General features: G+C 37.2%; 6 protein-coding genes, 3 long non-coding RNA genes and 1 pseudogene across 10 annotated transcripts; 5 read left to right on the forward strand and 5 right to left on the reverse strand.

Moving 5' to 3' along the window:
* Positions 1 to 31,399: 31,399 nt before the first annotated feature.
* LOC123879918 lies at positions 31,400 to 49,091 on the reverse strand. Its single transcript, XR_006799106.1, has 3 exons — positions 49,079 to 49,091; positions 31,765 to 31,859; positions 31,400 to 31,435 (listed from the first exon to the last, which is right to left on the reverse strand). It is a non-coding gene; the product is annotated as an uncharacterized LOC123879918 (long non-coding RNA).
* On the forward strand, positions 32,088 to 49,605 carry LOC123879915 (carnitine O-palmitoyltransferase 1, muscle isoform-like). Its single transcript, XM_045927778.1, has 12 exons — positions 32,088 to 32,206; positions 32,285 to 32,361; positions 42,982 to 43,139; positions 43,394 to 43,530; positions 43,959 to 44,067; positions 44,618 to 44,785; positions 45,597 to 45,718; positions 46,067 to 46,265; positions 46,531 to 46,730; positions 47,866 to 48,044; positions 49,095 to 49,228; positions 49,576 to 49,605. Exons 3-12 carry the CDS (start codon positions 42,999 to 43,001, stop codon positions 49,603 to 49,605), a joined length of 1,419 nt encoding a protein of 472 aa, XP_045783734.1. The 5' UTR covers positions 32,088 to 32,206; positions 32,285 to 32,361; positions 42,982 to 42,998.
* On the reverse strand, positions 33,939 to 37,347 carry LOC123879916 (annotated as a pseudogene).
* Positions 49,606 to 60,936: 11,331 nt separating the features above from the next.
* Positions 60,937 to 78,113, reverse strand: LOC123879925 (Y+L amino acid transporter 2-like). 2 transcript variants are annotated; one of them, XM_045927785.1, is made up of 10 exons: positions 77,708 to 78,113; positions 77,276 to 77,378; positions 75,739 to 75,854; positions 74,354 to 74,479; positions 73,730 to 73,829; positions 73,081 to 73,246; positions 68,743 to 68,943; positions 68,139 to 68,288; positions 67,593 to 67,764; positions 60,937 to 61,686 (listed from the first exon to the last, which is right to left on the reverse strand). In XM_045927785.1, the coding sequence occupies exons 1-10, from the start codon at positions 77,889 to 77,891 to the stop codon at positions 61,625 to 61,627; spliced, it is 1,380 nt and encodes a 459-aa protein (XP_045783741.1). In that variant the 5' UTR covers positions 77,892 to 78,113; the 3' UTR covers positions 60,937 to 61,624. The 2 variants fall into 2 exon arrangements, with proteins under 2 accessions (XP_045783741.1, XP_045783740.1); XM_045927784.1 differs by having other exon boundaries at positions 73,078 to 73,246.
* A 22,184-nt stretch (positions 78,114 to 100,297) lies between these two features.
* Positions 100,298 to 103,583, reverse strand: LOC123879928 (PCI domain-containing protein 2 homolog). The gene is made up of 3 exons (XM_045927787.1): positions 103,255 to 103,583; positions 102,690 to 102,855; positions 100,298 to 101,204 (listed from the first exon to the last, which is right to left on the reverse strand). Exons 1-3 carry the CDS (start codon positions 103,477 to 103,479, stop codon positions 100,402 to 100,404), a joined length of 1,194 nt encoding a protein of 397 aa, XP_045783743.1. The 5' UTR covers positions 103,480 to 103,583; the 3' UTR covers positions 100,298 to 100,401.
* Positions 103,584 to 103,778: 195 nt separating this feature from the next.
* Positions 103,779 to 106,572, forward strand: LOC123879799 (Bardet-Biedl syndrome 2 protein-like). Its single transcript, XM_045927692.1, is given in 10 exon segments — positions 103,779 to 103,995; positions 104,082 to 104,199; positions 104,202 to 104,255; positions 104,350 to 104,579; positions 104,659 to 104,841; positions 104,937 to 105,138; positions 105,343 to 105,584; positions 105,890 to 106,017; positions 106,019 to 106,073; positions 106,174 to 106,572. Coding segments are annotated over 10 exon segments (1,740 nt in total). The 5' UTR covers positions 103,779 to 103,866.
* Positions 106,573 to 107,138: 566 nt separating this feature from the next.
* LOC123879929 (SUMO-activating enzyme subunit 1-like) lies at positions 107,139 to 108,118 on the forward strand. The gene is given in 2 exon segments (XM_045927788.1): positions 107,139 to 107,416; positions 107,419 to 108,118. Coding segments are annotated over 2 exon segments (651 nt in total). The 5' UTR covers positions 107,139 to 107,220; the 3' UTR covers positions 107,874 to 108,118.
* A 1,606-nt stretch (positions 108,119 to 109,724) lies between these two features.
* LOC123879894 lies at positions 109,725 to 126,068 on the forward strand. The gene is made up of 3 exons (XR_006799087.1): positions 109,725 to 109,822; positions 111,389 to 111,394; positions 125,961 to 126,068. It is a non-coding gene; the product is annotated as an uncharacterized LOC123879894 (long non-coding RNA).
* A 2,546-nt stretch (positions 126,069 to 128,614) lies between these two features.
* LOC123879867 lies at positions 128,615 to 129,891 on the reverse strand. Its single transcript, XR_006799079.1, has 2 exons — positions 129,467 to 129,891; positions 128,615 to 128,885 (listed from the first exon to the last, which is right to left on the reverse strand). It is a non-coding gene; the product is annotated as an uncharacterized LOC123879867 (long non-coding RNA).
* An 8,715-nt stretch (positions 129,892 to 138,606) lies between these two features.
* Positions 138,607 to 140,611, forward strand: LOC123879800. Its single transcript, XM_045927693.1, has 3 exons — positions 138,607 to 138,724; positions 139,451 to 140,178; positions 140,585 to 140,611. Exons 1-3 carry the CDS (start codon positions 138,709 to 138,711, stop codon positions 140,609 to 140,611), a joined length of 771 nt encoding a protein of 256 aa, XP_045783649.1. The 5' UTR covers positions 138,607 to 138,708.
* Positions 140,612 to 144,179: the final 3,568 nt, after the last annotated feature.

Consider the following 144,179-nt stretch of genomic DNA (forward strand, 5'->3'; position numbering starts at 1 on the left):
GCGGCTGTCGTGGCGGCCGTTTTGTTCGAGGTACGAAAAAACGCAATTTTAAAAGTTAAATATCTCAAAGTTGGTAACATCGGATTGATTCGGCTTCTATGAAGCGGTTGTACGTATAGACTCGAGGTATAGATCGGTGGGAAAAAATTACCCCATTTTAAGGGAAATTTCAAGATTTTCGGGAAATTGTAAAAAATCGAAATACGCACTTTTAGCAAAATCCGAGTATGAGTGATTACGTGTTTTGCTCGTACAAATGACATTTGGGTATTTTTGTCACCGGAGACTGGCAACACTGGAATTTATCAAAGTAAAAGTGATTTTCAACACGGTCTTTTTCACGGTATCCCCTTTCGCGTGGGTGCGAGCGAGAGGAAATATTGAAAAGTTATCGGGAGCGGTATATTCTGTAGTTAATAGGAAAATTATGAAACCGTGTACAATCTTTCTGTGAAACAAGTTGGCGGCCATTTTGTATTTTTTTTAATTTTTCGAAATTTTGATCACGTTTTTGAGGCAGTTGGCAACATTTTGGAAAGTCAATATGTATGAATCGATTGTGTGACTCAGCCGGCAATATCGAAATATAGAAACAGTGTTGCCACTTTTGGGGAGATTTACGAGATTTTCAACTAAGAAACTCCTGTAAAATTTTGTATGAAAAATTTTTTTTTCACTGATGGTGTTATATAGAAAACAAAAACTTAGTAAGCCAAAATTATGGAGAGAGCTGATGATTGAGGATATCGGAGACGGGTGAAGGGCCCGCTTAAGGTATTGAAGATAGGTGGGGGGTGCTCGAGCAAATGTCATTCATGACGTCATCCAATTGCCAAAAAGCTGAAAAAAAATTCAAAATGGCGAAGAAAAGATGGCCGCCATACATATTTCGCCGGTGTCCAGCTCGGAGGGTATAAAAGATGGAAGTGTGGTTTCTTGGCAAAAGAGGATCAGGATCTGAAGGTCTACTCGATGAACAAAAAAAAAATTCAAAATGGCGGAATTTATTTTTCCATACATTTTGTATGGCGAATATTGAATGTCTCATTCTCCTAGAAAGAGACAGAAAACGATACATTGATGTATGGAGATAGGTTCGGATGCGCGATATGAGTAGGGGAAAATTATGACATTTCAGAAAAACAAGATGGCGGCCTATATGATTTTTGCAACTCTTTTGTTTTCCAACCGATTTCGTTGAAACTCGCAATCTTTGAAGAATGTAGTAAACGATTAATAAAAAAAGTGGAAAATTTTGGAAAAATAAGATGGCCGCCGTACAAATTTCGTCGGTGTCTATCTCGGAGGCTATAAAAGATGGAAGAGTGGTTTCTTGGCAAAAAATGATCGGGATCTGAAGGTCTAATTGCGAAACAATCTCTGCATGCTCGCGGACCACTTTAGTGGTCCGCGCACCCACGCACCCTACTTTATTAACCTCAACTACCCCGTTTTTACAAAAAATGATATGGATGTCGTTTTCAGAGTTTTCCAGTGTGCTGGTTTTGATAACAATATTCATTTTCAAATCCAAGATGGTGGACATGCACTTTTTAAGAAAAAAATTGATATGGGTGTCGTTTTGTGGGTTTTTTGAGGTGAATCGTGTATCTTAATAAATAAATTTGGTTTAGTATAATAAAGTTAACCCAACCACGTCACGTGAGCTGCTTTAGCAGCTCGCGCACCGAGCAAAAACTAGTTATACTATATATAGCTCGATTACCACTCACTGACTCATTGACATAATTGTTCTCCTAGAAGGAGACGGAAAATGATATAATGATGTAGGGGAGTTGTGTTTGGTTTCCAAAACCCTCTGGGGAAAAATTATGACATTTCGGAAAAACAAGATGGCGGTCGATGTGATTTTTGCAGCTCCTTTGTTTTTTAAGGGACTCCGTTCAAACTCGCAATTATCAAAGAATGTAGTAAACGGTTAAGAGAATATGTGAAAAAAATTGGAAAAACAAGATGGCGGCCGAGCCGTAGCGTTTTAAAATTTTTGATTTTTCGACCCCGAACCGCGGCGCCACAGATCCGATACGGGGTGATCGAGGATAATTATTCTTTTTTTGTTTCGCCCATGATTATCCTGTATTTTGACAGAATGGGAGTGGTTTTTAAAAATTCAAGATGGCGACTGTCATGGCGGCCGTTTTGTTCGAGGTACGAAAAAACGCAATTTTAAAAGTTAAATATCTCAAAGTTGGCAACATCGGAGCGATTCGGCTTCTATCAAGCGATTATACGTATAGGCTCGAGGTATAGATTGGAGGAAAAAAATTACCCCATTTTTAGGGAAATTTCAAGATTTTCGGGAAATTGTAAAAAATCGAAATACGCACTTTTAGCAAAATCCGAGTATGAGTGATTACGTGTTTTGCTCGTACAAATGACATTTGGGTATTTTTGTCACCGGAGACTGGCAACACTGGAATTTATCAAAGTAAAAGTGATTTTCGACACGGTCTTTTTCACGGTATCCCCTTTCGTGTGGGTGCGAGCGAGAGGAAAGATTGAAACGTCATCGGGCGCGGTATATCCTGTAGTTAATAGGAAAATTATGAAACCGTGTAAAATCTTTCTGTGAAACGAGTTGGCGGCCATTTTGTATTTTTTTTTATTTTTCGATATTTTGACCACGTTTTTGAGGCAGTTGGCAACATTTTGGAAAGTCAGTATGTATGAATCGATTGTGTATCTCGGCTGGCAGTATGGAGATATGCAACCGGTGCTGCCACTTTTGGAGAGATTTTCGAGATTTTCAACTAAGAAACTCCTGTAAAATTTTGTATGAAATTTTTTTTTTTTACTGATGGAGTCAGATAGAAAACAAAATTTTAGTAAGCCAAAATTATGGAGAGAGCTGATGATTGAGGGTTTCGGAGACAGGTGAAGGGCCCGCTTAATGTATTGAAGATAGGCGGGGGGTGCTCGAGCAAATGTCATTCATGACGTCATCCAATTGCCAAAAAGCTGGAAAAAAATTCAAAATGGCGAAGAAAAGATGGCCGCCATACAAATTTCGCCGGTGTCCAGCTCGGAGGGTATAAAAGATGGAAGTATGGTTTCTTGGCAAGAGATGATCAGGGTCCGAAGGTCTACTCGATGAATAGAAAAAAAATTCAAAATGGCGGAATTTTTTTCCCCATAGAAAATGTATGGCAAATATTGAATGTCTCATTCTCCTAGAAAGAGACGGAAAACGATACGATAATGTAGGACAGATGTGTTTGGCTGGTGGAAGCAAGTAGGGAAAAATTATGACATTTCAGAAAAACAAGATGGCGACCGACGTGATTTTTGCAACTCTTTTGTTTTCCAACCGATTTCGTTGAAACTCACAATCTTTGAAGAAAGTAGTAAACGATTGATAGAAAAAGTGGAATTTTTTGGAAAAACAAGATGGCCGCCGTACAAATTTCGTCGGTGTCTATCTCGGAGGCTATAAAAGATGGAAGAGTGGTTTATTGGCAAAAGATGATCAGGATCTGAATGTCTATCGGTGAAATAATCTCTGCATGCTCGCGGACCACTTTAGTGGTCCGCGCACCCACGCACCCTACTTTATTAACCCTAACTACCCCGTTTTTACAAAAAATAATATGGATGTCGTTTTCAGGGTTTTCCAGGGTGCTAATTTTGATAACGACATTTATTTTAAAATCCAAGATGATGGACATGCACTTTTTAAGAAAAAATTTAAATGGGTGTCGTTTTGTGGGTTTTTTGGGGTGAATTGTGTATCTTAATAAATAAATTTGGTTTAGTATAATAAAGTTAACCCAACCACGTCACGCGAGCTGCTTTAGCAGCTCGCGCACCGAGCAAAACACTAGTTATACTATATATAGCTCGATTACCACTGACTGACTCACTCACTCATTGACATAATTGTTCTCCTAGAAGGAGACGGAAAATGATATAATGATGTGGGGGAGTTGTGTTTGGTTTCGGGAACCCTCTGGGGAAAAATTATGACATTTCGGAAAAACAAGATGGCGGCCGAGGTGATTTTTGCAGCTCCGTTGTTTTCCAACCGATTTCGTTGAATTTTGCAATCTTTGAAGAAAATAGTAAACGATTAATGGGAAATGTGGAAAAAATTGGAAAAACAAGATGGCGGCCGAGCCGTAGCGTTTTGAAAATTTCGATTTTTCGACCCCGAACCGCGGCGCCACAGATCCAAAACGGGAAATTGAAACTAATAATTTTTTTCTGGTTTTGTCTACGATTATCCTGAATTTTGACGGAATGGGAGTGGTTTTTAAAAATTCAAGATGGCGGCTGTCGTGGTGGCCATTATATTAGAGGTACGAAAAAACGCAATTTTAAAAGTTAAATATCTCAAAGTTGGCAACATCGGAGCGATTCGGCTTCTATCAAGCGATTGTACGTATAGGCTCGAGGTATAGATATGAGGAAAAAAATTACCCCATTTTTTGGGGAAATTTCAAGATTTTCGGGAAATTGAAAAAAATCGAAATACGGACTTTTTGCAAAATTCGAGTATGAGCGATTACGTGTTTTGCTCGTGCAAATGACATTTAGGTATTTTCGTCGCCGAGGACTGGCAACACTGGAATTTATCGAAGCAAAAGTGATTTTCGACATTGTCTTTTTTCAGGGACGATCATTTCGCGTGGGTGCGAGCGAGATGAAAGATTGAAACGTCATCGGGAGCGGTATATCCTGTAGTTAATGGGAAAGTTGTACAACGATGTAATTTATTTCTGCAAAACGAGTTGGCGGCCATTTTGTAATTTTTTGAATTTTTCGAAATTTTGATCACGTTTTTGAGGCAGTTGGCAACATTTTGGAAAGTCAATATGTATGAATCGATTGTGTATCTCGGCTGGCAGTATGGAGATATGCAACCGGTGTTGCCACTTTTGGGGAGATTTTCGAGAATTTCAACTAAGAAACTCCTGTAAAATTTTGTATGAAAAATTTTTTTTTCACTGATGGTGTCGTATAGAGAACAAAAACTTAGTAAGCCAAAATTATGGAGAGAGCTGATGATTGAGGGTTTCGGAGACGGGTGGAGGGCCCGCTTAAGGTATTGAAGATAGGTGGGGGGTGCTCGAGCAAATGTCATTCGTGACATCATCCAATTGCCAAAAAGCTGAAAAAAAATTCAAAATGGTGAAGAAAAGATGGCCGCCATACAAATTTCGCCGGTGTCCAGCTCGGAGGGTATAAAAGATGGAAGTGTGGTTTCTTGGCAAGAGATGATCAGGGTCCGAAGGTCTACTCGATGAATAGAAAAAAAATTCAAAATGGCGGAATTTATTTTCCCATAGAAAATGTATGGCGAATATTCAATGTCTCATTCTCCTAGAAAGAGACGGAAAACGATACATTGATGTATGGGAGATATGTTCGGGTGTGAGATGGAAATCGGGAAAAATTATGACATTTCAAAAAAACAAGATGGCGGCCTATATGATTTTTGTAACTCTTTTGTTTTCCAACCGATTTCGTTGAAACTCGCAATCTTTGAAGAAAATAGTAAACGATTAATAGAAAAAGTGGAAAATTTTGGAAAAACAAGATGGCCGCCGTACAAATTTCGTCGGTGTCTATCTCGGAGGCTATAAAAGATGGAAGAATGGTTTCTTGGCAAAAGATGATCAGGGTCCGAAGGTCTACTCGGTGGAACAAACTCTGCATGCTCGCGGACCACTTTAGTGGTCCGCGCACCCACGCACCCTACTTTATTAACCTCAACTAACCCATTTTTAAAAAAAATGATATGGATGTCGTTTTCGGAGTTTTCCAGGGCGCTGATTTTGATAACGACATTTATTTTGAAATCCAAGATGGCGGTCATGCATTTTTTAAGAAAAAAATCGATATGGGTGTCGTTTTATGGTGTTTTTGGGGTGAATTTTGAATCTTAATAAATAAATTCGTTTTAATACTTATCAACCTAACCACGTCACGCGAGCTGCTTTAGCAGCTCGCGCACCGAGCAAAACACTAGTTATACTATATATAGCTCGATTACCACTCACTGACTGACTCACTCATTGACATAATTGTTCTCCTAGAAGGAGACGGAAAATGATATAATGATGTAGAGGAGTTGTGTTTGGTTTCGGAACCCTCTGGGGAAAAATTATGACATTTTGGAAAAACAAGATGGCGGCCGAGGTGATTTTCGCAGCTCTTTTGTATTCCAACCGATTTCGTTGAATTTTGCAATCTGTAAAGAATGCAATTGTAAACGGTTTATAGAAAATGTAGAAAAAATTGGAAAAACAAGATGGCGGCCGAGCCGTAGCGTTTTGAAAATTTTGATTTTTCGACCCCGAACCGCGGCGCCACAGATCCAAGACGGGGTAATCGAGGATAATTATTTTTTTTGGTTTCGCCCACGATTATCCTGTATTTTGACAGAACGGGAGTGGTTTTTAAAAATTCAAGATGGCGGCTGTCGTGGCGGCCGTTTTGTTCGAGGTACGAAAAAACGCAATTTTAAAATTCGAATATCTCAAAGTTGGCAACATCGGAGCGATTCGGCTTCTATCAAGCGATTGTACGTATAGGCTCGAAGTATAGATTGGAGGAAAAAAATTACCCCATTTTTCGGGAAATTTCGAGATTTTCGGGAAATTGTAAAAAATCGAAATACGCACTTTTCGCAAAATCCCAGTATGAGCGATTACGTGTTTTGCTCGTACAAATGACATTTGGGTATTTTTGTCGCCAGAGACTAGCAACACTGGAATTTATAAAAGAAAAAGTGATTTTCGACATGGTCTTTTTTAGGGGCGATCGGTTCGCCTGGGTGCGAGCGAGATGAGAGATTGAAACGTCATCGGGAGCGGTATATCCTGTAGTTAATAGGAAAATTATGAAACCGACTAAAATCTTTCTGTGAAACGAGTTGGCGGCCATTTTGTATTTTTTTTAGTTTTTCGAAATTTTGACCACGTTTTTGAGGCAGTTGGCAACATTTTGGAAAGTCAATATGTATGAATCGATTGTGTATCTCGGCTGGCAGTATGGAGATATGCAACCGGTGTTGCCACTTTTGGGGAGATTTTCGAGATTTTCAACTAAGAAACTCCTGTAAAATTTTGTATGAAAATTTTTTTTTTCACTGATGGTGTCGTATAGAAAACAAAAAGTTAGTAAGCCAAAATTATGGAGAGAGCTGATGATTGAGGGTTTCGGAGACGGGTGGAGGGCCCGCTTAAGGTATTGAAGATAGGTGGGGGGTGCTCGAGCAAATGTCATTCACGACGTCATCCAATTGCCAAAAAGCTGAAAAAAAATTCAAAATGGCGAAGAAAAGATGGCCGCCATACAAATTTCGCCGGTGTCCAGCTCGGAGGGTATAAAAGATGGAAGTGTGGTTTCTTGGCAAAAGAGGATCAGGATCCAGAAGTCTACTCGATGAATAGAAAAAAAATTCAAAATGGCGGAATTTATTTTTCCATACATTTTGTATGGCGAATATCGAATGTCTCATTCTCCTAGAAAAAGACAGAAAACGATACGATGATGTTCGGGAGATATGTTCGGGTGCAAGATGGGAGTCGGGAAAAATTATGACATTTCAGAAAAACAAGATGGCGGCCTAAGTGATTTTTGTAACTCTTTTGTTTTCCAACCGATTTCGTTGAAACTCACAATCTTTGAAGGAAGTAGTAAACGATTAATGAAAATAGTGGAAAAATTTGGAAAAACAAGATGGCCGCCACACAAACTTCGTCGGTGTCCATCTCGGAGGGTATAAAAGATGGAAAAGTGGTTTCTTGGCAAAAGATGATCAGGTTCCGAAGGTCTACTCAATGGAACAAACTCTGCTATTGCATACGTCAATCAAACACCGCGGTAGGTAGCTAACTGCTTTATTCATACACCCGCACTTATCCTACACTACACATCTCTTTCCTATAAAAAGTCTTATTTACTAGGTTTACATAGGGAACACTTAGGTAATTCATCTTAACACTTACCCATCTACTAATTAAGTATACCATAATTATCTGCTTTTCCTTCCCCCCTAACTAAACACTTAAATCGTTAAAAAATAAACCTATTCTATTTTATCTGCTAAGAACTAATTGATTAAGTCTTTTAAGTACATTTTGTAATATAACCAAATTTATCAAAAACAAACTTTTTAACTTATCTCTCGTAACTAAGAAGTTATATTAGGTAATACTTATTTAAAAAAAATGCTAAAATGTACCACTTATCTAATTAATCAACCTGCCTCAATTGAAGCTTTCTATTCCTTAATTATTATTTTTCTTCTTTTTTTTTTTAATGCATGTATAATATTTTTATGTATATCCTTAGTTAAGTGTTTTTCTTAATCATTACTTCTCACTCTTTTTTACGTAGCCGGCACGCTCTCTTAGGTCTTTCCATAATTTCAACTGGGGATTCTAGACATGGCGACCGCCCCCCGTCGTCGTCTAGCTCGGACGTCGGGGATAGTACCCACCCAGGTCGCGGCGGCGGCGTCGAGGTCGACGTTTGCTCCCCGCACTCCTGCGACTCCAACTGAGTTGTGGACTCCTCTACATCCTTCCCGGGTGAATACGACTCCTTGGCATTTTGGTTTCGTCTCCGCGGTCTTGTGTTTACATATTGATCCGTAATACTTATCTCCGTACTTTCTGGTTCTGATCCGGGTCCGACGTTCCATGAGAAACGACTATTCCTCAGTGGTAATATTTGATCTGTGTGTCTGCGACAAATATTTTCTTTGTTTAGCAATATTTTGTACGATACTGGCCCCGTTTTTTCTATTATATCCCCTTCGATCCATTTATTGTCCTTTGTGGAGTAATTTCGTGTTAATATCTTATCTCCGATATCGAATTTTCGTACGACTCCGCCCGAGCTTTCTATTTGCTTGCTTTGTGCATCCGCAACTATCTTCGATGTACTCGGGCGCATCGCGTCTAGTTATTATACTATATATAGCTCGATTACCACTCACTCACTCATTGACATAATTGTTCTCCTAGAAAGAGAAGGAAAATGATATAATGATGTAGGGGAGATGTGTTCGGGTGGGGGAGTCAACTGGGGAAAAATTATGACATTTCGGAAAAACAAGATGGCGGCCGCCGTGATTTTTGCAGCTCCGTTGTTTTCTAAGGGACTCCGTTCAAACTCGCAATTATCAAAGAATGTAGTAAACGGTTAAGAGAATATGTGAAAAAAATTGGAAAAACAAGATGGCGGCCGAGCCGTAGCGTTTTAAAATTTTTGATTTTTCGACCCCGAACCGCGGCGCCACAGATCCGATACGGGGTGATCGAGGATAATTATTTTTTTTTGTTTCGCCCATGATTATCCTGTATTTTGACAGAACGGGAGTGGTTTTTAAAAATTCAAGATGGCGACTGTCATGGCGGCCGTTTTGTTCGAGGTACGAAAAAACGCAATTTTAAAAGTTAAATATCTCAAAGTTGGCAACATCGGAGCGATTCGGCTTCTATCAAGCGATTATACGTATAGGCTCGAGGTATAGATTGGAGGAAAAAAATTACCCCATTTTTAGGGAAATTTCAAGATTTTCGGGAAATTGTAAAAAATCGAAATACGCACTTTTAGCAAAATCCGAGTATGAGTGATTACGTGTTTTGCTCGTACAAATGACATTTGGGTATTTTTGTCACCGGAGACTGGCAACACTAGAATTTATCAAAGTAAAAGTGATTTTCGACACGGTCTTTTTCACGGTATCCCCTTTCGTGTGGGTGCGAGCGAGAGGAAAGATTGAAACGTCATCGGGCGCGGTATATCCTGTAGTTAATAGGAAAATTATGAAACCGTGTAAAATCTTTCTGTGAAACGAGTTGGCGGCCATTTTGTATTTTTTTTTATTTTTCGATATTTTGACCACGTTTTTGAGGCAGTTGGCAACATTTTGGAAAGTCAGTATGTATGAATCGATTGTGTATCTCGGCTGGCAGTATGGAGATATGCAATCGGTGTTGCCACTTTTGGAGAGATTTTCGAGATTTTCAACTAAGAAACTCCTGTAAAATTTTGTATGAAAATTTTTTTTTTTACTGATGGCATCAGATAGAAAACAAAAACTTAGTAAGCCAAAATTATGGAGAGAGCTGATGATTGAGGGTTTCGGAGACGGGTGAAGGGCCCGCTTAAGGTATTGAAGATAGGCGGGGGGTGCTCGAGCAAATGTCATTCATGACGTCATCCAATTGCCAAAAAGCTGGAAAAAAATTCAAAATGGCGAAGAAAAGATGGCCGCCATACAAATTTCGCCGGTGTCCAGCTCGGAGGGTATAAAAGATGGAAGTGTGATTTCTTGGCAAGAGATGATCAGGGTCCGAAGGTCTACTCGATGAATAGAAAAAAAATTCAAAATGGCGGATTTTTTTTCCCCATAGAAAATGTATGGCGAATATTGAATGTCTCATTCTCCTAGAAAGAGACGGAAAACGATACGATAATGTAGGACAGATGTGTTTGGCTGGTGGAAGCAAGTAGTGAAAAATTATGACATTTCAGAAAAACAAGATGGCGACCGACGTGATTTTTGCAACTCTTTTGTTTTCCAACCGATTTCGTTGAAACTCACAATCTTTGAAGAAAGTAGTAAACGATTGATAGAAAAAGTGGAATTTTTTGGAAAAACAAGATGGCCGCCGTACAAATTTCGTCGGTGTCTATCTCGGAGGCTATAAAAGATGGAAGAGTGGTTTATTGGCAAAAGATGATCAGGATCTAAATGTCTATCGGTGAAATAATCTCTGCATGCTCGCGGACCACTTAAGTGGTCCGCGCACCCACGCACCCTACTTTATTAACCCTAACTACCCCGTTTTTACAAAAAATAATATGGATGTCGTTTTCAGGGTTTTCCAGGGTGCTAATTTTGATAACGACATTTATTTTAAAATCCAAGATGGCGGACATGCACTTTTTAAGAAAAAATTTATATGGGTGTCGTTTTGTGGGTTTTTTGGGGTGAATTGTGTATCTTAATAAATAAATTTGGTTTAGTATAATAAAGTTAACCCAACCACGTCACGCGAGCTGCTTTAGCAGCTCGCGCACTGAGCAAAACACTAGTATATATATATAGCTCGATTACCACTGACTCACTCATTGACATAATTGTTCTCCTAGAAAGAGACGGAAAATGAAATAATGATGTAGAGGAATTGTGTTTGGATGCGGGATTCGACTGGGGAAAAATTATGACATTTCAAAAAAACAAGATGGCGGCCGTCGTGATTTTTGCAGCTCCTTTGTTTTTAAAGGGACTCCGTTCAAATTCGCAACTATTAAAGAATGTAGTAAACGGTTAACAGAAAATGTGGAAAAATTTGGAAAAACAAAATGGCGGCCGAGCCGTAGCGTTTCAAAATTTTTGTTTTTTCGATCCCGAACCGCGGCGCCACAGATCCAAGACGGGGTAGTCGAGGATAATTATTTTTTCGTGTTTCGCCCACGATTATCCTGTATTTTGACAGAACGGGAGTGGTTTTTAAAAATTCAAGATGGCGGCTGTCATGGCGGCCGTTAAGTTAGACGTACAAAAAATCGCAATTTTAAAATTCAAATATCTCAAAGTTGGCAACATTGACGCGATTCGGCTTCTATGAAGCGATTGTACGTATAGGCTTGAGGTATAGATTGGAGGAAAAAAATTACCCCATTTTTAGGGAAAATTCAAGATTTTCGGGAAATTGTAAAAAATCGAAATACGCACTTTTAGCAAAATCCCAGTATAAGCGATTATGTGTTTTGCTTGTACAAATGACATTTGGGTATTTTTGTCGCCGGAGACTGGCAACACTGGAATTTATTAAAGAAAAAGTGATTTTTCGACATGGTCTTTTTCACGGAATCCCCTTTCGCGTGGGTGCGAGCGAGAGGAGAGATTGAAACGTGGTCGGGAGCAGTATATCCTGTAGTTAATAGGAAAATTATGAAACCGTGTAAAATCTTTCTGTGAAACGAATTGGCAGCCTTTTTGTATTTTTTTTAATTTTTCGAAAGTTTTATCACGTTTTTGATCCCAGTCGACGACGTCGCACCGTTTCGGTTTCTATGAAGCGATTGTGCGTATAGACTTGAGGTATAAATTGGTGAAAAAAAATACCCCATTTTTTGGGGAAATTTCAAGATTTTCGGGAAATTGTAAAAAAACGAAATACGGTCTTTTCGCAAAATACGAGCATGAGCGATTATGTGTTTTGCTCGTACAAATGACATTTGGGTATTTTTGGCGCTGGAGACTGGCAACACTGGAATTTATCAAAGAAAAAGTGATTTTCGATATGGTCTTTTTCACGGAATCCCCTTTCGCGTGGGTGCGAGCGAGAGGAGAGATTGAAACGACATCGGAAGCGGTATATCCTGTAATTAATAGGAAAATTTTGAAACCGTGTAAAATCTTTCTGTGAAACGAGTTGGCGGCCATTTTGTTTTTTTTTTAATTTTCGAAAGTTTGATCACGTTTTTGATCCCAGTCGACGACGTCGCACCGTTTCGGTTTCTATGAATTGATTGTGCGTATAGACTTGAGGTATAGATTGGTAAAAAAAATACCCCATTTTTTGGGGAAATTTCAAGATTTTCGGGAAATTGTAAAAAAAAGAAATACGGACTTTTCACAAAATACGAGTATGAGCGATTATGTGTTTTGCTTGTACAAATGACATTTGGGTATTTTTGGCGCTGGAGACTGGCAACACTGGAATTTATCAAAGAAAAAGTGATTTTCGATATGGTCTTTTTCACGGAATCCCCTTTCGCGTGGGTGCGAGCGAGAGGAGAGATTGAAACGTGGTCGGGAGCAGTATATCCTGTAGTTAATAGGAAAATTATGAAACCGTGTAAAATCTTTCTGTGAAACGAGTTGGCGGCCATTTTGTATTTTTTTTAATTTTTCGAAAGTTTGATCACGTTATTGATCCCAGTCGACGACGTCGCAACGTTTCGGTTTCTATGAATTGATTGTGCGTATAGACTTGAGGTATAGATTGGTAAAAAAAAATACCCCATTTTTGGGGAAATTTCAAGATTTTCGGGAAATTGTAAAAAAACGAAATACGGACTTTTCACAAAATACGAGTATGAGCGATTATGTGTTTTGCTTGTACAAATGACATTTGGGTATTTTTGGCGCTGGAGACTGGCAACACTGGAATTTATCAAAGAAAAAGTGATTTTCGATATGGTCTTTTTCACGGAATCCCCTTTCGCGTGGGTGCGAGCGAGAGGAGAGATTGAAACGACATCGGAAGCGGTATATCCTGTAATTAATAGGAAAATTTTGAAACCGTGTAAAATCTTTCTGTGAAACGAGTTGGCGGCCATTTTGTATTTTTTTTAATTTTTCGAAAGTTTGATCACGTTTTTGATCCCAGTCGACGACGTCGCACCGTTTCGGTTTCTATGAATTGATTGTGCGTATAGACTTGAGGTATAGATTGGTAAAAAAAAATACCCCATTTTTTGGGGAAATTTCAAGATTTTCGGGAAATTGTAAAAAAACGAAATACGGACTTTTCACAAAATACGAGTATGAGCGATTATGTGTTTTGCTTGTACAAATGACATTTGGGTATTTTTGGCGCTGGAGACTGGCAACACTGGAATTTATCAAAGAAAAAGTGATTTTCGATATGGTCTTTTTCACGGAATCCCCTTTCGCGTGGGTGCGAGCGAGAGGAGAGATTGAAACGTGGTCGGGAGCAGTATATCCTGTAGTTAATAGGAAAATTATGAAACCGTGTAAAATCTTTCTGTGAAACGAGTTGGCGGCCATTTTGTATTTTTTTTAATTTTTCGAAAGTTTGATCACGTTATTGATCCCAGTCGACGACGTCGCACCGTTTCGGTTTCTATGAATTGATTGTGCGTATAGACTTGAGGTATAGATTGGTAAAAAAATACCCCATTTTTGGGGAAATTTCAAGATTTTCGGGAAATTGTAAAAAAACGAAATACGGACTTTTCACAAAATACGAGTATGAGCGATTATGTGTTTTGCTTGTACAAATGACATTTGGGTATTTTTGGCGCTGGAGACTGGCAACACTGGAATTTATCAAAGAAAAAGTGATTTTCGATATGGTCTTTTTCACGGAATCCCCTTTCGCGTGGGTGCGAGCGAGAGGAGAGATTGAAACGACATCGGAAGCGGTATATCCTGTTATTAATAGGAAAATTTTGAAACCGTGTAAAATCTTTCTGTGAAACGAGTTGGCGGCCATTTTGTATTTTTTTTAATTTTTCGAAAGTTTGATCAAGTTTTTGAGGCAGTTGGCAACATTTTGGAAAGTTGACATGTGAGGATCGATTGTGTGACTTGGTTGGCAATATCGAAATATTCAAACGGTGTTGCCACATTTGGGGAGATTTTCGAGATTTTCCCCAAAAACTCCTCCTGTAAAATTTTGTATGAAAATTTTTTTTTTCACTGATGGTTTCGTATAGAGAACAAAAAAAAAATCGAGGGAGTATTTGGAAAGAGCTGATAATTGAGGATGTCGGAGACGGGTGAAGGCCCCGCTTAAGGTATTGAAGATAGATAGGGGTGCTCGAGCAAATGTCATTCATGACGTCATCCAATTGCCAAAAAGCTGATAAAAAATTCAAATTGGCGAAGAAAAGATGGCCGCCATACAAATTTCGCCGGTGTCCAGCTCGGAGGGTATAAAAGATGGAGGTGTGGTTTCTTTACAAGAGATGATCAGGGTCCGAAGGTCTACTCGATGAATAGAAAAAAAATTCAAAATGGCGGAATTTATTTTTACATACATTTTGTATGGCGAATATTGAATGTCTCATTCTCCTAGAAGGAGACGGATAACGATACAATAATGTACGGGAGATATGTTTTGGTGCGCGATATGAGTAGGGAAAAATTATGACATTTCAGAAAAACAAGATGGCGGCCTATATGATTTTTGCAACTCTTTTGTTTTCCAACCGATTTCGTTCAAACTCGCAATCTTTAAAGAATGTAGTAAACGATTAATAGAAAAAGTGGAAAATTTTGGAAAAACAAGATGGCCGCCGTACAAATTTCGTCGGTGTCTATCTCGGAGAATATAAAAGATGGAAGAGTGGTTTCTTGGCAAAAGATGATTAGGGTCCGAAGGTCTACTCGGTGGAACAAACTCTGCATGCTCGTGGACCACTTTAATGGTCCGCGCACCCACGCACCCTACTTAATAACCTCAACTACCCCGTTTTTACAAAAAATGATATGGATGTCGTTTTCAGAGTTTTCCAGGTTGCTGATTTTGATAACGACATTTATTTTGAAATCCAAGATGGTGGACATGCATTTTTTAAGAAAAAAATCGATATGGGTGTCGTTTTATTGTGTTTTCGCGGTTAATTTTGTATCTTAATAAATACTATCGTTTTAATACTTGTCAACCCAACCACGTCACGCGAGCTGCTTCAGCAGCTCGCGCACCGAGCAAAACACTAGTATATATACTATACTATACATATATAGCTCGATTACCACTCACTCACTCACTCATTGACATAATTGTTCTCCTAGAAGGAGACGGAAAATGATATAATGATGTAGGGGAGATGTGTTCGGATTCGGGAACCCTCTGGGGAAAAATTATGATATTTCGGAAAAACAAGATGGCGGCCGATGTGATTTTTGCAGCTCCTTTGTTTTTTAAGGGACTCCGTTCAAACTCGCAATTGTCAAAGAATGTAGTAAACGGTTAAGAGAAAATGTGAAAAAAAATGGAAAAACAAGATGGCAGCCGAGCCGTAGCGTTTTAAAATTTTTGATTTTTCGACCCCGAACCGCGGGGTTTCGATCCGATACGGGGTGATCGAGGATAATTATTTTTTTTTGGTTTCGCCCACGATTATCCTGTATTTTGACAGAACGGGAGTGGTTTTTAAAAATTCAAGATGGCGACTGCCATGGCGGCCGTTTTGTTCGAGGTACGAAAAAACGCAATTTCAAAAGTTAAATATCTCAAAGTTGACAACATCGGAGCGATTCGGCTTCTATCAAGCGATTGTACGTATAGGCTCGAGGTATAGATTGGAGGAAAAAAATTACACCATTTTTAGGGAAATTTCAAGATTTTCGGGAAATTGTAAAAAATCGAAATACGGACTTTTCGCAAAATCCGAGTATGAGCGATTATGTGTTTTGCTTGTACAAATGACATTTGGGTATTTTTGTCGCCGGAGACTGGCAACACTAGAATTTATCAAAGAAAAAGTGATTTTCAACGTGGTCTTTTTCACGGTATCCCCTTTCGCGTGGGTGCGAGCGAGAGGAAAGATTGAAACGTCATCGGGAGCGGTATATCCTGTAGTTAATAGGAAAATTATGAAACCGTGTAAAATCTTTCAGTGAAACGAGTTGGCGTCCATTTTGCATTTTTTTTTTTAATTTTTCGAAATTTTGATCACGTTTTTGAGGCAGTTGGCAACATTTTGGAAAGCCAATATGTATGAATCGATTGTGTATCTCGGCTGGCAGTATGGAGATATGCAATCGGGGTTGCCACTTTTGGGGAGATTTTCGAGATTTTCAACTAAGAAACTCCTGTAAAATTTTGTATGAAAAATTTTTTTTTCACTGATGGTGTCGTATAGAAAACAAAAAGTTAGTAAGCCAAAATTATGGAAAGAGCTGATGATTGAGGGTTTCGGAGACGGGTGGAGGGCCCGCTTAAGGTATTGAAGATAGGTGGGGGGTGCTCGAGCAAATGTCATTCATGACGTCATCCAATTGCCAAAAAGCTGAAAAAAAATTCAAAATGGCGAAGAAATGATGGCCGCCATACAAATTTCACCGGTGTCCAGCTCGGAGGGTATAAAAGATGGAAGTGTGGTTTCTAGGCAAAAGAGGATCAAGATTCGAAGGTCTACTCGATGAATAGAAAAAAAAATCAAAATGGCGGAATTTATTTTTTCATACATTTTGTATGACGAATATTGTATGCCTCATTCTCCTAGAAAGAGACAAGAAACGATACAATGATGTTCGGAAGATATGTTTGGGTGCGGGATGGGAGTCGGGAAAAATTATGACATTTCAGAAAAACAAGATGGCGGCCGACGTGATTTTTGCAACTCTTTTGTTTTCCAACCGATTTCGTTGAAACTCGCAATCTTTGAAGAATGTAGTAAACGATTAATAGAAAAAGTGGAAAATTTTGAAAAAACAAGATGGCCGCCGTACAAATTTCGTCGGTGTCTATCTCGGAGGCTATAAAAGATGGAAGAGTGGTTTCTTGGCAAAAGATGATCAGGGTCCGAAGGTCTACTCGGTGGAACAAACTCTGCATGCTCGCGGACCACTTTAGTGGTCCGCGCACCCACGCACCCTACTTTATTAACCTCAACTACCCCGTTTTTACAAAAAAATGAATGGATGTCGTTTTCAGAGTTTTCCAGGGTGATGGTTTTGATAACGACATTCATTTTCAAATCCAAGATGGCAAACATGCACTTCTTAAGAAAAAAATGTTATGGATGTCGTTTTGTGGGTTTAAATAAATTTGGTTAAATATAATAAAGTAAACATAACCACGTCACGCGAGCTGCTTTAGCAGCTCGCGCACCGAGCAAAACACTAGTTATACTATATATAGCTCGATTACCACTCACTCACTGACTCATTGACATAATTGTTCTCCTAGAAAGAGAAGGAAAATGATATAGTGATATAAAGGAGATGTGTTCGGATTTGGGAACCCTCTGGGGAAAAATTATGACATTTCAGAAAAACAAGATGGCGGCCGATGTGATTTTTGCAGCTCCGTTGTTTTTCAACCGATTTTGTTGAATTTTGCAAACTTTGAAGAAAGTAGTAAATGAATAACAGAAAATGTGGAAAAAATTGGAAAAACAAGATGGCGGCCGAGCCGTAGCGTTTTCAATATTTTCATTTTTCGACCCCGAACCGCGGCGCCACAGATCCGAAACGGGGTAATCGAGAATAATTATTTTTTTTGATTTCGCCCACGACTATCCTGTATTTTAACAGAACGGGAGTGGTTTTTAAAAATTCAAGATGGCGGCTGTCGTGGCGGCCGTTTTGTTCGAGGTACGAAAAAACGCAATTTTAAAAGTTAAATATCTCAAAGTTGGCAACATCGGAGTGATTCGGCTTCTATGAAGCGATTGTACGTGTAGGCTCGGGGTATAGATCGGTGGGAAAAAATTACCCCATTTTAGGGAAATTTCAAGATTTTCGGGAAATTGTAAAAAATCGAAATACGGACTTTTCGCAAAATACGAGTATGAGCGATTATGTGTTTTGCTCGTACAAATGACATTTGGGTATTTTTGTTGCCGGAGACTGGCAACACTGGAATTTATCAAAGTAAAAGTGATTTTCGACACGGTCTTTTTCACGGTATCCCCTTTCGCGTGGGTGCGAGCGAGAGGAAAGATTGAAACGTCATCGGAAGCGGTATATCCTGTAGTTAATAGGAAAATTATGAAACCGTGTAAAATCTTTCTGTGAAACGAGTTGGCGGCCATTTTATATTTTTCTTTACTTTTCGAAATTTTGATCACGTTTTTGAGGCAGTTGGCAACATTTTGGAAAGTCAGAATGTATGAATCGATTGTGTATCTCGGCTGGCAGTATGAAGATATGCAACCGGTGTTGCCACTTTTGGGGAGATTTTCGAGATTTTCAACTAAGAAACTCCTGTAAAATTTTGTATGAAAAATTTTTTTTTCACTGATGGTGTCGTATAGAAAACAAAAACTTAGTAAGCCAAAATTATGGAGAGAGCTGATGATTGAGGATATCGGAGACGGGTGAAGGGCCCGCTTAAGGTATTGAGGATAGGTGGGGGGTGCTCGAGCAAATGTCATTCATGACATCATCCAATTGCCAAAAAGCTGAAAAAAATTTCAAAATGGCGAAGAAAAGATGGCCGCCATACAAATTTCGCCGGTGTCCAGCTCGGAGGGTATAAAAGATGGAAGTGTGGTTTCTGGGAAGAAGATGATCAGGATCTGAAGGTCTACTCGATAATTAGAAAAAAAAATCAAAATGGCGGATTTTTTTTTTCCCATAGAAAATGTATGGCGAATATTGAATGTCTCATTCTCCTAGAAAGAGCCGGAAAACGATACAATAATGTAGGGGAGATGTGTTCGGGTGGGGGAGGCGAGTAGGGAAAAATTATGACATTTCAGAAAAACAAGATGGCGACCGACGTGATTTTTGCAACTCTATTGTTTTCCAACCGATTTCGCTGAAACTCGCAATCTTTGAAGAATGTAGTAAACGATTAATAGAAAAAGTGGAAAATTTTGAAAAAACAAGATGGCCGCCGTACAAATTTCGTCGGTGTCTATCTCGGAGGCTATAAAAGATGGAAGAGTGGTTTCTTGGCAAAAGATGATCAGGGTCCGAAGGTCTACTCGGTGGAACAAACTCTGCATGCTCGCGGACCACTTTAGTGGTCCGCGCACCCACGCACCCTACTAAATTATTATCCTAATTTACAAAAAATAATATGGATATCGTTTTCAGGGTTTTTCTGGGTGCTGATTTTGATAACGACATTTATTTTCAAATCCAAGATGGCGGACTTACATTTTCTACAAAAAATAGAAATGCCTGTCATTTTATGGGGTTTTTCGGGGTGAATTATGTATCTTAATAAATCAATTTGGTTTTATATAATAAAGTTTACCTTACCACGTCACGTGAGCTGCTTTAGCAGCTCGCGCACCGAGCAAAAGCTAGTTATTATACTATATATAGCTCGATTACCACTCACTGACTCACTGACTCATTGACATAATTGTTCTCCTAGAAAGAGATGGAAAATGATATAATAATGTAGGGGAGATGTGGTCGGATTCGGGAACCCTCTGGGGAAAAATTATGACATTTCAGAAAAACAAGATGGCGGCCGATGTGATTTTTGCAGCTCCTTTGTTTTTTAAGAGATTCCGTTCAAACTCGCAACTATTAAAGAATGTAGTAAACCATTAACAGAAAATGTAGAAAAAATTAGAAAAACAAGATGGCGGCCGAGCCGTAGCGTTTTGAAAATTTTGATTTTTCGACCCCGAACCGCGGTGCCACAGATCCGAGACGGGGTAATCGAGGATAATTATTTTTTTTGTATTCGCCCACGATTATCCTGTATTTTGACAGAACGGGAGTGGTTTTTCAAAATTCAAGATGGCGGCTGTCATGGCGGCCGTTTTGTTCGAGGTACGAAAAAACGCAATTTTAAAAGTTAAATATCTCAAAGTTGGCAACATTGGAGCGATTCGGTTTCTATGAAGCGATTGTACGTATAGACTCGATGTATAGATTGGTGGGGTAAAATTACCCCATTTTTCGGGAAATTTCAAGATTTTTGCGAAAATGTAAAAAATCGAAATACGGACTTTTCGCAAAATCCGAGTATGAGCGATTAAGTGTTTTGCTCGTACAAATGACATTTGGGTATTTTAATCGCCGGAGACTGGCAACACTGGAATTTATCAAAGTAAAAGTGATTTTCGACACGGTCTTTTTCACGGTATCCCCTTTCGCGTGGGTGCAAGCGAGAGGAAAGATTGAAGCGTCATCGGGAGCGGTACATCCTGTAGTTAATAGGAAAATTATGAAACCGTGTAAAATCTTTCTGTGAAACGAGTTGCCGGCCATTTTGTATTTTTTTTAATTTTTCGAAATTTTGATCACGTTTTTGAGGCAGTTGGCAACATTTTGGAAAGTCGACATGTATGAATCGATTGTGTGACTCAACCAGCAGTATCGAAATATGTGAACAGTGTTGCCACATTTGGGGAGATTTTCGAGATTCTCCCCAAAAACTCCTCCTGTAAAATTTTGTATGAAAAATTTTTTTTTCACTGATGGTTTCGTATAGAAAACAAAAAAAAAATCGAGGAAAAATTTGGAAATAGCTGATGATGAAGGATGTCGGAGACGGGTGAAGGGTCCGCTCAAGGTATTGAAGATAGGTGGGGGGTGCTCGACCAAATGTCATTCATGACGTCATCCAATTGCCAAAAAGCTGAAAAAAAATTCAAAATGGCGAAGAAAAGATGGCCGCCATACAAATTTCGCCGGTGTCCAGCTCGGAGGGTATAAAAGATGGAAGTGTGGTTTCCTGGCAAGAGATGATCAGGGTCCGAAGGTCTACTCGATGAATAGAAAAAAAATTCAAAATGGCGGATTTTTTTTCCCCATAGAAAATGTATGGCGAATATTGAATGTCACATTCTCCTAGAAAGAGACAGAAAACGATACATTGATGTATGGGAGATATGTTTAAATGCGTGATATGAGTAGGGGAAAATTATGACATTTCAGAAAAACAAGATGGCGGCCTATATGATTTTTGCAACTCTTTTGTTTTCCAACCGATTTCGTTGAAACTCGCAATCTTTGAAGAATGTAGTAAACGATTAATAGAAAAAGTGGAAAATTTTGAAAAAACAAGATGGCCGCCGTACAAATTTCGTCGGTGTATATCTCGGAGGATATAAAAGATGGAAGAGTGGTTTCTTGGCAAAAGATGATCAGGGTCCGAAGGTCTACTCGGTGAAACAAACACTGCATGCTCGCGGACCACTTTAGTGGTCCGCGCACCCACGCACCCTACTAAATTATTATCCTAATTTACAAAAAATAATATGGATATCGTTTTCAGGGTTTCCAGGGTGCTGATTTTGATAATGACATTTATTTTCAAATCCAAGATGGCGGACTTACATTTTCTACAAAAAATAGAAATGCCTGTCATTTTATGGGGTTTTTCGGGGTGAATTATCTTAATAAATCAATTTGGTTTTATATAATAAAGTTAACCTTACCACGTCACGTGAGCTGCTTTAGCAGCTCGCGCACCGAGCAAAAACTAGTATATCCTGTAGTTAATAGGAAAATTATGAAACCGTGTAAAATCTTTCTGTGAAACGAGTTGGCGGCCATTTTGTATTTTTTTTAATTTTTCGAAATTTTGATCACGTTTTTGAGGCAGTTGGCAACATTTTGGAAAGTCGACATGTGTCAATCGATTGTGTGACTCAACCAGCAGTATCGAAATATGTAAACAGTGTTGCCACATTTGGGGAGATTTTCGAGATTTTCCCCAAAAACTCCTCCTGTAAAATTTTGTATGAAATTTTTTTTTTTCACTGATGGTTTCGTATAGAAAACAAAAAAAAAATCGAGGAATAATTTGGAAATAGCTGATGATCGAGGATGTCGGAGACGGGTGAAGGGTCCGCTCAAGGTATTGAAGATAGATGGGGGGTGCTCGACCAAATGTCATTCATGACATCATCCAATTGCCAAAAAGCTGAAAAAAAATTCAAAATGGCGAAGAAAAGATGGCCGCCATACAAATTTCGCCGGCGTCCAGCTCGGAGGGTATAAAAGATGGAGGTGCGGTTTCATGGCAAAAGAGGATCAGGATCCAAAGGTCTACTCGATGAATAGAAAAAAAATTCAAAATGGCGGAATTTATTTTCCCATACATTTTGTATGGCGAATATTGAATGTCTCATTCTCCTAGAAAGAGACGGAAAACGATACGATAATGTAGGGGAGATGTGTTCGGGTGGGGGAGGCAAGTAGGGAAAAATTATGACATTTCAGAAAAACAAGATGGCGGCCGACGTGATTTTTGCAACTCTTTTGTTTTCCAACCGATTTCGTTGAAACTCGCAATCTTTGAAGAATGTAGTAAACGATTAATAGGAAAAGTGGAAAATTTTGGAAAAACAAAATGGCCGCCGTACAAATTTCGTCGGTGTCTATCTCGGAGGCTATAAAAGATGGAAGAATGGTTTCTTGGCAAAAGATGATCAGGGTCCGAAGGTCTACTCGGTGGAACAAACTCTGCATGCTCGCGGACCACTTTAGTGGTCCGCGCACCCACGCACCCTACTTTATTAACCTCAACTACCCCATTTTTACAAAAAATGATATGGATGTCGTTTTCGGAGTTTTCCAGGGCGCTGATTTTGATAATGACATTTATTTTGAAATCCAAGATGGCGGACATGCACTTTTTAAGGAAAAAATTGATATGGGTGTCGTTTTGTGGTGAATTGTGTATCTTAATAAATTAATTTGGTTAAATATAATAAAGTTAACATAACCACGTCACGCGAGCTGCTTTAGCAGCTCGCGCACCGAGCAAAACACTAGTTATTATACTATATATAGCTCGATTACCACTCACTGACTCACTGACTCATTGACATAATTGTTCTCCTAGAAGGAGACGGAAAATGATATAATGATGTGGGGGAGTTGTGATTGGATTCGGGAACCCTCTGGGGAAAAATTATGACATTTGAGAAAAACAAGATGGCGGCCGACGTGATTTTTGCAGCTCCGTTGTTTTACAACCGATTTTGTTGAGTTTTGCAAACTTTGAAGAAAGTAGTAAATGATTAATAAAAAAAGTAGAAAAAATTGGAAAAACAAGATGGCGGCCGAGCCGTAGCGTCTTCAAAATTTTGATTTTTCGACCCCGAACCGCGGTGCCACAGATCCGAAACGGGGTAATCGAGGATAATTATTTTTTCTGGTTTCGCCCACGATTATCCTGTATTTTGACAGAACGAGAGTGGTTTTTAAAAATTCAAGATGGCGACTGTCATGGCGGCCGTTTTGTTCGAGGTACGAAAAAACGCAATTTTAAAAGTTAAATATCTCAATGTTAGCAACATCGGAGCGATTCGGTTTCTATCAAGCCGTTGTACGTACACGCTCGAGGTATAGATTGGAGGAAAAAAATTACCCCATTTTTCGGGAAATTTCGAGATTTTCGGGAAATTGTAAAAAATCGAAATACGCACTTTTAGCAAAATTCGAGTATGAGTGATTACGTGTTTTGCTCGTACAAATGACATTTGGGTATTTTTGTCACCGGAGACTGGCAACACTGGAATTTATCAAAGTAAAAGTGATTTTTGACACGGTCTTTTTCACGGTATCCCCTTTCGCGTGGGTGCGAGCGAGAGGAAAGATTGAAACGTCATCAGGACCGGTATATCCTGTAGTTAATAGGAAAAATATGAAACCGTGTAAAATCTTTCTGTGAAACGAGCTGGCGGCCATTTTGTATTTTTTTTAATTTTTCGAAATTTCGATCACGTTTTTGAGGCAGTTGGCAACATTTTGGAAAGTCAATATGTATGAATCGATTGTGTATCTCGGCTGGCAGTATGGAGATATGCAACCGGTGTTGCCACTTTTGGGGAGATTTTCGAGATTTTTAACTAAGAAACTCCTGTAAAATTTTGTATGAAAAATTTTTTTTTCACTGATGGTGTCGTATAGAAAACAAAAACTTAGTAAGCCAAAATTATGGAGAGAGCTGATGATTGAGGATATCGGAGACGGGTGAAGGGCCCGCTTAAGGTATTGAAGATAGGTGGGGGGTGCTCGAGCAAATGTCATTCATGACGTCATCCAATTGCCAAAAAGCTGAAAAAAATTTCAAAATGGCGAAAAAAAGATGGCCGCCATACAAATTTCGCCGGCGTCCAGCTCGGAGGGTATAAAAGATGGAGGTGCGGTTTCTTGGCAAAAGAGGATTAGGATTCAAAGGTTTACTCGATAAATAGAAAAAAAATTCAAAATGGCGGAATTTATTTTCCCATACATTTTGTATGGCGAATATTGAATGTCTCATTCTCCTAGAAAGAGACGGAAAACGATACGATAATGTAGGGGAGATATGTTTTGAAGCGCGATATGAGTAGGGAAAAATTATGACATTTCAGAAAAACAAGATGGCGGCCTATATGATTTTTGCAACTCTTTTGTTTTCCAACCGATTTCGTTGAAACTCGCAATCTTTGAAGAATGTAGTAAACGATTAATAGAAAAAGTGGAAAATTTTGGAAAAACAAGATGGCCGCCGTACAAATTTCGTCGGTGTCTATCTCGGAGGCTATAAAAGATGGAAGAGTGGTTTCTTGGCAAAAGATGATCAGAGTCCGAAGGTCTACTCGGTGAAACAAACTCTGCATGCTCGCGGACCACTTTAGTGGTCCGCGCACCCACGCACCCTACTAAATTATTATCCTAATTTACAAAAAATAATATGGATATCGTTTTCAGGGTTTTCCAGGGTGCTGATTTTGATAAAGACATTTATTTTGAAATCCAAGATGGCGGACATGCCTTTTTTAAGAAAAAAATCGATATGGGTGTCGTTTTATTGTGTTTTCGCGGTTAATTTTGTATCTTTAATAAATAAATTTGGTTAAATATAATAAAGTTAACCTTATCACGTCACGCGAGCTGCTTTAGCAGCTCGCGCACCGAGCAAAACACTAGTTATACTATATATAGCTCGATTACCACTCACTGACTGACTCATTGACATAATTGTTCTCCTAGAAAGAGACGGAAAATGATATAATGATGTAGGGGAGATGTGTTTGGATTCGGGAACTCTCTGGGGAAAAATTATGACATTTCAGAAAAACAAGATGGCGGCCGAGGTGATTTTTGCAGCTCCGTTGTTTTCCAACCGATTTCGTTGAATTTTGCAATCTTTGAAGAAAATAGTAAACGATTAATGGGAAATGTCGAAAAAATTGAAAAAACAAGATGGCGGCCGAACCGTAGCGTTTTCAAAATTTTGATTTTTCGACCCCGAACCGCGGCGCCACAGATCCCAAACGGGGTAGTCAAGGATAATTATTTTTTTCTTGTTTCGCTCACAATGATCCTGAATTTTGACAGAACGGGAGTGGTTTTTAAAAATTCAAAATGGCGACTGTCATGGCGGCCGTTTTGTTCGAGGTACGAAAAAATGCAATTTTAAAAGTTAAATATCTCAAAGTTGGCAACATCGGAGCGATTCGGGTTCTATGAAGCGATTGTACGTATAGACTCGAGGTATAGATCGGTGGGAAAAAAATTACCCACTTTTCAGGGAAATTTCAAGATTTTCGGGAAATTGTAAAAAATCGAAATACGCACTTTTAGCAAAATCCGAGTATGAGTGATTACGTATTTTGCTCGTACAAATGACATTTGTGTATTTTTGTCACCGGAGACTGGCAACACTGGAATTTATCAAAGTAAAAGTGATTTTCGACACGGTCTTTTTCACGGTATCCCCTTTCGTGTGGGTGCGAGTGAGAGGAAAGATTGAAACGTCATCGGGCGCGGTATATCCTGTAGTTAATAGGAAAATTATGAAACCGTGTAAAATCTTCCTGTGAAACGAGTTGACGGCCATTTTGTATTTTTTTTTATTTTTCGAAATTTTGACCACGTTTTTGAGGCAGTTGGCAACATTTTGGAAAGTCGAGATGTATCAATCGATTGTGTGACTCAACCAGCAGTATCGAATTATGTAAACAGTGCTGCCACATTTGGGGAGATATTCGAGATTTTCCCCAAAAACTCCTCCTGTAAAATTTTGTATGAAATTTTTTTTTTTCACTGATGGTTTCGTATAGAAAACAAAAAAAAAATCGAGGAAAAATTTGGAAATAGCTGATGATCGAGGATGTCGGAGACGGGTGAAGGGTCCACTCAAGGTATTGAAGATAGGTGGGGGGTGCTCGACCAAATGTCATTCATGACATCATCCAATTGCCAAAAAGCTGAAAAAAAATTCAAAATGGCGAAGAAAAGATGGCCGCCATACAAATTTCGCCGGCGTCCAGCTCGGAGGGTATAAAAGATGGAGGTGCGGTTTCTTGGCAAAAGAGGATCAGGATCCAAAGGTCTAATTGATGAATAGAAAAAAAATTCAAAATGGCGGAATTTATTTTCCCATACGTTTTGTATGGCGAATATTGAATGTCTCATTCTCCTAGAAAGAGACGGAAAACGATACGATAATGTAGGGGAGATGTGTTCGGGTGGGCGAGGCGAGTAGGGAAAAATTATGACATTTCAGAAAAACAAGATGGCGGCCTATATGATTTTTGTGACTCTTTTGTTTTCCAACCGATTTCATTGAAACTCGCAATCTTTGAAGAACGTAGTAAACGATTAATAGAAAAAGTGGAAAATTTTGGAAAAACAAGATGGCCGCCGTACAAATTTCGTCGTTGTCTATCTCGGAGGCTATAAAAGATGGAAGAGTGGTTTCTTCGCAAAAGATGATCAGGGTCCGGAGGTCTACTCAATGTAACAAACTCTGCATGCTCGCGGACCACTTTAGTGGTCCGCGCACCCACGCACCCTACTTTATTAACCTCAACTACCCGGTTTTTATAAAAAATGATATGGATGTCGTTTTCAGAGTTTCCCAGGGTGCTGATTTTGATAACGACATTTATTTTGAAATCCAAGATGGCGGTCATGCATTTTTTAAGAAAAAAATCGATATGGGTGTCGTTTTATGGTGTTTTTGGGGTGAATTTTGAATCTTAATAAATAAATTTGGTTTAGTATAATAAAGTTAACCCAACCACGTCACGCGAGCTGCTTTAGCAGCTCGCGCACCGAGCAAAACACTAGTCTGTATATATTGCTAAGGAATCGGACCAGTTGTTTTGAAGTATTTCATTAAATTTTGCATTTGCCTCACTTGTGTCTTTATGAAGACCTAGACTGGCAATCGAGGGGTTATATGTTAACCCTGCAAATGAGGAGGAGAACAAGGGGAGTTTGGGAGAAGAGTAGAGTGGATGTGGCAGTTGAGTATATTTGACAAAACTTTTTAAAAGGCATGGACGGGTATGGTTTGGCCTTAAGACGGAGGAAAGCTTATGAAGCTTGTCCAATAAAGGATGGGAAGAGAATTGTAATACTTTACAGATAAAGCGATCACTGAGATATTGAGCCCGTAGAAGTCTAGGAGGGTCAACACATTCAACTTGCAATACATTGGTGGGAGAAGATTTCATGGCCCCAAGAATGAGCCTTAGGCATTTATATTGAATTTTATTTAATTTTTCTGAAGCCGACTTATTTATAGGGTCTAAAATAAATAATCCATAGTCCATATGACTACGGATTATGGCGTTATATAATAACTTTTGGGTGTAAGGGTGGGCACCCCACCATACCCCTGACAAGGCTCGCAGGATATTAATATTGCTTTCACATTTACGGGTAACATAGTCGGAGTGAGCTACACCGTTCAGCCTGGAGTCTAGAACCACGCCAAGAAATTTGGTTTTGCATGCAAGAGAAATGTGTTGATCCTCAAAGATAATATTGGGTATTGGAATTTGTCTTTTTCTTGTGAAGATGACTGCCTTGCACTTATCGATTGACAGTGTAAGCCCATGATCTGACAACCACTGGCCTAGATAATACAAAGCAGAGTTCAAACAGGTAGAAATTTCGTCCATGGAGTTGGAGCTGGCGTACAAAGCTATGTCATCTGCATATTGCAGGATGTTACAAAAACTTTCAACAGACATTTCAAGATCATAGATGTAAATATTGTAGAGCAGTGGGCTCAGAACAGAACCTTGAGGGAGACCTTTCCAGACCATTCTGGGGGGAAGATTTAGGGATTTAGTTCTCACCAGAATGGTTCTAGATGAGAGAAGATTGCATATTATTTGAGTTAATCTCGGTGGGATGCTCAGCTGTTGCAGTTTCTGCCTGAGTACCGGGAGAAGAACGTTATCATATGCTGCTGCAATATCTAGGAATACACCCACAAGGTACTCTCCTTTAGCTAGGGCTATTCGAATGTCTGTTGAAAGAACTCCAAGGCTGTCCATTGTACCAAGGCCCTTTCTAAAGCCAAATTGAGACTTGGCAATTTGAATTGGCTTGACTTGGCCTCTGCTTTCCATTATCCATTCCAAGCGGTTTTTAATCAAGTGCTCCATAATTTTGGCCAAAGTTGAAGATAGGGCAATCGGGCGGTAAGCATTTGGGTCAGAAGGATCTTTACCAGGTTTCCTAATGGGGATTATTACTTGCGTTTTCCAAGGTCCCGGGATGATTCCTGATTCTAGAAACCTGTTTATCATGTTAAGAAAGCAGTGTTTCGCTTTATTGTTAAGTTTTACAATAAAGGAATATGGGATACCATCTTCCCCTGGAGTTGAGTCTTTAAGGTCCGAGAGAACACACTGCAACTCCAAGAAACTGAATGGGGCATCCATAGTGTCTGAGGAAGTAAGTGTAGTTAGATGAGGACAGGAATATTCGCATGGAACAAATGGTGGAGCAAGTTTGTCAGCAAAAGCATCTAACCAAACAGATGCGTTATTGGAAGTTGGGTCACTAGAGGAGACAGATTGCCGGTATCTTTTCATTCTATCCCATACCAAGGTAGATGGGGATCGGGGATCCAGAGACTCGCAGAAAGTAATCCAACCTCGCTTTTTCTTTTTTGATACCGATCTCTTGAATTTGGCATCGGTGCGCTGGTATTCCAAAAAGTTTTCACGGGACATTAACATCGTGTAGGAAATTTCTGCATCTTTACGTTTTTTTATTAGGTTGGTGCATTCCTCATCCCACCAGGGAGGAGATGCCATAAAATCACGTTTAGTAGTTTTGAGTGGTATATGGAGGTCGGCTGAATCTTTCAAAATTTTGACAAAGTTATCGTAGTAAAGAACTGTACTGTCTTCATCTGATAAGTTATCAATAAGAAGGTCAACTGATTCCGCAAAAGCAGACCAGTTGGCCTTGTTAAGTTTGTGTTTAAGAAGGGGATTAGGATTATACTGTGGAATGGATTTTTGGGCTATGTTGAGTAAAATAGGGAAGTGGTCACTACCGTGGGTACTTGGGAGGGTTTTCCAGGAGGTAAGAGAAGCCAAAGAGGGAGAGCAAAGAGATAGATCGACAGCAGTTTTAGGATTTTGATAAGGATACACTCTTCTTGTTGGAGAGCCATCGTTAAGAATGCAAATATTTAATTCATCAAAAACATCCAGCAAGAGAGTGGAAAATCCGTCACAGGAATGGGAACCCCAGGACGTGTGATGAGAGTTAAAATCACCCATCACGAGTACCGGGGGGGGGGAGAGAGGAGAGAATAGATTTTAAGTCAGGGATAAGAGAGGAACGAGGATGTGGAATATAGAGTGAAAGAAAGGAGACATCAAGGGCTCTCACAGCAACAGCATTGAGCTGATGAGAGTGAGGCGGGAGGGAAATAGAGGAGTATGCAAGGGAGCGCCTAACAAGAATAGCACTACCTGCATATCCGTCATCCCTGTCATCCCTTAGGCAGGCAAAGCCTGACACCCTGAAACGAGAGTCCGGCAGGAGCCATGTCTCAGAGATGGCAGCGACAGCGGGCTTATGTTTATTAAGAAGATGAATAAGTTCATGTTTTTTTCTTCGTACACTTTGGCTATTCCATTGGAGTATCTCCAGGGAAGCCATTATTTAAGACAGAAGCGATTTTGATGATAATTTCAGCAACGTTGGACGGTGGAGGGTTTTGGTTTATCTTTTCCAGGATATTGGTAAGGGATTTGGTAAGTAGAGATATATTATTATCATTGGGTTGTAGAGCATAGGAGTGATCGCGTTCTGCATTCAGAGCGCAACCATTAGGTGTGGAAGAAGGAAAGTTGTGGATGATGTCCTGATGGGCTTGCCTATCGTACCCCTTTGCAGGTTGGGGTCTGGGGCGAGGGGAGCGGGTGACAGTTTGTTTGTAAGATTTGGACGGGGCTTGTGTAGGACGAGGTCTAGCAGGATTAAAAATGGGAGAGTATGCAGGAGCGGTAAACATTTCTTTAGCCATATCTGCATATGAGCGGCGAACGGGAGGGAAGCGGGAGGAGGCATCTTGATATGACAAATTTTCATCGGACATGACAAGTTTTATAGATTGCTGCCGAGAGTGTTCAGGGCAGCTCTTATTTGTAGCCATGTGTTTACCACCGCAGAGTAAGCAAGTTGCATTCTCAATAAGTACTTCACAAGTTTCACCTGAATGAGGTTGGGAGCATTTAAAGCAACGAGGTTTCGATCTGCATTGAGTTTTTATGTGACCAAACCGGCAGCAATTTAAACATTGGATGGTGGGGAGACGGTAGGTTTCCACGGGAAGAGATGTATGATAGGAGAAAATTCTAGGAGGGAGAGTTTGTCCTCTAAATGTTAAAACAATAGATTGGGTTGGAACCCAGGTCATAACATTGTCTAATATGTTCTTGCAATTTAAGCGTCGGGCTTTAAGGATCTCCCCGCAGCCTACAGGGAGCTCCACAGAGTCAATAAACTCGTCCAGATGCCAGTCTACAGGTACACCTCGGACTAATCCCATGCGAGTGATGTTAAATGTGGGTATATATGCAATGTGCTTGGATATGGTAAGTATAGGGTTTTCTAAGAATTCATTAGCCGCTTGACCACTTGCAAATTCAACTGAAACTTTGTTTCTACCAACATTCTTCACGCCGTCGTTAAGAACTGACCTTATTTTGTTCTTGTGAAGGAACTGGCCGAATTTGATCGCTCTCATAGAAGCGTCGGCTGAAGGGTCGGACACTTCACGGGATACGTACACTACGAAAGGACCTTTATCATCTTTTGTATATTTTTTTGGGGAGTCTGAGAGTGAAGGATGGAGGTAAACGGATTGCATTGAAGGGGCTGTCGAGCTTGGCCCTATTACAGTTTTTTTAATGGACGATGGAACTTGATCGTTATCAATTATCGGGATTGCTCGTTTAGTACCACGATGGGTTGATTCTGAGTCCATAGATATGGACTGCGGGCTCTCAATGGGGTCTGACATGACGGTTACATTTTCACCCGGATCAGGAGGTTTAGGCGGAGGATCGACCTCCATACTAGGTTTTCTCCCTTCACCAACACTTAATCTAAATACTCACGTCCAGACACCAACTAATAAATTGACACAACAGTTAAAATTACGCAAAACCTCACTAACACGTGTTTTCAACAACACAAACGCCAGCAAAGCCCTCTAGACTAGTATAATACCTAGTTAGTTATCTGTGTAAATTATGCCATCGATTTGATAGATAGAGGTACCTACGTCAATGGTTTAAATATGGTTTATGCCTAACACTAGATGGCGCTCACTCTAAAGGACCGCCCATAGAACCCGAGTTGCCTGTCTTAACCCAGTATAATATTGTAGTCTTTGGTTTATGCCCAGTTTATAAGTATAGTCTATGGTTTATGTTTCGCCTGCTGGATGCAGATGCGGGTTGCTGCTTTGTATTTTTTCAATAATTATATTTTTATACTGGTTAAATTCCCAATTTGCCATTAATTAGGCGGATCAATGTAAAATACCTTCATAATTAGGTGATCGCTTCCCATTAGTAATAAATATGGTGACAAAAGGTGTATAATAAATTAACCAACAAGGTACTGTTATTTCAGGACCTAGGTATCTGCATAACTGAGGTCTTGCATAGGTATTCATCGACGCTAATCTTCGCTTGGTTTTCTTAATAAACGTAAGTAATGATTATTGTTAATTATTTTGCATAGGTCGTTACTTTAACGAGTATAACTTAGTTCTTTTTTTAAATATCTACTCACTACTGAGGAAGTTAACTTTTTATAAGTGATCAAACGAACTTCCAAGTGAAGTTCGATCATTATTATATGAGTTGCTTCATTAGAATATATGATTTTATACACTGTAGTTTCCCTATTTACTCGGTAACCTCGCACAATTTTAAAGATTTTTTAAAACAATTCAAAACTAGTTTCCGATACATTCTCCCCCACTCCGCCATCTTGGCCTGCGCTCATTATTTTAGAGTATGTAGTGTAACATGTACAAAACTTTCTATTATTTGGGATAAGCCATGCACGGGAGGGAGGGAGATCATATATTCTAATGAAGCAACTCATATAATAATGATCGAACTTCACTTGGAAGTTCGTTTGATCACTTATTATATATTCTTTGCTTCATTATTCATATATGATTTTATACACTGTAGATGTTCAGAGGAGAAAGTTTTGGAATTAAAAGTAGGTATAATCTGTTATTGTTATTGTTTTATTTATGATACAAATCAACTTAGTATGTAAGTATTTTAATAATCACATGTAATTACCCACCTAGTTCTTATTAATCTAAGTAACTAGTTCACTGTTCTAATCAACCATTAATCAATTAATTAATTCGTATATTAGTTTATTGATTGCGTAAACAAACTGATCGGGCGAATTCTCCTTCGTCCAGGATAATTCTGTTGTAGAATCGAGCAAATGAGTCAGAGGAGCTAGTCCAGCCTGCGGTTTTACGGATAGTTTCGATATTGACGCCAGCAGAGCTTGCGGCCGAAGTAGACGCGTGGCGCGTACTGTGCGCACCGAATACCCCGACGTCTACACCACTCTCTGACAGCACTTGCTTTATCCACCTGCTGATGGATTGCGTCGTAGCAGGTTTATGTGGCCGCTTATGTGTCAACAGTAGCGTATCTGTTCCCTCAGGTCTTATATTTCTAGTTTTAGAAATGTAATCTGAGAGAACGGTAGCTGGGCAAATACTTACATTTTCTCTGAAGTATGGCAGGCACAAAACTGGTTGATTCCTACCAGGAGCAGACGTTTTTATAAGGTCTGTTATCATTATCTTGACGCCGTTCTCGGAAAACTTGATATTGTCGAGCTTAATGAGAGACAGCGTTTGTACCCTGTGAGCGGTACACAGTGCTAAACAGACTACGAGTTTTTTCGTGATTTTTTCGAGGGAAAGCTCGGTATTAGGAAACCATGTTGAAATAAGGTTTAACACAACTTGAGGATCCCAAGTGCTCGAATATTTGGATTGCACAGGCCTCGATTTGTATGCACCTTTAAGAAGGCGCTTCACACACTCATCAGAGCCGATGTTATTACCTATAAATGCTGACAAAGCAGAACGGTGAGAATTTAAACTGCCATACGCACAACCATTATTAAATTGTGTTGTTAGGAATGTAAGTATGAATTTTTTCGAGGGTTCGAACACGTCAACGTTGTTCTCGACGCAATATTGCCACCACAGCTTAAGCGAAGTGTTATACTGTTTTACAGTACTGTCAGAGAGCGAAGCTAACATCAGTGTAGACGATGCAGGACAGGCGCCTTTTCGGATGAACGACTGCCGCAGAGCCTCGCGACAGCCAGGGTAAGGCGCTTGTGCAAGGGATGATGATCTCTGAAATGAGATTGCAAGAGGTTTTTATTGGGATTTAAATAATGCACATCTGAAACTATTAAGCTTTGCAGTAGTGGGAACCACGGCTGCGAAGGCCAGTGAGGATATACCAGTATACCGTCTGCTTTATCATCAATGATTTTCCTAAGGCATTTAAGTATTAGCGAAAATGGTGGAAAGGCGTAAAAATATTCTGCATGCCAGTTCACCGTGAATGCGTCGACGGATACCGCATCAGGGTCTGGTTTCCATGAGACAAATCTGGAACACTTCGCATTGTCACGTGACGCGAATAAATCTATTTCTGGTTGGCCAAAATATTGTGTGATATCATGGAAAGCCTCGTCAGAAAGTGACCATTCGGTATCCGGATTGATTACTCTGGAGGCGGCGTCTGCGCAGTTTTCTTTGGTATTCACATACGATGCGAATATCCAAAGTCCGCGTTGTTCACACCATTTCCAAAGCACTCTAGCTAAATCGTTGAGGTGGGGATATTGTATGCCCCCCATACGGTTCACATAGCTTATTGCGGTTGTGTTATCTATGCGTAGTAATATTGCACAGTCAGTTACATCGCTAGCAAACGACTTCAAGCCCAGAAAAGCGGCCATTAATTCCAGGTAATTGATATGGTTCGCTTTCTCTGTGGCTTTCCATCTGCCACTAACTTGGTTATTTTTACATACAGCCCCCCAGCCTGTTCTAGACGCATCGGAATAGATTTCGAGTTTGAAGTTAGGTTGCCTTATAAAATTGGATGTAGTATCAATATTTAAAGACCACCAGTTTAAATCATCTAATATAACATTCGACAGCTTGATTTTCGCTTCGTAATTACCATACTTACGCAGGGCTAGGTATTTCTGCCGCTCTAAAATCTTGGTATACATCCATGCATACTTAGCTGCCGGGCAAGCTGCAACTAAAACTCCGATAAGATGAGCAAATTCACGAATAGAACAGGCTGGTAAACTAGTAAACTTTGCAACCAACTCGGCGATTTTAAAACGCTTATCGGTGGGAAGGTATATGCTAAGACTTTTGGTGTCATACACAAAACCTAGGAACTTGCAAGATTGTTGCGGCGTTAAATTGCTCTTATCGTAATTGACGACGAATCCTAGACAATGCAATATCTTTAACGTTTCGTTAACGTTATCTAAGCATTGATCATATGTGTCACTGATACACAAAATGTCATCTAAGTAACATACCGACTGAAAGCCACGATTTCTAAGATAAGCCAACACTTCCCTCATGATCTTAGTAAATACACGTGGGGCCACTGATAAGCCAAACGGGAGGCCATTAAAGCCGTACGTATATGTTTTAGATGAATTATGAGGCTTAAAATGAAATCTTAAATACTTACGGTCCGAAGACCGGACAGGTACGAGAAAATATGCATCTTTAAGATCTATGGTGGCTAAGTATCCACCACGTGGAATTAATTTACATACAGTCCGATAATCTTCCATTTTGAAGTGATCATTAGCGATAAATTTATTTAGGGGTTTTAAATTTAATATAAAACGTTTGTCACCGTTAGGTTTCGGAGTAAGAAATATCTTAGATATGAATTGATCTTTTGTCCCCTTGCACTCAGATATAGCTCCTATTGCTATTAATTTATTAATTGCTTCAAGCATTTCTAAGTTTTCAGAATGTGAAAAGCTATTTTGAGGTATTATAGACTGATTTACTACAGTTCGAAATGGTATAGCATAGCCGTGTTTAACCCAATCTAGTACAACACTATTATTAGTTATTTTTAACCAACAATCATAAAAATGAGTAAGTCGGCCTGTATGTACCTGTGCTAATGGTGATTCTGCGCTGGGGCAGGGGGCTTCCCCTGAGATGCAGCTCGCTGCGGCTGCTGCGCTGACGCTGTGTAAGGCCGGCGAGTTCCCGAGGTCGTTGGCCTCCTGCTGTAACCTCCGCGCCCCCCCCCCCCTGTTCGCCGGGTACCGAGGCGGCGCGTGCCAGTTTCCCTGGTAGGAAGATGATCGAGAGCCGGACGGCTGGGCAGTGGTTTTTTGGGGTTTAGCAGGTTTTTTGATTGAAAGGCCCTGCTTCTCGATGGCTTTGGCGGCTTTTATCTTCTCCGATAGCTTCGAGCCAAACAATGAGTCATCTCGTTCAGATTCGTTAACCAACTGTAAGAACGATTTATCTAAACTGGGGCTTATCAGTTTTATTCTACCTTGGGTCGCTAAGTAGTGCGAATCACAAAGCAATCTGCAACCGTTGCTAAAATGTTTCATTGCTTGGACCTTGTTATCGCTCTTTAAGAGCAAATCAACGCCTCTGTTGATGGCGGTGATTCCCGAACCCAGCTGTTGTTGCGATGCAGTGAGCGTCTTATCGCGATTACGAACCATGTCCGGTATCGCGGCCGAAATCTCTGCGTTTAGTTTAGGCGCCTGTAGAAGTCTACAGTTGTCTGGAATTAGGTATTCTTTTAATAATTTGTCCTTGTTTTCCTTGGGCATACCTTTCCGAAGTAAAGGTAGCCACAATTTTGATAAACTGTCGTGAATTTTTTCTCCGTAGTCGGGTGAGTCGGACGTGGACTCCCCAAGGGCATCCAGTAATTCTGGGTCCAAATCTGGCAAATCACTAGCGGGGGCTTCCTCGTGAAGGTCAGGCCCAGCCCCGCCCTCATTTTGGTCGGGGTTATCGTTAGATAACGGCTCCGCCTCTTGTGTGATTTCTGGGGCAGCTAATGCTGACTCCGGGATCGCGTCACAGTTTTGTCCATGATCTCCGGTATCTAAAATTACAATTAGCAATTTTATTTATGAAAATAAAAACTTGTGAGTAGAATGAAAAAGATAAAACTTCGAAAAAGAATTATCTTTTAGGAGGTCGCAGAGGAACGTTACATCTATTTTAGAATGTACGTATTTTCTGCTTAGGTCATCGTTGGAGACTCGCAGTCAACCCCGATGCCTCATTGGTCATAACGATTTGATAATATCTAGTTTTGGGGTATGTCAAAGTTATTGACTCGCAGTCAATCCCAGTGCATTCCAAAACTTATGTTTACTTTCACTTCACTAAAAGGTACTTAGTACTTTTGTAAAGGTACTTTTGACACAATAATAACAAAAAAACACTTTACTAACCTTCTTCGTCCGACGACGATTCAATCGGAGAAATAATTCTCCGCCTTCTTTTCTCTTTTTCTTCGATTTTCCTTATTTTTCTTTCGTATTTCTCAATTTGAGACTGCGCACTTCTTTTCGGCATGATGCTCGGAAGGCGCGTGCGATCGTTACCGCGCACAAAAAAGGAATGAGCGCAGGCCAAGATGGCGGAGTGGGGGAGAATGTATCGGAAACTAGTTTTGAATTGTTTTAAAAAATCTTTAAAAATTGTGCGAGGTTACCGAGTAAATAGGGAAACTACAGTGTATAAAATCATATATGAATAATGAAGCAAAGAATATATAATCGTGTGTCATGTTAAGAGCGTTGAAGCATGATCCTGATTCACAAGTTTAGGTATTTACCCGAGGTTGTTTGTTTGTTTCCGTGAACGGACGTACTCAGTGCAGTTTAGTTTATAACAAACCGTTTTGATCCTAGACGATTTTCAAACGGATTATTTTTTCAATATTTTTAAGTATGTGGTGTTAGTTTGTCGTTTTAAAAGAGTGATGTTTTTAAAACAGTGTATTGCCTTTATAGATTAAGTACGAGTGAATAAAACTTATAATTGTAGTCAGTACTTAATACTAATCTTTTATATACTTGTGTAAGTATAAGAGAGTCAAGAAATTATACAAAATTCAACTTTCCTTATACATATTTACGAAAATATGGTTCCCTTATCATGCACAGTATAAATAGTTACACCTACTATAATAATTTTCACATATATATATATTTATAAAGGCTAAAATAAATGTGAAATCCGTCTAAAATTTAAACAGTCCTAAATATTTAATTTGCAATATTATCAAAAATATAATGCAATGCTAATACTCATAAAGAGATTGAGCATTTTTTTTTATTTATGGTCCTTTACAATCTTTTCAAATTTTATTGTTAGTACTAAATCGTACTTACCGTAAGCGCAAAACAATGGACAGTACAATGAAAGGGATTAACAGGTACAAAAATGCAGATGTTACACTTGAGTAGGTATTTATTCATCAAAAATAAGTGCATTGCTGCACGAGTAAGCTAGGGATACAAAAACAAAATAAGATAAAGTTCAAAACTAAAAGTACAAAAACCCACCTACTACTTTTAAAAACTTCACCGCAGATGATTGATTTATATTTGAATATGTATAAATCATTATATACATGTATTCGAAATTTTCATAGTAACTGCTATGATTTGATATCAAACTCGATCCATCTATTTCAAGTTTATTTTTTCTTGATATACATTTCTTTTTCATGACATGTGTAGGTAAACTAATTTAAATATACTTTTTGGGTTTTGTAGGTTATATCTCTTACATTCGTTTTGATTATGATAAGTTCTTTTATGACATATCGGAAAATTTTATGACATATGACAATATAGCCTCTAACACACGGAATGGTAAAGCAAAGCCAAAGAGAAATCTCATTTATCAAAATTTAATGTGCAGTTTGGCAGTAATAAGTGAATCGATGAACCAATAAACAAACAAACACGCAACACAACACGTGACAGGTTGTGATGGCAATCAGGGTGGGGACGCCCCGCACACCCACACAATCCCTGGGCTAATCCGGTGCGGGATAGCGCGGGTGACGTGCGGGTGTGCAGAACGTCCCCCGCCTCATACCTCGATTGCCATCTCGACCTGTCACGTACTATACATAGCTGCCGAAAACTCAGTCTTCCCTTAGTTGGATAAAGAATTGTTTTATCCATCCATACTATCCATACTAATATTATAAATGCGAAAGTGTGTCTGTCTGTCTGTCTGTCTGTCTGCTACGCTTTCACGGCTCAACCGCTGAACCGATTTTAATGAAATTTGGTACCAACTTAGGATATTTTCCGGGAAAGGACATAGGCTACTTTTTATTCCGGAAAAACAAACAATTCCCCCGGGATAGCACGCTATGTTTCACGCATTTGTCGTTCAATAACGCCGCAACAGAGCTACGGTTTGACGGCATTTTTTGCACAGACATAATTGAAGATATAACAAGTGATACAGACTACTTTTTTTCCAAAATAAACAAACAGTTCCCGAGGGACAGCACGCTATCTTTCACACATTTGTCGTTCAATAACTCCGCAACAGAGCTACGGATTGACGGCATTTTTTGCATAGACATAGTTGAAGACCTAGCAAGTTATATAATCTACTTTTTTCCCGAAAAAAATGAACACTTCCCGCGGGATAGCATACTATTTTTCACGCATTTGTCGTACAATAACGCCGCAACAGAGCTACGGATTGACGCTTTTTTTTGCAAAGACATAGCTGAGAACCTAATAAGTAATAAATGATACTTTTTCTCCCGAAAAATATGGACACTTCTCGCGGGATAGCATACTATTTTTCACGCATTTGTCGTACAATAACGCCGTAACAGAGCTACGGATTGACGGCATTTTTTGCACAGACATAGTGGAGAATCTAAAAAGTGAAATAAGCTACTTTTCTCTCTAAAAACCAAACAGTTCCTGCAGGATAGCATGCTACCGTTCAGGCATTCGTCATTCAATAACGCCGCAACAGAGTTACGGATGGACGCTTTCTTTTTGCAAAGACATAGCTGAGAAACTAATAAGTAATAAATGCAACTTTTTCTCCTGAAAAATATTATATGAACACTTCTCGCGGGATAGCATACTGTTTTTCACGCATTTGTCATTCAATAACGCCACAACAGAGCTATGAATTGACGTCATTTTTTTAGGGTTCAAGCAAAAACGGAACCCTTATAGGATCACTTTGTTGTCTGTCTGTCTGTCTTTCCGTCGTGTCTGTCAGGAAACCTATAGGGTACTTCCCGTTGACCTAGAATCATGAAATTTGGCAGGTAGGTAGGTCTTACAGCACAAGTAAGGAATAAATCTGAAAACTGCGAATTTAAAAAAAAAATGTTTCAATTTTCAAACTAAGGTAACTATACCAAGTGGGGGTATAGTTATGAATCATATGAAAGGGCTTTACCTGTACATTCTAAAACAGGTTTTTATTTATTTTTATGCATAATAGTTTTTGATTTATCGTGCAAAATGTTGGAAAAAATAGCCGAATACGGAACTCTTAGTGCGCGAGTGTGACTCGCACTTGGCCGGTTGTTTTGCATAGGCATAGTCGAGGAAAAAGTATTATAGACTACTTTTCCTTTCAAAAAAACAAATAGTTCCCGCAGGATAGCATGCTAAAACACATGATAAAATAACTTAGGCATTGCATAAAATATTGTAACAAACCTCAATTATTATTAAAACCTTGACTCACGCGAGCGAAGCCGCGGGTGATAGCTAGTTCAAAAATAAAACCATCACAAAGATCCACGAGGGATGACCACGTGCAAACGATAGTAATTATCCTATTGTTTCAGGTGTTATGGTAGAGTGTACAATGTATACAACCAAAATCTAAATACAAAATACCGTACTAATGCTGTAAAAGACAATAAACTAATGCTATTATGCAAATGAAAAAAAAGAAATCATAATGGAATACAAGAAACCGCGCTAATGCCATAAAAGGACGATGAATCATCAAAATTTTATTTAGCGGCTAGGACAAATAGTAAGGCTATTGGGATATAGCATTGTCAGCCGGTTATAACTGTATAAGCCTTTAAGAATATTTAATTCTGAAAAATTATAATTCTAGTCAATAACTAATTATACAAAATTCAACTTTCCGTTTATTTAAAAAACATGGTTTTCCTTATCACAAACGGTATAATGAAACCTTGAGTATTGGGTTTTACATATTTATAAATGCTCTTGAAATAAATGTGAAACCCATGTAAAATTTAAACAGTTAAAAATTTATTTTTTAAGAAATTATTAAAAATACAGATCAGTGCCACTGCTCTGATAGGCATTGATCTATTCTCTACCGAAATCGCGTTTTACAATCTTTTCAAATTTTGAAAATTAAATTGTTCCCTTTCAATGAAAGGGAACAATAGATACCAATTGCAGCTATTTGCTCGAGGCAATACTTATTTATTAACTAGCTGATGCCCGCAGCTTCGCCCGCCTGGATTTAGGTTTCTAAAAATCCCGTGGGAACTTTTGATTTTCCAGGACAAAAGTAGCCTATCCGTAACAGCCCGTCCCCAGGATGCAACGCATTTCTGTACCACGTAAAAAACATCTAAACGGATGATCCTTTAAAAATCCCGAGGGATCACCAGGATTTAGGAATGCAATTCCTTACAGCATCATATAAACACAATTTAAAAATATACAAAAAGTTTTAATCTATCTTTAAGAAAAAATAGCGAGTATTAAAAATACCTAGTATTGAGAAGTGATAGTCGCACTACAATTTCAGGTAAATCGTAAATAATCCGATAACAATTGCTAAGCAAACAAGCGTTACGTCCGTTCTCGGAGAGGCCTCAGCCGATACTAATTTCCTAGTTCAATTTACTATTGCTTGTTGCACGGTTTTGTAGTGTGTTTCAAGATTATTTTTTGGAAACAAATATTAATTAAATTTAAGTTTTTTTTCTGTTTATATTGCAAATATGTTCTTCTTTAATGAGTACTTAGTTTTATTTATAAATGAAGAAAAATAACCCACCTAAATGACAGTTTTATGTGTCTGTAGTTTTATGAAATTATGACTTTTTTGTTTGAATTTTTATAATGTAAAAAATGCCAAACGAAAGATTTGGTTCTGTCATCTTATTAGTTCAGGACCTTTTCTTTGGTAAATATATCTTTTTGTGAGAATCGACCAAGTAACTTTTGATGTAGTGAACGTCAAAGATGACACGAAATCCAAAATTCAGTAATAGTCTTTTGGTATTTTAGGCAATAAAAGATAAACTATGAATAAATTGCAAAATGTTGTCTGTCAATTTAATAAATCAGGAAATATTCTACAAAGTAGTATATACACGTTTTACATAAATGCAGTGTTTAATAAAATATAGGGGGGCAAAATGGCTTAAAAATAGCTCATGCCGGTTCAACACTCTTAAAGGTTCCTTAATATGTATTTGTTTGTAAAGTTATTTATAGTTATTATCTGAATCTATTGTGATATTCGTCTATTGTGATTGTTTTCTCGATATCCCCTAATTGCGATGCTATCCACGTATGAAAAGTAGCGTTCTCAGATTAGACTTTGACACCTGGTACGTATGTGTGCGTGGACAGTTGCGAATGTGGTCGTCCGGCTATGCGAATGTATTTTGAAACGATTTCTCTTATAACTTTTATTTTTTTCTTCGAGATTATAATATTAGGCCCTCACTGAAATTGGCGTTTTGTAAGTGAGGAACATTAAGTCGATTTTTTTTATACATTTATTTAATCAAAGTATGTACCACTGCTATCTATGCACTTTTGCCATCTCATAGGTAGTTCATTGATCCCTTTACTAAAAAAACCATTCGGACGGGAATCAATAAAATCTTTGAAGGCGCTTTGGACTGCCCCATTGGAGTTGAATTTTTCCCTTGCAGGAAGTTATCCAAATTTCGAAAAAAATGGTATGTTGGAGCGAGGTCTGGGGAGTATGGTCTGAGCCGCTGTGTTTTCGGAATTCAGTCCACTCCTATATCCGTTGAGCTATTGAGGCTTATAATTACTTATTCTTCATGGACAGGGCTTAGTTACCCGAAGTTGAAAGAGGCGGCTTTTAATAGAGAAGCTTTTCGGATGATGATCACCAAACTTCGTTTCGAAGAAGGCACGCGATGATGATGATGATGATGATGATGAAGTAGTTATTGTATCACTACTTGCAGGTTGGTCGTGAGCCAAGATGGCGGAAGCTCATTCTGCTGTGGCATTCTCGTTCGCGATCACCCACGACGGATGGGACGTGAACTTTGACCGTGAGGTCCTCTACTTGGTTTGGGAGTCTGGTCTACGCTCGTGGAAGAAGCGATTGGCGCGTTTCAGAGTAAGTATTCGTTTTTAGGGTTCCTTTACCTCAAAAGGAAAAACGGAACCCGTATAGGATCACTTTGGTTGTCTGTCTGTCCGTAGTCTGTCAAGAAAACCTATAGGGTACTTCTCGTTGACCTAGAATCATGAAATTTTGCACTTGGCCAGTTTTGTATTTATTCATTCAGTATTTTGCTCCTTGTGTAAATTATTTTGTGAAATTACACCATTTCGTTCGCCAGCTCCTCAATCGTTATCTTTGGTTCACAGAACAGTATCCACAACGGCGTGTACCCGGGCCACCTTCAGTCTCTGTACTTCCTTTGGACTGTGCTTGTGGCGGCACACTTTGCCGGCCTGAACATACCATTCGGGCTGGTGCAGAAAGCTTTGACGATACTCCCCAGGTGAGTACAATGAATACAATGACTTTAGCAAAAGACTGGCCAAGTGTGAGTCAGGCCTCCCTCTTTAAGAGTTCTATACATAGTTATGGTATTCAATTATAAATTCTCAAATTGTACGTGCGAATCAAACCTACGACAGCTCACTTCATATATAAATATCACGCTCACCTCTGCATCAGGGAAATGTACACTATTGGGTGAAGGGCTAAAGTTTGTAAGTTTGTTTCCATCGGGTAATCTCTGGCACTGGGTACTAAATCACTTTTGAAAATCCTTTCAACAGAAGAAAGCTACATAATTCCTGATGTAACATAGGCTATATTTTATTTTCAAAAAAATTACAGATCTCTACGATTACTAGCGAGCGTCAAATATTTTATTTATAACACCTATTATAGATATATTTTCATTTAATTTTTTCTCTGCAGTAATTCAACGTTATGGCAAGTTATAGCTTGTCTTCTTGCTGCCCTCGTGATGTGGTTGACGGTCATCTTCTTGATGCGGTATGCGCTCAAGCTCCTGCTTATGTACAAGGTGGGTATCTAGCATAGATTGTCTAGGCGTGACTTTAACTGTATCTATACATAGTTAGTTACACATTTTAAAAAACTTTTCAATAGTCAAAGCTTGTTTAATGTACTAAAAAGAGTTAAAACTTACTCATGAAAACAAAATAGTCCAAATACTTCTGTCTCTCTCACTCTCTGTCTAGTCGTTTATGTTTTAAAAATGAGGAGATCCATAAGTAACCAACTTCACTACTCATGTTATAAATCCCATACAGTAAAATATTGTCTATTGACTAGCTGATGCCCGCGACTTCGTTTAGGATATAGATCTATAGATGGATGGATTTTTAAAAATCCTGTTGGAACTCATTGATTTTTCGGCATAAAAAGTAGCCTATGTGTTAATCTAGGGTATAATCTATCTCCATTCTAAATTTCAGCCAAATCGGACCAGCAGTTTTTGCGTGAAAGTGCAACAAACTTACACACATACACACAAACTTTCGTCTTTATATATATTCAATGCGAAATTATTTATACTGTGGAGGATTTGATAACATGTGTAAATTTTGCAGGGATGGATGTATGAGTCCCGCGCACCTGGTTCACGGATATCTATGAAGACGATGCTATGGGCCAGCGTCGTTAAGGTACTCTCGGGGTGGAACAAGCCCCGTCTCTACAGCTTCCAAGGCTCCCTGCCTCGGCTGCCGCTGCCTACCGTCTCCGACACTATGCGACGGGTACGTTACAACTTGAAACTGATCATTGTAGTCCTGCATTCTTTCATTTCACAAGTCGGTCAAAGTTGTATAGCAGCAGGCGTTATTTTGCGGATGTCCATGATATACAAGGAACCAAAAGCTTAATTTACTATAATCCCCTAAACCAGACAGATCTATATGGTAGCACGCAGCACCACACAGATCCCAAAACCACTCGACATGCTAGGTAGAACAACGGGAAATACCCTATAGGTTTTCTTGCCAAACACAACAGACGGACAGACAGACAAACAGACAGATAACAAAGTGATCCTATAAGGGTTCCGTTTTCCCTTTTGAGGTAAGTAACCTTAAAAACATCTAATTGTTGGCGCTGAGCAATCCTAATAGCAAATCAATGAGACATCTGTCAACATAGTGTCAACAAGAAGACCATTTGAAACAAAGTGTCAATTTTAATTCACGGGTGTGTGGTATTCATTCCACCGGGGCGTTTTGAATTTTTATGTAGCATACTCTTTTTACTATTGGCACAAAAATTCATTTTGTTATCAGTCATTTTGTATGGTACACCTCCTACTTGACTTTACTTGACTGAGCGTACTTGGTTACATCCATTTGAGTGAGCAACACTCACACAACTGCTAAATATCATTCGTCATCATGATCAACCTATCGCCAGTCCACTACTGAGCACAGATGTCTTAAAAATGGGAAGGATCCCAACCCTTCTCAAATACCTTTACCCGGTTGCTATTGTGTGATGTTTAGTTTTAGTATTTTTTCTTATTACTTGGTCGTTGATAACTAATTGATTGGAAATTTTCAGTACTTATTGAGCGTACGGCCACTGTTGGACGATGAAAACTACAGGCGGGTCGAAAGACTCGCGAAGGAGTTCGAAGAAACTATAGCAGTCAAGTTACAGAGATACTTGATCCTCAAGTCATGGTAAAATACCCATATATTTTTGGATTAGTCATTAAACTAAAAATATATTATGTACAGTGCCAGTGTATGAAAATGTCAAAACAATATTGAAAAATTACTTGAAGGTGCATGACACGGGTCTGCCCGCGAATTTCTTAAACTGAACACTTTCAAGTACCTAAAGATTTTTATGTAATCCTGTAAAGATGATACTGCCATTGCCGGAATTAGTAAGCCATGAGCCTACTTTGTCGTATTTATTTACCACCAACCAAATTATATTCGAATTTCGCGGGCAGACCCGCGTCATGCATCCTAAGCGGTGGTGGTAGGGTACTGATATGCATGTTAACACGATCATCCCGACAGGTGGTCAAGCAACTACGTATCAGATTGGTGGGAGGAATACGTGTACCTGCGCGGTCGCTCGCCGCTGATGGTCAACTCCAACTTCTACGGGACCGACACCCTGCTGCGCCCGACGCGCGTGCAAGCCGCGCGCGCAGCCACCATCATACATTTCTGTCTGCGCTTCAGGAGACTTATCGAGAGGCAGGAGTTGGAACCGGTGAGTTTACGACATTGTATTACCCCCATCTATACTAATATTATAAAGAGGAAACCTTTGTATTTTTGTATGTTTGTATTGAATAGGCTCAAAAACTACTGGACCGATTTCAAAATTTCTTTTACCATTACTTAGAGGGATTCTTCCGAATCCGTATAGGCTATATTTTATCCCGGAAAATAGAAAAAATAAATGTCCACCCGTGCGAAGCCGGGGCGGGTCGCTAGTGTTGAATAATCTAGTATTGATTTACTGTTTGTCACAGATAATGCTGCAAGGCATGGTGCCGCTGTGCTCGTGGCAGTACGAGCGGCTGTTCAACACGGTGCGCGTGCCGGGCGTGGAGCGCGACCGCATCGTGCACTACCAGGACTCGACGCACGTGTCCGTGCACTGCCGCGGCAAGTACTACAAGCTGGTGGTGTACTCGCGCGGCCGCCTGCTCAACCCCGCGGAGATACAGACGTGAGGCCTTCCCCACTCACTTTTATTTTTATTTTAAACCTATTTTTGAGCTGTTTAAGCTGAGACGGGTCTGCCTTCGAAATTCAAATTTAATTTGGTTTTTCGCAATTTGTAAACTAATACGACAAAGAAGGCTTATGGCATTTTAATTGCGCCATGGCAGTATCATTCTCACAGGTTTATATAAAAATCTTTACTTGAAAGGGTCCAGTTTAACATTCTTTAGGTCAATTTTTTTTTAACCCCCGACCCAAAAAGAGGGTTGTTATTATAAGTTTGACTTGTGTATCTGTGTGTCTGTGTATCTGTGTATCTGTCTGTGGCATCGTAGCGCCTTAACGAATGAACCGATTTTAATTTAGTTTTTTTTGTTGGAAAGGTGGCTTGATCGAGAGTGTTTTTAGCTATAATCCAAAAAAATTGGTTCAGCCATTTAAAAGTTATCAGCTCTTTTTTAGTTTTCTTGTAGAAAAGAAGGTTAACTAACTGTTAGGTTCATAATATTATGTCAATTGACAAATGTCAAGCTGTCGAGATGGACGTTGCCTAAATACATAATTACATATTTATTTGAAAATGATGTTTTGGAAAACTCAGATACTTTGGATGGCTATAATCCTAGAAAATCAGTTCAGCAGTTTGAAAGTTAGCAGCTCTTTTCTAGTTACTGTAACCTTCACTTGTTGGGGGTGTTATAAATTTTTAATTTACACTTGTCATATAAAGTATAGTCTATGTCATCCGGATCTTTACAACACATCAACTTACATCAATTGACACCTCACTTATCGAAATCAACCCATTAGTTTAGACGCTACGTTGGAACACACAGAATCTGGATACAAGCATACATACATATGTAGACTGCTAAAATCATAGCCCTTCCGTCTTTCCCGTAGTCGGCTATAAAATCTGTTTTAGAAACTACAAGTAAAATCCTTTCATATGATTACATATCTATGCATATGATATCCCACATGGTATAGTCATCCTACTTTGAAAATTGAAAATATTAACTATGTGTTCATGAACTCATTTTCAAGAATGGGTTCCTTTTGGCTTTGCCGCAGTCGGGTAAAAAGAAATGGTGTGATTCGTGTGATCGTGTGATCTGATGAATGTGCGCGTTCCACAGTCAGCTGCAACAGATCCTGAGCGACGAATCGCCAGTCGCGCCGGCGGAGGCGAGGATCGCGGCGCTGACGGCGGGCGAGCGGTCGCACTGGGCGCACGCGCGGCAAACGCTGTTCCAGCGTGGACACAACCGCACGTCGCTGCACTGCATCGAGCGCGCCGCCTTCCACGTCTCACTAGGTAACTTGCACACACCACACACAAAACTACTTCTTCTTTCTTCTTTATGTGCCTCTCCATTACTGAAGGTCAGCAGTCACTTGTTTAAACTTGTCTCCTCCTCCTTGTCCATGGCTAGCTGGAATACTTCTCCAAATATTCGCCAACTGTTTTTATGCCAGTCCACTCCCTTATGTTACGTAGCCATGACTTCTTCCTTCTTCCCACCCCTCTTTTTCCAGCTATTTTACTCATCATAATTCTACACAAAACTACAAAATGGTAAATTATTTTGACGATTAAAAGCACTTGTAAAAGTCTACTTGAACGAAAATCTATTCTATTCTATTCTGCACTACGACAACACTTGAGTGACATTGACGGGGGCGTAGTTGTAGAACAAAGCTTGCCAACAAATAAAATCTACTTAATTTCTAAAATCAGTAACGTGCGTTGTGCCTGGGTGCAATCATTCGGGCCATCATTTAATACCAAAAAGCAATAGAATAGAATATTTTTTATTCAAATAAATTTTTACAAGTGCTTTTGTATCATCAAAATAATTTACCACTGGTTTGGTGGTTTTGGTTTGGCGTTCCTACCGAGGATAACCAGCAAGAAACTAGGCGGTTGCTCTTTTCAATTGTTAAAACAATAATATTCCATTCTATGTAAGCAATTGCAGCCCCGCGCATTACTGCAGCGAGCGAGTAAAATCCATACTTTTTTATTATTTCATCTTCTCGGTAGAAAAAGCATTCCGAACCAGTGGCAGATGTTCTTGATAATTTATAAGTACTTGTATAAGTTTTGTAAAAGAATAAAAATATATTTTGAATTTTGTTTTTTTTTTGAATTTACATAATCTTCGACTGTATAATATGCTTTTTCTAGGAGCGTATTTTTAACAGATGAAATGATGATATCTCCGGCCGGTAGTCTGAACGTTTTGTGCGCGTCTCTTTAGAATAATTAATTATTGTTTTAGAATTATCGAACCATTGTAAATAAACGTTGTCAATAGCATCTGTGAATTAAAGTTACAACCAACTTACATATTTATTTATTCAGATGACTCGGAGTACGGGTTCGACGAGCACGACGTGTCTCGGCTCGACCAGTACGGGCGCGTGCTGCTGCACGGCAAAGGCTACGACCGCTGGTTCGACAAATCCTTCAACCTCTGCTTCAGCACCGACGGTTCTGTGAGTACCTTTCTGTATTGTACCCACCCGTCGCACTATTGTCGTACCCAGTCCTGGCACGAACTTTACGCTTAATTGGAGGGGAAAAGAGAGTATTAGTCATGATTAGCATGGCTAATATTCTTTAAAAAAGAACCCTAATCCTTAACTTTAACTACCTAACTCTAGATGGCGCCAGTCCGCTTTGTGCCTCGATAATGGTGCAGTATGTTAATGTTTTCAAAAAACCTCAAAATGGTTAACGCCCACTGAGATTTTTGTCTCTGTCATTTGTATGGGATTACAGAAAGACCTACACTAAATTGTTTTCGTGGATAGAATATAAGTATGCAATTATATTGTTACAGGTTGGGTTCAACACTGAACATACATGGTAAGTACCTGCACGAAACAATTAAATAACAACCATACCATATATTATAAATACGAAAGTGTGTCTTCTGCCTGCCTGAACTAAAAGGAAAAACAGTAAATAGGTCTTATTTTAGATAATTGCATATATACAGTCGGACAAGACTCTCTTGGCACTTGAGTGTCATTGACATTGGGGGCCGTAATTGTAGCACAAAGACTGCCAGAAAATAAAATCTTCTCAAGTTTAGGGAATATCTTGAAAATGTCAATGTTGAAAATCGAGTAAGTTTTATCTAATTTTAACTGAAACAGTAATGGGAAAGCCGTTCCTTTTTCCATATCGAAAAGAATTTAAAAAAACCATTGATAGGCCATCGACTTGCAACCTATCATGTTTACCCTTAAATACTTCACTTACCTATTGCCAAATATAGCTATAAGATGCAAAAACATTTATGCTGTATTATCAGAATATATCGCGAAGTTATGTATATGGAATGACTTTAATAATTAAAAAAAAATTAGATTTTTTTACTTAGCAACGCCACATACATCATGATACTTCACAAGATGGCGGCATTAGTTTCGATTTTGGCCACGCGCCAAGAGAGTCTTGTCAGACTGTATAAAGTGAACTTTCGAGCATAAGTAGCCTTGTTCTAATAACTTTTTTTTTTTTGATGACGTCTCTGGACGCCTGGCTTTTGTTGATAGCCACGAAATAAATGTACAGTTACCAATGGGGATCCACGCGCAAAACTGACCTCATAGGGCGCCACGAGGTCCGGCAAATATCAATGTCAAATCAACATAGTTCGTTTTGTTTTGTTATCAATACAATACAGGGTGTTTGGTAATTAGTATATAATGACGACACGTACCCATGCTACTTTGATCGAAATAAAATTATAAAAATTTCCATACAAAATTTTAATTTTTTTAAATGTCAAAGTTTTCATGGCCCTAACGAGCCCTAACTCACTGAGATCGTTGGCGTTGGCGTATCTAAAGATGGCCAGCGGATCTCAGTGAGTTAGGGCACGTTAGGGCCATGAAAACTTTGACATAAAAAAAATTAAAATTTTGAATGAAAATTTTTATAATTTTATTTCGTCATTATACTACAGCATTGTATTTATCAGATCAAAGTAGCATGGGTACGTGTCGTCTTTTTATACTAATTACCAAACACCCTGTATACAATTGTTTCGTGATTTATGTAAAGATGTATGATACCTGGAAACTTACAATTAAAATCATGGCGCTTGACAGCAATTTTTTTATTTTTATTTATTTCAATGACTTGACAGTTCTGTATAGCCTGTTCCACAGATGATATACTACCTCTATGGCCGTTTGGGCCAGTTCGCTTATGTGCTACCTGTCCGGGATAAATTGACAGTGTGGATCCTCATTGTAATTATGATGATCTATCTCGTGGAGTGATGAGCGGTAATTTGGACGGCCCGAAATCGATTCCTTCGGAAGCAATTTTATTATTATTCAAGGTGTACAAAGTGTTGGATTTTTGTCACCGCCCGGGTAGAGTCTACTTTGCCTCTCAACTTAGCCTAATCGACTTTTACTGTAACATAATATATTATTACGTTAGTTCATGAGTTGGTTTGTTTCATTATTTTTTTGTATTCGCTATTGGATTGTCCATTTTTTTGTGTGATTTCAAATTGGTTTATCCATCTGAAGAAGTGTATCATGATTTATTGTTGATTTCATAATTATTGTGGTACTTCTTTTCATATAATATCGTTGACGATATATTATTGGAAACGTACCAACTTATGTAACAACTGAATAGGTTGATATTGTGCAGTTTTGTTGTTGATATAGTGGATAGTATGTTTGTTTGAGTTGTTAAGGACATAGAACTTGAACGAAAAGTATACAGAGTATTTTATATACTAAATGGTATCACGTTTAAGCATTCTACTCACGATACTGCGCCTGGGTCGTTTTAAGGTGGGGAGAATCCTGTAGTCAAAGTCAAAGACATTTATTCAAATTGGGTACTTTGTACACTTTCTGATTGTCAAACAATGATGTAGTGGTGATAGTTAATTACGTTAGCTTAAAACTGAAGCTACGAGGGTTCTAAACGTACCCAAGTCAGAGATGAGCCCATAGCAAACTCAGCCGGATATTATTTTTTTTATTATCACCACTTTACAAAATCACTTATACTCATTAGAACTATCAAAGCTGTTTGGCAACTCAATCCCAAGCTTTTATATCGTTTAAATAATCCTTTACATTTTGATAGGATTTTTCAATCAGTTTATTGTCATGTTGGGTGTAGGGTCATTCTAAGATGGATCCCAGATCGGCTGGCAGGAGCAGCTATATGCATCCAATAAGAAGTACTGAGAGGACCATGTGTAGGGAATCGGCTCTGCCGCAGTGTAGTGAGTAGAATGCTTGAGCTTGAGTGTGCAGTTGTATGTGAGTAGTGAACATTAGTTGCTTTGACGGCCTGTATAATGAGAAAACCAAAATTTTCATAAATCGGTTCAACGTTTTTAGGGTTCATATTTTAGTTATACTACTTATGCAATACATATTTTTCTAGCATTTCTTTCATTACATATGACAAAGAAAGAAAGTTAATGCAAAAAAATGTTTAAGGTTAAGTAATACTAGGCTTTGATAAAATTTTAGCGAACTCTTAGACATGCAGGTTTTCTCACGATGTTTTCCCAGGATCAAAACCCGGGCCCTTCAAATTAGAAGCCGACGCCTCAGAGAAATAGTAGTGATTTTGGGAAAGTATCTTTCTGTTTATAGGCCATAGGCAGTCAAAGCACCACATGATATGATAAATCACGCCCTCTTATAACAGTTTATAAATCAGTTTAGTTACTGTTAACTTTCATTGTTAATCTTCAATTAGATTTTAAGTAAGTACACAATTTACTATTTATTGATATAATAACTATTTATATACTTTCATTACTTAAAATGATATTAATTAAATTTACTATAAGTATGTTTCAATACAGATAGTGTTTGTTCTCGGACGTTCTTAATCTCAATTATTTAAGCTTTTTTTGTTGTAGTGACCAAGTTTACGATTATTTATAAAAGGTGTATGTATAAATCTTACTTTTAAGTACCTATTAAAGTAAGTTAAAATATTCTTATTTTTCGAAATATTTTTGAGGCGCACATGTTACTTGTTCGGCCTATTCTGGCCAGCGTGTTAATGCATTGCAATCTCTCACCAAAAGACACGATGTTCGCACCCATGAGCCGGATGAGATAGCTTTGAAAAAGAATCGTAGTAAACAAAAATTAGAACCTATGATTAAACTCCCCTAAATAATGGCAGTTCTGTTTGGTGGCCGTTTCAAACAAAGATTATGGACAGAAGTAACATTTGCGTTCCTTCCGTTCGGCAAAGGCCTAAATTTGTCACAAGTTGCGCCTTAAGAAGTTTATTAGATAGGTCACTAGTTTACACAAAACTATTTATTTCTAAAGAAATCAAAGTTAAAATGGCGCGTGAGAAGTCATGCTTTACAACACGCAAAATATGTATTTACAATGCCTTTTAAAATATTTCGGACCAATAAGGTAAGGTTTTATACATTTTTCCCCTTACTACTAAAAATTTATCAATAAGATATGAAAAAGTCACAGAGTAGCGAACAGTCAAAGCTTCTAAGAAGCGAGCAAAATTTATAACTATTTTGGTAGGGTTGTACAGAAGGATACAATTTAATAAACAATAGTTAATTGTTCAACAATATGGCAAAGTTTGTTTTTGTTGTGATTGCCTAGTTTAAATATCGATCTTTAAATATCGATCGATAGATCTAAATATCGATTTTGAACGAAATCGGTCAATTTACAAAGAATTACAAAATGGCGCCAACTGTTTTAAATTTTGGTGACAATTTCCTGTTTTGTGATCCTAGGGATCCTCAGATATCGATTCTGAACGAAATCGGTCAATTAACAAAGAATTTCAAAATAGCGTCGACTTCTTAAACTTTTGGTAACAGTTTCCTGTTTTGTGATCCTAGGGATCCTCAGATATTGATTTTGAATAAAATCTATGACAGTTCAGGAAAATAGATTTTAAACACTATTTAAATTATTATCATTAACATTAAATTAAATGAAAACACGACGCGCGACGTGTACTGCAGCCCCTGAGCTTGAGCACAGGCCGAGCCGGTATAAACCGATTTCTCTCCGTACGCGCCGTAGCGCCTGTGCTCACGCTCACACGCGCCTCAAGCTTGTGGTAGTGTACCTATCGTAGCGCGCTTGTATGAAGCTTTGACTCTGTTCGCTACTCATGTGCTTAAAGGAGCCTTATTTTTCTATGATTTTACGTCACCGTAGCCTAATATTTGACTTATCGTCCATTCAGGATCAAACCGAGAGTTCCCTCACTCTAGTTTATACTGGTACTATAAATAACCACTATACAAAGTTCATTAGTAAGGTCGCGCTTAGTCTGAAAACTTGTATAAGCATAAATTGTGAACATAGTGAAATTTTTTATTAGGAAAGGTCTATGAATAGTGTAAATGTTTGCAATCAAATCACAATATTTATTAATTATTTGTATATCGAAACCGAAGTTGGCTATTTAACTATTTATTATATACAATATTATGGTTGCTTTTATATGCATTTTACACATTTTGGCATAATATTTAGATTAAATTTAACTAATTTAATTGTTATTACTAGTTAGTTAATTTGTTTTTAAGCGGTAAGTGGTCACATTAATCACAGTTAAAATAATATATTAACATAATATACAATTTTGTTATAGAGACAAAACGAGCATATCGAAATATCTTTGTATATTTTTTAGACAATTGGATTTCTAATCTTTCTATGTCGCTATATTAGTTTTGTGTTTGTTTGAAAAACGCTTTGGATATAGAAGTATTATAATAAGCTATTTAACAATCACTATTAACAATATACTAAGTTGGTGGAGGGGGTTATTGCGTGACGCAATCTTTATTCACTTGAACGGTTGGCTCGGATGGGTTGACTTGGAAAAAAATACTCAATTTGGATTGTTACAATTTTACAGAAGATTGAGACTGCGTTGCGCAATTGACCTTATTTTACGTGCTATGACTGTACTGCTAGCCGATTACTGACCATCGCAATTTTCATTAGTTGATTTTATGGTGTGCGAATTTTTTTTTCGCGGACTCCTCCGTACTTTTGTGCGGTCGATTGTCTGTCGATGTCTTTGGCTATTTTTCATATACAAAAAGTTTTGTACGGGGTCATTTTAGTCCCGTGTCTGTCGTGCGTAGTTGTACGCGATTTATTTTGACGGACACAAAAGTACCCCGAATGTATGTATATAATGTGCCGCATCGATGCAGGCTTTCATAGTTAAATATTAAACGGCTCAGTTATTATATCACTATACAAACACTACAATAATAAAGGCAGCTACGGATTCCTGTAAACATACGTCCGAGCCAATCGATCTATTCATCGGTAAATTAATGTAACGTTACTTGTCAAATAAGCTTTTTGAAAAGTAACATCGTCGCTAACTTATCGACAGACTAGCCGATGCCTGCGACTTCGTCCTCGTGGATTTGGACTTTCGAAATCCCGTGAGAACTCTGTTATTTTCTGGGATGAAAAGTCTTTGTAACTCTCCAAGTCCTTAACTGTATCCATGCAAAGAACCACGCCGATCCGTTGCTCCGTTGTCAAGTCAGGAGAAACGAACAAAGCAACAAACAAACACACTTTCGCATTTATAAATGGGTAGTGATGAGGTAGATTGATTATTATTAATTCGGCCGATAGCTAACGTAAGATAACTTTAAAGGTTTGTATCACAGTGACAATGTTGCCTTTTCTATACTGTACTATTCTATACGTTACGTACATGGCTGTATTATGTCAGAAACTTTCACGTAAATCCCACTAACAGTAATTTACAAAGATTTTAATATTTTTATAATACTTATGATAGTGTTTTTACGTACACTTCAAGGAAATTTCTAAATATTTTTTTCAATTAATTTTTTGATAATAATTTTTAATAATAGGGCTCGGGCGCAAACCTAGAAGACCCAGGTTCGAATCATGAAGGTTCTGGAGTTTTCGATACGTATTTAAAATTATTTAAAGATTATATAAATCGAAATATGTGCGAATAGTAACGTATACTTAGACAGAAAGCCTAGTATATTTTTTAAGGCACCTATATCTCAATATTTACGAGAACTAGTCATAATGTACACGAGCCTTTAAATGTTTAATAGCAAAAATATTGTTAGTTTTAATTTTCTCAGGCGTCGATCTCACAGCCAACGCTCTTCAGACCTCAGCAACAAAATATGTTGAATAGTAGTGCATTTAACCTGTGCAGAACTTTGTGGCACACTGCTAAGCCTGCGATTAATCTTGCTTGCTTCGGTATTACTCCTGCACCCTTTTGGCACGTTGGCACCCTTGTGACCGAGCTCATTTGACATATATTTTTAATCCATTGAAGTTTTTCTATGAATAATATTTTAATTTCACTCAGTGAAGCAGCAATGAATGACTAACCAATGTCAAATGAGCTCTGTGGCTACCATAGTGCTGATCACTTAACGAATCACCCCTCAGATCGTGGCCAGTGGGATCGACACCTTACAAATTGATGTACAAAACTAATCCCCTACAGTGGCCTTATTACGTTACTAAACAATTTACAGTAAAAGTGTAGTCTGTATCAATCTTATTCACAATTTGTTACGTAGACGATTTACAACAGTTTATTGTAAATAGTGTCCTTAAATTATGATACAATATATTGATTTAAAATTATACAAACTTTGTTTTTTTTTTTTCTCGTATTCTTTCCTTGAAATCATCAATCGATTAGCATGTATGCTGGACTTAGGCCACAGAGTAGCGAACAGAGTCAAAGCTTCTAGAAGCGAGCAAAATTTATAAATATTTTGGTAGGGTTGGCACAGGAGGATACAATTTAATAAACAATAGTTAATTGTTCAACAATATAGTAAAGTTTGTTTTTGTTGTGATTGCCTAGTTTAAATATCGATCTTTAAATATCGATCGATAGATCTAAATATCGATTTTGAACGAAATCGGTCAATTTACAAAAAATTACAAAATGGTGCCAACTGTTTTAAATTTTGGTAAGAGTTTCCTGTTTTGTGATCCTAAGGATCCTCAGATATTGATTTTGAACGAAATCGGTACAATCACAAAGAATTTTAAAATGGCGCCGACTTTTTTAAATTTTGGTAACAGTTTCCTATTTTGTGATCCTAGGGAGCTCTAAATATCGATTTTGAACGAAATCGGTCAATTAACAAAGAATTTCAAAATGGCGTCGGACCTTTTTAAATTTTGGTAACATTTTCCTATTTTATGATCCTAGGGAGCTCTAAATATCGATTTTGAATGAAATCGGTCAACTAACAAAGAATTTCAAAATGGCGTCGACTTTTTAAAATTTTGGTAACAGTTTCCTTTTTTGTGATCCCAGGGAGCTCTAAATATCGATTTTGAACGAAATCGGTCAATTTACAAAGAATTACAAAATGGCGCCAACTGTTTTTAAATTTTGGTAACAATTTCCTGTTTTGTGATCTTAGGGATCCTCAGATATCGATTTTGAACGAAATCGGTACAATAACAAAGAATTTCAAAATGGCGCCGACTAAATTTTGGTAACAGTTTCCTATTTTGTGATCCCAGGGAGCTCTAAATATCGATTTTGAACGAAATCGGTCAATTAACAAAGAATTTCAAAATGGCGTCGACTTTTTTAAGTTTTGGTAACAGTTTCCTGTTTTGTGATCCTAGGGAGCTCTAATTATATCGATTTTGAACGAAATCGGTCAATTAACAAAGAATTTCAAAATGGCGTCGACTTTTTTAAGTTTTGGTAACAGTTTTCCGTTTTGTGAGCCTAGGGATCCTCAGATATTGATTTTGAACAAAATCTATGACAGTCCAAGAAAATAGATTTTAAACACTATTTAAATTATTATCATTAACATTAAATTAAATGAAAACACGACGCGCGACGTGTACTGCAGCCCCTGAGCTTGAGCACAGGCCGAGCCGGTATAAACCGATTTCTCTCCGTACGCGACGTAGCGCCTGTGCTCACGCACACACGCGCCTCAAGCTTGTGGTAGTGTACCTATCGTAGCGCGCTTGTATGAAGCTTTGACTCTGTTCGCTACTCCTGTGCTTACGCCTTCCCAAGAGCGCGCCACCACACGGTCATAGCTAAGTTTCACACACTTCAAATCATAGTCAAATTTTTTTTTTTAATAAATACTATTTAATTTAAGAAGTGTCTAGAATTTAAACGATATAAGCGATCGTTCGATAGCAAAAAATTGTACAGCCACCTAATTTGTCCTGTATATAGGAATATTCTAAAACAGTAACAAAATAGGGCTCAAGATGTTATCCTATAGTATCCACGCTGTATTAGTAAGATTAAAAAATTAAAACAAATAAATTATTTTAATAAAAAACTTTATTCAAAAAGCTACAAATAGTTCATTATATTATATTCAAATCAACAATATTATTCCATACAATTTGTTAAAGTTTAATGGTGCAGACTCATTGCCGTGGAGCGTTGTAACGCGACATGGGACGATCGCAATGTCACATTCTAATGCATTGCATTCTGCAACGCGCACCTATTTGTTGAACGTCGCGTCAAATTGCGTTACAACCACTGACATCTGCTAATACAACTTCGAATGGGCACAAAAAATAACTGTCACTTCGTATAGCACACCGCTTCCAGCGTACTTGTGGTGGTTGCAACACACCACTGTACAATAGTGTGTGCACCTTAATTTAGAGACTATACACAAGACATTTTGGAGGGTAGCCAACGAGCATTACATGGGTATTCGAGCCATAGCTCATTGTACTTACGTCTGACGCAATTTTGCGCTTGAAAATGTCTGAATAGGCTCTAAGCTCTAACAAAATAGAAATAGCAAGATTTTTATTCGAGTATAAAAAATAATGTGATGATTTTTACAATAATTTCTATTAAATTACCATTAGTAAAATGTTTTTTTTTTTTCGTAAAAAGCACCAAATGGGTTAAAGCTATTAATCTACCGACATTAAATATGAATTTAAAACATTTATTTAATAATGTACTAATTTAATACACAAGTACATTATTTTCCACAAAGACAGAATAAACAATTTTAAAGTTGTCAACATTTGCTATAAAATTAACTAAAAAAGAAACTGTAAAATAAGCACAACCGTAAAGCAGTTAACAAAAATCAATAACACTTACACACTAGAAACAATAATAAATAATTTAAAAGATTTTAAAGATCTTAAAATCACTGTAGGCCTTCAACGCAGTTTCTGGCATAAATGCATATTGGCACAGAGCAGAAGCGATGCGACGTGTCTCTCCCATATTTGAAAGATTGCACAAATGCGTAAATTCGTATAATATTTATACGATTAAAATATCACCATCACCCATTGCGGTCCCTCCTCTTGTCAGAATGAGAAAGGTTTAGATATAGTACACCTGGACTATATCTCTTAGTTGGCTGCCGTGGTTCAAATTCAATGGGGACAGACATTTTAGAAAAGGCGCGCGTCGCCTCGCTTAGTCTCTGCGTCAATTCGCGTTGAGCCTGACATCTTACAATATTCGAATAAAAAACATTGTAGCCTCTATAACTCAAAAGTACTATGCGATTAAAATCGAGATTCAAGCTTTGGCTCGTATGACTTATAATATACAGTAGTATGTGATTATTATTTAAAGAATAAGCGTAATTTTTTTTTAATTATTAATTCCACAATCAATTTTAGACTTGCCTTTACACAAGTTTAAAAAATCTATTAAAAGTATGCTCCTGAAAAAAGCTTATTATACAATCGAAGATTATGTAAATGACAAAACAGCTTGGATTTGATGCGCTCCAGCAATACACGGCGCTGCAATTGCTTGTATACAGTATGGCATATTATTGTAAATTGTACATTTGAAAAGAGCAACCGCCGAGTTTCTTGCTGGTTCTTCTCGGTAGGAACAGCATTCCGAACCAGTGGTAGATTATTTTGACGATTCAAAAGCACTTGTAAAAGTTTAATTGAATAAAAATACTTTGAATTTGAATTTAGTTTTCAAATTGTGATTTTTAACAAAATTTATGTAATTTTTGCGTTTTATGTATTCTGTTGTATCTAAACTGAGAGATCTAAGTCTATTGCTGTCCCTGTCCACAGAGAGTATTATGAAAAGGATAGCAATAGATTTAGAACTGTCATTTCAGTCAGAATCAGCCACAATGTACAGTATTTGACAACTAACAATGTTAGTAATTCAACAACAAATTACAAATAGATTATACATAATTATTATTTTAACAATATGACAAACAATATTAACTTCCAATAATATAGGTATTTTATATAAGTATCATTCAAAATTTTAAAATTTTAAACTATTATCGACCATAAAATTGCTTCACAACCCCTAGGTCGAATATTGTTTGCAGATTATAAAACTAAAAATGTTTCACTTGCAAAATCTATATTGTGTCTTATGTATCGCATCTAGGGTTTGCTTCAAAAAGCGACATCGGGTGATTAAAAAAAAACAAAAAAAAACTGTGTGGTGACGCCCTATGTGTCACGCGGCAGATTCGTCACGAGATACATTTACATGCACGGTGCACCGCACCGCATGAGCTTGATAGACTTATAAAAGTCTGAGCCTTAATGAAATTTTTGTCAAAGAGGGTAAAGCTATTTTATGGTCGACTGTACATTTTCGAAACAGTCTTCAGCCTTATATGATTGTATAAGATTCGTGAATGTGATAGCAAACATGATAAAATTATTACTAATCATTATAAAACCAAGTGTTCACTAGCAATAAAATTGCAAAAGTCATCTCTGGCAAGTCACTCGCATTGTTAAACAGACGCGAGAAATTGCTTTTCAACGGCAAAACTTCTTTTTTTTCCTTCTCTATGGCTCTTGTGCAGTTTTGTGTTCATGCCATTGATGTAGAGTAGTAGATAATATTAATGATAGATCACAAACAAAATGATTGCTTTTATTATTCGGGCCGCTTTTGAAGCGTTTAGAGGAGAAAACAACGATTGTTCGTTAGTTTTTGGGAGACTTTCCTTAATCCTTTGTTAGAATTGCAGAAATTAAATAATTGTCAGCTCATTTAGCTGGAATAAGTTGTAACTGTTGTAAAATTTTGGCTGCAATAAACAATTTATTTATTTATTTATTCATTTAATTGCTGACTTATACAAGTTTTATTGCTAGTGTATACTAAGGGCGACCAATCAACACTAAGCTATGCTGCGCTTGCTCTATCGCTCCTCTTAAATCATAATGAAGATACTAACGAACCCAGCTGCGGTGCGCTTTGTACGGCTGTGCTGTGTTTGAAACAGCAAGAATCATTGGATACATGCTGGCTCGCTCGGCATCGCATTGCCCATCTAGCTCAGTCTTCCATCTTACTTGCACTTGTACGCATGCATGTCACGCTATCGCAGTCACGCAGCACGATGTTGTTCGTTGAAGAAACATAGCACCAGAAAGTTAGCTTAGCTGAGTACAACATAGCGCAGTATAGCTCAATGTTGATTGTTCACCCTTAAGCTCGGTATCCACCTAAGCGGAGCGGAGAGACGTGTTCAATCGATCAATTAGATTTTTTAAAAGATGACGTTTTTTTCCACTGTTGCTCCGCTTAGGTGGAAACTGTGCCTTAAGCTAGGGTTTCCTAGGAAACTAGTTCCGTCACATAAATTGTACTAAAAGCCTGTTTATCTTTGAGCGAACTAAGAGAAACTAAAGTATAGTACATTTTACATACCTATAAAATGTGATTCATCAGGAACGATTTATTGATTTGAATTAAATTAAATAAATTGACCCATGATTTAAATTAAAACGAATAAAAATATGAGACTACGGAGAGATTGTGATTGATTAGGAGAATTCAACAAGTTGCGCGTATTATCACTCAATTTATTCTTCCTTATCTTCGACAGCAGACATAAACAGTTTCTGGCACACATGGGTGAATTTAACTGGAACAAACCAGTTTTACACATAAATATTTGTTTAATAGGATGTTTCGGCCGTGGCTGGTTACCACCCTGTCGGCAAAGCCGTGCCGCCAAACAATTTAGCGTTTCGGTACGCTGCCGTGAACTAATAGGAGGAACTGGTTTATTAAAAACTTCCATATCCCTTCCAAGTTAGCCCGCTTCCATCTTAGACTGTATCAGATGTCAGACTGCAGTCAAAGGCTAACTTGTATCAATTAAAAAAATCCTGTTCCTTAAAATACATCATCATCACCTTCACCGGCTCACTACTGCGCACGAGTCTCCTCTCAGAAAGAGAAGGGTTTGGTCATAGTCTGTTCCCCGCTCCAGCCCGCCGTGCTCTGAGGGACCGCAGGTCGTAACAAAAAAAAACCACGGTTTGTTCTAAAAAGGCCGGGCCGGTTTATTGAACCCAAGGACGAACACACTTGATCAATATATTTACATGAGTATATATTCCTTACATAATCGACCAAGACCGCGACATATTGGTCGTACAGCGCCATCTATTATCAGGCTTGGTAAACAGTATAATTGGTCTTGAACATACCGCCCGCCAAGGACATTTAGTGAGAAATGTCCTTAATTAAATGTGTTAATATTATGTACTCGTAAATATGACTATGTTCTTGGTGGGTGGTCTTACATGGTTTGAAACTTGTGCTAAATGAACTATAAATGAACTAGGTTGAACTTTGAAATTACATAATTTGACATAATGTTAAATGCACTAGTCTTGAATTTTTGAACTAAATTAAACAATTATAAATGAACTAAATTGCGCTTATAAACCATGCAATGGTTTGCTCTTAATAATTTTACAAATTTGATCTTACGAACTATAGATATTATCAAACTTGAGCTATACATAAACTTAAACTATAACAATTTCTTATTATCTAACTAACCTATACATACAGTTTTGATCTAGTAACAGTTTGACCTCAACGATGACTAATCGCATTTTGAATGAATTGCCACCTTTTCAGTATACTTATATTGGACTCAAAATAGTTAAGTATTATTAACCTTTGGTACAGCTATCAGTGGCCCTACGGATCTTACAAATACCGGTGTAAACGGCAGAGAGTCACTGAGATCTGAACCGTCTCCAGATATGGGTTGTTTTAATGTATATTTTAAATTGTAAGCAACTTTTGTCCTCCTAAGTACTTGAAATATTGTTCTTAAATTCTTCGGTTCGTACTTTCTTCTTCAGTAATTTTTTTTTAAACTAAATGAGAGTTTGATCTCCTTCCGAATGAACTTTTAACTCTGTTGGCAACTGGATACCTAATGTGGATTTTGTGATCTGCACTGTGTATACTTATTTAAATGATTCACCGAACTTGTGAAATTTAATACTAGCTTCCGTCGTGCTTCACCATCGTGAGACTTGTACTGTAGTAAGTTGTTCTACTTCTTCAAGGTAAGTATTCTTTTATTTTCTTTAAAATTATGCTAAAATTGTCTTTTGCTATTTTGCTATACCGAATATGCCTTTTTTTTTGAATTTTTTTATTTTTTTATTTTTATACTTTGTGCTATCCACCTTGTGGCTCAAATTATTATGTGTACTAATTGATAATATTGATCCTTTTGTTTCAGGTCCAGACGTCGGCTTCAGTATTCACCGAGCATCTAGATTGATCTTCGCTTCGGATAAAGGTAAGTCCTAAATCCTATGGTACTCTTTTTCCATTTTTAATTTTCCCTTGATCTTTAGTTTGTCCTTCATAATTTTTGTCCTTTAATTTTTGTTGTTCTTTTTGTTCTAGTTGTCCTTTTTGTTCTATAACTTTTGTTCTAGCGTTCTTTTAGTTCTAGTTGTCCTTTTTTTGTTCTAATATTCATTTTTGTTCTTCATAATAATTTTGCTCTGTTTGTTCTTTTCCATTGTGTTCTGTTTGTGCTTACTCTTGCTTAAGGTGTCTTGCTGTTGCTTGTCGTTTTCTTGTGTGTGGTTTTCTATGTTCTCGTGATCTTCTTTCTTATATATGCTTGTTAATATATCTACTTTATTGTTATTCCATTTTTCAGCTTGCTCTTTTAAGGTTGTCTTATCGTTTCTTACGAATGCATGATGTGGTAAGTAGACAGTTTCATTATTTTCTCTGTCATTTATGTTTACAGATTTTATATGGCCTAATTGTAAATTTCTGTTGTGTTCTAATTGTTTCAGATCTAAATTCTTCGATAGCCTTTTGTGTGATAGTTGGGTTTTGGTTACGTTCAGGTGTCGTGTCTGATTGCAACTTTCATCTGTCTTATTTGGTGTTCTTGGTTTGAACTTTTGCTCTACTTCTATCCGTTTTGAATTTTTAGTTTCAGTGACCTGAGCATGCATAACCGATATTTTCGGAGTGTCCTCGTTGTTCTTGTTAAATTGTTCGTTAACTGTGCCAGACAGAATCCACCCTAATGTTGTTCTTTGTGCTATAAGTTTCCCATTACGGCTCTTTTTTATGCCTTCTTGTACTATTTGGCTATAAATATCAGCACCCAACAGCAAATCGATTGCCTTGGAAGTGTTGAAATGGGGATCTGCTAGTTGTAAGTTCTTAAATTCTGTCCAGTCCATGTTATGCACTTGACGTTCCGGTAAAAACGTAGTTATGTTCTTCAGCACGTAAGCTGTGACCTGTATGTTGTTGTCCTGGTTTGTCCTTGATCTTAATTTGATGGTAACTACATATTTTGATCGTATGGCTTTGTTTCCTCCAAGTCCAGTAATCATTCCGCTTACAGGAGTCTTCTTAAGACGCAACAGCTGGACTGCAGCCTCAGTTATAAAACTGGCCTGCGATCCTTGATCTAACAAAACTCTGAGGATATGATCCTTACCAGCTTCAGACTCGGTGTTTATTAATGCTGTAGGAAGTAAAACCTGACCGCAACTGGAAATCCTTTGAGTTGAAAGACATGAAACTATTGGTGGAGTATTAGTTAAAGTGCTAGTACTCTCAACAGGTTTTTCTGCCGTTGAACTGGAAGCTGTGCTCTCGATCTCTTGATGCAAAAGGGAATGGTGACGCAATTTACAAATCCTGCAGGATCCAGGATTTTTGCACTGAGAAGATATGTGATTGCTGCCTAAACAGTTCACGCAAATTGAATTCTTGCCCACAAAGTCACGCCTTGTTGCGATATCTTCACCAGCAAACCTTTTACAAAAACACAATTTGTGTTGCTCTGAACAATACTCACAGCGCATAACTGAGGTATTTGTAGCTATAAAAGACTTTGGTTTTGAACTAGAACCACTGTTGTACTGTACTGAAGGTTTTCTAGAATCTACAAATTCTAAAGCGCGAAAACGGTTTTCCATAAAAGTTTTAAATTGTTCTAAGGTTGGCAATTGATTCGAATCGACTGAACTAGAAATATGTAGCTCCCACTGTTTCCGTGTTTCGGAATCGAGTTTGAAAGTAACAATGTGAATTATAATAATATCCCATGTGCTAACATCAATGTTTATATTTTTTAAGGCATTCAAGCAGTCTATGGTGGTATCTATAAGGTCTTTTAGACCGGATGCTGACTCAGTGTTCATATGTTTAATGCTAAACAAGCGCTTAAAGATGCATTTTGCTAAGTATTTTCTATTGTTGTACCTTTGTTCTAATAGAGACCAGCATCGACTGTAATTTGCACTAGTAATTGGTGTATGCCTTATTAATTGCTCTGCCTCACCCGTTATGTGAGCTTTCAAATAATTTAACTTTTGTACATTGTCTAAATCAGTATTATTGTGAACTAGAGAAACGAATAAATCACGAAATGTTGTCCATTCTGAATAACTACCCGAAAATGTCGGAATAGTAATTTTTGGAAGCTTTACTAACGGGCTGACCTTATCACTATTTGTACTTGACTGACTTTCTGTTGACCTAAGTTGATTTAAAGTTCTGACTAAAAGAGATTTATAATTGAAATAGTGATCTTTAGTAATATCATAAATTTCTTTTACAACATACTGTGTACTTGCTAAAATATCTGGTTGTGAAATTTCAAACAATTTAGCATGATTTGCTCTAAAAGATAACCAATCTGTTTCTAAACTTTCCGATCTAATTTCAACGTATTCTTTGCTTATTCTTTCTTTTGCACTTTTCTTAAAATTGGATAAATCCTTTTTAATTGAATTATGTAAATCTAACTGCACATTTATTAGTCCTTCCATTTTGTCCTCAAATTAAATTAATTATTGATCTACTTAGCTAAAACTTCACCTCTTTACTGACCTATTAAATGTCTACTAAGTATCTTTCAAAATATTTACAAGTGTATGAAATTACGTGAAAATTTTACAAGTGTTTGAAATTTCATGAAAATTTCACAAGTGTTTGAAACTTGTACTATTCTAAGGGAAAACGGACATAGGTTCCCCGTTCCCTCGTTTTTATTGAAATTATACTAAGTCTAAACTAACATGCAATTTACTCTAAGTTAAGATTCTCTAATATATTTACAAGTCTTAAATGTTTATGTTCTTAGCTTAAATTTTCTAAGTGGTTGAAACCATATAAATAAAGTTCAATTTTGCTTGAAATTAAACCGCTGATATAAAGTTCAATTTTGCTTGACAAATAATAATTTGAAGTTTGTACTCACAGTTTGACACTTCACTTTTGCACTCACACGTCACGATGACAGCTGTCAGCTTGACTTTGGCACCTGTCAGACTTGACTTTGACACCTGTCAAACTTGACTTTGACACCTGTCAAACTGGTCCTTGGTAGTCCATCCTTGGCGTACTAGGGTTGTCCTGCTCTGCACCACTCGTCTCGCTCGCTCTCGCTGGTCCACGCTGCTGGCGCCCTCTGCCGGCGCCTGCCGCCACTGCTGGAACCACGTACTCTGGTGTCTGCAGCGATCCACTGCGAGTACGGTGAGTGGTCCACTCCAGTGGACCACTTGTTCTTCAAAAAAGGTCCGGTTCTGAAGGAACAAAATGTTCCCCGCTCCAGCCCGCCGTGCTCTGAGGGACCGCAGGTCGTAACAAAAAAAAACCACGGTTTGTTCTAAAAAGGCCGGGCCGGTTTATTGAACCCAAGGACGAACACACTTGATCAATATATTTACATGAGTATATATTCCTTACATAATCGACCAAGACCGCGACATATTGGTCGTACAGCGCCATCTATTATCAGGCTTGGTAAACAGTATAATTGGTCTTGAACATAGTCTATAATTATGGTCAAGTGGTCACACATTTGAGAACATTGTGGAGAACCCTCAGACTTGCAGTTTCCTCACGCTTTCCTTCACCGTAAAGCAAGTGATATTTAACGGGTATAGAACGCTCTTCTGGCATCAGTTTTCCCCTCCAATTTGAATATGGGTAGCTTTAAGTCAAGAGTGAATAGGTATCTTCTAGGCAAGCGCGTTCTATCTTAGGCTGATCATCACTTGCCAGCAGGTCTGATTGCAGCCATGCGCTAGTGTGTAAATTAAAAAAAACCGGCCAAGTGCGAGTCAGACTCGCGCACCGAGGGTTCCCTACTCCGGTATTTTTCCGACATTTTGCACGATAAATCAAAAATTACTATGCAAAATTTGTTTTTGAATGTACAGGTAAAGCTCTTTTATATGACACCCCACTTGGTATAGTTATCTTACTTTGAAAATTGAAAATAGTGAATATTTGTTCATGAACACATTTTGATTTTATTGTGATGTAACAACAAAATCATGGTTTCCGGATTTTTCCCTTTACTTGTGCTATATGACCTATCTACGAGTACCTGCCAAATTTCATGATTATAGGTCAACAAGAAGTGCCCTATAGGTTTTCATGACAGACAAACAGACAGACAAGAAAGTGATCCTAAAAGGGTTTCGTGTTTCTTTTTGAGGTACGGAAACCTAATAAACTCACCAGAGATGTCCCTCACGACCTTGGGCTTGGATTGGACGAGGAGGTAGTACACGGGCACTCCAGCAAGCGTCATCAGGGCGCCGGCCACCACGGCCACGGGCTCGCTCACTATCGGCACCACTAACAGTATCAAACACGTCGTCACGAACACGATCGGCATCCAGAGTGACACCTGAGAATTAACAATGCTCCATGATAACTGGGTCATCCCAGAGCTAGAAGTCAAGACTAAGACTTTTTTTTTCTGGAGTTTCTTTTTTACATTTAGATACCTACTAGTTGGGTACCTAATACAATTTTTATGCTTTATAGATTTTTTTTCAACATTTACATCTAGCCTTACAGGATAGTTCCTAATTCGCCAAGCTAGGACGTTGGGGTCCCAAGGTGCTAGTACGGCGACTTCGCACCGGAGCGCAGCGTTGGAAGACCCCTTACTAGGACGGACGACATCAGACGGCACAAAATCATGGCACGCGGAAGTCCCTACAAGAGGTCTATGTCCAGCAGTGTATGTCTATCGGTTGTTGATGATGATGAACTTACTTTAATAGGCCTAACAAGGACCGGTCTCTTATACCGCAGCCAAAGCACGGCGCTGCAACTGAGCGTGGTGAAGAAGGACTCCACCACGGTGCAATACGTTATGAGAGACGTCAGGTTGTCCGGCACCAACATTATAAGGGATACCAGCATCTGAAAACCATTATGAGGTTTTATATCCATTTCTACTAATAATTTTATAAAGAGGTAAAGTTTGTAATTTTTTTTGTAGAAATTCATCTCAATCGTTCCCATGGATATAGGATTTTAAAAATCTCGTAAAAACTCATTGATTTCCGGGAGAAAATTTTTTTTTCGGAAAAAGATATTTTTTAACTCTCTCTCCCAATTATAATAGCAATAAATAGCAATTAATGATATACTGTCAAAAAATGATGCACTAGTCAGTTTTAGTTTGTTTTTGTTTTTGGTAATTGTTCCTGTAACCTACCTTTCACTTTTTTTCTTTTAATTGTTGTACCTTATTATTTGGTTGACTACATAAGTTGTGGTTTGTGTGTTCTATGTGTGTGCTGCCTGGTATTTTATAATTGTACTGTTTGTCTCCATAGTATAAATAAATAAAATAAATAAATAAATAACTCACCAGGAACACGAGCGAAGGCATCGGCGACATACACTTGACGTTGATGTGAGCCAGCAGCTCAGGCATGTGGCCGTTGCGCGCGCCCGCAAAGCACATGCGCGATGACGTCATTATGTGCACCGACAGGCCGCCCAGCACGGCCACCGCGACCAGCGTCGGCATCGCCCACCGCATCCAACCCAGAGCCAACACGGCGAAATCCTAAACACCAGCGCAAACAGATAAGAGTCATTCTACCCTCCTTCTCAGGGTTCCATACCCGAAGGCTGCCAACATGCCGTTATTAATAGCTCGTTCACACAGGCTGCGTAAGCATAGACGTAGCGCGTACCATTGCGTATGGAGCTGTATGAAACATGGCACACCGCTTGCGTAAAGCGTGGACATATACGTAACCCGGTCTGTTAGGGGTTTACGTGTCACTGTACGTGCTTGGTGTTAATCAGCCTTAATTCCAATGTTATACTTGGCTTCATGTTGCAATATTATATACATATTTTATGATGTAAGACATGAATGCAAATAAAGAAAGAATAAAGAATAACCTTTCGCCGCTCGTCCATCCGTCGGTTTGTCGGCGGGCTGCATTTCATGAAATGTAATACGTAGAGACCAATTTCCTTTTTCCATTATTCACTGTTCATTAGTAAACCTTCATCTTTTCCATATATTGTGGTGTTGTTGGCATAATTTCGTCTAACTTAAAAGGAAATTGGCCTGTCTAAAACTATAGACAGCTTAATAGACGTAAAAGAAATTTATAATAATTTTGAAGAAAAACTTACATCAATACAAAAATCGATAACAGCTCAGACATAAACCAATAGCAAAGAAATACCAGAAAATATTATAGACTTGATGAAACAGCAGAAAAATTCGATAAAAAATCGAAAGAACAGGAAATATATTAATGAAATAAGTAAAAAAAAGACACCTCAGACAAAAGAAAGAAAAAAAAGAGATCAAAACTTATCCAAAAATATATAGAATCAACCAGCGCTATTAAAAAAGCATATAGAGAATTAGATAAAAAAGTACAATGGTAACAAAAGTAAAATAAAGAAAAGAAGCAAGTTGGCAATAGAGAAGGGATTATATAAGTAGAGACAAAATTTTACGATTTATATAAATGTGACCAAAACTCTGCCGAAGACACAAACTTGAATAGAGTAGAAGAACCGATACCATAGATCTTGACAGAAGAGGTGTTTAACGCTCTGTCGACGCGGAAAAATAATAAATCTCCAGGTGAAGATGGCATCACAAATGAGCTTCTCAAAGCAGCTGAACCTGCAATTAATAACATCATGTGCACAATTTTCAACGCAATATTATTATTGGCGTCACTCAGAAAAGCAGGTATTATTTAAATATTTTTATCGAATTATTGGAATGTCCTCTCCAAAACCAACACAAAAAAAACACAAGTTTAATGTGTAAGGTTATCCGAGAGTTTTAATCTAAACAAACTAATGCCAAAATAAATAATTTAATTAGAGCGTGATTGCTATCACAACATCTAATTATCAGTTCACAACCCAAATACCGAAAATATGCGATATCGCTCCGAATCTCAGAAGGAGACTGAACTAAAACCTTCGAAACACCCGTATTTATGCAAGTTCAATCTTGTTGGCCACCTAGCAACAGATTGTAGGTATGACATCGAATGAGCCAAATATCGATTTTATCAAACTACCTGCATTAGGTAAATTAATAATTTTATATTATTTTTGACAACTCAAATCAACTTTTTAAAAATAACCTTACAGTTCGGCCGTCCTGAATTTAACACGCCCTCGTGTTTCTAAATAATCTTGTCATGTCAGTCGCGGGCTTCCTTGCCCTAAGTCAAATCCAAATCATGGGCTATCCTGCCCTCCGTCAAATCATTAAAACCTATCCTTGAACTGCCGAACTCTCAGTTTTAATATCAAATCAACAATAAATCCAAACGACTAACTTCTCATTCGATGTATACAAAATCTGAACCACTTATTGCAAATTACTTTCCACTACACAAAAGACTAAATTCTTAAAAAAAAACTAGAAATTTTAATCACCAAATCAAACTCAATAAAAAAATTTAATCAAATGTGGGTTGTTTACAAAAAGATACCAAAGCGAAATTAAGGCAACGTGAGACACGTCCCGCTTCTGAATTATTGGCGTCACTCAGAAAAGCAGGTATTATTTAAATATTTTTATCGAATTATTGGAATGTCCTCTCCAAAACCAACACAAAAAAAACACAAGTTTAATGTGTAAGGTTATCCGAGAGTTTTAATCTAAACAAACTAATGCCAAAATAAATAATTTAATTAGAGCGTGATTGCTATCACAACATCTAATTATCAGTTCACAACCCAAATACCGAAAATATGCGATATCGCTCCGAATCTCAGAAGGAGACTGAACTAAAACCTTCGAAACACCCGTATTTATGCAAGTTCAATCTTGTTGGCCACCTAGCAACAGATTGTAGGTATGACATCGAATGAGCCAAATATCGATTTTATCAAACTACCTGCATTAGGTAAATTAATAATTTTATATTATTTTTGACAACTCAAATCAACTTTTTAAAAATAACCTTACATTACATAGGGAAAAAATACCCATCAATAATAAAACTATTACATAAAAAGGTAACCCTAGCGACAACTATCGTCCTATTAGCTTAACTTCAAATATATACAAAATATTTTCTGACATAATTCTTATAAGAATTGAAAGTTCCTTGGATGAATGCCTTTAGAGCAAGCAGACTTTCGAAGTGGATTTAGCTATTGATCACATTACATAACCTAAACCAAATAATTGAGAAATATAATAAATATAATAAAACTATTTACATAATATTAATCGACTACTCAAAAGCTTTTGACAGTCTAGAACACAGTGAAATATGGAAGGCACTATTCGAGCAAATATTAGTTACCTAATATATTAATATTATAAAAAATATTTATGTAAATAGCACAGCAAAAATCAAACTAGAAAGGGAGAGGAAGTGGTTTAAGCTATCGAAAGGAGTAAAGCAGGGAGATCCATTGTCGCCAAAAATATTTAATGCAGTACTAGAGAGCGTGTTTCGAAAATAAACTGGAATGAACAAGGAATAAAAATAGATGGCAAATATCTGAATAATTTGAGCTTCGCGGATGATCTAGTATTATTCGCCGAAAACCCTGTTAGAGAAAATGTTAAATGAATTGTTGTATGAAAGCAATAAGGTTGGCCTTGAAATGAAATGAAATTTTATTTATTTGTTGAATATCATGAACCTTGACATTAAAATACAAAAGACAAAAGCAATGACAAACGGAACCAAGAAATGCATCAAAGCAAACAATTTAGAAATAGAATATGTTGATGAATACATTTATCTCTGAGAAATAGTCTCAACGAAAGATTCGATGAAAAAAAAAGCAGAACGACGAACATCAAACGCGTGGAACAGATACTGGATGCTAAAACAAGTAATGAAATTAAAATAAATGTCAATGAAATGCAAACGAAAAGTATTTGATAGCTGTGTACTGCCTACACTAACCTATGGTAGCCAACTCTGGGCCCTGACACAAAAATTAGTGTTAATTAAATAAATTAGTATTATTAATAGGATAAGTCTTTTTAACTATAATCCATACTAATATTAGAAATGCGAAAGTGTGTCTGTCTGTCTGTCTGCTACGTTTTAACGGCCTAACTGCTGAACCGATTGTAATGAAATTTGCTACAGACTTGGGCCACATCCCGGGGAACGACATAGTCTACTTTTTAGCTTGGAAAATCAAAGGGTTCCTACGGGATTGAAGAAACCGAAATCCACGGAAGCCACGGGCATCCTCTAGTTAAATATAATTTGCTGTAACGGTGAAAAAAAGATCGTAAGAAACTGGCATGCCTGAGAGTTCTCCATAATGTTCACAAAGGTGTGTGAAGTCTGCCAATCCACACTTAGCCAGCGTGGTAGACTATGGCCAAAACTCTTCTCACTCTGAGGAGAGACCCGTGCGGTTGAAAACTATAAATCTTTTTTTTTTCTCTCGTCTGGCTTTACACAGATTAGCCAATGCCAAGTTTATAGTTATTTACAAGTTAGGGAAACTATATTATAAGTTTAGTATGGACTTCGTCTGTGCCGGCGCACGCCGAAACACGCCCGGCGCCCCTTTAGAGCGCTTCCAAGTCAGTTCCACCACCAAGAAACACCAGTGAAACACAATCACCACCACCACTAAAAAAAAAACACTGCAAAAAGGCACCGCACGCGCGTCAGCAAACGCCAACACACACGAAGTCTGAATCATTATTATGCATCGGTCTCACAACAGCAATAGCTTCCGAGGCTCTGACTCCAGCAGGTCCGAGCACTGCCATGTAAGACACGTTCGCCAGTAGGTAGATCGCCGTAACCAGGGGCAACGACAGATAAATCGCTCGCGGCAGATTCACGAACGGATCCCTTAGCTCCTCTGTCATGAAGTTGAGGTAGCTCCTAAAACAATTTTTAAAATTTTTAAGTGAAAAACTTCTTTATTACAGTACTATTTATTTATTTATTTTTAGGGTTCCGTACCTCAAAAGGTAAAACCCTTATAGGATCATTTTGTTGTCTGTCTGTCTGTCGAGTCTGTCAAGAAAACCTATAGAGTGCTTCCCATTGACCTAGAATCATGAAAGGCAGGAAGGTAGGTCTTATAGCAGAAGTAAAGGAAAAGATCCAAAAACAGTAAATGTTACAAACAGTAAATGTAACAGTATGGTTAAAATCATTAAAAAAATAACTATACTCAGTGGGGTATCATATGAAAGGGCTTTACTTGTACATTCTAAAACAGATTTTTATTTATTTTTATGCATAATAGTTTTTGATTTATCTTGCAAAATGTCAGAAAAAATACCCAAGTACGGTGCGCGAGTCTGACTCGCACTTGGCCGGTTTTTTTAGTCTTTTGAGGATTTCACTTTATGAACTTACCAGCCTGAATAAGAGAAAATTCCCGAGTAAAACGCCACGGACCAGTCGCTGATGGAAGGCTTGGTGCCAGCCCAACCGTCTTCGAAATGTTCAGTGCCTCCTATAACCATACATCTTGATAAGGGTTATGCACATACAGGGTATAATTAGATTTTAGAACTAGGAGTGGACGCCTGTGACGCAGCTGACTGACAGTCTCCTTAAAGAAATAACGTCTCTGACATCATGTCAGGGGAAGCAGCAACACTTGTCAAATTGACAAGTGTTATTAAAGAAACCCCAGTGATAAATGATTCAAAAGCATTTGTAAAAGTTTTTTTGGATTAAAAATATATTTCATTCAATTACATAACAGAGAGAGCGCTATACTAACTTCTTTCTGTTAGGGTATAGCGTAGTATTAGTGCCCGACAAACAACTTGAGCATTGACGCGATTGGCTGACGAATAGCGGGTGCACGCGATTGGTCGATCAGTGGGCACAAGTGGGCGCGATTGGTTGATACGTTGACTTCCGCTTTCCGAATTCGCCAACTTTCTCCGCTGCTTTAGATCCAAGTTGCTTGCCGGGCACTATAGTTGATATGAATCTAAGTTACTTGCCGTACACAACATTATGAATTACCTCCAGCCATCCAAACAATGCCTCCACCAATAATAATGACTAGTGCAGATATCTTTGTGAACATGAACACATTCTGGACGCGTGTAGTGAACTTTACGTCGTAAGCGTTTATGAAGGTGAGGAAACCTGCAACCGAGATGTATAAAAGTACTATTTAAGGGCGAAGCGAGCGGCCTGCCCGCGAAATTCTTTAATTTGGTTTTTCGCAATCAGAATGCCTTAAACCTACGTTGTCGTATTAGTTTACAAATTGCGAAAAACCAAATTAAATTTGAATTTCGCGGGCAAGCCGGTCTCATGCCCCTTAAGGAAGCATTATGATTATAAGGGTTCCGTACCGCAAAAGGAAAAACGGAAGCCTTATAGGATCACTCTGTTGTCGTGTCTGTCAAGAAAACTTATAGGGTACTTCCCGTTGATCTAGAATCATGAAATATGGCAGGTATGTAGGTCTTATAGCAAAGTAAAAGAATAAATTGGAAAACCGTCAATTTGGGGTTACATATTTTAAAAAATATTAAAATGTGTTTCAATTTTCAAAGTAAGATAACTATAGCAACTGGGGTATCATAGGAAAGGGCTTTACCTGTATATTCTAAAACAGATTTTTATTTATTTTTATGCATGATAGTTTCCGATTTATCGTGCAAAATATATACGTGAGTATGTCTGTTACTTAAAATGGAAATCAATGACGATAGTTGAAACATTCAAATGTTTTATTAAATTAATAATTAATTATTGCCAATAATCTGTGATAGCCTTAGATGGTTAAATAGTCTGCATCCTATTTGGGAACTCAAAGGTTGCTTTATGGCACTCTATTAGGCATGATTGTCATAAAAAAAGCCTAATTATTCAATGATTATTTATTAGGAGCAGACTGATCCAAAAGGTCGCCGTTCAAACCCCCACCATCGCACTATTGTAGTACCCAAACCTAGCAAAAGCTTTACCCTTAGTTGGAGGGGAAATGGAAATGTTAGTCAAATGCTAATCCATACTATAATATTATAAATGCGAAAGTGTGTCTGTCTGTCTGGCTGCTACCTTTTCACGACCCAACAGTTTAACCGATTCTGACGAAATTTGGTACAGGGTTACCTTATATCCTGGGGACGGACATAGGCTACTTTTGATCCAAAGAGTTCCCACAGGATTCCCAAAAAAACCATCCGATTATGAAATTTCGTACCGAGGCAGCTGGCGCCCCTGTCATTGACATAGGCAACTTTTTATCCCGGAAAATCAAACAGTTTCCACAGGATCTTACAAAACCTAAATCCACGCGGACGAAGTCGCAGGCACCCTCTAGTATTCTTTAAAAATAAAACATTATCACGCGGGTAGTGTCGCGAACAAATGCCAGTGTGAAATATACTCACAAATAGTGACAGCCGCGATCAATTTCCGACACAGTGGGTCTATTGTACAATTAGGAAATATTGGCTGCAGGATATTACTGGCAAAAGTCAACGACATGATTGCATTGGTACTTGGCCTGAAAAGGAATTAATTCTAATTACTTTAACATTCAAATTTCACAGTTTTTAGAGTTTTAAGGGTTTACCTAAAAAGGAAAAAGGTACCCTTAGCCCTAATTCGCACACGCGTTAAAAAAGCGTTGCGTTAAAACCCGGCGTTGCGCTGACAACACAAAGTGCGCGTTAAAAAAGCGTTGACGTGTGAATAGATACTTGGGAATGCATTTGTTCTATTTGAAACGCTTTTTAACGGACGTTAAAAAAGCTCTGGTGCGAATGAGGCCTTATAGGATCACTTAGTTGCCTGTTTATCGTGTCTGTCAAGTAAAACTGATCGTGTACTTGTTGTTGACATGAAAGGCAGGTAGATAGGTCTTTATAGCACAAATAAAGAAAAAATCCGAAAAGTACAAGTGTAAATTAAAAATTTATAACACCCCCGACAAGTAAAGGTTATAGTAACTAGAAAAGAGCTGATAACTTTCAAACGGCTGAACCGATTTTCTTGGAGTATAGCTAAGAACACTCCCGATTAAGCCACCTTTCAAACAAAAAAAACTAAATTAAAATCGGTTCATTAGTTTAGGAGCTACGATGCCACAGACAGATACACAGATACACACGTCAAACTTATAACACCCCTCTTTTTGGGTCGGGGGTTAAAAACAAATTTGTGTTGATGGCCCTGCTCATCATTAACTTGCAGAGTTGCAGATAAAAGTCTTATAATATCTTGTACTATGGTAAGGAACCCTTCATGTGCGAGGGCAACTCACACTTGACAGGTCTTTTTTCAGAAAACTATACAGCCTAGATGTAGATAGGTTCGCAACAAAAATCGAATTTCAGTACAAGTATGTCATTGCAATTCAAGTAAAGTAATTGTAAAACATGCAGCTCAATGTAAAGGTGCAACATGGCAGATTTCACAGCTCATAGGTAAGACACCACATGTCTAGCTGAGATCTGATTTTAACCCCCAACCCAAAAGAGGGGTGTTATAAGTTTGACCTGTGTATCTGTCTGTGGCTTTGTAGCTCCTCAACTAAAGAACCAATTTTAATTTAGTTTTTTTTGTTTTAAAGGTGGCTCGATCAAGTGTTCTTAGCTATAACCCAAGAAAATCGGTTCAGCCGTTTGAAAGTTATCTGCTCTTTTCTAGTTACTGTAACCCTCACTTGTTGGGGGTGTTATAAATTTTTAATTTACACTTGTTGTACAATGCAGTAATATGTACATGCAGCTGACGCACCTCGTTTTTCGCGCACTATGAGTGCTCTTTTTGCGTGAAATTATAAGTAAGAAAATGAATACAGAAAATTTTATATGATTTCACAAATTTGATATGATTCAAAATTCAGAGATTTTCAAATGGACCCAGGAGTGGTTTTCCCTTGTATGCCCGCTATGGAAAGGTTTGTTAACTCTTCATACTTACACAAATACTAAATTAGCATCCCAGAGGTATAAAAATGCAGGCAATGATCCATATGCTTCGTTGATATAATGATAATCTCCTCCACTTTGTGCCAGGGTTGTGCCTGCGAAATGAGTCAGTTGTATACAAGTATGTAATATTACCCACTCTTCTCTGGTTACCCACATAGCTGGGGCCTTACACTAACTAAACTGACATTTCTTGAAAAGAAAAGAAAGAAATGATATCCATTCTAATATTATCATTAAGAAAATGTGTTTATTCATATCTGCTAGCTTTTGACAGCCTATCAGTTTAACCAATTATAACAAAATTTGGTAGATTGTTTGCACCCTGGGGAAGAACATAGGCTACTTTTGGTCCCATTGGAAAATCAAAAAGCATAAACATAATATTCCGGCAGATTTTATTTAAGAAATTAATTTTATTTACCTAATTCAGCATATGATAGAGCTCCAAGCGTGGCCAGCACTCCGCAAGCTGCCCACACGGACAAAGCTCCCCATACTGATCCAGTTTTTTCTATTACTTCTCTGGGCGATATAAAAATACCACTACCGAAAATTATCCCGAGTATTATAGCGACCCCTTCCAGTAGACCTAGCTGCTTCCTCATTTTCACTCATTCCTCACACATATTGAGTTCAATTCAAACTGGTCGATGTAAAAACCTTTCTGTTCAGTGAAAACGAAAGAAGACAAAGGTGGAAAACTCAACAGTTGACACGCTCTAGAATCTAAATGAAAATCCGACTGAACTCACAGATCACTATACTATACTAACAAAAACCATTGACCCTTCACAATATAAATATAAGCAGCGATATATTAAAAGTCATAATAACCCACCAAAAACATTTCATGTAAAAAGGTAGCCAAGACTCACAAGTTCATAATGTTTTCCCTGTTAAAAAGTTATGAGATCTCTAATAGAGCCAAGCCCCTAGCTGAGCTTAGATTTGTGCTGGCCATGGGACCTATCCCAAGTCCAAAGTAATATAGCTCTTAAATGTTCTTGACTGTATCAAATTTATAACAATAAATAACAAATCACTCTACTTACAAGCTCTGATTCTACAAACCCTACATCTTGGTAAAAAAAGGACGGCTTGGCCGTTTAATGTTCGTAAAACTATTACATGACATAACATATTTTAAGGCCTTAAGGAATAGTTTGTTCGACAATTACTAATTTGTATTGTACTTCGTGATGGTCGCAGAAGCAATTCCGGGCTTAGATGTCATTTCAGATAAAAAATCCACGAACTGTAAACGGCCAAGCCGTACTTTTTTTACCAAGATATAGGGTTTGTAGAATCAGAGCTTGTAAGTAGAGTGATTTGTTATTTATTGTTATAAATTTGATACAGTCAAGAACATTTAAGAGCTATATTACTTTGGACTTGGGATAGGTCCCATGGCCAGCACAAATCTAAGCTCAGCTAGGGGCTTGGCTCTACTAGAGATCTCATAACTTTTTAACAGTGAAAACATTATGAACTTGTGAGTCTTGGCTACCTTTTTACATGAAATGTTTTTGGTGGGATTTCATTTCTTTTTGGCAGGTGCCCTAGATTTTTTTGGATCTATTTTTTGTAGGTACATCATTTTCATGGCCCACTCTCTATCGTTACCTCTTTTTTTAAAAGCTTTTATTCAACTTGCAATGTACTCGTATGTAAATATGTTTGTTTCGGGTGGAATCTTGCAACTCAATTTTGAAGCAGATATACCAAATTTCAGTCTTTTAGGACTTCAGGAAACACAGATACTTGGTACGTTTGATAAATCTGCCACGGACATCTTATCCTGAAAACTTTAGAATTCGAGCAACAGATTTTACAGATATGCATCTCATATACGAGGGGATGAAGGGGGACCCAATTTCTTAATTTATCTGTTGTTCATAATTGTTGAAATTTCTACTTAATGCCAAATTTCAGTCTTCTAGAACTTCAGAAAGTACCCTAGAATTTGTGACTAGAGGTTTTGAATGTCGATAAATCTGAAACTATAAAAGCTAGACAATTGATACTCAGTGCGTTAATGAATCTGCCAAGGACATCTTATCCTGAAAATATCAGCATTCTAGCGATAGAATTTACAGATTTGCTTCCCCCATACAAAGGCGTAGAGTGAGGGTGAAATTTCCAATTTCTTAATTTTCCTGTAGTTTGTGTGCAATTTCTAGTCTACATATCAAATTTCAGTCTTCTAGGACTTCGGGAAGTACCCTAGAATTACAGACTAGAAGTTTTGACTGTCAATTAATCTGAAACTATAAAAGCTAGACAATTGATACTCAATGCGTTTAATCAATCTGCCAAGGACATCTTATCCTGAAAATATCAGCATTCTAGCGACAGAATTTACAGATTTGCTTTTCTCATAAGAGGCGTAGAGGGGGGGAAATTTCCAAAGTCTTAATTTTCCTGTAGTTTGTATGCAATTTCTAGTCTACATACCAAATTTCAGTCTTCTAGAACTTCGGGAAGTGCCCTAGAATTACAGACTAGAAGTTTTGACTGTCAATAAATCTGAAACTATAAAAGCTAGACAATTGATACTCAATGCGTTTAATCAATCTGCCAAGGACATCTTATCCTGAAAATATCAGCATTCTAGCGACAGAATTTACAGATTTGCTTTTTTCATAAGAGGCGTAGAGGGGGGGAAATTTCCAAAGTCTTAATTTTCCTGTAGTTTGTATGCAATTTATAGTCTACATACCAAATTTCAGTCTTCTAGAACTTCGGGAAGTGCCCTAGAATTACAGACTAGAAGTTTGACTGTCAATAAATCTGAAACTATAAAAGCTAGACAATTGATACTCAGTGCGTTTAATAAGTCTGCCAAGAACATCTTATCCTGAAAATATCAGCATTCTAGCGACAGAATTTACAGATTTGCTTTTCTCATAAGAGGCGTAGAGGGGGGGAATTTCCAAAGTCTTAATTTTCCTGTAGTTTGTATACAATTTCTAGTCTACATACCAAATTTCAGCTTTCTAGGACTTCGGGAAGTGCCCTAGAATTACAGACTAGAAGTTTGACTGTCAATAAATCTGAAACTATAAAAGCTAGACAATTGATACACAGTGCGTTTAATAAGTCTGCCAAGGACATCTTATCCTGAAAATATCAGCATTCTAGCGACAGAATTTACAGATTTGCTTTTCTCATAAGAGGCGTAGAGGGGGGGAATTTCCAAAGTCTTAATTTTCCTGTAGTTTGTATGCAATTTCTAGTCTACATACCAAATTTCAGTCTTCTAGGACTTCGGGAAGTACCTTAGAGGTTTTGAGTAGAGGTTTTGATGATCATCAGTGAGGGACGAAATCGGCGTATTTTAGGTATCAATAAATCTGTAACCATAAAAGCTAGATATTTGATATTTGGTATATTTGGTAAATTTGCTGAGGACACCTTATACTGAAAATTTCAGCTTTCTAGCGTCATCCAGACCGAAGTTATGACGGGTCGAAAATACGGCGAAACACTTCGAGAAAAAGGTACGTAGCGCCCCGGCCGCCGCGTTTGGCTCGTCTTGGCGGGGGCACTGCCGTGCCCCCTGATATGGGCATACCTAACCTAACCATAACCTAATATTAGTTATTAATAATACTGGACCATCGATGTACTGGACTAATCAATTAATTTCACATTTAAATTGTCTTGAGATTTTTTTCCGGAGTCCGAGCTTAACAGTAATACTTTTAGCTATATTTAAGAAATATATTATTTAATTTAAATTTTGTCTCTTTTGGCTGAAGATTATCGGCAATCGGCATCATATATGTACTATCTCTATGTATAGAGATATCTCTATGTATATATATATATTATGCGATCGGTCATGTATATTACATTGTGTTACCTGCATGAGTTGTGTGTGCCCGTAAGTGGTGTGTCACACTGAATAAGACTATTATACTATTGTATTTTTAAGTGTTTTGTGAACATGCTTGCTGTGGGCGTACCTTATAATAATAAATAAATAGGTTGGTACCTATAACGTAGTGTCTAGTGATTACATACTCTTTGTAGGTACCTACGAATTACCATCAAACAATGTAAAGCCAGACGAGAAAAAAAAAATCATCAAACAAAGAGTATGTAACCAGTGCCCGATTAACCACGTAGCAAGAGTAGCAATTGCTCCGGGCCCCGCGCGAAAGGGGGCCCCGCATATTCAAACCCACTCATGTTATCGCACATGTTTGCCGCGCTTTTGAACGGAAGTCACATGGCATCTGTTGGTAATGTTTTTAGGAACGCAACGGTGGCGCCACCTCGGAAAACTATCTTGAAAGTGGCCTGCGAGATTTCGACTCACTTTGGTTCGGTCGATCTTAGTGTGCGGACGTGTTTTATCAATCTGTTATTATTGCGCTAACTTAGTTTTGTTGAGTATCAAGCCTTAATCATGCAAATAAGGGTTATATTTATTCTTTCTTATATTTTTATTGAGGTTCACTTCTGGTATTCTTATATCAGAAGTGGGATAGTAACCTAATTGCCCACCCGCTTTTGGTTCATCTGACCGACATTAGAATCAATTAATCAAAATAAAGTACTTAAACTTGATTTTTAAAGTTTTGTAGTAGTTTTGCTTTTTGTATATTGTGTGTAAGTGTTGTTTCAATAGCATTGTGGTAAACGAAAACGTGATTCAAGTAAGAAAGTGTTATCCTTCCACCGTTCGTCCGAGCCACGTTTACAGGTTGCGTGGACACTTGACAATCGCTGCTGCCCGGTACCCGCGCTAACGAGTGGTACAGGTACCAACATTGTGCGTGGCGACGAATCGACTGCTAGCCGCACATCTACCTGCATCTTCGTTGATTAAAGTAAGGTCTAATTATTATTTCATTTGTAACTTTGACGCGCATATTTTCAATATCAACGTTTGGTGTGGAAAATATTACACGGAAACGAGTGTGTGGCTTAACGAATGTTTAAATTTGTTGATTGTTGTCATAGTACTGAGGGTACTCACGTTTAGGCTACTGCCATAAATAATAATTTACAGTGACAGTAGATTTTTTGTCGATGTAGGTAAAACTGAAAAATTATTTCCGTTCAAACCGTGATATCCTACGGTTTTTGTGAACTAGTTTTGGTTCTTCCACTGTAAGATATCTATTAAGAAAATAAGAACGAAGCCGGTAAATTATGTGTCATTTCGATTACTGTCACCTTCCGTGAAAACCTACCTACGTTTGGTAAAATAAAATATGGCCACGTTATATTGACTGTTTTGATAAACGTTCAGAATCAGTCAACCTTGATCCATTAATGACTAATGTAACTTTTTGTGAAGTACCAATAATGTAAATTTTTGAAAAATAATAATAATAATAATTAGACATAGAGTCTCAGAATTCAGTACCGGCGTTATGCTGTCGTTGAAGGTATCGGTAGACGTTACATGTGTTGACAATAACAGAACGCGAATGGTTACTTTCAGTCCAAATATAAAAACTTAATATTTAAGACGTTGCCTATTGAGTTTTTCGATATAACATTTGAAATTGATTTTAATATGGTCTTAAATCGTTATGTGAATAGGTACACCTGTCATAATAGAGACAGACGTACTTAACTGAACGAGAGTTCCTTCATTTGAACTCTGTGCTCACATTTACCTTTCTTTTCTTTGAAATTTCCGGTGCAATAACTGCGCGTTCCACGTGGATGCGAGGCTTGTCACTTGCCGTGACATCTTGATAGTGCTGTGGTGCTACGCCACGCACGTTGCTGCAAAACGTGGTACCTCACCGTGGCGTATCAGTGGGATCTGCTGCCTGTCTCATGAGGCAATATGATAAGTGCTGCTAAACGTTTGTTTATGCTGTTTGGTAAGACCATTCCAGTTTGTTTTTACTTGTGTTCATGATGTTGGTATGTGTTGTAGTATGAGGCACTTTCTTTGAATAGTTGCGAGCACAGTAAGTAACTCTTACTCACATACCGACTTAGACTTGATCTCGTGAGATATGCAAGCCAGTGTGTTGGTACGTAGGCACATTCAACGCTTTGAGAAAGGCAATAATGCCTGTTACCAGTACTTATGTTTTTAATAATGCTTCTATTACTTCATAAAAGGGAATTGCTTATATTGTGTATACTATACATATACATGTGAATTATGTTGGCAACAACTCGTTCTCACGTTCGGTGTTGCTTGGTGTTGGTCGTTATGCTGTGGTCGTGACGTCAGAGCCCCCTCCATCGAGACGGAAAAGATGGCGCTAGGGCGAGGACGTGGCGTGGAACGACAGGCTTCAGTTGCTGTTTGCGCTCCGACCGATTTACATTGCATTATACGGGTTGATTTTACTATCTGAGAGTTTAATTGTTAACATCAGAAGTGTGTAGTAACTTACGCTTTGAGGAAAAATCGGTCGAAACGCAAACGTACTTTTCCACCTAGAGGTCTTCAAGTGCCAGGACACCGTCGGCCGCGATGGAAACGTAATAAGGTATCTCGTAAAGATACCGAAACTGTGAGTACTTTGAATAATTATTAAAGATTAAGTGAATATGGTTTAAATTACTAAATCGTATTCTCAAACTTTTGTATAGTCAGGTGAGATAATTCGTTACTAAACTAAGTTGAAGGTATCAGCTAAAAGTCTGGCACGATTTAATATTGCGTACAGTCTATAAGTGGTCCTCGTGGGAATAGTGATCGGTAAACGAAATTGTCTTTTAGTTCCAAATTCAAGGGAATATGTTTTTAAAATGGTTAATTTTTAGTTTGTTCGAATTTTATTTTGGAACTAAATGTTAAATTCACGTTTGTCTCAACTTTTTTTTTCGAACAAAATATTATTTAAATTATAGTGGGTCAATTATTATAGTAGCATCAGTAATATACGTCCTTAGAAGATAATAATTTAAAAACGTGTGACGATTGAGCTAGTTATTTACATAGAAGTTTTTTATAATAAAAATATTAAACATGTGGGTAGTATACGTGACGAACAAGTTAAAATGTTATAGTGGTAGTGGTAAAAGTAATCGAAGAATGTCTTAGGTTAGTCAAACTTTACAAGTGAAATGTTAGCTCAGATATAAATCATGATAACCAATCCCGAACTCGTATACTGAAATGAAATGAAATTTATTTATTTGCTGAATATCAGTTGTTGAGTTCAAAATTATAACTAAGTAGCGACCTTCATATTCTACTTCATAAGCATGCAAATATTTAATACTCATCAGGAATAATCCGTACAAATAATCCTGATGAGACCAAAAAGTGAATTAATTTCTATGGTAACATGTCTCTTAATTAAATGTCAATATTAATATTATAATAATAAGTTATTATATTAATTATAAGTAAATGTTACATAATATATGGGGTTAAAAAGTGTATATTTTTGATACATGTCACGAGGCGTTTATAGATATCGGAAGTAGTTGTCCGCGCATATCAAAATCGTTAGTAAAGGGATTTCAGTTTAAAAACATTTATTTATCAATAAAGAGCATAACAGTTATCAGGAATTACAGCTATTTACATTTACAATGGTAGGTACTTACGCACATGATATCAAGTATCCATTTTAGTACTTCATATTATCTACATTGAATAATTGTGTGGGTAAGTAATAACATCCATACGTTTATAATACTAGTTTTTAGGGAAGTTTTCGTAATTGTTCTTCTTTTAAAGCATAATTGGGAGTGTATATATCCTGTTATTATTTTCCTGATAGGAATACAAGTTTGAAGCGCGTACGAGTGACTTATATTTAGAATTTTCGTATCTTTATAGAGGTAATTCTTTATTCTTTCTTTATTTGCATTCATGTCTTACATCATAAATAAAAAAAATATCATAATATTACAACATGAAGCCCCGTTGGGGCGTTGCAAAGTAAAACATATGTAAATAATCAAAGGTAATATTACAATTCTTATGAAATATGAAATATGAATAGCAAAAATTATGAATTAATTATATGGTCATTAAATAAAAATAAAATAAAAAGGTCACATATAAATAAAGATTATGGGAGTTTTCAAATTATGTCCTATTATAACTAATCAGACTTTAAAAAAAAAAAAGTACTTACAAATAAAAAGTGGTTAACAAAGTTATTACAATCTTCTTATATCGTATTATCATATTATTGAGGTATATTCATTCAATAGTTCATGCACACTGTAGTAACATTTTTGGATTAGCCATTTTTTAGTTTTGTTTAAATATTGTTTCTTTTGTTTCATCTATTATTATTGCTATACAGGTTATTTAAATCAGTAAATATTTAAAAAAGAGCCTTTGTTGCAATTTTAAATAAGTACTGTACAGGTTTACCTTAGTGCTACCTAAGTAAATAATTAATTAGATAGATAATAACTTTAAATTATTACAGTAAAGATTATTTACATATGAAGTTTTAGTTTTATTTTTTATATTCTGCGTGCTCATCGACATAGGCATCCCCTTTTCGATATACTATTCAATATACAATAGAATAGAATAGACTAGACTAGAATAGAATATGATATAATAATTCAAGTAAACTTTTACAAATGCTTTTGAATCGTCAAAATAATTTACCATGCATTACAATATGATGTTTGACTAGATCGTTATAATATTAGGGCGTACTTTTGGCATACAAGATGAATAATTTTACGTAAGGTTTCTATTTAAAGATAAAGCTGAATTTTTTTTTGTTGATACAAGGGTTTTTAGCAGAATTACAAAAAGGTAATAAAAAAAAATGTGTTAACATTCCTTTTGATTCAATTACGTTCAGCGAATTTATTTTTACGTTATAGGTATGTACCTATTGGGTACTAGGGAGTAATAACTTGCTTGGACGGAATGTAACAGAGTGATCCGATTAGTAGTAGACTCGTATACACATTGACCTCTGAAAGCATTTTAGCTATTTTTTTGTCCATCCAAACAGAGAACCGTTTTGTATACATGTACAAGTCGATTAGATTGAACTAGAACGAAGGTAAAAGGATTGTACATTATATTTTAATAAAATAGACACAGACAGACTAGTAACGATGAAAGTAATATTTCTCTTCAGAGTTAGAACTATTGCCTGTAGTCTGTTCAATTCAAAAGTTTTGTTGCATTTGTTGGGTACCTGCTTCAAAAACAAATAATAATTACGGATTGTGGTGTGTATAATATGATAATGAAGCTTTATTTAGTTTGTAAAGTCATAGTATATCATTAATAATGCAAATTAGAATAATATTTAAAAAAAATAACTATGATTTATGTTGGTAGTTAATACCTAATATTACAAATTTGGGTAAAAGCTTCACATTTGCGTTGAACAAAGAAATATTCTTGTCCGGATAGCTAAGTGGGTATTATTAACTTGAGAAATTCTCATTTAAAAGATTACAATAAGAGGGTAGACAAATGCAACATTTTTATGCTCTCAGTTGCAATTCTGTGCTATAATCAGGACAGGCCGAAAATAATAATGAGTGACAGTAAGAGTATATTGTGCGAATAGAAATATTAGATAGCATACAGTGGCAGTAGATGAATTCCCTGCGTGAATGGACAGATGAATGAGTTAAAAATAAAGTCTTGGTTTTGGCAGTGGCATGCATCGGTGTCGCTCATAATCCATGACTCTCTGTTTATCATTTTTAATTAGACTAATAATTATTTGAGATAGCGTAATTAATATTTGCATATATGGAATATGAAATACCAATTATTATTATTGTTTGATACTACAGTAATTCATGAATTAAAATAGTTTGTGGGTTATAAGATTATATTTGGTGACCAACCCTCGTAATTAATAATGCAGTGAACTAGTGAAATCATTAATATAACTGCAGTTAAGATATTGATTAGTTTAAAAAGTGATAGTTTTAGTATGATAATAATTATTTAAAGTTAACTTTGATAGCACCAGCTTTACAATCAAATGATCCGTTTATAATAATAAAGCCTTGATAGTTAAAATAAAATGGATGAGATCAAATATGATTCTTATGAGATCAAATACCTTGTATTATGGTGAACTAGGCACCGGTGATCCCTTGCGTGGATGCGCGGTAGATAAAGATAGTGTGGTGATTGCATACGTGGATGAATAGTGTCGGAGCACTGTGTGGGTGCACGATGCTATGGCATTGAGTATGTGTTCAGAATTTAGTAAAGAATTTTGAGATTTAGTAAAGAGGTATGATCTGATTTTAATCGTGAGTGCTAATGCATTCTTCTTTAAAGAATATTCATGGAGTATGTATTAAAAACCGTGTTGGCAAGGCTACCCTGTGTATTATGTTGAGTAATCTATTTAAAATTAAGTATGTATAGCAACATAATTGATACAGCGAGCCGTGATAAAATTTTGGAAGATTAATTAGTTGGAATATTGCACCATGGATATAAGATATCACACTGGGATACGAAGCTTGAACTTTGATAAAATATTCGAAAGATAATTGGGAATATTGTACCATGAATATAAAATATCACATTGGAATACGATGCTTAAACTTGAAGTCGAACTTGGTACGCTTAAGTGAGTGAAATGCTCTTTAAGTGCAAGTGGTCTTCAAGTGATCTTCTACGATACTTGACCTTGATGGCGAACTTGGTACGCTTAAGTGAGTGAAATGCTCTTTAAGTGCAAGTAGTCTTCAAGTGGTCTTCTATAATGCTTAGAACTTGATGGCGAACTTGGTACGCTTAAGTGAGTGAAATGCTCTTTAAGTGCAAGTAGTCTTCAAGTGGTCTTCTATAATGCTTAGAACTTGATGGCGAACTTGGTACGCTTAAGTGAGCGAAATGCTCTTTAAGTGCAAGTGGTCTTCAAGTGGTCTTCTATGATGCTTGGAACTTGAAGGTGAACTTGGTACACTTAAGTGAGCGAAATGTTCTTTAAGTGCAAGTGATCTTCAAGTGGTCTTCACCAACTTGGTACGCTTAAGTGAGCGAAATGTTCTTTAAGTGCAAGTGGTCTTGACCAACTTGCTGCATTTAAGTGAGCGAAACGCTCTTTAAGTGCAGTTGGTTTTCAACTACGACAATTCTGGTCCCCTAAGTGTGGCAAAGTCCCTTTAGATGCGGTTGTTTTGTTCTTTAAATTGAAAGCTGTTGTTGTGATGAGTGATAACGAATGGACAATATTCCTGGATCTTACGAGTACATAGTGGAGGTATCTTGTTAAGTTGCGAGCGTCGTATGATTGTTAAGTGATAAGTGACAATGAATGGGCAATATTCCTTAGGAAGTTAGGAAGGATCCTTACAAGTAGGTAATGGGAATCAGGTGTTAACGGTTGTTTATTTTGCAGTAATTTTATCCCGACTCGTGGGGTGCCCGGGGCGGGCACCATGCAGCATGGCCGTGTTGGCAACAACTCGTTCTCACGTTCGGTGTTGCTTGGTGTTGGTCGTTATGCTGTGGTCGTGACGTCAGAGCCCCCTCCATCGAGACGGAAAAGATGGCGCTAGGGCGAGGACGTGGCGTGGAACGACAGGCTTCAGTTGCTGTTTGCGCTCCGACCGATTTACATTGCATTATACGGGTTGATTTTACTATCTGAGAGTTTAATTGTTAACAATTACTTTAGCCAAAAAGATTTCAATCGAGTCAGTCTCATTTTTAATTTTAGATTTCCGTTAGTACTTTTATTAGAATCGTATTAAATACGAATGTTCTTTTGCTCTTCATTGTTAAGATCAGGACAAGCCGAGCTAAAAAAAAAAATATAAAAAAAAAATTAATGACTGAGTTGTTAGAAAATAAAATATACCAACCGACGGACTGAATATGATAGGAGATGGGTCGTTCCTATGACTTGTATTTGGCAAGTGATTAGAGTGAATCATGACGAGATAGGCCATTTGCTGTGGATAAATAATTGGAAAGAATCTAGTTATTATATTGGTTCCCTAAAATGAAAAAGGTTGTATCTAAATATATAAAGGATTGCATTTATTTAGTTTATTCAATATGAACCCCTGGTTAAAACTGGATGATTCGTGTGTCAAGCGTTTAGAGATGGCCTAAGATGTTGTCAGGTAATAATACCATTTTAATGCATCTTATGGCTCTTGGATTGATTGATATTATTTTAAAGTACCTAGTATGAGACTTATTTTTACCTTATCTTAAATGTCTTTTATGTCATTATGCTTCAAACTTGTATATCGGTACGAAGATAAAAGTTGTGACGGTATTTAATCGTGTAGAATTAATCAATTACAATAGAAGTTAAGATTCATAGTAAGATGAACTGGCCGCCGATGGAACAGTTCAGAATAAGTCTACGTATCAGATATACAAGTAGCTCGTACATCCCTTTGTTTAATTGGTTAAATTTCTCGAAGTTCTTGTTGGATGGACCTCCAATTACTGGCCGTTGATGGGATAGTAGATTGGAGGCCACGTATTGGAATTCGGGGCATGTGGACCTCCAGTTGCTGGCCGTTGATGGGATAGTAGATTGGAGACCACGTATTGGAATATGGGACATGTGGACCTCCAGTTGCTTGCCGATGATGGGATAGTAGATTGGAGGCCATGTATTGGAATTTGAGGCATGTGGACCTCCAGTTGCTGGCCGTTGATGGGATAGTAGATTGGAGGCCACGTATTGGAATTTGGGACATGTGGACCTCCAGTTGCTGGCCGTTGATGGGATAGTAGATTGGAGGCCACGTATTGGAATACGGGACATGTGGATCTCCAGTTGCTGGCCGTTGATGAGATAGTAGATTGGAGACCACGTATTGGAATATGGGACATGTGGACCTCCAGTTGCTTGCCGATGATGGGATAGTAGATTGGAGGCCACGTATTGGAATTTGAGGCATGTGGACCTCCAGTTGCTGGCCGTTGATGGGATAGTAGATTGGAGGCCACGTATTGGAATTTGGGACATGTGGACCTCCGGTTGCTGACCGTTGATGGGATAGTAGATTGGAGGCCACGTCTTGGTATTCGAAAAATAGCCAAATCAAATTTTCTTATTGCTGTTTTTGTTCTCAGCAACTGCACCAGACATAAACGCCATCCAGGGACGGAGGCGTGCACAGGACGGCCGTGTTATCGCACATGTTTGCCGCGCTTTTGAACGGAAGTCACATGGCATCTGTTGGTAATGTTTTTAGGAACGCAACGGTGGCGCCACCTCGGAAAACTATCTTGAAAGTGGCCTGCGAGATTTCGACTCACTTTGGTTCGGTCGATCTTAGTGTGCGGACGTGTTTTATCAATCTGTTATTATTGCGCTAACTTAGTTTTGTTGAGTATCAAGCCTTAATCATGCAAATAAGGGTTATATTTATTCTTTCTTATATTTTTATTGAGGTTCACTTCTGGTATTCTTATACTCATATCTGCCTGAGCGTAATTTTTTGAGTAAAACTTATTAAGATGTGGTATGTTGAATGTTATTAAGATGTGGTATGTATATTTTTTTGATGTCACAAAAACGTAAAACGGTACAACTTTTCCCACTAAGACAATCCACGTCAGACACTCGGTACCCGACTATTTCCTTGGTACAAATAAAACACCGATTTTCATTCGGTAAACGCACAAGTTCTACAAAAAGTTGCTTGTAGCAGATCAAGGGCTCTTTGAAAGAATTTGCTACGGGCCCCGCGCTTGCTTAATCCGGTACTGTATGTAACCATCAACTACAATATTTTTTTTTTCTTTCTCTCTCTCGTCTGGCTTTACGAAGATTAGCCAATGTCAAGTTTGTAGTTATTTGTAACAAGTTAGGGAAACAGACTCCGTCTGTGCCAGTGCTCGCCGACACACGCACGGTACCTCCATAGAGCGCTTTCCAGTCAGTTTGAAAAAAAAAAACACTCCAAAAAGGCAAAGCACGCGCGCCAGCAAACACCAACACAGACGAAAGCCGGGATATGTTTAGCTACCTACCTACCTATAATTGGGCCAGAGGAAAAAAAAACCTATAATTGGAATCATGGATTTTTTTTTAAATTTTGAATGTATTTTTTCGGAATGAGTTTTGACGATTCAAAAGAACTTGTAAAAGTCAAACAAAAAAAAAAATTCAAAAATTTAATAAAAATATTTTGAATTTGAATTGAAAGTTGAAACGTAATAAATATTATGTGCTAAATAAACTATGCCTAGTAATGGACTAAGAGACCATGTGGGCCAGACCTTCGTTATTTATAAAAACTTGTCTTTGGATCATGGTGGCTTTGGCAGGTAGCAGGTAACAAAGACGTATAAAATCTTATATCAAAGAATAAAGTCTAATTTTTAATATATTCTTTGGAATAGTATTAGAAAATACTTTCTAAATAAATGTCTTGGATACCTTGCACCAGTTATCTTTTATCTGCCAAAGCCACCATGATCCAAACTTAAGTTGCTGATCATTCTTCCTTGTATTGAGGACAATTCTCAGAGAAACTTTCAAATTTTATAAAATAACGAAGGTCTGGCCCTCACAGACTGATTTCATTAATAATAATTCATTTGTTTTTACAAGATCTTTATTTAAATATAAAGTTACCAAAATCGATTTATTACAACTTAGTGGAGTAATAAGTGCCAGAAATAAATCTTCTTTGCATACAACTAAAAATTATCACATTAAATAGTAATGAGTTGCGGAAATGGATCATGTTCGCATACAAATAACTTCTTTAGTTTGTATGACATCCATCCCCTAAGTTTCCTCTCAGATATTAAATTTGCTAAAATAGAGATAACTTCATCAGAATTTACATAATCGTGCCCCTTCATTCGAAGTGCCGCTAGCAAGTCGATAAAAGCAATTTCAGAATCATTTCGTGCAAGGTATACTTTCCGGAATAGATTCCTGAATGCTATAACTTTTAACTGCTCAACGATGAAGTAAATGCCAGCACTGATGAAAAAAGATTCATGCTCTTCCATGACTTCATTAAAGCCTTTTAAATCCCCATCTTTAATTACAACCATCAAGCCCAAATACTGTAGCAGGTCATATTTTCCCAACAGATGGACATTTGGCATGTATCCCAGCATCATTTTTACTGGTATCAAATATGTCAGAACCAGTTTTTTCTGAGTTTTCCCATGGCACGCGTCGAATACGTAAGACAATAATTCATCAGCAAGGCGGTTCTTCAAGCTGAACATTGCTATACGCCCCAGAAAATATTTGTATGTTATTTTTTGTTTCAGTGGGAATTTTTCCCAGAGTTCGTACCCAGTATCGTGGATAGCTTTTGCAAGTGGTTCGTGCAAATGAATTTTATTTAGTCGAAAGTAGACTTTAAAAAGTTGTATAGCAAGGTATAACATTGCCAGTTTCTTTGTTTGTTCATCGGATTTAGGATCAGCAGCACAAATTTTGAAGCATGAAAGTATAACTTCAGAACACATTTCTAGGACATGGCCATGGCTTTGTTCTGGAAAAAAAATTGTTTATTATAAGCTTGTCATTCTCTACATCTCATCTCTCATTGAAATAAAGAAAGAAAAACATTTATTTCTTAAATTGTGCCTCACATCACATGTTTATCATCCATTTACCATCACTGAGAGGTTTATAATCCATACATAATATTATAAATGCAAAAGTGTCTGTCTGCGGCCCTACAGTTTAACCGATTTTGATGAAATTTGGTACAGAGTTGGTTTATATCCCAGGGACAGACATAGGCTACCTTTTTATCAAGTAAAAAAGCAAAAGGTTCCCACAGGATTTTTTAAGAATCCTGACCTGTTCAACCAATTTATATGAAATTTTCACAAGTTCACAGGTAGCTTGAATCTTGGAAATTGACAGAGGCAACTTTTTATACTGGAAAATCAAAGAGTTCCCACGGTATTTTTAAAAAACCCTAATCCACCCGGACGATTTCGCGGGCATCATCTAGTATTAAATAATCCATACTAATTAATAGCTTAACTAACATAAAATTTTATAATAAGAAAGTGTCTGTCTGCTTGCTAACTTTTCTTGGCCCATCCGTTTAAGGGGCATGAGACGGGCCTGCCCGCGAAATTCAAATTTAATTTGGTTTTTCGCAATTTGTAAACTAGTACGACAATCTAGGCTTATGGAATACCATAAGCCTAGATTGTCGTACTAGTTTACAAATTGCGAAAATTTATTAATTGCGACAATGGCAGTATCATCCTCACAGGTCCAGTTTGTTTGTTGTACTTACCTATATAATATATACAGAATATTATAAACTTAATAACAAATTTACAATTTTATTTTGTTAGATTTAATATATTTACACAAAACTTTTACATAGGGACTAAACACAAACATTAAGAGACATTCAACACTTAGGGGGCGAGGGATCTTAGGAGGGAGGACATGATAAAGTTTATATACAAGTCTGGGACAGGAGAACAGGATATGGGAGGGTGGCCCTTCATCCAAACCGCATTCACACAATGATCACATGACATGATCTTTAATTCTTAATTTGGCTAAATGGACTGGAGTGCAAACATGTCCAATACGTAGTCGGGAGATAGTTGAAGCAATCCAACTAACCCAGGGTCGTCAGGGAATTTCAAATTGCACAGAAGCATAGTATTTTTCTTTGACCGATTTTGATTCATTAGTGTTTTCCAAGAATTAATAAGGTCAGTTTTCACAAAAGCACGCAGATCCTGGGGGTGATTCTTAAAATAAGTTAGAGAACCTGTTTCAACTTACCAAATTTACATACCAAATTTCAGTCTTCTAGAACTTCGGGAAGTGCCCTAGAATTACAGACTAGAAGTTTGACTGTCAATAAATCTGAAACTATAAAAGCTAGACAATTGATACTCAGTGCGTTTAATAAGTCTGCCAAGAACATCTTATCCTGAAAATATCAGCATTCTAGCGACAGAATTTACAGATTTGCTTTTCTCATAAGAGGCGTAGAGGGGGGGAATTTCCAAAGTCTTAATTTTCCTGTAGTTTGTATACAATTTCTAGTCTACATACCAAATTTCAGCTTTCTAGGACTTCGGGAAGTGCCCTAGAATTACAGACTAGAAGTTTGACTGTCAATAAATCTGAAACTATAAAAGCTAGACAATTGATACACAGTGCGTTTAATAAGTCTGCCAAGGACATCTTATCCTGAAAATATCAGCATTCTAGCGACAGAATTTACAGATTTGCTTTTCTCATAAGAGGCGTAGAGGGGGGGAATTTCCAAAGTCTTAATTTTCCTGTAGTTTGTATGCAATTTCTAGTCTACATACCAAATTTCAGTCTTCTAGGACTTCGGGAAGTACCTTAGAGGTTTTGAGTAGAGGTTTTGATGATCATCAGTGAGGGACGAAATCGGCGTATTTTAGGTATCAATAAATCTGTAACCATAAAAGCTAGATATTTGATATTTGGTATATTTGGTAAATTTGCTGAGGACACCTTATACTGAAAATTTCAGCTTTCTAGCGTCATCCAGACCGAAGTTATGACGGGTCGAAAATACGGCGAAACACTTCGAGAAAAAGGTACGTAGCGCCCCGGCCGCCGCGTTTGGCTCGTCTTGGCGGGGGCACTGCCGTGCCCCCTGATATGGGCATACCTAACCTAACCATAACCTAATATTAGTTATTAATAATACTGGACCATCGATGTACTGGACTAATCAATTAATTTCACATTTAAATTGTCTTGAGATTTTTTTCCGGAGTCCGAGCTTAACAGTAATACTTTTAGCTATATTTAAGAAATATATTATTTAATTTAAATTTTGTCTCTTTTGGCTGAAGATTATCGGCAATCGGCATCATATATGTACTATCTCTATGTATAGAGATATCTCTATGTATATATATATATTATGCGATCGGTCATGTATATTACATTGTGTTACCTGCATGAGTTGTGTGTGCCCGTAAGTGGTGTGTCACACTGAATAAGACTATTATACTATTGTATTTTTAAGTGTTTTGTGAACATGCTTGCTGTGGGCGTACCTTATAATAATAAATAAATAGGTTGGTACCTATAACGTAGTGTCTAGTGATTACATACTCTTTGTAGGTACCTACGAATTACCATCAAACAATGTAAAGCCAGACGAGAAAAAAAAAATCATCAAACAAAGAGTATGTAACCAGTGCCCGATTAACCACGTAGCAAGAGTAGCAATTGCTCCGGGCCCCGCGCGAAAGGGGGCCCCGCATATTCAAACCCACTCATGTTATCGCACATGTTTGCCGCGCTTTTGAACGGAAGTCACATGGCATCTGTTGGTAATGTTTTTAGGAACGCAACGGTGGCGCCACCTCGGAAAACTATCTTGAAAGTGGCCTGCGAGATTTCGACTCACTTTGGTTCGGTCGATCTTAGTGTGCGGACGTGTTTTATCAATCTGTTATTATTGCGCTAACTTAGTTTTGTTGAGTATCAAGCCTTAATCATGCAAATAAGGGTTATATTTATTCTTTCTTATATTTTTATTGAGGTTCACTTCTGGTATTCTTATATCAGAAGTGGGATAGTAACCTAATTGCCCACCCGCTTTTGGTTCATCTGACCGACATTAGAATCAATTAATCAAAATAAAGTACTTAAACTTGATTTTTAAAGTTTTGTAGTAGTTTTGCTTTTTGTATATTGTGTGTAAGTGTTGTTTCAATAGCATTGTGGTAAACGAAAACGTGATTCAAGTAAGAAAGTGTTATCCTTCCACCGTTCGTCCGAGCCACGTTTACAGGTTGCGTGGACACTTGACAATCGCTGCTGCCCGGTACCCGCGCTAACGAGTGGTACAGGTACCAACATTGTGCGTGGCGACGAATCGACTGCTAGCCGCACATCTACCTGCATCTTCGTTGATTAAAGTAAGGTCTAATTATTATTTCATTTGTAACTTTGACGCGCATATTTTCAATATCAACGTTTGGTGTGGAAAATATTACACGGAAACGAGTGTGTGGCTTAACGAATGTTTAAATTTGTTGATTGTTGTCATAGTACTGAGGGTACTCACGTTTAGGCTACTGCCATAAATAATAATTTACAGTGACAGTAGATTTTTTGTCGATGTAGGTAAAACTGAAAAATTATTTCCGTTCAAACCGTGATATCCTACGGTTTTTGTGAACTAGTTTTGGTTCTTCCACTGTAAGATATCTATTAAGAAAATAAGAACGAAGCCGGTAAATTATGTGTCATTTCGATTACTGTCACCTTCCGTGAAAACCTACCTACGTTTGGTAAAATAAAATATGGCCACGTTATATTGACTGTTTTGATAAACGTTCAGAATCAGTCAACCTTGATCCATTAATGACTAATGTAACTTTTTGTGAAGTACCAATAATGTAAATTTTTGAAAAATAATAATAATAATAATTAGACATAGAGTCTCAGAATTCAGTACCGGCGTTATGCTGTCGTTGAAGGTATCGGTAGACGTTACATGTGTTGACAATAACAGAACGCGAATGGTTACTTTCAGTCCAAATATAAAAACTTAATATTTAAGACGTTGCCTATTGAGTTTTTCGATATAACATTTGAAATTGATTTTAATATGGTCTTAAATCGTTATGTGAATAGGTACACCTGTCATAATAGAGACAGACGTACTTAACTGAACGAGAGTTCCTTCATTTGAACTCTGTGCTCACATTTACCTTTCTTTTCTTTGAAATTTCCGGTGCAATAACTGCGCGTTCCACGTGGATGCGAGGCTTGTCACTTGCCGTGACATCTTGATAGTGCTGTGGTGCTACGCCACGCACGTTGCTGCAAAACGTGGTACCTCACCGTGGCGTATCAGTGGGATCTGCTGCCTGTCTCATGAGGCAATATGATAAGTGCTGCTAAACGTTTGTTTATGCTGTTTGGTAAGACCATTCCAGTTTGTTTTTACTTGTGTTCATGATGTTGGTATGTGTTGTAGTATGAGGCACTTTCTTTGAATAGTTGCGAGCACAGTAAGTAACTCTTACTCACATACCGACTTAGACTTGATCTCGTGAGATATGCAAGCCAGTGTGTTGGTACGTAGGCACATTCAACGCTTTGAGAAAGGCAATAATGCCTGTTACCAGTACTTATGTTTTTAATAATGCTTCTATTACTTCATAAAAGGGAATTGCTTATATTGTGTATACTATACATATACATGTGAATTACTTTAGCCAAAAAGATTTCAATCGAGTCAGTCTCATTTTTAATTTTAGATTTCCGTTAGTACTTTTATTAGAATCGTATTAAATACGAATGTTCTTTTGCTCTTCATTGTTAAGATCAGGACAAGCCGAGCTAAAAAAAAAAATATAAAAAAAAAATTAATGACTGAGTTGTTAGAAAATAAAATATACCAACCGACGGACTGAATATGATAGGAGATGGGTCGTTCCTATGACTTGTATTTGGCAAGTGATTAGAGTGAATCATGACGAGATAGGCCATTTGCTGTGGATAAATAATTGGAAAGAATCTAGTTATTATATTGGTTCCCTAAAATGAAAAAGGTTGTATCTAAATATATAAAGGATTGCATTTATTTAGTTTATTCAATATGAACCCCTGGTTAAAACTGGATGATTCGTGTGTCAAGCGTTTAGAGATGGCCTAAGATGTTGTCAGGTAATAATACCATTTTAATGCATCTTATGGCTCTTGGATTGATTGATATTATTTTAAAGTACCTAGTATGAGACTTATTTTTACCTTATCTTAAATGTCTTTTATGTCATTATGCTTCAAACTTGTATATCGGTACGAAGATAAAAGTTGTGACGGTATTTAATCGTGTAGAATTAATCAATTACAATAGAAGTTAAGATTCATAGTAAGATGAACTGGCCGCCGATGGAACAGTTCAGAATAAGTCTACGTATCAGATATACAAGTAGCTCGTACATCCCTTTGTTTAATTGGTTAAATTTCTCGAAGTTCTTGTTGGATGGACCTCCAATTACTGGCCGTTGATGGGATAGTAGATTGGAGGCCACGTATTGGAATTCGGGGCATGTGGACCTCCAGTTGCTGGCCGTTGATGGGATAGTAGATTGGAGACCACGTATTGGAATATGGGACATGTGGACCTCCAGTTGCTTGCCGATGATGGGATAGTAGATTGGAGGCCATGTATTGGAATTTGAGGCATGTGGACCTCCAGTTGCTGGCCGTTGATGGGATAGTAGATTGGAGGCCACGTATTGGAATTTGGGACATGTGGACCTCCAGTTGCTGGCCGTTGATGGGATAGTAGATTGGAGGCCACGTATTGGAATACGGGACATGTGGATCTCCAGTTGCTGGCCGTTGATGAGATAGTAGATTGGAGACCACGTATTGGAATATGGGACATGTGGACCTCCAGTTGCTTGCCGATGATGGGATAGTAGATTGGAGGCCACGTATTGGAATTTGAGGCATGTGGACCTCCAGTTGCTGGCCGTTGATGGGATAGTAGATTGGAGGCCACGTATTGGAATTTGGGACATGTGGACCTCCGGTTGCTGACCGTTGATGGGATAGTAGATTGGAGGCCACGTCTTGGTATTCGAAAAATAGCCAAATCAAATTTTCTTATTGCTGTTTTTGTTCTCAGCAACTGCACCAGACATAAACGCCATCCAGGGACGGAGGCGTGCACAGGACGGCCGTGTTATCGCACATGTTTGCCGCGCTTTTGAACGGAAGTCACATGGCATCTGTTGGTAATGTTTTTAGGAACGCAACGGTGGCGCCACCTCGGAAAACTATCTTGAAAGTGGCCTGCGAGATTTCGACTCACTTTGGTTCGGTCGATCTTAGTGTGCGGACGTGTTTTATCAATCTGTTATTATTGCGCTAACTTAGTTTTGTTGAGTATCAAGCCTTAATCATGCAAATAAGGGTTATATTTATTCTTTCTTATATTTTTATTGAGGTTCACTTCTGGTATTCTTATACTCATATCTGCCTGAGCGTAATTTTTTGAGTAAAACTTATTAAGATGTGGTATGTTGAATGTTATTAAGATGTGGTATGTATATTTTTTTGATGTCACAAAAACGTAAAACGGTACAACTTTTCCCACTAAGACAATCCACGTCAGACACTCGGTACCCGACTATTTCCTTGGTACAAATAAAACACCGATTTTCATTCGGTAAACGCACAAGTTCTACAAAAAGTTGCTTGTAGCAGATCAAGGGCTCTTTGAAAGAATTTGCTACGGGCCCCGCGCTTGCTTAATCCGGTACTGTATGTAACCATCAACTACAATATTTTTTTTTTCTTTCTCTCTCTCGTCTGGCTTTACGAAGATTAGCCAATGTCAAGTTTGTAGTTATTTGTAACAAGTTAGGGAAACAGACTCCGTCTGTGCCAGTGCTCGCCGACACACGCACGGTACCTCCATAGAGCGCTTTCCAGTCAGTTTGAAAAAAAAAAACACTCCAAAAAGGCAAAGCACGCGCGCCAGCAAACACCAACACAGACGAAAGCCGGGATATGTTTAGCTACCTACCTACCTATAATTGGGCCAGAGGAAAAAAAAACCTATAATTGGAATCATGGATTTTTTTTTAAATTTTGAATGTATTTTTTCGGAATGAGTTTTGACGATTCAAAAGAACTTGTAAAAGTCAAACAAAAAAAAAAATTCAAAAATTTAATAAAAATATTTTGAATTTGAATTGAAAGTTGAAACGTAATAAATATTATGTGCTAAATAAACTATGCCTAGTAATGGACTAAGAGACCATGTGGGCCAGACCTTCGTTATTTATAAAAACTTGTCTTTGGATCATGGTGGCTTTGGCAGGTAGCAGGTAACAAAGACGTATAAAATCTTATATCAAAGAATAAAGTCTAATTTTTAATATATTCTTTGGAATAGTATTAGAAAATACTTTCTAAATAAATGTCTTGGATACCTTGCACCAGTTATCTTTTATCTGCCAAAGCCACCATGATCCAAACTTAAGTTGCTGATCATTCTTCCTTGTATTGAGGACAATTCTCAGAGAAACTTTCAAATTTTATAAAATAACGAAGGTCTGGCCCTCACAGACTGATTTCATTAATAATAATTCATTTGTTTTTACAAGATCTTTATTTAAATATAAAGTTACCAAAATCGATTTATTACAACTTAGTGGAGTAATAAGTGCCAGAAATAAATCTTCTTTGCATACAACTAAAAATTATCACATTAAATAGTAATGAGTTGCGGAAATGGATCATGTTCGCATACAAATAACTTCTTTAGTTTGTATGACATCCATCCCCTAAGTTTCCTCTCAGATATTAAATTTGCTAAAATAGAGATAACTTCATCAGAATTTACATAATCGTGCCCCTTCATTCGAAGTGCCGCTAGCAAGTCGATAAAAGCAATTTCAGAATCATTTCGTGCAAGGTATACTTTCCGGAATAGATTCCTGAATGCTATAACTTTTAACTGCTCAACGATGAAGTAAATGCCAGCACTGATGAAAAAAGATTCATGCTCTTCCATGACTTCATTAAAGCCTTTTAAATCCCCATCTTTAATTACAACCATCAAGCCCAAATACTGTAGCAGGTCATATTTTCCCAACAGATGGACATTTGGCATGTATCCCAGCATCATTTTTACTGGTATCAAATATGTCAGAACCAGTTTTTTCTGAGTTTTCCCATGGCACGCGTCGAATACGTAAGACAATAATTCATCAGCAAGGCGGTTCTTCAAGCTGAACATTGCTATACGCCCCAGAAAATATTTGTATGTTATTTTTTGTTTCAGTGGGAATTTTTCCCAGAGTTCGTACCCAGTATCGTGGATAGCTTTTGCAAGTGGTTCGTGCAAATGAATTTTATTTAGTCGAAAGTAGACTTTAAAAAGTTGTATAGCAAGGTATAACATTGCCAGTTTCTTTGTTTGTTCATCGGATTTAGGATCAGCAGCACAAATTTTGAAGCATGAAAGTATAACTTCAGAACACATTTCTAGGACATGGCCATGGCTTTGTTCTGGAAAAAAAATTGTTTATTATAAGCTTGTCATTCTCTACATCTCATCTCTCATTGAAATAAAGAAAGAAAAACATTTATTTCTTAAATTGTGCCTCACATCACATGTTTATCATCCATTTACCATCACTGAGAGGTTTATAATCCATACATAATATTATAAATGCAAAAGTGTCTGTCTGCGGCCCTACAGTTTAACCGATTTTGATGAAATTTGGTACAGAGTTGGTTTATATCCCAGGGACAGACATAGGCTACCTTTTTATCAAGTAAAAAAGCAAAAGGTTCCCACAGGATTTTTTAAGAATCCTGACCTGTTCAACCAATTTATATGAAATTTTCACAAGTTCACAGGTAGCTTGAATCTTGGAAATTGACAGAGGCAACTTTTTATACTGGAAAATCAAAGAGTTCCCACGGTATTTTTAAAAAACCCTAATCCACCCGGACGATTTCGCGGGCATCATCTAGTATTAAATAATCCATACTAATTAATAGCTTAACTAACATAAAATTTTATAATAAGAAAGTGTCTGTCTGCTTGCTAACTTTTCTTGGCCCATCCGTTTAAGGGGCATGAGACGGGCCTGCCCGCGAAATTCAAATTTAATTTGGTTTTTCGCAATTTGTAAACTAGTACGACAATCTAGGCTTATGGAATACCATAAGCCTAGATTGTCGTACTAGTTTACAAATTGCGAAAATTTATTAATTGCGACAATGGCAGTATCATCCTCACAGGTCCAGTTTGTTTGTTGTACTTACCTATATAATATATACAGAATATTATAAACTTAATAACAAATTTACAATTTTATTTTGTTAGATTTAATATATTTACACAAAACTTTTACATAGGGACTAAACACAAACATTAAGAGACATTCAACACTTAGGGGGCGAGGGATCTTAGGAGGGAGGACATGATAAAGTTTATATACAAGTCTGGGACAGGAGAACAGGATATGGGAGGGTGGCCCTTCATCCAAACCGCATTCACACAATGATCACATGACATGATCTTTAATTCTTAATTTGGCTAAATGGACTGGAGTGCAAACATGTCCAATACGTAGTCGGGAGATAGTTGAAGCAATCCAACTAACCCAGGGTCGTCAGGGAATTTCAAATTGCACAGAAGCATAGTATTTTTCTTTGACCGATTTTGATTCATTAGTGTTTTCCAAGAATTAATAAGGTCAGTTTTCACAAAAGCACGCAGATCCTGGGGGTGATTCTTAAAATAAGTTAGAGAACCTGTTTCAGTAGTGCTCTTTGCATGAGAGTCTGCGTACTTATTACCTTTTATACCTGAGTGATTTGGGATCCAAGTCAATGTGACAAAGAGATTTTTTGATGACAGGAGTATAGGGTTTCTTCTTCCGTTTACTACGGAAGGGATTACTTTAAGTGCTTGCAGGCAACTTAAAGAGTTGGTCAGTATAATTGATTGTTGTACGTTGTCGATCACAAAATAAACCTTACTTAAGGACGCTTCAGTTTTCTCTGCAAGAAGCCTTAATTCCAGGCATACTGTATGCAGGAGTGGCAAACACCAGTTCTGCTCCGTTAGGTTCAGCAGCATCAGAGTTGCCTTAATACACTGGTTCTGCTGCCCATATGCTTCCAAATAGTCCTTGTTGTAGAGGGCCTACAATGAAGCAACAGTGTACTTTATGAGCTTGTAGTTAATAAAATAGAACTGGTGCTAATTTCACTTTTTCGCAAAGTGACAGACAGACAGACAACAAAGTGATCCTATAAGGGTTCCGTTTTGAGGTACAGAACCCTAAAAAAATTAAAATCTGTTTCAATTTTCAAAGTAAGATAACTATACCAAGCGGGGTATCCATATGAAAGGGCTTTACCAGTACATTCTAAAACATATTTTTATTTATTTTTATGCATATTTTGATTTATCGTGCATATTGTCAGAAAAAATACCTGAGTATGGAACCCTCGGTGCAGGGGTCTGACTCGCACTTGGCCGGTTTTTTGAGATATTGTTCAAATTATATGTATGAATCTGTAAGCATTAATAGCTACTTACCTTCACACACAGCAAGTGACCTACAATCAGTTTATAAATGGGTTTTTTTCCACAACTGTCTTGAACTACATCGGCGATAGCATGAGGGCTGTAGTCAGAGAGATAGCTCCAGTCGGGAACATGTGCATCCCGGAGAGATACAAGTTGTGAAAGCTTTTCTCCATCAAAAAGCTTATACATTCTCTCTACATTCTCGGTGTATGTTTTAATAGTAAAAGTCGTCATTGTAAAAATTTCAACACTTTTACTTAGTTTTAAAATACACGCAGCTAACCGACAAAGCAGCCAAAGAGTATATAAACACTATGAAAGCAGCGAAGGCTGTATTTCGAATAGTCGTACCATCACTACCATCAATAATTACGAAATGATTGATTGAATGAACGAATGGATTTTGGTGTTTCGAATTAAAAAAAAAAATAATGAAATGATGAAATAAACTAGATAAAAATCCTGATAACTATATATTCTGATTGAACATTGTAAAAATAATAGCAAACATAATTTAAAAAAATTCAGAGCTACCGTTGCCATGGCAGTAATAATGAAAACAAATGAATTTACAGTTATTTTAGTCTTTAAGAAACAAAAACAAACTAAAAATTATATACAATGCAAGCGTCCAGCGTGCAGCCTGTGTTCAAATTAGAATTAAACCATAAAGTTACATCGGGTATAGTTACGATCGCGAAGTATGATGGAACTCATTCGTGTCTTACTGCCGCTGCTGGATATGACAAAGTATTAAAATTAATATAATAATTTATAATTTAAAACACTTTGTTCATTATTTCCTATTTAATTCATAAATGATTTAACGTTTATAGATTATTATTCATCATCCTCACGGCGCCATGATAAGCGGGCGCGCTCAGCGATCTCAAGCGCATGGGGAAGTATCTGAACTAAATCTCAGTCAGGCAGTGATAACTCTGGCAGCTGGAGCTAATCAGACTGTACAAGAGACATGCTATTAATTGGTTCTCCAACCCAAATATTAGGTATTTCATTGCTTATAACCAATAAAAATAATTACCTAATTAATCATATTTGCTAACTAACTATATACTTAGAACAGTCTATATGTGTTTTCAGCGTATGATGTTCACGACAACTCAGACCTGTTTTTCAAGGAAGCCCCAGATGGTGTCAATGTTATAATTGTTGGTCATTTCGATAAACATGACGAGAAGCTAGTTATTGTTGGGGGAAACAGTTCAGTAATAGCTCTAAATTGGCAAGGAGTAGAGCAGTTTTGGAACGTAGTTAGCGGTAAAGTGTGCTCAATGATCACTTTTGATTTCGATAAAGATGGCGAAAACGAGGTATGAAATAATAAATGAAGTAAAAAAATGCAACATTGCAATATGGTTTTTCCAAAAAACCATATTTTTTCTACTTCAGCTCCTCATTGGATGCGAAGATTCTTACATTAAAATATTAAAAAATAATCAATTTATCATGGAGCTTGCTGAAACTGGCCTTGTTATCTGTTTATCACAAAGAAGCGAAGTAAGATTTGCTTATGGACTAGCAAACGGCACGATAGGAATCTATGAAGAAGGTATTCGATTATGGAGAGTAAAAGTAAGAAAAATATTACTATTTTGTTACTATAACTTACATTATACTGAGGCACTTCTATTTTTGATAAATCATAATATTTGTGACATTTCTTGTAGTCTAAACAAAATGCGATTTCTCTGCAATGGTCGAGTGAAAATTTAGCTTGTTGTTGGACTAACGGTAGGATTGACTGGCGAGATGGTACTGGACGAGTAATTAGACGTGTGCAGATGCATTCTAACGCAGCTGCTATGTTGCTTGCGGACTATCGGTTTGTTGGTGCACCAGACCTTATTTGCGTGTCTGACAAAGGAGAAGGTAAAGTATTATCAATACAAAATCTAATCAGCATCTTTTTATAATTATTAAATATGAATTTAGTTACTAGTTAGTTAACAATATAGTTAAGTTTTTATATTCAAAAGAGTCAACATTTTCAACAACTATAATCTCAACTTATGAATCATTTATCATAAGTACCTACATAGAAATTAAATTGATTATAGATATTTATTAACACAGTACTAGGATATCCTCTAATCCAAGAAAATGTCAGTGTAAGTACGACTTCTAAAAGATTTCCCTCAGAAGAAGATCGGTTAGCCATTACGGAGTTATTGAACAAAAAACAAGCATTGTTGGTCGAGTTACAACACTGTGAAGCCAATTCCTCAAGTATGGCTAATCACGATATTGAAAATCCTCCAACTGCGATGCCTACGAATACGCGACTACAAGTTGCTGTAGCTGCTGATACAGAAGAAGTAAGATTGATAAAAAGTAAATTTATATTTTATTAAGGTTTAATAATATAAGTAAAGTTTAATAATAATTATTATTAATCGGCTGTGGCAGACCATGGCCTAAATTCTTCTCACTCTGAGAAGAGACCGATGCGCAGTAGTGGGCCAGCAATGGGTTGATCATGATAAGGTTTAATTTTTGCTTATGTTTGCTATGTATGAATTTTATAGTACTAAATGTTGTAATTGTAAATAACAAATATTTAACTAAGACATATTTTATAAAACTACGAGTCATCTTACTTTATCAAAATGTAATTCGTTAGAATTGTCTTCAACTGGTAGTTTCAACAAATAACGACACCATAGTACGCACTGCTCTGGTACTGGCAGAAGGGATTTTCGAAACTGGCGAAACACTGGCGAGACATCCACAGCAAACACAGCTTAAATCTTCTGTATATACCATTGAAACCACCTCGGGATGTTCCAGTTGATGTTTACATTAAGGTAAATTATATTATAAAAAAATATTTTTGCTCTTATCCGACAGTACCTGCCTATTAGGATTTAAAATTGAATATTGAGAAACATTTTATATATTTTTCAGGCATTAATGGGTTACGCAGATAGCGAACAATTTCATATATTTGAAATCACCAAGCAATTGCCTAGGTTTTCTATGTATACAATAGTATCTATATCCATTATGAAAGCCTCGGTTGAAAGTTATGTAATATTTCGTATTACTGAAAGAGTACAAAGAATCTGCATTTGGATTAATCAAAATTTTTTACTTGATGAAGAAGTTGAATTAGATAATGAGGACACCAAAGATTTAAATATAGGCTTTTTATATCTTAGAGATATGTCTCGCCTTGAAATAGAATTCAGTGCTGATGGGCAAGTCAAATTTAATACACCAGATATTCGTCTCGCTGGAGATTTAATTCAAAGTTTAGCAGTTTATTTCAATTTGGCTGATCTGCAGGTAAATCATTCAAGCTAATAATTAAATGTAAATTTTAAGATAAACATTGTTTCTAAGTCAGTAATATTCCTTCTCTATAGTACAGAAAAAATTAAATATGTTATTCTGTAAATTAGAATAATATTTTATTTCCAAGTTGAACGAATGATATTTTCTTTACGTTCTCTAACGAATTTTAGTTATCAATGTATCCGAATTATTTTAATATTCTGTGGTATAAACTTTAAACTTTGGCGTGGGACTTCGTCTGTGATGGCGTTTGCTGGCGCGCGTGCTGTGCGAGTGCGTGTGAGTGTTTTTTTTTTTTTTGTTAAGAGTGGCTGGTTTTTGTGTTAGTTGGTGTTTTTTGGTGGTAGAACTGACTGGGAAGTGCTCTAAAGGGGCGCCGCGCGTATGTCGGCGGGCGCCGGCGCAGACGGAGTCCATACTTGTATAAATTCAATAACTTGAAAATATCACAAACTTGACATTGGCTAATCAGAGTAAAGCCAGATTTAAAAAAAAAAAAAAGCTTTATGCTTTGGCGTGGGTGAAATGTCACTTGTCAGTTGTCACTCATCACTGTCAATCATTTGTGTTTGTCAAACTTTGTTAGTTGCGGCGGCGTCAAATCAATGGCAAATTTAATTGATTTTAGTTTATTATTCATTACAAAAATCGATAAAAATGGTCGAGAATAATGAAGTTGAGCTCTCGGAAGCGGAGGCGGAACAATACGATCGTCAAATTCGTCTTTGGGGCTTGGAATCACAGAAGAGAATACGCTCTTCTAAAGTTTTGATCATCGGCTTGTCCGGTTTGGGTGCCGAAATCGCTAAGAACATTATTCTATCTGGAGTGAAGAGTGTGTGTTTACTTGACAGTAAAAGTTAAAGGAGAGTGATTTGTACTCGCAGTTCTTAGCTCCGCCGGACAAGATAGGTGAGAACAGAGCCGAGACCTCGTTGCAACGCGCGAGGGCTTCGAACCCTATGGTCGAGGTTACAGCGAAGACGAAGGCAGTGGAAGAGCTGCCGGATAGCTATTTCGCAACGTTTGACGTAGTTTGCGCTACAGGTTTGAAGCAGGAACAACTTGAGCGTATAAACAACGTTTGCCGTGACAACACGAAGAAATTCCTTTGCGGCGATGTATGGGGTATGTTTGGTTATATGTTCGCTGACTTATTTGACCACGAGTATTCGGAGGAAATAGTCCAACACAAAGCTGTGAAACGGGGCCCTGACGATACTGAGAAGAATGCTAGAGAAACTGTTACCATTAATGTGAAGCGCAGAGCTATTTACGTGCCGCTGCTTAAGAAGTTAGCTCTAGTATAGACTATAAACTCGCAAATTAGTCGATACTAGAGCTAAGTTCTTTAACTGGACCCTTTCAAGTAAAGATTTTTATATAAACCTGTGAGGATGATACTGCCATTGGCACAATTAAAATGTCATAAGCCTACGTTGTCGTATTAAGTTTACAAATAGCGAAAAACCAAATTAAATTTGAATTTCGCGGGCAGGCCCGTCCCATGCCCCTTTAAATAAATACCAATTTATGTTTTTGTTATTTTATTATTTTAACTATGAAGTTTGTTATTTAAGTTTTTTCAATGGCGGGTATAATGCTTTTTTCGAAGTCGGTTAAAAATTGGTATTATATTGAATATATTTATAAATATAGCATTTTGATTTTTAAATAAATTCCTTTCCTATTAAATCCTATTAAAAATCCTTATATAAAAAACAAGATGGCGGCCGAACCGTAGTGTTTTCAAAATTTTGATTTTTCGATCCCTAACCGCGGCGCCACTGATCCAAGACGGAGAAGTCGAGGATAATTATTTTTTCGTGTTTCGCCCACAATTATCCTGTATTTTGACAAAACGGGAGTGGTTTTTAAAAATTCAAGATGGCGGCTGTCATGGCGGCCGTTAAGTTAGAGGTACGAAAAATCGCAATTTTAAAAGTTAAATATCTCAAAGCTGGCAACATCGGAGCGATTCGGCTTCTATGAAGCGGTTGTACGTATAGACTCGGGGTAAAGATCGAAGGGAAAAAATTACCCCACTTTTAGGGAAATTTCAAGATTTTCGGGAAATTGTAAAAAATAGAAATACGCACTTTTAGCAAAATCCGAGTATGAGTGATTATGTGTTTTGCTCGTACAAATGACATTTGGGTATTTTTGTCACCGGAGACTGGCAACACTGGAATTTATCAAAGTAAAAGTGATTTTCGACACGGTCTTTTTCACGGTATCCCCTTTCGCGTGGGTGCGAGCGAGAGGAAAGATTGAAACGTCATCCGGAGCGGTATATCCTGTAGTTAATAGGAAAATTATGAAACCGTGTAAAATCTTTCTGTGAAACGAGTTGGCGGCCATTTTGTATTTTTTTTAATTTTTCGAAATTTTGATCACGTTTTTGAGGCAGTTGGCAACATTTTGGAAAGTCAATATGTATGAACCGATTGTGTATCTCGGCTGGCAGTACGGAGATATGCAACCGGTGTTGCCACTTTTGGGGAGATTTTCGAGATTTTCAACTAAGAAACTCCTGTAAAATTTTGTATGAAAATTTTTTTTTCCACTCATGGTGTCGTATAGAAAACAAAAACTTAGTAAGCCAAAATTATGGAGAGAGCTGATGATTGAGGGTTTCGGAGACGGGTGGAGGGCCCGCTTAAGGTATTGAAGATAGGTGGGGGGTGCTCGAGCAAATGTCATTCATGACGTCACCCAATTGCCAAAAAGCTGGAAAAAAATTCAAAATAGCGAAGAAAAGATGGCCGCCATACAAATTTCACCGGTGTCCAGCTTGGAGGGTATAAAAGATAGAAGTGTGGTTTCCTGGCAAAAGAGAATCAGGATCTGAAGGTCTACTCGATGCATAGAAAAAAAATTCAAAATGGCGGAATTTATTTTTCCATACATTTTGTATGGCGATTATGAATGTCTCATTCTCCTAGAAAGAGACGGAAAACGATACATTGATGTATGGGAGATATGTTCGGATGCGCAATATGAGTAGGGGAAAATTATGACATTTCAGAAAAACAAGATGGCGGCCGACGTGATTTTTGCAACTCTTTTGTTTTCCAACCGATTTCGTTGAAACTCGCAATCTTTGAAGAATGTAGTATACGATTAATAGAAAAAGTGGAAAATTTTGGAAAAACAAGATGGCCGCCGTACAAATTTCGTCGGTGTCTATCTCGGAGGCTATAAAAGATGGAAGAGTGGTTTCTTGGCAAAAGATGATCAGGGTCCGAAGGTCTACTTGGTGGAACAAACTCTGCATGCTCGCGGACCACTTTAGTGGTCCGCGCACCCACGCACCCTACTTTATTAACCTCAACTACCCCGTTTTTACAAAAATTGATATGGATGTCGTTTTCAGAGTTTTCCAGGCTGCTGATTTTGATAACGACATTTATTTTGAAATCCAAAATGGCGGGCGTGCACTTTTTAAGAAAAAAATTGATATAGGTGTCGTTTTATGGGGTTTTCGGGGTAATTTGTGTATCGTATATAAAAAAAATCGGTTTAATACAACTCATAAACCTAACCACGTCACACGAGCTGCTTTAGCAGCTCGCGCACCGAGCAAAATACTAGTTATTATACTATATATAGCTCAATTACCACTCACTCACTCACTCACTCATTGACATAATTGTTCTCCTAGAAAGAGAAGGAAAATGATATAGTGATGTAGGGGAGATGTGGTCGGATTCGCGAACCCTCTGGGGAAAAATTATGACATTTCAGAAAAACAAGATGGCGGCCGATGTGATTTTTGCAGCTCCGTTGTTTTCCAACCGGTTTCGTTGAGTTTTGCAAACTTTGAAGAAAGTAGTAAACGGTTAATAGAAAATGTAGAAAAAATTGGAAAAACAAGATGGCGGCCGAGCCGCAGCGTTTTGAAAATTTTGATTTTTCGACCCCGAACCGCGGCGCCACAGATCCGAAACGGGAAATTGAAACTTATAATTTTTTTCTGGTTTCGCCCACGATTATCCTTAATTTTGACGGAATGGGGGTAGTTTTTAAAAATTCAAGATGGCGGCTGTCGTGGCGGCCATTATGTTAGAGGTACGAAAAAACGCAATTTTTAAAGTTAAATATCCCAAGGTTGACAACATCGGAGCGATTCGGCTTCTATGAAGCGATTGTACGTATAGGCTCGAGGTATAGATTGGAGGAAAAAAATTACCCCATTTTTTGGGGAAATTTCAAGATTTTCGGGAAATTGAAAAAAATCGAAATACGGACTTTTCGCAAAATCCGAGTATGAGCGATTATGTGTTTTGATCATACAAATGACATTTCGGTATTTTTGTCGCCGGAGACTGGCAACACTGGAATTTATCAAAGAAAAAGTGATTTTCGACACGGTCTTTTTCACGGTATCCCCTTTCGCGTGGGTGCGAGCGAGATGAGAGATTGAAACGTCATCGGGAGCGGTATATCCTGTAGTTAATAGGAAAATTATGAAACAGTGTATAATCTTTCTGTGAAACGAGTTGGCGGCCATTTTGTATTTTTTTTAATTTTTCGAAATTTTGACCACGTTTTTGAAGCAGTTGGCAACATTTTGGAAAGTCGACATGTATCAATCGATTGTGTGACTCAACCAGCAGTATCGAAATATGTAAATGGTGTTGCCACATTTGGGGAGTTTTTCGAAATTTTCCCCAAAAACTCCTCCTGTAAAATTTTGTATGAAAATTTTTTTTCCACTGATGGTTTCGTATAGAAAATTTAAAAAAAATCGAGGAAAAATTTGGAAATAGCTGATGATCGAGGATGTCGGAGACGGGTGAAGGGTCCGCTCAAGGTATTGAAGATAGGTGTGGGGTGCTCGACCAAATGTCATTCATGACATCATCCAATTGCCAAAAAGCTGAAAAAAAATTCAAAATGGCGAAGAAAAGATGGCCGCCATACAAATTTCGCCGGCGTCCAGCTCGGAGGGTATAAAAGATGGAGGTGCGGTTTCTTGGAAAAAGAGGATCAGGATTCAAAGGTCTACTCGATGAATAGAAAAAAAATTCAAAATGGCGGAATTTATTTTCCCATACATTTTGTATGGCGAATATTAAATGTCTCATTCTCGTAGAAAGAGAGAGAAAACGATACAATGATATTCGGGAGATATGTTTTGGTTCGCGATATGAGTAGGGAAAAATTATGACATTTCAGAAAAACAAGATGGCGGCCTATATGATTTTTGCAACTCTTTTGTTTTCCAACCGATTTCGTTCAAACTCGCAATCTTTGAAGAATGTAGTAAACGATTAATAGAAAAAGTGGAAAATTTTGGAAAAACAAGATGGCCGCCGTACAAATTTCGTCGGTGTCTATCTCGGAGAATATAAAAGATGGAAGAGTGGTTTCTTGGCAAAAGATGATTAGGGTCCGAAGGTCTACTCAGTGGAACAAACTCTGCATGCTCGCGGACCACTTTAGTGGTCCGCGCACCCACGCACCCTACTAAATTATTATCCTAATCTACAAAAAATAATATGGATGTCGTTTTCAGGGTTTTCCAGGGTGCTGATTTTGATAATGACATTAATTTTCAAATCCAAGATGGCGGACTTACATTTTCTACAAAAAATAGAAATGCCTGTCATTTTATGGGGTTTTTCGGGGTGAATTATGTATCTTAATAAATCAATTTGGTTTTATATAATAAAGTTAACCTTACCACGTCACGCGAGCTGCTTTAGCAGCTCGCGCACCGAGCAAAACACTAGTTATACTATATATAGCTCAATTACCACTGACTCATTGACATAATTGTTCTCCTAGAAAGAGACGGAAAATGATATAATGATGTTGGGGAGTTGTGTTCGGTTTCGGGAACCCTCTGGGGAAAAATTATGACATTTCAGAAAAACAAGATGGCGGCCGATGTGAGTTTTGCAGCTCCGTTGTTTTCCAACCGATTTCGTTGAATTTTGCAATCTTTAAAGAAACTGGTTAAAGATTAATAAAAAAAGTAGAAAAAATTGGAAAAACAAGATGGCGGCCGAGCCGTAGCGTTTTCAAAATTTTGATTTTTCGACCCCAAACCGCGGCGCCACGGATCCGAAACGGGAAATTGAAACTAATAATTTTTTTCTGGTTTCGTCTACGATTATCCTGAATTTTGACGGAATGGGAGTGGTTTTTAAAAATTCAAGATGGCGGCTGTCGTGGCGGCCATTATGTTAGAGATACGAAAAAACGCAATTTTAAAAGTTAAATATCTCAAAGTTGGCAACATCGGAGCGATTCGGCTTCTATGAAGCGATTGTACGTATAGACTCGAGGTATAGATTGAAGGAAAAAAATTACCCCATTTTTTGGGGAAATTTCAAGATTTTCGGGAAATTGTAAAAAATCGAAATACGCACTTTTAGCAAAATTCGAGTATGAGCGATTACGTGTTTTGCTCGTGCAAATGACATTTAGGTATTTTCGTCGCCAAGGACTGGCAACACTGGAATTTATCGAAGCAAAAGTGATTTTCGACATTTGTCTTTTTCAGGGACGATCATTTCGCGTGGGTGCGAGCGAGATGAGAGATTGAAACGTCATCGGGAGCGGTATATCCTGTAGTTATTGGAAAAGTTGTACAACGATGTAATTTATTTCTGCGAAACGAGTTGGCGGCCATTTTGTAATTTTTTGAATTTTTCGAAATTTTGATCACGTTTTTGAGGCAGTTGGCGACATTTTGGAAAGTCAATATATATGAATCGATTGTGTATCTCGGCTGGCAGTATGGAGATATGCAACCAGTGTTGCCACTTTTAGGGAGATTTTCGAGAATTTCAACTAAGAAACTCCTGTAAAATTTTGTATGAAATTTTTTTTTTTCATTGATGGTGTCATATAGAAAACAAAAACTTAGTAAGCCAAAATTATGGAGAGAGCTGATGATTGAGGATATCGGAGACGGGTGAAGGGCCCGCTTAAGGTATTGAAGATAGGTGGGGGGTGCTCGAGCAAATGTCATTCATGACGTCATCCAATTGCCAAAAAGCTGAAAAAAAATTCAAAATGGCGAAGAAAAGATGGCCGCCATACATATTTCGCCGGCGTCCAGCTCGGAGGGTATAAAAGATGGAGGTGCGAATTCTTGGCAAAAGAGGATCAGGATCCAAAGGTCTAATCGATGAATAGAAAAAAAATTCAAAATGGCGGAATTTATTTTCCCATACATTTTGTATGGCGAATATTGAATGTCTCATTCTCCTAGAAAGAGACGGAATACGATACGATAATGTAGGGGAGATATGTTTCGGTGCGCGATATGAGTAGGGAAAAATTATGACATTTCAGAAAAACAAGATGGCGGCCTATATGATTTTTGCAACTCTTTTGTTTTCCAACTGATTTCGTTGAAACTCGCAATCTTTGAAGAATGTAGTAAACGATTAATAGAAAAAGTGGAATTTTTTGAAAAAACAAGATGGCCGCCGTACAGATTTCGTCGGTGTCTATCTCGGAGGCTATAAAAGATGGAAGAGTGGTTTCTTGGCAAAAGATGATCAGGGTCCGAAGGTCTACTCGGTGGAACAAACTCTGCATGCTCGCGGACCACTTTAGTGGTCCGCGCACCCGCGCACCCTACTTTATTAATCTCAACCACCCCATTTTTACAAAAAAAATGATATGGATGTCGTTTTCAGAGTTTTCCAGGGCGCTGATTTTGATAACGACATTTATTTTGAAATCCAAGATGGCGGACTTACATTTTCTACAAAAAATAGAAATGCCTGTCATTTTATGGGGGTTTTCGGGGTGAATTGTGTATCTTAATAAATAAATTTGGTTTAATATAATAATAATCTTACCACGTCACGCGAGCTGCTTTAGCAGCTCGCGCACCGAGCAAAACACTAGTTATTATACTATATATAGCTCAATTACCACTGACTGACTCACTGACTCATTGACATAATTGTTCTCCTAGAAGGAGACGGAAAATGATATAATGATGTGGGGGAGTTGTGTTCGGTTTCGGGAACCCTCTGGGGAAAAATTATGACATTTCGGAAAAACAAGATGGCGGCCGACGTGATTTTTGCAGCTCCGTTGTTTTCCAACCGATTTCGTTGAATTTTGCAATATTTGAAGAAAATAGTAAACGATTAATGGAAAATGTCGAAAAAATTGAAAAAACAAGATGGCGGCCGAACCGTAGTGTTTTCAAAATTTTGATTTTTCGATCCCTAACCGCGGCGCCACTGATCCAAGACGGAGAAGTCGAGGATAATTATTTTTTCGTGTTTCGCCCACAATTATCCTGTATTTTGACAAAACGGGAGTGGTTTTTAAAAATTCAAGATGGCGGCTGTCATGGCGGCCGTTAAGTTAGAGGTACGAAAAATCGCAATTTTAAAAGTTAAATATCTCAAAGCTGGCAACATCGGAGCGATTCGGCTTCTATGAAGCGGTTGTACGTCTAAACTCGGGGTAAAGATCGAAGGGAAAAAATTACCCCACTTTTAGGGAAATTTCAAGATTTTCGGGAAATTGTAAAAAATAGAAATACGCACTTTTAGCAAAATCCGAGTATGAGTGATTATGTGTTTTGCTCGTACAAATGACATTTGGGTATTTTTGTCACCGGAGACTGGCAACACTGGAATTTATCAAAGTAAAAGTGATTTTCGACACGGTCTTTTTCACGGTATCCCCTTTCGTGTGGGTGCGAGCGAGAGGAAAGATTGAAACGTCATCGGGAGCAGTATATCCTGTAGTTAATAGGAAAATTATGAAACCGTGTAAAATCTTTGTGTGAAACGAGTTGGCGGCCATTTTGTATTTTTTTTAATTTTTCGAAATTTTGATCACGTTTTTGAGGCAGTTGGCAACATTTTGGAAAGTCAATATGTATGAATCGATTGTGTATCTCGGCTTGCAGTATGGAGATATGCAACCGGTGTTGCCACTTTTGGGGAGATTTTCGAGATTTTCAACTAAGAAACTCCTGTAAAATTTTGTATGAAAATTTTTTTTTCCACTGATGGTGTCGTATAGAGAACAAAAACTTAGTAAGCCAAAATTATGGAGAGAGCTGATGATTGAGGGTTTCGGAGACGGGTGGAAGGCCCGCTTAAGGTATTGAAGATAGGCGGGGGGTGCTCGAGCAAATGTCATTCATGACGTCATCCAATTGCCAAAAAGCTGAAAAAAAATTCAAAATGGCGAAGAAAAGATGGCCGCCATACAAATTTCGCCGGTGTCCAGCTCGGAGGGTATAAAAGATGGAAGTGAGGTTTCTTGGCAAGAGATGATCAGGATCCGAAGGTCTACTCGATGAATAGAAAAAAAATCCAAAATGGCGGATTTTTTTTTCCATACATTTTGTATGGCGAATATTGAATGCCTCATTCTCCTAGAAAGAGACAGAAAACGATACATTGATGTATGGGAGATATGTTCGGATGCGCGATATGAGTAGGGGAAAATTATGACATTTCAGAAAAACAAGATGGCGGCCTATATGATTTTTGCAACTCTTTTGTTTTCCAACCGATTTCGTTGAAACTCGCTATCTTTGAAGAATATAGTAAACGATTAATAGAAAAAGTGAAAAATTTTGGAAAAACAAGATGGCCGCCGTAAAAATTTCGTCGGTGTCTATCTCGGAGGCTATAAAAGATGGAAGAGTGGTTTCTTGGCAAAAGATGATCAGCGTCCGAAGGTCTAATTGTGAAACAATCTCTGCATGCTCGCGGACCACTTTAGTGGTCCGCGCACCCACGCACCCTACTAAATTATTATCCTAATCTACAAAAAATAAAATGGATGTCGTTTTCAGGGTTTTCCAGGGTGCTGATTTTGATAATGACATTTATTTTTAAATCCAAGATGGCGGACTTACATTTTCTACAAAAAATAGAAATGCCTGTCATTTTATGGGTTTTTTCGGGGTGAATTATGTATCTTAATAAATCAATTTGGTTTTATAAAATAAAGTTAACCTTACCACGTCACGCGAGCTGCTTTAGCAGCTCGCGCACCGAGCAAAAGCTAGTTATTATACTATATATAGCTCGATTACCACTCACTCACTGACTGACTCATTGACATAATTGTTCTCCTAGAAGGAGACGGAAAATGATATAGTGATGTAGGGGAGATGTGTTCGGATGGGGGAGTCGACTGGGGAAAAATTATGACATTTCGGAAAAACAAGATGGCGGCCGACGTTATTTTTGCAGCTCCGTTGTTTTCCAACCGATTTCGTTGAATTTTGCAATCTTTGAAGAAAATAGTAAACGATTAATGGGAAATGTGGAAAAAATTGGAAAAACAAGATGGCGGCCGAGCCGTAGCGTTTTGAAAATTTCGATTTTTCGACCCCGAACCGCGGCGCCACAGATCCAAAACGGGAAATTGAAACTAATAATTTTTTTCTGGTTTTGTCTACGATTATCCTGAATTTTGACGGAATGGGAGTGGTTTTTAAAAATTCAAGATGGCGGCTGTCGTGGCGGCCATTATATTAGAGGTACGAAAAAACGCAATTTTAAAAGTTAAATATCTCAAAGTTGGCAACATCGGAGCGATTCGGCTTCTATCAAGCGATTGTACGTATAGGCTCGAGGTATAGATATGAGGAAAAAAATTACCCCATTTTTTGGGGAAATTTCAAGATTTTCGGGAAATTGAAAAAAATCGAAATACGGACTTTTTGCAAAATTCGAGTATGAGCGATTACGTGTTTTGCTCGTGCAAATGACATTTAGGTATTTTCGTCGCCGAGGACTGGCAACACTGGAATTTATCGAAGCAAAAGTGATTTTCGACATTGTCTTTTTTCAGGGACGATCATTTCGCGTGGGTGCGAGCGAGATGAAAGATTGAAACGTCATCGGGAGCGGTATATCCTGTAGTTAATGGGAAAGTTGTACAACGATGTAATTTATTTCTGCAAAACGAGTTGGCGGCCATTTTGTAATTTTTTGAATTTTTCGAAATTTTGATCACGTTTTTGAGGCAGTTGGCAACATTTTGGAAAGTCAATATGTATGAATCGATTGTGTATCTCGGCTGGCAGTATGGAGATATGCAACCGGTGTTGCCACTTTTGGGGAGATTTTCGAGAATTTCAACTAAGAAACTCCTGTAAAATTTTGTATGAAAAATTTTTTTTTCACTGATGGTGTCGTATAGAGAACAAAAACTTAGTAAGCCAAAATTATGGAGAGAGCTGATGATTGAGGGTTTCGGAGACGGGTGGAGGGCCCGCTTAAGGTATTGAAGATAGGTGGGGGGTGCTCGAGCAAATGTCATTCGTGACATCATCCAATTGCCAAAAAGCTGAAAAAAAATTCAAAATGGTGAAGAAAAGATGGCCGCCATACAAATTTCGCCGGTGTCCAGCTCGGAGGGTATAAAAGATGGAAGTGTGGTTTCTTGGCAAGAGATGATCAGGGTCCGAAGGTCTACTCGATGAATAGAAAAAAAATTCAAAATGGCGGAATTTATTTTCCCATAGAAAATGTATGGCGAATATTCAATGTCTCATTCTCCTAGAAAGAGACGGAAAACGATACATTGATGTATGGGAGATATGTTCGGGTGTGGGATGGAAATCGGGAAAAATTATGACATTTCAAAAAAACAAGATGGCGGCCTATATGATTTTTGTAACTCTTTTGTTTTCCAACCGATTTCGTTGAAACTCGCAATCTTTGAAGAAAATAGTAAACGATTAATAGAAAAAGTGGAAAATTTTGGAAAAACAAGATGGCCGCCGTACAAATTTCGTCGGTGTCTATCTCGGAGGCTATAAAAGATGGAAGAATGGTTTCTTGGCAAAAGATGATCAGGGTCCGAAGGTCTACTCGGTGGAACAAACTCTGCATGCTCGCGGACCACTTTAGTGGTCCGCGCACCCACGCACCCTACTTTATTAACCTCAACTACCCCATTTTTAAAAAAAATGATATGGATGTCGTTTTCGGAGTTTTCCAGGGCGCTGATTTTGATAACGACATTTATTTTGAAATCCAAGATGGCGGTCATGCATTTTTTAAGAAAAAAATCGATATGGGTGTCGTTTTATGGTGTTTTTGGGGTGAATTTTGAATCTTAATAAATAAATTCGTTTTAATACTTATCAACCTAACCACGTCACGCGAGCTGCTTTAGCAGCTCGCGCACCGAGCAAAACACTAGTACTATATATAGCTCGATTACCACTCACTCACTGACTCACTCATTGACATAATTGTTCTCCTAGAAAGAGAAGGAAAATGATATAGTGATGTAGGGGAGATGTGTTCGGATTCGGGAACCCTCTGGGGAAAAATTATGACATTTCGGAAAAACAAGATGGCGGCCGAGGTGATTTTTGCAGCTCCGTTGTTTTCTAACCGATTTTGTCGAATTTCGCAATCTTTGAAAAAAGTAGTAAACGGTTAATAGAAAATGTGAAAAAAATTGGAAAAACAAGATGGCGGCCGAGCTGGAGCGTTTTCAAAATTTTCATTTTTCGATCCCTAACCGCGGCGCCACTGATCCAAGACGGAGAAGTCGAGTATAATTATTTTTTCGTGTTTCGCCCACGATTATCCTGTATTTTGACAAAACGGGAGTGGTTTTTAAAAATTCAAGATGGCGGCTGTCATGGCGGCCGTTTTGTTCGAGGTACAAAAAAACGCAATTTTAAAAGTTAAATATCTCAAAGTTGGCAACATCGGAGCGATTCGGTTTTTATGAAGCGATTGTACGTATAGGCTCGAGGTATAGATTGGAGGAAAAAAATTACCCCATTTTTAGGGAAATTTCAAGATTTTCGGGAAATTGTAAAAAATCGAAATACGCACTTTTAGCAAAATCCGAGTATGAGCGATTACGTGTTTTGCTCGTGAAAATAACATTTAGGTACTTTTGTCGCCGGCGACTGGCAACACTAAAATTTATCAAAGCAAAAGTGATTTTCGACGTGGTCTTTTTTAGGGGCGATCGGTTCGCCTGGGTGCGAGCGAGATGAGAGATTGAAACGTCATCGGGAGCAGTATATCCTGTAGTTAATAGGAAAATTATGAAACCGTGTAAAATCTTTCTGTGAAACGAGTTGGCGGCCATTTTGTATTTTTTTTAATTTTTTGAAATTTTGATCGCGTTTTTGAGGCAGTTGGCAACATTTTGGAAAGTTAACATGTATGAATCGATTGTGTATCTCTGCTGGCAGTATGGAGATATGCAACCGGTGTTGCCACTTTTGGGGAGATTTTCGAGATTTTCAACTAAGAAACTCCTGTAAAATTTTGTATGAAAAGTTTTTTTTTCACTGATGGTGTCGTATAGAGAACAAAAACTTAGTAAGCCAAAATTATGGAGAGAGCTAATGATTGAGGATATCGGAGACGGGTGAAGGGCCCGCTTAAGGTATTGAAGATAGGTGGGGGGTGCTCGACCAAATGTCATTCATGACGTCATCCAATTGCCAAAAAGCTGGAAAAAAATTCAAAATGGCGAAGAAAAGATGGCCGCCATACAAATTTCGCCGGTGTCCAGCTCGGAGGGTATAAAAGATGGAAGTGTGGTTTCTTGGCAAGAGATGATCAGGGTCCGAAGGTCTACTCGATGAATAGAAAAAAAATTCAAAATGGCGGAATTTATTTTCCCATAGAAAATGTATGGCGAATATTGAATGTCTCATTCTCCTAGAAAGAGACAGAAAACGATACATTGATGTATGAGAGATATGTTCGGATGCGCGATATGAGTAGGGAAAAATTATGATATTTCAGAAAAACAAGATGGCGGCCTATATGATTTTTGCAACTCTTTTGTTTTCCAACCGATTTCGTTGAAACTCGCAATCTTTGAAGAATGTAGTAAACGATTAATAGAAAAAGTGGAAAAATTTGAAAAAACAAGATGGCCGCCGTTCAAATTTCGTCGGTGTCTATCTCGGAGGCTATAAAAGATGGAAGAGTGGTTTCGTGGCAAAAGATGATCAGGGTCCGAAGGTCTACTCGGTGGGACAAACTCTGCATGCTCGCGGACCACTTTAGTGGTCCGCGCACCCACGCACCCTACTGAATTATTATCCTCAACTACCCCGTTTTTACAAAAAATGATATGGATGTCGTTTTCAGAGTTTTACAGGGTGTTTATTTTGATAACGACATTTATTTTGAAATCCAAGATGGCGGACATGCATTTCTTAAGAATAAAATCGATATGGGTGTCGTTTTGTGGGTTTTTTGGGGTGAATTGTGTTTCTTAATATATAAAGTTGGTTTAGTATAATAAAGTTAACCCAACCACGTCACGCGAGCTGCTTTAGCAGCTCGCGCACCGAGCAAAACACTAGTTATACTATATATAGCTCAATTACCACTCACTCATTGACATAATTGTTCTCCTAGAAAGAGACGGAAAATGATATAATGATGTAGGGGAGATGTGGTCGGATTCGGGAGTCCTCTGGGGAAAAATTATGACATTTCAGAAAAACAAGATGGCGGCCGACGGGATTTTTGCAGCTCCGTTGTTTTCCAACCGATTTTTTTGAATTTTGCAAACTTTGTAGAAAGTAGTAAACGGTTACCAGAAAATGTGGAAAAAATTGGAAAAACAAAATGGCGGCCGAGATGGAGCGTTTTCAAAATTTTCATTTTTCGACCTCTAACCGCAGCGCCACAGATCCGAGACGGGGTAATCGAGGATAATTATTTTTTCTGGTTTCGCCCACGATTATCCTGTATTTTGACAAAACGGGAGTGGTTTTTAAAAATTCAAGATGGCGGCTGTCGTGGCGGCCATTATGTTAGAGGTACGAAAAAACGCAATTTTAAAATTCGAATATCTCAAAGTTGGCAACATCAGAGCGATTCGGCTTCTATGAAACGATTGTACGTACAGGCTCGAGGTATAGTTTGAAGGAAAAAAATTACCCCATTTTTAGGGAAATTTCAAGATTTTCGGGAAATTGTAAAAAATCGAAATACGCACTTTTAGCAAAATCCGAGTATGAGCGATTATGTGTTTTGCTCATGCAAATGACATTTAGGTACTTTTGTTACCAGAGACTGGCAACACTGGAATTTATCAAAGTAAAAGTGATTTTCGACACGGTCTTTTTCACGGTATCCCCTTTCGCGTGGGTGCGAGCGAGAGGCAAGATTGAAACGTCATCGGAAGCGGTATATCCTGTAGTTCATAGGAAAATTATGAAACCGTGTAAAATCTTTCTGTGAAACGAGCTGGCGGCCATTTTGTATTTTTTTTAACTTTTCGAAATTTTGATCAAGTTTTTGAGGCAGTTGGCAACATTTTGGAAAGTCAATATGTATGAATCGATTGTGTATCTCGGCTGGCAGTATAGAGATATGCAGTCGGTGTTGCCAGTTTTGGGGAGATTTTCGAGATTTTCAACTAAGAAACTCCTGTAAAATTTTGTATGAAAATTTTTTTTTTCACTGATGGTGTCGTATAGAAAACAAAAAGTTAGTAAGCCAAAATTATGGAGAGAGCTGATGATTGAGGGTTTCGGAGACGGGTGGAGGGCCCGCTTAAGGTATTGAAGATAGGCGGGGGGTGCTCGAGCAAATGTCATTCATGACGTCATCCAATTGCCAAAAAGCTGAAAAAAATTCAAAATGGCGAAGAAAAGATGGCCGCCATACAAATTTCGCTGGTGTCCAGCTCGGAGGGTATAAAAGATGGAAGTGAGGTTTCTTGGCAAGAGATGATCAGGATCTGAAGGTCTACTCGATGAATAGAAAAAAAATCCAAAATGGCGGAATTTTTTTTTCCATACATTTTGTATGGCGAATATTGAATGCCTCATTCTCCTAGAAAGAGACAGAAAACGATACATTGATGTATGGGAGATATGTTCGGATGCGCGATATGAGTAGGGGAAAATTATGATATTTCAGAAAAACAAGATGGCGGCCTATATGATTTTTGCAACTCTATTGTTTTTCGACCGATTTCGTTGAAACTCGCAATCTTTAAAGAATGTAGTAAACGATTAATATAAAAAGTGGAAAATTGTGGAAAAACAAGATGGCCGCCGTACAAATTTCGTCGGTGTCTATCTCGGAGGCTACAAAAGATGGAAGAGTGGTTTCGTGGCAAAAGATGATCAGGGTCCGAAGGTCTACTCGATGAATAGAAAAAAAATTCAAAATAGCGGAATTTAATTTTCCATACATTTTGTATGGCGAATATTGAATGCCTCATTCTCCTAGAAAGAGACAAGAAACGATACGATGATGTTTGGAAGATATGTTCGGGTGCGGGATGAGAGTCGGTAAAAACTATGACATTTCAAAAAAACAAGATGGCGGCCTATATGGTTTTTGTAACTCTTTTGTTTTCCAACCGATTTCGTTGAAACTCACAATCTTTGAAGAAAGTACCAAACGATTAATAGAAAAAGTGGAAAATTTTGGAAAAACAAGATGGCCGCCTTACAAATTTCGTCGGTGTCTATCTCGGAGGCTATAAAAGATGGAAGAGTGGTTTCATGGCAAAAGATGATCAGGGTCCGAAGGTCTACTCGATGAATAGAAAAAAATTCAAAATGGCGGAATTTATTTTTCCATACATTTTGTATGACGATTATGAATGCCTCATTCTCTTAGAAAGAAACAGAAAACGATACGATGATATTCGAGAGATATGTTTAAGTGCACGATATGAGTAGAGAAAAATTATGACGTTTTAGAAAAACAAGATGGCGGCCGACGTGATTTTTGCAACTCTTTTGTTTTCCAACCGATTTTGTTGAAATTCGCAACATTTGAAGAAAATAGTAAACGATTAATAGAAAAAGTGGAAAAAAACGGAAATACAAGATGGCGGCCGCACAAATTTCGTCGGCGTCCATCTCGCAGGGTACAAAAGATGAAAGAGTAGTTTCTTGGCAAAAGATGATCAGGATTCGAAGGTCTACTCGATGAATGGAAAAAAAAATTCAAAATGGTGTAATTTAGTTTCCCGTAGAAAATGTATGGAGAATATTAAATGTCTCATTGACATAATTTTTCTCCTAGAAAGAGAAAGAAAACGATACATTAATGTATGGGACATATGTTTGGGTACGGAATATGAGTAGGGAAAAATTATGACATTTCGAAAAAACAAGATGGCGACCGACGTGATTTTTGCAACTTTTTTGTTTTCCAACCGATTTCATTGAAACTCGCACTTTTTAAAGAATGTAGTAAACAAGTAATAAAAAAGTGGAAAAAATTGGAAAAACAAGATGGCCGTCATATGAAGCGGCCGATGTGATTTTTGCAACTCTTTTGTTATCCAAATGATTTCGTTGAATTCGAAATCTTTGAAGAAAGTAGTATGCGATTAATAGAAAAAGTGGAAAAAATTGGAAAACCAAGATGGCCGCCATACAAATTTCGTTGGTGTCCATCTCAGAGGGAGTAAAAGATGGAAGAGTGGTTTCCTGGCAGAAGATGATTAGGATCCGAAGGTCTACTCGGTGAAACAAACTCTGCATGCTCGTGGATCACTTTTAGTGGTCCGTTCTCCCACGCACTCTACTAAATTAATATCCTCAACTACCCCGTTTGTACAAAAAATAATATGGACGTCGTTTTCAGGGTTTTCCAGGGTGTTGATTTTGATACTGACATTCATTTTCAAATCCAAGATGGCGGACTTACACTTTTCACAAAAAATAGATATTGGTGTCGTTTTCAGGATTTTCCAGGGTGCTGATTTTGATGATGACATTCATTTATATGTTAATCAAGCTTTATAAATCCCTTGGCGAATGTGTCCTCAGCTACTGCATCTGTGCCTGGGGTGGAGCTGCTAAAACGCATAATCTTGAGGTTGAGCGGGCTCAACGCGCCTTGCTCAAAGTCATTAAGTTTTATCCGTTTATCTTTCCAACTACAAGATTATATGAAGATTGCGACGTACTCTCGGTAAGAAAACTCTTTATCTACCAGACTCTGCGCAGATATCACAGTGAAGCGGTTCCACTCCTACCTGCGAGTACTTTCAATTTAAACTTAATTTAATTATTATAAGTGATTATATTATATTGTGCTGTACACTATATTATGGGAAGACACTGCCTCCTGAAACACAGTTTTCACTTCATCAGGAGGCAGGGCCTCACACCAAAGTCTGTAAATAATGTTCTGTTCAGATAGTAAAGATTTATTTATTTATTTATTTATTTTCAAATTCAAGATGGTGGGCATGCATTTTTTTTGAAAATTATATAAGGGAATCGTTTTTAACGTTTCCCAGGGTGTTGATTTTGATGGTAGCATTTATTTTCAAATTAAAGATGACGAACATGCATTTTTTAAAAAATAGATATGGGTATTGATTTCTGGGTTTTCCGACGAACTGATTTTGTTTATGACATTTATTTTGAAATTCAAGATGGCGGTCATGCACTTTTATCAAAAAATGGATATGGGTGTCATTTACTTGGTTTTACGGGGAGCTGATTTTGATTAAGATATTTATTTTGATATCTAAGATGGCCAACATGCACTTTTTACAACAAAAAAAATACATGAGTGTTGTTTTATGGGGTTTCCAGGGTGAATTATGTTTCTTAATAAATAAATTCAGTTTAATACAATAAAGTTTTTCAAAAAATTTTGTATTTTTTTAGAATTTTTTGATATTTTTATTATGTTTTTGAGGCAGTAGGCAACATTTTGGACAGTCGACATGTATGAATCAATTTTTTTTTTCTTCTCTCGTTTGGCTTTACACTGATTAGCAAATGTCAAGTGTGTAGTTATTTACAAGTTAGGAAAACTATATGTATAAGTATGGACTTCGTCTGTGCTGGCGCCCGCCGACATACACGCGGCGCCCCTTTAGAGCGCTTCTCAGTCAGTTCCTCGGTCAGTTCCACCACCAATAAACACCAGCGGGACACAAAAACCGGCCACTTCTAACAAAAAAACACTCCAGAAAGTCACAACACGCGCGCCAACAAACGCCACCACAGACAAAGTCCTATGAATCAATTGTGTGACTCAGCTGGCAGTATCGAAATATGCAAACAGAGTTGCCACATTTGGGGTGATTTTCGAGATTTTCCCCAAAAATTCCTTTTGTAAAATATTGTATGAAATTAGTTTTTTTTTCAATAATGATTCCGTATAAACAAAAAAAAAAAAATCTTTCGGTGGAAAATATGGAGAGAGCTGATGATTGAGGATTTCGGAGACGGGTGAAGGGCATGCTTAAGGTATTGAAGATAGGTGAGGGGTGCTCGAGCAAATGTCACTCAAAACGCCATCCGATTGGCAGTGAGCTGAAAAAATAACAAAATGGCGAAAAAAAAGTAGCTGCCATTTCGTCGTTACCCACCTCGGAGGGTTTAAAAGATGGAAGACTGGTTTCTTATCAAAGGATGAACAGGATCTGAAGGTCTACTCGATGAATAGAAAAAAAAAAATCAAAATGGCGGAGTTTGTTTTTCCATAGAAGATGTAGATGTGACGAATATTAAATGTAAGTGAATATGTCATATCACTATCGAGATTAGACTGATCAAATAAAAATTACATTTTGAAGCGTCAATTTTCATTCACTGCATATAACAGTTACTCTACAGTCTATACCAGGCATATATGTTTTTTTAAGGTTTGTTACCTTAAAAGAAAAAACAGAACCCTTATAAAATCACTTTGTTGTCTGTCCGTCTGTCTATCTGTCTGTCCGTCCGTCTGTCCATCCCTCCGTCCGTCATGTCTGTCAAGAAAATCTATAGGGTACTCATAGCATAAGTAAAAGAATAAACCTGAAAACCGTTAAGTGGTTACATTACATGTTTCAATTTTCAAAGTAATATAACTATACCAAGTGGGATATCATATGAAAGGGCTTTATTTGCACATTCTAAAATAGATTTTTATTTATTTGTATGCACAATAGTTATTGATTTATCGTATAAAATGTCCGAAATAATACCCGAGTACGGAACCCTCGGTGCGCGAGTCTGATTCACACTTGACCGGTTTTTTAACTTTCTTAATTATGACACTAAAGGAGTGATATCCAGGGCCGAAAAAAATACTTAATTAGATGCAGATTGCAGTAAAGTGATGTTTCGTATTTTACTTAGCTCCATTAGATCTCCTATTATTTTTTCACATATAAATAACTTAAAATAATATAAGTATGTAACTATAGGATGCCTACGACTTCGTCGTTTTTAAAGATCTCATATGGGAACTGTTTGATTTTCCGGTAAAATTTACCTATGTCAATTACAAGGACACAAGCTACTTCGGTACCAAATGTCATACCTACAAATCAGTAAGCGGATAGATCTTTAGAAATCCCGTGGGACCTCTTTGACTTTCCGGGATAAAAAGTAGTCTATGTCCATCCACGGGATATAAGGTAAATCTGTACCCAATTTCGTCCGAATCGGTTAAACTATTGGGTTGTGAAAAAGTAGCAGACTGACAGACAAACAAACACACTTTCACATTTATAATATTAAGTACTTATAGATTTGAAAGTAGGTAATCCAAAACAAAAGCATTGCAGTCTTATGTTTCTCAGGGAATAAAAGAACCTAATCAATCATCATTATCAATAATTTTAAATTATTTAAACGAACTTACTATATTACCTAATTATCTTTTGATTTAATAAACCAATTTAAATAAGTAAATAATTATTTCTAAAAGGTTTCCAAGGTTTCATTCCATTTGTGGTCATGAATGAGTCATGGCGTTGCGTTCTGTGCCCTTATGCAAGATGAACCGATATAAAAAGGGTGGCAAGTTGAGGAAGGTGGAGGACGAGACTGAAGAAATAGAACTAAACTATGACAAACAGAATGAAAAAAAGCATCCCATGTACCTATACTGAAAAGTGAAGTGACACGAGCTATCCTATCTCAAAAAACCGGCCAAGTGCGAGTCAAACTCGCGCATTAAGGATTCCGTACTCGTACATTTTACCTACTACAACAAATTTGACTCAATAAAATACAGCAAGATATGTGGAAAATTCTATTAGAATAGGGTATTGCCAAAAAATACATACAAATCATAAAAGAAATGTACAAAAACAGTAGGTAGGTACGGCAAAAATACAACTTGAGCAGCCGAGAAGAAAGTTTAGGATTCTAAAAAGCGTGAAACAAGGAAGGCCCATAATATCATCAAAGCTTTTCTCGGAAGTACTTGAAAATAATTATATCCAGATTTATTTGGAACAATTATGGTTTAAACATAGTTAAATGGAGAAAAACTGAATCACCTAAAGTTTGCTGATGACCTGATCCTATTATCAAATAATGCACAATCGCTCCAGATTATGGATAGAACAATAAGACACAGAAAGTGAAAAGGATAGGTTATCCATGAATGAAGACAAAACCAAGATTAGATCTAGATATGACAAACTCCCAAAAAGAAACTATCAGGCTAAGATAGGCTAAGATCAAATATACTGAAATGTGTAGATGAATACATATCTAGAATATCTAGGACAAACAATATCACCAACAAATCAAACATCAAAAAAATTAAGCAGAAGTTAAATTATATAAAACATGGAAAAAATACTGGAATCTAAAGGAAATTATGCTAAACAAAGATATTCCCATATCTAAAAAAGCCAAAGTATTCAACGTATGCATCCTTCTATGTCTGACTTATGGTTGCCAGACATAGGTAGTCTAACTGATAAAAACCTTAAGAAACTTAGGATTTGTCAAAATAATATAGAGAAGTATGCTTCAAATTAAAAAAAAAAAACAGGCTCTCTACTATTAGAAACAGAACAAAAGTGAGAGATTTATCAATCATCATTTAAAAACTGAAGTGAAAATGGACAGAGAGAGCACTTTATGAGAGACAAGAGAAATAAGTGGACAAAACCAGTTACAGAATGTTACCCAAGAACGAGAAAGAGAAAAAGAAGTCACCCCTGTCACGAGATGGGAGGTTGACATACAGAACATAAGGAAATACACGGCAAAGAAAAGCCAAAGAAAGACATTTATGGAGAATCCGGGATGAGGCCTATCCCATGAGCACTCTAAATAAAGAGAAAAAGCAAAACAAATAAAACACCAGTGTCAAAAACTAAAATATTATTTATTTGTTTGAAATATAATATTATGTACATAGCATTAATGTAATTTAATTCAGTTAATAAAGGCTTATCTTATTCTAATAATAATATTTCCAGTGAATTAATCTAGAAAAAAATAATAGCCTTGGGTATCAGGTGTTCTTTTCCAGTTCGGTAAACAATTGGTGATCCTTGTTGAGGTGGTTCAAGAGCATATGCTCTCAATCCATCACTTTTTGCCAACAGGGGTGGCAGATTTCATCAGATCCATGCAGCTAAAATAAACAGATAAACTTAAAATGCCATACCATGTAATGTACTAAAATAAAAGTATTTATTTATTATGACAACAGAATGAAGTTAAAGGGGTTTTAACTATGTAAGACATCGTCTCAATCCTATTGCTGCTTACTACTGAGTATGTCTCTTCTTAGAGCAAGACAAGGTATCACTCAAATACCATAGCTCACTTAAATGCCCAAATACAAAAAACATTTGTTAAAGTACTTTTTAATGAAACACTAAATAGAGTCCAGCAAAAGAGGCACACTGGTGGTCTCAGTCACCTGTTAACAACGAAAATCTTGTCACACTCAAAAAAATAAGAATAACCTAATAAAGATAGTAAGTACAATTTTATTATGAAAAATATGAATAATGAATTAAGGCAATGTTACTGCCCACAAGCACAATACGCATTTGTCTTCAATGAAAATGTTACTAGGTATTATCCCCTGATAATAACCATGTATTCATTCAGGTACCTATTCATTCAGAACTTATTCAACAACATATCTGCGACTTTATCCTAAATAAATATTTGAGTGAAATCAAAATAGCTGTACTGAATACATACCACTTGGGGTGCAATCCTGTGTTGTATTACTTACATAACCTCTACAAATTCAAGGCTATTATGCCTACTCCTTTTATTTAGGTACAGCGGTGCCACAATTAACACATCTCAATTCAGTGGGAGTCGTGGATTCCGTATTCAATCCGTGCAAAGAGAATATAATCACTACGTTCTACGTGGTCAATAGTAGAGCTTCGATCAGTACCTAATCAGTAGCCAGTACCGGTAGGGATACCAGGGTCTTCATAAATGGCGTTATCGCCTATCGGTGTCCCATTATTAATAGCAAAAGTGGAGATAAAAAAAAAAATAGGAAATCAAACAACAATAAGTAATATTCAATAATCAATATAAATACAGGTACAATAAGTAAACACCACAATAAACCTTATAAACAATGCAATACTTAGTACAAATACAGTCCAACAACTGACAAGGCTCTTTTGGCGCAGGGCCAAAAAATCGGAACTAAAGCCGCATTTGTTGATAGTTCTCTGTGTTGAGTCGGCATAAGCTACAATAGCGCCCTCACTCAAGTGCCAAAAGATCTTTAAGATGAATCCACACTTATCCGAGCCGAACGAACCGAACGAAACGAATTTTAGAATTCTGTATATGAAATCTCATGAAACCTCGATAGTTCCGATTCGAACAATTCAACGCGAGGAAGTGTGCGAGATTTCAAAAGATTTCATAAACAAAATTGTAAAAGTCGTTTCGTTTAACTCATTCGATGCATTCGGCTTGGATAATTAGTGTGTGTTCACCTTTATCGGACTGTAAACGAAAATGACAAGTCAAAAGCAACAAAAGAGTACTACTCTATGGTCTGGGGTTGCCATTTTTAAGAAAAAATTACCTCGATTATTTAATCGATTTAATTTTTTTTTTCGAGCAATATTATTTAGTCATAGAGGCGATGGGCGTTAAAGCCGGAAAGTCCTTGAGTGAAGATCACGTATAAGCAAGCGTAATGTGGGACGCCCTCCAGCACGATGGACCGACGACATTTAATAGAAAGGATAACTTTTATATTTAGGGAATATTAATACATTTAAATAAAAAAATCATTTATTCTGAAAATTATAACCAACTCGTCGCTGGTGAAGGTAATATGCATGTCAAAACATGTTGTTTATTAAAAATTCAACATAAAACTGTTTCTTTATTTTAAATTCAATGTAAAGATATTTTTAAATCGATTATTTGTTAGTCAATAATTATTTTTTAAAGCTGGCAACGGTACATAATTAAATTACCAAAAGGAAATAAACCGGAATTAAGTAATTAATGGATTAAAATACTTAAAAATAAAGCTTTTATCAGTTTATATTGATACATCTGGATATCACAAATAATCATGATTTAATTTACGACAGTTTTTGGTATATGTAATCGCTTTTTTGTATGAATTCTGTTCACCTCTAGAAAATCTTGTACCTTTTATAGTTATTAACATAACAAATTGAATCTCGATTTTCTAGCAAGTTTTTTTTATCGATTTTTCGATTAATCGATTTTAGTTTAGACCGCAATGTCCCATCTCTAGAAAGCGTCCTTTGGCGTCCTTTTTTAAATATTGTTGTGGTCAGTGAAGTTATTTCATTATTATAAAAAATGCAAAATTCATCCGTGAAGAAGTTGGTTAACAAAACCAACGAATCCGTAAATGCAACAACGGCCATTGTAAAAGGTATTCAATTAAATAACTTATTAACATTGCAATTAGACATTATAGAGTTTACATCTCCTGAGGATGCTTCCGTGTCAGAGCAAAACGTACGTCGAATGGGTTTGGGATTTGTGTGATACTGCGAGGTACCAACTACCACATAGATCTATCTGGTTTAGCGGATTATAGCAAACTAAGCTTTTGGTTACTTGTAATTTTTAGGTAGTTAAACACATTCATATCTATTTTTTTACTATAATACTACTGAAGTAGATAGGTAATACTTGTACAAATGATCTAAATCTAGGTGTAATTTTTCGTGTAACTTTCACTACCTACTCACAGAATAATTATTATATTATAATATACTTAAAGCCATGATATCTTAATGGTTAAGAATTAAGACGTCCGCCTCCTATTTGAGAGGTCGAAAGTTCATTCCCAGGCATGCACCTCTAACTTTATGGAGTTAGTTAAGTATGTGTATGTTAAGCAATTAAATATTACTGAGGTATTTTACCATTAATAAAAACATTGTAAGGAAATTTGCATGCATAAGAATTTTCTTTATATTAGAATACTATTAGGTTAGTAGTAGTAGGTAGATTAGGATAGATTAAGTTGCTAACCCACTCTGGCCTCGCATGGGTATAATGCTGATACTAAATATACTACAGCCCAGCTAGCATAGGCAGTAGATAAAATTATATCCCCCAATTATATCCACTAATGTCATACAAATCAGTGGATATAATCGGGGATATAATTTTTATCTACTGCCCATACTAGCCGGGCTGAATGTCTTTATATACAATGTTCACAACTGTTTTTGTTATTAGACAATACAAACATGTTTTCAATAGAGGTTGCTCTTAATTGGATTGAGATTAATGCTGTATTGCATAAAATCGCTTCATAAATAAGTAATTATTTCTCATAAAAAGTAAAGAATAAAAAATGATAATTGTAGGTTATTCGTAAAAGTTACACATATACCATTGCAGACTTTTTTGTAGACCTTTTTAAGATGTAAAATACTGTAATACATAAATTGTTTTGATCTATCTCCTAGGGTTCAGCCAGTGTTTGCAATGTAAATGCAAAAAAATTTTTATTTACAATATCACATTAGAAACCTCTAAAATTACCAGTGATTCTCTATTATATTATAGTGTAGTAATATGTGTGAAGTCTGTCAAACCACACTTGGTCACCATAGCGGACTATGACCAAACCCTTTCTCATTTTGAAAGGAGACCTGTGCTCAACAGTGGACAGTGGAAGTCAGGGTTTTTTAATGTATATTTTTTAATTTTAATTTTTTTAATGTTGTAAAAGTCAAAATAGTCATTACATACATCTAAAATATTTATTTACTAACAAAATTTTACAAATCACAACTTAGGAGTTCAGTACCTTGCAGCATCAGGATTGAAAAGTTGAAACTTGAAATTCAATAACAGAGTATATGTTCGCCATTTATAATATTATATCACCAGAAAGAGTTCCTGAATCTCTATGGTTTAGGAGTGATGTACCTTGTATCATCAGGTTTGAGGAGTTCAGATATTTTGTTTAAGTCAAACCTTCCCTTTTCTTTTTTCTTTAATCTCACCCTGCTCAATAATGAAAAAAAAATGTTAACATTTAACTTTGCATTCGGTGTGGTCAACAGTGCGCCAGGGTTACATACTGCTGTACCTATGCAGAGCTATAAACTATAATGAGTTAGCAGGTTAGAGTTACCATAACTACAGTGATGTTGTGTTATTTTGTTTTAACCCAACTGCAGCAAAGCCAAAAGGAATGGTTATGATTTTAGCAGTCTATGTATGTATGTATGTATGTATATAATATGTATATATGTTTGTATCCAGATTCTGTGTGCTCCACCGTAGTGCCTAAACTACTAAGCCGATTTTGATGAATGAGATGTCAATTAATTCGGTGTAAAAGTCCAGGTGACATAAACTATATTTAATACGAAAAAAATTGATCTAATGGATGTTACATTAACAAGTGTAAATTAAAAATTTATAACACCCCCGACAAGTGAAGGTTACAGTAACTAGAAAAGACCGAAAAGACCTAATAACTTTTAAACGGCTGAACCGATTTTCTCGGACTATTCCGCACCTACGATCCAAAGTATCTGAGTTTTCCAAAATATCATTTTCAAATAAATAATTATCTATCAAGGCAACGTCCATCTTGACAGCTTGACATTTGTCAATTGATATAATATTATGAACCTAACGGTTATGTAACCTTCTTTTCTACAAGAAAACTAGAAAAGAGCTGATAACTCTTAAACGGCTGCACCAATTTTTTTGGATTATAGCTAAGAACACTCTTGATCAAGCCACCTTTCAAACAAAAAAAAGTAAATTAAAATCGGTTCATTCGTTTAGGCGCTACGATGCCACAGACAGATACACAGATACACAGACACACAGATACACAGATACACACGTCAAACTTATAACACCCGTCTTTTTGGGTCGGGGGTTAAAAAAAGTAGGGATCTCCAACATTTTTTTTGCTATTGTATCAAGTGAGATGTCAAATGAAAGAGGAGAAAATTCTGAGGTCATGAATACAAATGTACTACAACATTAAAATAACCAAGGAACAAAAAAACAATTTTACTATAATAATTCAACTTTATCTTGTTATTTTTTAGGATTTCATACCTAAAAAAGAAAAACAATCTTTACCCTTAAACCTTATAGGATCACTTTGTTTGTCTATCTGTATATTTGTCCATGAAACCTATAGAGTACTGCCCATTGATCTAGAATCATAAAATTTTGTAGGTAGAGTAAGTCTTATAGCACACGTAAAGGAAAAAATCTGAAAACTGAATTTGTGATTAAGTTCATAACAAAAAAATATTAAAATGCGTTTATTTCAATTTTTAAGTAAGATAAGCTATACAAAATGGGGTATCATATGAAAATGCTTAACCTGTACATTTTAAAAACAGATTTTTGTTTATTTTTATGCACAATAATTTTGGATTTATCTTGTAAAATATTGGTATCATAGATATTTTTAGACATAAACTACATAGTCATTAGACAAGATGTTAACTTTGTATAATGGTGATTAAAGTTCATTTACAGATAAGTTATTTTTATCATTTTATTGTGAATCAATCTCGAAAGACAGATATATGCTATTGAGGATTTTTTAGAACTTTAAGAGAAACAATTTTATCATACGTTATTTTCATCTAACTAAAAAACTAACTTTCAAAATCATTACAAAGTAGAAAAATATTTTTTATTTCTACACGTATATTTAACAGGACATATAGCTTTTTCATTGAAAACTACATAATTCAGTGCTTTTTCTAGGTCAATATCGTAGCGAATGTGAGCAGATAATTACAAGGAAATTACGATTTTAGATAGGTTAAGTGTTAATTGTATGTATAGCGTGTAAAAAATATAACTAGCGTTTTACGAAAATACATGTCAGAGTTATCTTCAGGCATGATCGAGTAAATTTTTAACTTGAGCTAAATCCTATATGCAGCCTTAATTGTATGTATGAAATAAAATTTCCTTTTGAACAGCTATATCTATTTGGAAAACCACATTAAAATCCGTTGCATAGTTTAAAAAATCTGCATATATATAGATGCAGACAGCGAGAAGCGATTTTATTTTATACTATGTAGACATCTCACATTTCTGACGGCAAAATTTCAAAACCTGTGGCACAGAGTAGCGAACAGAGTCAAAGCTTCATACAAGCGTGCTACGATAAGTACACTACTACAAGCTTGAGGCGCGTGTGTGCGTAAGCACAGGCGCTACGTCACGTACGGAAAGAAATCGGTTTATACCGGTTCGGCCTGTGCTCAAGCTCAGAGGCTGCTTGCTGTTCACGTCACGCGTCGTGTTTTCATTTAATTTAATGTTAATGATAATAATTTAAATAGTGTTTAAAATCTATTTTCTTAAACTGTCATAGATTTTGTTCAAAATCAATATCTAAGGATCCCTAGGATCACAAAACAAGAAACTGTTGCCAAAACTTATAAAAGTCGACGCCATTTTGAAATTCTTTGTTAATTGACCGATTTCGTTCAAAATCGATATTTAGAGCTCCCTGGGATCACAAAATACAAAATTGTTACCAAAATTTAAAAAAGTCGACGCCATTTTGAAATTCTTTGTTTATTAACCGACTAGCTGATGCCCGCGACTTCGTTCGCGTGGATGTAGTTTTTTAAAAATCCCGTGGGAACTCTTTGATTTTCCAGGATAAAAAGTAGCCTATGTGCTAATCCAGAGTATAATCTATCTCCATTCTAAATTTCAGCCCAATCCGTCCAGTAGTTTTTGCGTGAAGGAGTAACAAACATACACACACACATACACACACACACACACACACACACACACACACACACACATACAAACTTTCGCCTTTATAATATTAGTGTGATTTCATTCAAAATCGATATTTAGAGCTCCCTGGGATCACAAAACAAGAAACTGTTACCAAAATTTAAAAAAATCGACGCCATTTTGAAATTCTTTATTAATCGACTGATTTCATTCAAAATCGATATTTAGAGCTCCCTAGGATCACAAAATAGGAAACTATTACCAAAATTTAAAACAGTTGGCACCATTTTGTAATTCTTTGTAATTGACCGATTTCGTTCAAAATCGATATTTAGATCTATCAATCGATATTTAAACTAGGCAATCACAACACAAACAAACTTTGCCATCTTGTTGAACAAATAACTATTCTTTATTAAATTGTATCCTCCTGTGCCAACTTTACCAAAATAGTTATAAATTTTGCTCGCTTCTTAAAAGCTTTGACTTTGTTCCGTTTTCCTCTGTGCCTGTAGCTTTCTATCATAAATAGAATATTAAAATAAATAGAATATTAAAATTATTACTATTCACACAATACACCTTTGTAGTAATTGCATGCATCACAACATATTTTTATTTATAGGTTCGATGCATCAGGCACAATTGCGTTATGATTCATCAACTGGCAGAATGGTCAACGCGCAATGTGTTGCTATTTCAGCATACGCGTCTATTTATTCAAGTCTCAAACGGAGACTCAATTTTACCTCCCATGAAATTGATTCAATTTTATGTTGCGGAGATGAATTATACGCGCGTATCATTGAAGATTTGAAAAAAACTAATAGATATCAAAGCGATTATTTAGATCCTGAATCAGAATTGCCGTCTGATATCCGTGTCGGTAATTTTTTGGCTCATGTAACCAACAATTGGGTTGCAAATAATTTATTTCCAATAAATGGAAATAATTGGCATGTAAGAAATTCAATACTTATATTAAAAAACATTTTAATTGAAATTTTTAGCGAAACTCATGTTGACGCCACGGATAACTATTTGTTTACGGGTCAACTAAAAACAATGTCGTTTTGGCGTCACAACGGCAAATATTACTTATTCAATAGTCACGGAGTAGATGAGACTAACAAAAGAAACAACGTCGAAAATTTGAACGTCGCACGGCTATTTTGTTCGGAAAATGTAGAAGCATTGGCTACATTAATAATTAAAAGTTATGCACCCTCAAACGATCAATATCAAATAAATAAAATCCGTGTAGAAAATCTCTCCGATTTTAATGAAAATTTACCCACAAGACAGTCAGAGTCAATGCTTACTGATCCAAAATTTACAGTTTTAAAACCAGTCGTAGTTCTGGAAAAATTAGATACGCGTAAAATCAATATTTCCAAACCTCTTAAACGAAAGGCGTCAACCGAGATACCCGCGAAAAAATTGACAGTTGATAAATTAAATGACTTTAAATTAAATATGAACCCAGTTGTTGTTTTAAACAAAATTGAAAGTGTTGATTGCAAAAAACAAGTCGGTAGGCCTAAAAAACAACAACGGAAACCCACGAAAAAATTGACAGTTGATAAATTAAATGACATTAAATTAAATATGAACCCAGTTGTCGTTTTAAACAAAATTGAAAGTGTTGATTGCAAAAAACAAGTTGGTAGGTCTAAAAAACAACAACGGGGACGTAAAACAACAAAACAAAATGCGCATTTAGATGCATCAAAAAAGTATAACAAAAGCAACCCAGCAACAAATAGAACCGCAGTAAAAATTTACACGACTAAAAAACCCGAGATAAACCAAAAGGCCGTGAAAACGTATATGACCAAAAAACCGGAAATAAATAAAGCTTCCGTTCAACGGTATAACACAACAAATAGAAACGTCGAACCTGAATTACGAGGATTAAATTTAATAGCCCAAAAACGCGATGAAGACCTTAATATAGTTAAATTGTTTTCGTTGAAAAAATCGACCCTGTTAGGTCCTAATATACACGTGTGTTCAATCTGTCAAACTCGACTGTTTTTTGAAGAGAAAACTCGCACAAAATGGTGCTGCGGACAAGGCGCCTACAATGTCCAAAATTTAGAACCCCTTACCGAGGAATTTTATAGCCATACGTCGTTTTTAAATAGACCGCGCGCTTACAATAACTTATTCGCTTTCTCTGCATTAGGCGTTTCTCATGGATACCAGCAACCTAACACCGGAATAACATTTTTAAAAATTCAAGGTCGTATTTATCACAGAGTATTTGATTTAAGTTATTCGGACAGTACTAATCCTATTGGAATGTATGTGCACGACGATAATGAAACTCGCGAACGACAAGCCCAAAATCTAAATCTAGATATGCAAGTGATTCGTTCAATAACAAATTTTATGCACAATGTAAATCCATACATTGAATGTTTCAAACGGTTAAATCGCGAAACATCCGAAAATGCTCACATTATTTTTCAACAAACGTCACGTAGCTCGCATGGAAATATTCTAGGAGATTTGCCGTTAGGCAGGGAAGTGGCCGCCATTATTAGAACAGAAGTAGAACAATTCACTCCTCATTGTATCGCTATTTGGAAAGAAGGCCACCGTAATCCCCACACAGTTGATATTTTACATCCGTGTTATGAAAGTTTTCAATATCCTTTACTGTATCCATATGGTAACCCCGGTTGGTACCCAAATAAATTAGACAACAAAGGCAGTAAGCTGACACAATTAAAGTACATTAGGTGCTTATTACTTTCAGAATCGCGATTTTCGGAATTTAATCGTCTCTCAGAGGAGTGGATTATAGATATGTTTAATAGGATTTCTGATGAACGCTTACGCTATATTAGCAATATGCAGACTAAAAATTCCGATTCTGCTTTAAGATCAGCGCCTCTTCATGAAATTGAAGCATTAAATAATGACGAAACTATTCAAGGCGAAGGTGGTGTTGTCCCTGGAAAAATATATCTCCCGTATAGTTTTACTGGGAGCCCCAGATACATGAAATTAAAGTATCTGGATTCCATCGCTTTAGTGAATAGATTAGGACAACCTTCTTATTTTATTACAATTACTTGTAATCCGAATTGGATTGAAATTAAACAGTCAGTCCCTTCAGGACAAAAAGCTAACCCATTAATTTGTGCCAGAGTTTTTAATTTAAAATTAACACAATTAATTAAAGATATCCGTTCCGGAAAATGGTTCGGAAACTTTGTATATCTCATGTACGTCATTGAGTTTCAGAAAAGAGGCCTACCTCATGCGCATATTTGTTTCCGAGTTGAAGGCGGAGGCCCGGTTCATAATACCGATATTGACAAATTTGTCAGGGCTGATATACCTAATCCGTCTGAAGCCGAAGGGAGGTTGCGCAAAGCTGTACTTGACCACATGATCCACGGTCCTTGTGGCCCTTCTAATAGAACTGATCTTCCTTGTTGGAATGATGAAAAAAAAAATGCTCAAAATTTTTTCCAAAATGTGAAACAAACACTACCTTCTGTGATGATAGAGGCTTCGTCAATTTAAAACGCAATAGTAAAAACGAAGCCGAAATAACATACAGAGGTAGAAAGATTAAAATCAATGATCGGTGGGTAGTTCCATACAACGCCGCCTTACTCCTTAAATACGATTGTCATCTTAATGTCGAAGTGTCAACAGCTACTGCCGTCGTAAAATACTTGTTTAAATATATTACAAAAGGCGCTGATCATTCTCGCGTAGCAGTTGTTTTGGATGAAAATAGAAATGACGAAATTGAAAACTACGTCACGAAAAGATATCTAGGTTCCTGCGAAGCGACGTGGCGTATTTTAGAATTTGATTTGGTTTGCCGCGAACCGAATATAAAACAACTCGCTGTTCATCTGGAAGGGCAACAATACGTTTATTTCAAACCCGGGGCTGAAACGGAAGCTGCAAATAGAACGACGTCAGATTTGATAACATATTTTAATCGACCTGCTGGGTTAAATTTTGACAATTTAACGTACCAAGACTTTTACGAAAAATATATTATTCACGCCACACGTCCCCGAACTAAAAACGTCGAAATTTTAGAAACTTCAAATAACCGGTTCGTAACCCAGCGACAAAGAGGCGAACTCGTGGCGCGATTATTTTTCGTTGCACCAAATAGAGGTGAACAATTTTATTTGCGTCTTTTATTAGCTTCATATCCCTGTCGTAGTTACAGAGACCTTTTAAATTTGGGTGGTCCAGATTGCATGACGTTCCAGGAAGCTGCCAAAACGGTCGGGCTCGCGAACGATGAAGCTGAGTACGAAAAAGCTATGACTGAGGCTTGTGCTTTTTTCACTGGACCGCGTCTGCGTAACTTTTTCGTTCTTTTAGCTGTGAACGGTATTCCAGTCGCGTCTCTCTGGTCAAAATTCCGCGATCAAATCAGTGAAGATTTCATCCATCGTCAACCCGATGATATTGACCGCGCGTATCATTCATGCCTCGTAATAATCGATCGTCTTTTGAGAAGACACGGTACGTGTCTAATCGAGCAGGGTTTGCCAGACGTCGCCGACGAAACGACCGAGTTAGGGCGCGAGCAAACAGAATATAACAGGAATGTTTTGAAAGACTTTGTGAATGATTGGTTACCTAAATTATCACCAGAACAAAATGAAGTATTAGAGTATGTAAATAAACTGGTAACCAATCAAAACTTTCGGGAAAACCATAACAGCGCAATTTTCATTGACGGCCCCGGCGGCACCGGTAAAACCTTACTTTTAAACGTTATTACTGCACATGTTAGGGGTAATTTAAACGGTATTGTTTTATGCACTGCATCGTCGGGTATCGCCGCGCAAAATCATGAAAATGGTACAACCGCACATAGCATGTTCCGGTTTCCTCTAAATCTTGTAGACGATCTTGGGTATTGGAATATTACAAACGGTTCGCAAAGGGCAGAACTAATACTCAATGCGAATCTAATAATTTTTGACGAAGCTCCGATGGCTCACAAATGGCTAATTCATTTATTAGAACGATCTTTACGCGATCTAACAAAAACCGACAAAATTTTTGGCGGAAAAATTATTATTTTTGCAGGTGATTACCGCCAAATTCCACCAGTAGTAGTTGACGCAAAACACAATTCGGACGTTTTCAATGCATCAGTTAAATCATCACCTATTTGGCAAAAATTAAAAACATTCTCTTTGGTAACATCACAAAGATGTAGAGATGACTCCGAATTTTCTGAATTTTTACTAAAATTGGGATCAAATCAATTAACTTCTGTAACTTTGCATACAAACCGAACTGTTGAAAATTTAGTAAATCTCTCAATGATTTCATTTGTTTCTAAATTAGATGATTTGATTGATTTTGTTTATCCAAATGTCATATTATCTGAACCTGATGTTTGCGTTCACAGGGCTATATTATCAACTCATAATGCAAGCGTATACGAAATTAATTCTAAAATATTAGAACTTTTACCTGAAGACCCTTTGCATTTTTACTCGATAGATGAAGTAGTAAGTGACAACGCGGACCAAATCTTTATAGGTGTCGACGCTTTAAACCGAATGCAGCCAAAAGGAATACCGGAACATGATTTAACTTTAAAAGTAGGATGTGTGTGCATGATTATACGAAATTTAAATTTTTCCGATAAATTAGTGAACGGGACCAAAGTCATTGTAGTAAATACGTCTCCTCGCCTAATAACCGTTCGCAAGCCAGGACTATCCGATGATTATTTAATACCAAGAATTATTTTTAAAGCGCCCGTCGAGCCAGGTAGCCCTATCGAAATGTGCCGCCGTCAATTTCCATTACAAGTTTGTTACGCAATGACTATTCACAAATCTCAGGGTCAAACAATATGCCGTGTTGGGGTAGACTTGCGTTCCGATGTTTTCAGTCACGGCCAACTTTACGTCGCTCTTAGCCGCGCTCAACATCGACAAAATATCAAAATACTTGTAAATGAAGAACGCGTTATAAACGGCAACCCGCTCGCAAATAATGTAGTTTATCCGCCGTTATTGTAAATACAGACAGCTTTCTGAAAATTGTTCACCACGTCAGATGGCAAATCAAGAATCATGATTATATTATATTTTTTAAATTTAGTTATAAAATCAAAATCATGTTGAAATAGCAACTATATTGCGCGTTTTTTATATTTTATTTTTTGCATAAGTAGTTAGTTTATAGTTTACATTTACACACATGCACTGTGTTACTATTCACCGAAATGAAATTAAAGATTTGAAATTGAGTCAATTACTGAAGTAAATTACTTTGCTTGTGTATTTATGATCTGTTTGTAAATGATGGACAATATAGTGAGGACAGTACTGAAATTTATCATAGCACATGTTGGGTATGGGAATAACAATATTCGTTAATCTTTGTGTTAAACAATATTATTAATATTTGCAATGCAACTGACTTGTGAACTTCTTTGAATCGGAACTGATGAGGATAGAATTGCTGTAAAGGGATCCGAAAGATGATAGAAGACTGTGTACAGTGTGGATGAGTGATTGTCCAGTGAGAACGCGTAGTCAGTACTTTGCAGGACGCAGCAGACCGGGAAATGAGGAAGATGAGTTAAAGTGACGGGGAACTTACCATTTTTGAACTCAGGATTCGCAAACGCGAATGTGATGTTGTATTCAAGAGTAACTACTTATAGACTTGGAACCGAGAAGTTTATTCCATGTAACTTCGGGGGCCAATAGACAAAGTTATTTCCCACTTTGAATTCTCCCTAATAGACTATTGGCCCATGTCCACAAAAATTATGGGTCATATGAACCACCAGGTGACGTATATAAGACGATATAAGAACATACAATAATAAGATTCAGCACTATGCCGTCTCTTGTAAGCTGTCCGAGTGCTGGTGAGAATTCAAAAATGCCGGTAGAGTGAGTACATTTTGGCCATATTTTTGTTTAGATTTGAAAAAGTACGACTTTGGTTCCAAAACATTATCTAGCACTCAAAAGTACTATTAAAAAAAATGCCGTCAAAAAATTATTGTTCATTTGAATGTTTATCGATAATTATCTTAATTTCATGGTATACTTGATTTTTAAAGCTGTAAATTCATTTGACTCTGTAGAGCAACTTCTTTTTTAACATGATATTGTAAAATACTATTGTTTTATAGTATTGCCCTTCAAAAGAAACTGTTCTAAAAAAAATATAGAGAAATACAAAAACAGTTTTTTTTTTTAAATTATTGCAAAAGTTTAAATATTCATAGATTAATAAAATATAGCAATTTTTTACACTTTTCCCTTGTTTTAAATAGTAGTAAGATAAATTTTGAAAAAAATTATGTCGTACATTTTAATGCAGACAATATCTTTTAGGCTAATGAAAATGACGCTACCATTTTAAGGGTGTAATACTTTATGGCCATCTGATACTGTACGGCATTAACATATTTTTGAAGAAAATAATTGATAATATGATAAAATCATTATAACGTCTAACTGACGTTAAAGGGTGTGTATATAATATCCACAAACCCTACAAACCTTTGGACCAACGAAAATGTATGACATATAAAAAAATATTATTTATGCAGGTATGTATTTTAATACTTTCAAAATAAATTAATTTTATGTTGTTTCAAATCACCCCCCGGACCACGGAAAGAGAGGGGGTTGCAATCCTCGATTTTTCCCCCTTGTCGCATAATTTTTGGACAGCGTTGCAGAATAATAGATTAGAAGCTATATTGAAACAGTATAAAACTAATGCCGTCCAAAATAAAATGCCCAAATTTACCCTGTTAATTGTCAGAAAACCAAAAAAAATTAGCGACTTTGTGGCGCACCATTTTTTTACGGCACTACGAGCTTTCTTATTATTTTTCATAAATCTATCAATAGTAAAAATGCCATACAAAATATATGACCAAAATGTACTCACTCTACCTGCACTTTTGAATTCTCACCAGCACTCAGTTGGACAGCTTACAAGTAACGGCATAGTGCTGAATCTTATTATTTTATGCTCTTATATCGTTCTATATACGTCATCTGATGGTTCATATGACCCATATTTTTTGTGGACATGGGCCAATAGTCTATAAATGTAGCTTTTAGGGAGATAATTTTCAAACCTGTAATTAATTAATACTCATGTTCCTCAATCATAAGCCTCAGTTCAATCTTGCTTTATGCCATCAAAGAAATCACAAAAGTCCGCGAACTCAACCAAAGTAACCTAACGTTAGTTTAAGTTACTTTGGTAAAATTGAATGATCTGTCTTTTCGCTATGATCATAAATAAACTTCAGTAGACAAGTTATTATCTCATAGTTCTAGAAGTCATCTCACCGCTTTTTCCTAAATTTTCCATCAAGTTGACTGTTGCCTTTCATACTTATTTAATTAATTCATCTATCATATGCATCCCACCGATAGATATCACTCTTTTAACCAATTTTTTTCTTTTTTATAATATAATATACAGGCTATAAACAGAACGCTAACAAAAACGCATTATTATAATGCTACCTTAACACAATCCAATACCAATAACCATTTGCCTTATAGTTTTGTTGATTTTGTATTTTTCAAACCCACATTATATAACGACCAAAACTCGAATCAATGTCCCACCTACGACACGGCTTTGACTTCGAGTGACCTATTTACAGAACCTTCATTGA

Source organism: Maniola jurtina, chromosome W (assembly GCF_905333055.1).
Source record: "Maniola jurtina chromosome W, ilManJurt1.1, whole genome shotgun sequence".
Classification (NCBI taxonomy): domain Eukaryota; kingdom Metazoa; phylum Arthropoda; class Insecta; order Lepidoptera; family Nymphalidae; genus Maniola; species Maniola jurtina.

What these genes read in the sequence shown, in the direction of transcription:
- LOC123879915 (XM_045927778.1), top strand. Translation starts at nt 42,999, where the DNA reads ATGGCGGAAGCTCATTCTGCTGTGGCATTCTCGTTCGCGATCACCCAC. An exon ending in AGCGATTGGCGCGTTTCAGA is followed by an intron (nt 43,140 to 43,393) that starts GTAAGTATTCGT and finishes TTTGGTTCACAG; the next exon opens with AACAGTATCCACAACGGCGT. An exon ending in AGAGGCAGGAGTTGGAACCG is followed by an intron (nt 46,266 to 46,530) that starts GTGAGTTTACGA and finishes TGTTTGTCACAG; the next exon opens with ATAATGCTGCAAGGCATGGT.
- LOC123879925 (XM_045927784.1), bottom strand. Translation starts at nt 77,891, where the DNA reads ATGAGGAAGCAGCTAGGTCTACTGGAAGGGGTCGCTATAATACTCGGG. An exon ending in ATTTTCTCTTATTCAGGCTG is followed by an intron (nt 73,247 to 73,729) that starts GTAAGTTCATAA and finishes AAATTGTTTTAG; the next exon opens with GAGCTACCTCAACTTCATGA. An exon ending in CCTCGGAAGCTATTGCTGTT is followed by an intron (nt 68,944 to 73,077) that starts GTGAGACCGATG and finishes GCTGGTGTTTAG; the next exon opens with GATTTCGCCGTGTTGGCTCT.
- LOC123879928 (XM_045927787.1), bottom strand. Translation starts at nt 103,479, where the DNA reads ATGACGACTTTTACTATTAAAACATACACCGAGAATGTAGAGAGAATG. An exon ending in GTCACTTGCTGTGTGTGAAG is followed by an intron (nt 102,856 to 103,254) that starts GTAAGTAGCTAT and finishes GCTTCATTGTAG; the next exon opens with GCCCTCTACAACAAGGACTA. An exon ending in GAAAACTGAAGCGTCCTTAA is followed by an intron (nt 101,205 to 102,689) that starts GTAAGGTTTATT and finishes TTTTTTTTCCAG; the next exon opens with AACAAAGCCATGGCCATGTC.
- LOC123879800 (XM_045927693.1), top strand. An exon ending in TAGAGTATGTAAATAAACTG is followed by an intron (nt 140,179 to 140,584) that starts GTAACCAATCAA and finishes TTATTTTTGCAG; the next exon opens with GTGATTACCGCCAAATTCCA.